The sequence below is a fragment of the Acipenser ruthenus genome, chromosome 5 (assembly GCF_902713425.1).
Source record: "Acipenser ruthenus chromosome 5, fAciRut3.2 maternal haplotype, whole genome shotgun sequence".
Lineage (NCBI taxonomy): Eukaryota > Metazoa > Chordata > Actinopteri > Acipenseriformes > Acipenseridae > Acipenser > Acipenser ruthenus.
Window position 1 is genome coordinate 86,634,281 of NC_081193.1, and position 121,896 is coordinate 86,756,176.

At 39.5% G+C, this 121,896-nt stretch overlaps 1 protein-coding gene and 1 long non-coding RNA gene across 4 annotated transcripts; one reads left to right on the forward strand and one right to left on the reverse strand.

Annotated features, from left to right (window-relative positions):
* Positions 1-44,140: 44,140 nt before the first annotated feature.
* On the reverse strand, positions 44,141-114,219 carry LOC117403255 (endothelial PAS domain-containing protein 1). 3 transcript variants are annotated; one of them, XM_059024709.1, is made up of 17 exons: positions 113,829-114,219; positions 92,926-92,956; positions 90,631-90,821; positions 79,595-79,740; positions 78,681-78,765; positions 77,386-77,504; positions 76,172-76,374; positions 55,301-55,407; positions 53,772-53,919; positions 53,439-53,647; positions 52,990-53,168; positions 52,435-52,545; positions 51,318-51,787; positions 50,759-50,885; positions 50,175-50,289; positions 48,409-48,576; positions 44,141-47,729 (listed from the first exon to the last, which is right to left on the reverse strand). In XM_059024709.1, the coding sequence occupies exons 3-17, from the start codon at positions 90,677-90,679 to the stop codon at positions 47,578-47,580; spliced, it is 2,388 nt and encodes a 795-aa protein (XP_058880692.1). In that variant the 5' UTR covers positions 90,680-90,821; positions 92,926-92,956; positions 113,829-114,219; the 3' UTR covers positions 44,141-47,577. The 3 variants fall into 3 exon arrangements, with proteins under 3 accessions (XP_058880692.1, XP_033861163.3, XP_033861162.3); XM_034005272.3 differs by lacking the exon at positions 92,926-92,956 and having other exon boundaries at positions 90,631-90,815; XM_034005271.3 differs by lacking the exon at positions 92,926-92,956.
* On the forward strand, positions 64,299-70,328 carry LOC131737183 (uncharacterized). Its single transcript, XR_009328760.1, has 6 exons — positions 64,299-64,536; positions 64,652-64,700; positions 65,038-65,243; positions 67,122-67,258; positions 69,912-70,009; positions 70,264-70,328. It is a non-coding gene; the product is annotated as an uncharacterized LOC131737183 (long non-coding RNA).
* Positions 114,220-121,896: the final 7,677 nt, after the last annotated feature.

Here is a 121,896-nt window from a genome sequence, read left to right on the forward strand (position 1 = left end):
GTTTGAGCCCATATACTCCAGAGTTGAAGTATCTGTCAATGAAGACAGCCTTCCTCGTGGCTATAACCTCCGCTAAGCAGGTCAGTGAGCTGCAGGCGCTGTCAGTGCACAGCTCCTGCATGCTTATTTGGGACAATGGTAGCAAGGTGCCACAGCGTACAAACCCTGCTTTCCTCCCCAAGGTGATCACAGCCTTCCACATTAATCAGTCTGGAACTAGAGTCCTTCCATCCACCCCCGTTTTCTTCGGAGGAGGATGAGAGATTGAATTTCCACTGCCCAGTGCGAACATTGAGATGCTACATGGATAGGACAAGAGCTCTTTGTCATTCTGACCAGCTCTTTGTCTGTCATGGGACACGGACCCTAGGACAGCCCCTCTCAAAGCAGCGTCTGTCACATTGGCTTGTGGACACAGTCTCGACTGCTTATGATGGTGCTGGCTTGCCTCCACCTGGGAGGGTAGCTGCACACTCCACTAGAGGGTTAGCTACATCTTGGGCCCTCTTCAGAGGGGCCTCGCTGTCTGATATTTGTACTGTGGCTAGCTGGGGTACACCGCATACTTTCTCCAGGTTCTACCGCCTTAATGTGGTAGATCCTGCCCTGCCTTCATTAGGCACGAGGGTCCTTGAGGGTGTAAGCTCACACCGCTAACCATTGGGTTATGCGGTTCTGTTGCGTTCCTCATATGCTGCCGTTCCTTCTCCCTCACGACGGCTCTGGTATACATTATCCCGTACATAATGTCGTTGGTGGTCATCTTCAAATTGAAAGGGAACGTTAGGTTATTTACCGTAACCCTGGTTCCCTGAAAGAGAAGACGACCACCAACCACAAGGTCGCATCGGTCGCCCTCACGGGTTCGATGGAAAAAGAGAAATGGCTTCCTCAGGATGATGGTTTTAATCCCTTGATGGACGGGACCGAGTGCTTCACCAGAGGAAGGGGCCTATCGGCAGCTCTGATATAAAGAGCTCAGCAATACCTACCCAATGGGCAGGCATATACCATACATAATGTTGCTGGTGGTCGTCTTCTCTTTCAGGGAACCAGGGTTACAGTAAGTAACCCAATGTTATGTAGCACGTGTTTTAAATTATATAATTGTATTTAGGCATGGGGATTGCACAATCACTTCACGTGCAGATAAAATGTGTACAGTATTAGCATGTGAGCGTGGGGAGTGCACAAATTAGTTCACGTGGTGGGATTAAAATGAATAATTAATTAGTAATTGAATGCCGGCACAACTGTATATATATATATATATATATATATATATATATATATATATATATATATATATATACTCGTCATTAGCTGCCCCTGTGTATTCTGCACAGAAACAGAAGGAGATGATCTCAGTGTGGGTTTCCCTAGGCTTCGCTAGACTCTCATCTGAAGTGTTTGTGCACGGGTGTGTGTGTGTGTGCACGGGTGTGTGGGTGTGTGTGCACGGGTGTGTGGGTGTGCACGGGTGTGTGTGTGTGCACGGGTGTGTGGGTGTGTGTGCACGGGTGTGTGGGTGTGCACGGGTGTGTGGGTGTGTGTGCACGGGTGTGTGGGTGTGCACGGGTGTGTGTGTGTGCACGGGTGTGTGGGTGAGCACGGGTGTGTGTGTGTGCACGGGTGTGTGGGTGTGCACGGGTGTGTGGGTGAGCACGGGTGTGTGGGTGTGTGGGTGTGCACGGGTGTGTGTGTGTGTGCACGTGTGTGTGTGTGTGCACGGGTGTGTGTGTGACCACGGGTGTGTGGGTGTGTGGGTGTGCACGGGTGTGTGTGTGTGTGCATGGGTGTGTGTGTGTGCACGGGTGTGTGAGTGAGCACGGGTGTGTGGGTGTGTGGGTGTGCACGGGTGTGTGTGTGTGCATGGGTGTGTGGGTGAGCACGGGTGTGTGGGTGAGCATGGGTGTGTGGGTGTGTGGGTGTGCACGGGTGTGTGTGTGTGCACGGGTGTGTGGGTGTGTGCATGGGTGTGTGTGTGTGCACGGGTGTGTGAGTGAGCACGGGTGTGTGGGTGTGTGGGTGTGCACGGGTGTGTGTGTGTGCATGGGTGTGTGGGTGAGCACGGGTGTGTGGGTGAGCACGGGTGTGTGGGTGTGTGGGTGTGCACGGGTGTGTGTGTGTGCACGGGTGTGTGGGTGTGCACGGGTGTGTGGGTGTGTGGGTGTGCACGGGTGTGTGTGTGTGCACGGGTGTGTGGGTGTGCACGGGTGTGTGGATGTGTGGGTGTGCACGGGTGTGTGTGTGTGCACGGGTGTGTGGGTGAGCACGGGTGTGTGGGTGTGTGGGTGTGCATGGGTGTGTGTGTGTGCACGGGTGTGTGGGTGAGCACGGGTGTGTGGGTGTGTGGGTGTGCACGGGTGTGTGTGTGTGCACGGGTGTGTGGGTGTGCATGGGTGTGTGGGTGAGCACGGGTGTGTGGGTGAGCACGGGTGTGTGTGTGCATGGGTGTGTGGGTGAGCACGGGTGTGTGGGTGAGCACGGGTGTGTGGGTGTGTGGGTGTGCACGGGTGTGTGTGTGTGCACGGGTGTGTGGGTGTGCATGGGTGTGTGGGTGAGCACGGGTGTGTGGGTGAGCACGGGTGTGTGTGTGTGCATGGGTGTGTGGGTGAGCACGGGTGTGTGGGTGAGCACGGGTGTGTGGGTGTGTGGGTGTGCATGGGTGTGTGTGTGTGCACGGGTGTGTGGGTGAGCACGGGTGTGTGGGTGTGTGTGTGTGCACGGGTGTGTGTGTGTGCACGGGTGTGTGTGTGTGCATGGGTGTGTGGGTGAGCACGGGTGTGTGGGTGTGTGGGTGTGCACGGGTGTGTGTGTGTGCACGGGTGTGTGTGTGTGCATAGGTGTGTGTGTGTGCACGGGTGTGTGAGTGAGCACGGGTGTGTGGGTGTGTGGGTGTGCACGGGTGTGTGTGTGTGCACGGGTGTGTGTGTGCACGGGTGTGTGGGTGTGCACGGGTGTGTGGGTGTGTGGGTGTGCACGGGTGTGTGTGTGTGCACGGGTGTGTGGGTGTGCACGGGTGTGTGGATGTGTGGGTGTGCACGGGTGTGTGTGTGTGCACGGGTGTGTGGGTGAGCACGGGTGTGTGGGTGTGTGGGTGTGCATGGGTGTGTGTGTGCACGGGTGTGTGGGTGAGCACGGGTGTGTGGGTGTGTGGGTGTGCACGGGTGTGTGTGTGTGCACGGGTGTGTGGGTGTGTGGGTGTGCACGGGTGTGTGGGTGTGTGGGTGTGCACGGGTGTGTGGGTGAGCACGGGTGTGTGGGAGAGTTTGGTGGCTGGTGGCCGTCTCGGTGAAGGAAGCTGGAACCAAGATGGCCACCCTTGCACAGCCGCATGGCATTGTTTGATTGTTTGATTGGTTAATTAATTGAGTGATTGAAGTCTGAATGGAAAAGTGTGTAATGTGGCCAGGTGGTGACTGGATTATTGATCAATCACAATGTCAAGGAAGAGCTCCAAACAGGGGTATCAATCACAATGACAAGGAAGAGCGCCAAACAGGGGTATCAATCACAATGACAAGGAAGAGCTCCGAACAGGGGTATCAATCACAATGACAAGGAAGAGCTCCAAACAGGGGTATCAATCACAATGACAAGGAAGAGCTCCAAACAGGGGTATCAATCACAATGACAAGGAAGAGCTCCGAACAGGGGTATCAATCACAATGACAAGGAAGAGCTCCAAACAGGGGTATCAATCACAATGACAAGGAAGAGCTCCAAACAGGGGTATCAATCACAATGACAAGGAAGAGCTCCAAACAGGGGTATCAATCACAATGACAAGGAAGAGCTCCAAACAGGGGTATCAATCACAATGACAAGGAAGAGCTCCAAACAGGGGTATCAATCACAATGACAAGGAAGAGCTCCAAACAGGGGTATCAATCACAATGACAAGGAAGAGCTCCGAACAGGGGTATCAATCACAATGACAAGGAAGAGCTCCAAACAGGGGTATCAATCACAATGACAAGGAAGAGCTCCAAACAGTGTAACTATGCATAATTATGTGTAAATTAACATAATGGAAAGTGTTACCTAAAATCATTACTTGGTATTTTAGTAAGTAGGCTGACAAAATATTAAAAGGTCAAGCCAGTCAAAAAACATTCTTGGTGGGATTGCAAGTTTCTCTCTCTCTCGTTTGGTTGTTAGTAGCTTATTGATCCCAGAATCTCATCAAGCAGCTTCTTGAAGGATTACAGGGTGTCAGCTTCAACAACATTACTGGGGAGTTGGTTCCAGACTCCCATCACACATACCTCATTGCTATAGAAACTGACACTGTTAATTGCATGCGATCATTTGGTATTTATCTACAAGTCTATGTTCACCATTTCAAATCCTATGGCTAATTAATGGGATTAACACTTCCGGTAAAGTACAATGGCAGAAAATATAGTTTCAAACTACAGTAAGAAATACATGTGTGTCACGAAATAAAATAATATTAATAACAACAAAAACAATACTATTGCTACTATGGCAACTATGACTGATCTGAACAGTAGCCAATTGTACACGTTTCTAAACCTGGTTTATTGTGGGTTATTTTTTACTACCTACAGCAATGTTAATAACAATGTTATACACCAGCAGGATTCATATTCAATGTCATGACAGATTAGACCATTACGCAGACCCACTGCACCATACATTTACAGTGCGCTGGGTAAAAACACGTTTCATACTATTCTGCACATTCCTAACATACAGCCTTTATTAGCATCAAACGTACGGAGAGGAATGGCAACCCATTTACTGGTTATATGCAGTTGGGTGCTGTTGAACTTTTTTGAATTTTAACTTTTTTTATGACTTGGACAATTTAAAATGACTCATGCTTAAATGTCATAAAAGTGACAAAAGAGCCTAAACGCTACGTGCGCTTTGTGCCGCAGTGCAAATATTAGTGGTCTGCCTGATGTATTTGACCTCACCCAGCGTCTTACTCTGGGACACGTAGCCTTTCTGTATGACTAATGGTTGCTAGGAGCGCACAGGCACGCATGTCTTTACACCCAATTACCGTAATCCATATGCATATAGATTGTAACAATAGCACGTAACCTGGGTTTTAGGACTACTATTCTATTGGTTGGGAGGTTGTTACTTGGGCGTGGCTATCGGTTTTGAAGACTCGTGTAGCTGATGCTGTAAATTCAGTGTTTTTGCCAGCGCAGTCCTGCAGACAGAAAGAATCACAAACAACCGTACAGACAAACAAGAACGTGTCTTCACTTCTAACTAAATAAGTAAGGGTAGGGTCTCCTGTCCTGCTCTGTTTTCATTCCTGGAAATGCAGAGCGAGTCATGAAGGTAGGACAAAGTAAAGTTATTTCTTTTTGTAATTTTCAGCGTTTATAATGTTTTCTCAACTCTTAAGAAGGCGTTGAATCAGACATCGTGAGTTTAGAATCAGTTTGCTTTTGAAAATTCCCAAACGATAAAAACGAATTTGTTGCATGCATGCAATCATTTCTTAGTGATTGGTGTTTCTGGACTGCAGTGAATAGAGGGACGTATTTATACAGTCTTATGTTTTTTTAGTATGCATAACCTTGTTAGCCATGTTTATTAACATGCTTTACCATACCTCACTATTGATTATAATGCAATCCTTTGCGTTACACACGTTGTTATGCTTTCACCATGGCAGAGTTGTATAAGGGTATACCTGCTTGGTGTGCAGTAATGGGTCAGTAGTATCTGCTCCAGTTCCCAGTTCCCAGCTGGTCACGCGCAGTTTCTAATTGCAGGTCTGTGTTAGTGAACCTGTTTATATATACACTTTGTATTTCTCTCTTAGATTTTTTTGCATGTACATATCCATATCAATGTTGAAGATATGAGCTTCTATTATTTTTGTTTGTATTTTTATTTTCAGATAAAATCGAGCTTATAAATGGCGTTTATCCCCTCTGCTGCTGCAGCTAGTAGCTGGAGTATGTCTATTCAAGGAGGGAGGAAGCTTCTGTGCCTGTAGCTAAAACTTCCCTAGGTAATGTAAACTAACTGGCAAGCCAACAATGCCTGGTTTCTGATGAAGCAGAGAACACAGAAGGCTGAACTATGAGAGAACGTTGGAAACATTTACCTGTGGGTCATATTGTAGTGTACAGTTTCACCAGATTGTGGGGCAATTGAAGCTTTGTTTTTTAAGTTTTTATTCCAGTGGTGTATCAGATGCTACGTTTGTTCAACCCACTTGACAAGCACCTAAATGATTTGCTTGAGTTTGCTCAGCTTCAATGTCTTGTAGCGTTTCTGACCCTGTAGAGATTCTTTCATAAAGAAAATGGGAGATTTACTGATTGCAGCCATCTTCTTGTTAACTATTTAATCTCCCTGGCAATCTCTCTGTGCTTTACAATGCTTCCCTATGCTTTACCATACCTCTCTGTGCTTTACAATGCTTCCCTGTGCTTTACCAGACCTCTCTGTGCTTTACAATGCTTCCCTATGCTTTACCATACCTCTCTGTGCTTTACAATGCTTCCCTGTGCTTTACCAGACCTCTCTGTGCTTTACAATGCTTCCCTATGCTTTACCATACCTCTCTGTGCTTTACAATGCTTCCCTATGCTTTACCAGACCTCTGTGTGCTTTACAATGCTTCCCTATGCTTTACCAGACCTCTCTGTGCTTTACAATGCTTCCCTATGCTTTACCAGACCTCTCTGTGCTTTACAATGCTTCCCTATGCTTTACCAGACCTCTCTGTGCTTCTTGTTAACTATTTAATCTCCCTGGCAATCTCTCTGTGCTTTACAATGCTTCCCTATGCTTTACCATACCTCTCTGTGCTTTACAATGCTTCCCTATGCTTTACCAGACCTCTGTGTGCTTTACAATGCTTCCCTATGCTTTACCAGACCTCTCTGTGCTTTACAATGCTTCCCTATGCTTTACCAGAGCTCTCTGTGCTTTACAATGCTTCCCTATGCTTTAGCTTTCCCTGTGTTTTATTACAGTTTGCTGTGTGTTTACTATGGGTAACTTTTCTAAGGATATACCTTGCTGGTTTAAGCCACAGCTGGATCTTATAGGAGCATTGAGCAACCACTGTGGATTTCATTAAAGCAAAAACAGTTGGTTGATAAAATGACTTGCTGGTGCTGTAAAGGGTTCAATTCAGGGGTGGCTAGTCCTGGGGTGCTATAGTATATAAGTTCTTAGTTTCTGCTCTTTATGGTCAGAAAGAATATTACTTCCAGCTGGTTGTGTTGACGCCTCTGGCAGGTTATCAGGAATTAGATTGTTTTTCAGCCAAACATCTTTTTTCGGCAATTGATGTACTGTATATAATTACCAACATCCCATGCAGCTGCAGACAACATCTGCTGAGTCAGAGAGGGAGAGCCAAAAAATATACAGTCCTGCGCCAGCTGCTAATGCATTAACGCAGTCCATCTTCAGCTAAAAAAACAATTGGACATCCAGATTTCGTAGACTGCAAAAAAGGCAGTTTTAGCAATGGTTACTGTTCCCAGAACCTTCAGTGTGTTACCAGTCTGGCCAGTTGATGGATAAAGTTTGGGCTACCACTGCACTTGTGAGACTGATTTATGAGTTCCCTATGCTTCCGCCTCTGTGTTACTGGTGCCTGATGGAGATCATACAATCCACAGCCTCTTCTCCAGGGTTCAGCAGCTTGGTAAAACCTGCTACTTGGGTTCAGTTGAAGCTGTCTGTAGATCTTTAGTCCTCCTGATAAGTAATGACTTGCAATGGCAAGGCAACGTTCAAATTGGGTAGAAAAAAACTGGGTCAAATTGACAAACAATTGATTAGTCTTAAATAAACATTGGAAGATCTGCCACTGCTTTGTTTTTTGCTTAAAATGCATCAGGTCATATTTTCAAATACTTTACTCCAGTCTTTAATTAACATTAAAGTTACAGCACTTATCAATAAACAACTTGTGAGTGCATACAGCAAGAGACATTGAATTACATAACTTAGTTTTGCAAAACTTGCTTTTGTGGATGAGGAAAAGTTACAAGAAACAAATGTCTGCAATTATTTATTTCAGCAATTTTTTGTGCAAAACTCCAAACATGCTAATTCAAAAGTATTCATACTCTTTGATGCTATGGTAGTATTGTCTACAAGCTGCTAGAAATTTCAATATGATAATGCAGAACCTAATTCTAGAAAAGTCTAGAAAATGCTGGATTGTAGGTGAACATTCTTAGAGAGTATAAAAGGGTTAGGCATAGGATGATTGCTGTCATTACCAATAAGTCAATATGAGAAAAAGTAAAGAGCTATCTGAAGACCTTAAGCAGAAAATGATTTATTGTCATAAAGCTGGAGAAGGATACAAGAAGACTTACAAGCATTTGAGTATCCCAATTTCAGCTATTGTTTCTATTATTATTATTATTAGTATTATTATTATTATTATTTATTTCTTAGCAGACGCCCTTATCCAGGGCGACTTACAATTGTTACAAGATATCACATTATTTTTACATACAATTATATTATTTTTTACACATTATTTTTTACATACAATTACCCATTTATACAGTTGGGTTTTTACTGGAGCAATCAAGGTAAAGTACCTTGCTCAAGGGTACAGTAGCAGTGTCCCCCACCTGGGACTGAACCCATGACCCTCCGGTCAAGACGTTATCAAGACGTACACGACTCGCGGTACTGACACAGACTCACAAAGACTCACTCAAGACTCATGCCTTATCAAGACGTACAAGACTCATGGTACTGTCACAATGCTCCCTCGGTCTGGAAGAACGAAGGTTCTTTCACCAAGAACAAGTAGAATTGTGAGGAAGGTTAATAACAATCAGAGATTGACTGCCAAAGATATTCCAAGTGAATTGGCTGCAAGTTGGACTGGGGTTTTCATTTCAACCATAGGTCGAGTATTGCATGGTAAAGGTCTCAATGGTCGCAGGCCAAGGAAAAAGACACTCTTAGGAAAATGTCACAAGGACAATCGCTTAAAGTTTGCAAAACAGCATTTAATGATAGATATGAGTTCTGGTCAAAGGTTTTGTAGAGCTATTTGGTCACATTGATAGTTGTTGCGTTTGGAGAAAGTCTGGTGAGGTGTACAAAGAAAAGAACACCATACCTACTGTCAAGCATGGAGGTGGTAACATCCTTCTATGGGGCTGTTTTTCCTCTAATGGCACAGGAAATGTAGTTCCAATACATGGTAAAATGGATTCCATAGCATACCAAAGCATATTGGCCAATCATCTGAAACCCTCCAAAGCACACATCAAAATCTACTCCCGAATGGTTAAAGAAGAATAAAATCAAGGTTCTGGAATGGCCTAGTCAAAGTCCCAATCTAAATCCGATTGAGAATGTCTGGTATGAGTTGAAGAAGGCTGTGCACAAGAGAAGTCCTCGGAATTTGAATGAAGAGGAACAATTTTGTGTTGAAGAATGGTCAAAAATCACTAAAGAATCATGCCAAAAGCTCATTTAAAAGAGGTTATTATTGCTAAAGGTATGTCAACTAGCTATTAATTTCATTTTCCTTGTCAGGGTATGAATACTTTTAGAAATAGCATTTTTGGAGTTTTGCAAAAAAAAAAAATTGCTGAAATAAATAATTGTAGACATCTATTTCTTGTAACTTTTTTTCCTCATCCACAAAATCAAAACGTTTGCTACAAAAGATTTTTCCTACAATTATTTGTTTTTGAGAAATTTCTAGAAATTATAAATTTCCATTGGAGTATGTAAATATTGACTACAACTATGTGTTGGTGTTTTTTTTAATTACGTTTTCTGTTAAGATGCTTTCATCTGAGTTTCCTGCTTTTCAGTTCTGTGTACAGCCCAGTACCTAACAGGCTGGGTTAGCTCCCGTCTCTTTAGAAGTGAATGGCAGCACCACCCAGTTATCTGACAGTTTGGATCAAGTTTCGTTTTGCTTAGCTGGCAATTCACTTCTGTCTACTAGGTGGTGCTGGCACTAATGTAAGGGCTGTCTGACTGATCTAGCCGACAGTGCGTATGTAAGGCTGTCCACCTGTCTAATTGAAACTTACCATTTTAAATGCATACATCTATAGTTGGTCACAACGATATAGTTAACATGTTACTGATGGCATGTCACTGGCACACTGGAATTTTTTTTTCCAATTATTTGTTTTTGCTTGTTTAAGTCACATTAATTCAAAAGCATGTATAGTAACGTTGCAGCTGTATTTGAAGTCTGTGATGGCAGGCTCCCATTGGTCCTCTATTCTTCCCTGGCTCCACAGTGCCCCCTGCTGTAAGATGTGTGTGACTGCATGTCTGCGTGGTCTTTGACAATAATGCGGCCAGTTTTTAAAATGATGTAGCTGCATTTTTCCTAAATAGGAAAATTGAGGAGCTGAGATAAGAAATTGAGGAGCTCTAATTTTCAATTTGCAGTGTATGTCCCTAAAAAGATAAATACAATATTTTTGTTCGGTTCTGTCAGGCTAACTTTTAAATTATTGTTGCTTTGCGGAAGTGAAACTCATGGTTATTTATTACATTAAATCTACTATTAGTAATAATAACATGAAAACAAAATAGCAGGTTACTGTGACTGAGGCCTCATCTGGGATCTGCTGTATTCTTGTTATTTATTATTATTATTATTATTTATTTCTTAGCAGACGCCCTTATCCAGGGCGACTTACAATCGTAAGCAAATACATTTCAAGTGTTACAATACAAGTAATACAATAAGAGCAAGAGTAATACAATAAGAGCAAGAGCATTTAGGAATGACAGCTGCATTATTCTAAAAAGACTGGACTGATCAAACCTCAGAAACTCAACATGCACAGGCAAGAAGTCCAGAGTAAAATAAGAGAACCAACATGCCGGGGAAACGCACTGTAGAAACCAAAAACACAGAGAATTATGTTACATTCACTGTAGCTGCAGGGATGGAAATTCGTGATCCATTGAAAAGACCCAAGAGTGTTTTATGATCTCTCTCTGTATGCTATGAAGCAGTCAGTATGAACGACCTATCTGTGTTTCATTGGCATAATCAATCAGGGAGCTCAAGGAAGGCGGTGATGAGTCAGTAAATCAGTACAATAAAATGATGCAACACATTTTAACTACAGGGAGGATAATGCTTGTGAAGGATAGAAAGTGTTGCACTGCCATCTAGTGGGGGAAGCTGGAACTGTTACAGCACTTTCATACATTACTACACTATACCATACAGCAGTGCTGCCCAAACACGGTCCTGGAGAGCCCCTATCCAGTAAGTTTTGTAGGTCACCCTAAATCGCTTATTTCTAAAGACTTGGAACACATGGAAGTTATTGATCAATTAAGCAAATAACTTGTTCAATTAAGGGAACTCTGGTCATTAGGCCAGTTTACATGCTGGGAAAATGTCATGACTTACTTGTTTACTGTCATGACATATTTAAGGTGGTACAGTCTGGATTACAATTTTAGTTAGTTTTGCTTTATGTTCAGTTTATGTTTGAATACAAATGTAATACATTATACAAAAATCAAATACAACAGGAAGTTTCAAAGCAGGAATTGTTAAACAAACCAAAACTATCTAAAAGTATAATTCAGCTGTACCACCTTAAATAAGTCATGACAGTAAACAGATAAATCATGACATTTTCCCAGTATGTAATCCAGGCCATTGAGGGCTGAAAAGGGTGGTTCATTTTTTGTACCAAATTATCTCTAAATGATCTCTCAATTACTTAATTTAGCAAATCACCTGCTTAATTGATCACAATGAAATTGTTCCAGGTGTTAAGCAATTAATGATTAAAGGTTACCTATAAAATCTGCTGGATACGGGCTCTCCAGGACTGGGTTTGGGCAGCACTGCCATACAGTAATTAACAAAGCCTAGCTACATCCCACAGACGTTCCATGCTAGTTTAATTTCATTTTAGTTGTTAACTGCTGGTAGTTTCTTATGTTTTTAACATTAACAATTTTCTGTTTTTCAGATAATCCTTTTTTTTTCACAATCCTAATTGTATGCCTTGGTTAGTGTTTTGTTTTTTTCATTTTACATAGTGCAACAGTGGCACCTGGTGGTCACTGGAGTTGTCATCTTGCAATCACGCTCCATAATATTTAGCCATGTAAAGGGTTTATGATTGCATATCTAGGACATAGTCAGTAGTTCTTTACACTAATGATTCCAACTATAGAGGAGAGCAATCATTATTCCACAGGTGAAGGCCCTCCAAAAGCGAAGAGGAATTAATTAAACTCATTTAAAAAAAAAAAAAAATGCTTTAGACTCTGGCCACCTGACTCTCACCGTGGTCAGGTAATAACTACTGCATCAGACATTTAGGGGCTGGTGTAAGGATTGCAGCCAGGCAATTATTTTGCACTGCGTCCTATGTAAGCTTAAGAGCAATGCAAATTACTCAACACGCACAAAGGGTTTCAACAGCGGCTGCACCTACAGCCCAGAGCTGAGGTGAGAGAAGTACGGAGAGCAGGCGGCGCTGTATGAGATTTTACAGACCTTTTTAGGTGCATACATGAGGGCACCCCCACTGTGGTCCAGGCAGCGAAAATGACTCTTCAGGATGCCAAACGGTCTCTCTATGACACGTCGCATTGTGACATGGGCCTGGTTGTAGCAAACTTGAGCTTCGGTTTCTGCATTGCTCAATAGTGTCATCACCCAGGGTGGCGGGGCCATAGCCACTATCCCCTAACATAGAAAATGGTGTTCTATTATGTTATAATTAGGGACAATGCAAAAATTACATTTCTGGGGAGTCCATCACTAAAAACTATTATTAAATAATACATTTTGCTGTATAAATTATGTGTATAATGTTTTTTTTTTTTATTTTGTCTTATAAAAATAATTTTGAATGTTTTAGTGCATTTTTAAAACTATTTCCTTAAGATACGCTTTGATTAAATGCAAATTAAATGCTGAAATAATTAATTTGTTTTTGTAAACAAACTTTGCTCAGTAGTGTATTAATTATTTACCTAAGCTTTCCGTCAAGGACATTAAACAGACTTTGCAATAAATAAGACACCGACGTTACTGTCTTTTCCAAAGATAAGACACCGACGTTACTGTCTTTTCCAAAGATAAGACACCGATGTTACTGTCTTTTCCAAAGATAAGACACCGATGTTACTGACTTTTCCATAGATAAGACGCTGATGTTACTGTCTTTTCCATAGATAAGACACCGACGTTACTGTCTTTTCCATTGATAAGACACCGACGTTACTGTCTTTTCCATAGATAAGACACCGACGTTACTGACTTTACCATAGATAAGACACCGACGTTACTGTCTTTTCCATAGATAAGACACCGATGTTACTGACTTTTCCATAGATAAGACGCTGATGTTACTGTCTTTTCCATAGATAAGACACCGACGTTCCTGTCTTTTCCATAGATAAGACACAGACGTTACTGTCTTTTCCATAGATAAGACACCGACGTTACTGTCTTTTCCATAGATAAGACACCGACGTTACTGTCTTTTCCATAGATAAGACACCGACGTTACTGACTTTACCATAGATAAGACACCGACGTTACTGACTTTACCCTCTCAGTTTTGTCAGCCTGTTGAAGGAATTTTTAAAGCCATCATGTTATTGAGCCAGAACATTGTCCTCTATAGCGAAATGACTTTTTCAGTTCTGGCTTGCTTACATGTATACACCTGGGGTTCTATGGAAGAGTGTCACGCTGTGGCTTTTTTAGTTGTGCTTTTTCAGCTGAGACTGTCTGAAGCCTACAAATCTCACAGAACTATCAGAAGTGTAAATGAACAAGTACACAGAACAGTCCTGCATGTAGATCAAGTTCAAATAGTGCGATTCGCTGAACATGTTCTCTTTTTAAACTAAGCGAGTCTGCAGCAGCGTAAGAAGCGTTCAAAACACTAAGCACTGTTTTTATTACTTTTATTTTAATACCCTGCATTTCGATTTGCATTTTTAATTCCCAGTGCAGTTGTCATTGTGTTGTGCTCATGAAGAATCACTTCATGAGCACAAATCATGAAGATTTTCCCTGTCCCACCCTCATTTAATTAATAATAACATATATAATAATATCTTTATTTTTATATAATGCCTTTCATAGTGGACCACCATCACAAAGCGCTTTACAGAGGTAGGCTGTGAACTGTGCGTTATATGCAGAGTCACTTACAGTAGGACATTGATTTAAAATCTCATCCACCGGATGGAGCACAAGGAGGTTAAGTGACTTGCTCAGGGTCACACAGGGAGTCAGTGGCAGAGGTGGGATTTGAACCTGTACCCTTCTGGTTACAAGCCCTGGACTTTAACCACTGGATCACACTGCCACTATAACCAATTAATTAATATGTTCTTTGCAGTGAATTATCTGCATTTATTTTACAGGTGCATAGACAGTGCAGAATGGGCAAGCTCTTAATTCCTCACTTCTACAATGGTTTGCACCTTGTAAGAGGAAGTGTAAAGTTTTTGGAGGGTCAACAATTGCCCAAGTGCAACGCAAAATCCTTACATCTCATTAGAATGTTTGTGCCCACTTAGTATCCAGATCCCACCCAATTCCATGTTCCTTTCTTCATTTGAATACATTTCAGTACCATTTAAATGGATTAATGATGGTAAGGTGCAAATCTGATAGTGGGTGCAGAACGCCAGGTGAACACCATTCTTTACATACGCCACATTTTTAATGACCGATTAAAATCCCACTTTACGACAGCTAAACACGTTTTTTGGCAGCAATGTTGGTGTTTTGCAGCCAGAAATCACTTTGCAGGTATCCTTACATCGGCCGCTTAATGCTTAATAAAAAACGTAAACTTCTTGCTTCTTGCTGTGGCAACAAATTACTTCAATTGAAGTCACTGAATCAGTTAAATTGGCTTCAAATGAAAGTGGTTGAACAATTGCACCAATGATTATGTCTCTAAAATATCAAATCCAATTCCAATCCCTTTAAAGGCATTGGAATAATAATTATTATTATTATTATTATTATTATTATTATTATTATTATTATTATTGGGAATTTATTTTAAAAAGAAATGGACCCGACCCTGCCCGTAATAACCAGCCTGTCAGTGACACTCATCCACCACCACCGCTGTGAATACACGATTCGATCCATCGGTATCACCATGACCTACATCCGCTGAAAGTGTGCTGAACAATGTCCTTTTCAAGTTTCATCAACTGGTTAAGAGGCACTCTGTTAAAACGCACAGTAAGCTTGACAGACAGCCAGCCAGCCTTCATATGCCCCAAGATCATGTCCTCAGTAAGTTGTGTCAGTGTACCATTGCTGTGCTATAGTTGGATCACTGCTTATAGATCAATTGGTAGTTAATGTAGAAGACTGGGACAGATGTATCCTTGCTGATTTGGTGTGAGTGAATACTGTGGCTGCAATGTTCTGTATTATATGCATTGCATCTGCAAGGCTGACATTTTATTTCAGGAGGAACTTTGTTACATGCAGCAATACACACTGATCTTGGATAAATAAAAGAATGTCACTTCATTAATAATTAGATTAGTCCTGATGTTGTTCATTGAAGCATAGGATTAAAAACATATAGTTAACGTTATTTTGAATGCATTTTACTATTGTCCTGTAAAAAAAAAAAAGCTGTGCTGTAATTACACAGGTCTTTCAGCAGATGGCACTAGATGGATGGGTCATTCCATGCTAATCGGGTACATTCTACCCTAATGATACAACACATAAAATATGTTTAAATATATAGATGTTCCTGTATAAATTAAATGTATACATATAATTGTTAAACCTTACAGATTTACTAAACTTAGTATTATAGATAAATGTAATCTAAAAAATACAGTTATGCATATACATTTTAAGTATGTCTAGCATTTTTTATAGTGGTAAATTATTATTATTATTTATTTCTTAGCAGACGCCCTTATTCAGGGCAACTTACAGTCGTAACCAAAAATACATTTCAAGAATCACAGTACAAGTAATAATACAATTAGCAAGATAAATACAAAGACTCTAGCAAGTACAAGTATGACAAAATACGATTCAGTAACGGAGCAGATAAGTGTCAGTGATAGTTACATCAGGATATAATTAAATACAAAATACTACAGATTAAATAACACTTGACAGATTACAGTACTCTAAAGTACAGGATTAAATGCAGTAAAATAGGGGGCAGATAAGAGCAAGTAAAGCACATTTAAGGAAGAGTGTCCACAGGGAAAAAAAGAGGAGTTCTACAGGGGCTGTCTGAAGAGGTTTGTCTTGAGGAGGGGGACTGGGCAGTCCTGACAAATGGGACATAAATGGGACATTCTGGTGTAAATCCTGTTTCTCTTGATGAATAATGATTTATATACAGTAAAGTGGATAACTTTATGTCTTTGTTTTGGTGTTTGTTGTCCATCTTTTTTTTCAGTAAAAATTCTGTCCTAAAAATGTGTGATTCGTACGTAACCACATCTGTCAAGAATGTTTCGTACGTTACCAGACAACGTATTTACAGACACGAATGAATTGGATATTAGTATCATAGGAAAGTCTGACTTTAGACTCACATTTTGCAGTGCTGAGTTGCAGTGTGTATCCCTGTTTCTTTATTTTTATTACTGGTCAAACTTTTCAATAACTATGTCTGTCCAAAACAAATAACATATGTAACAGCATTTTGATCCTATGCATTTATTGAACAAATAGAGATTTAAAAAACCACATGTATTACTTACTTATACAGTAGGATGTGTGACATCATAAAATAAGGACAGTCTTTCACATGGCACTTAGATGTATGTATTCTTCACTAACAACTTGCTTTCATCTCTGCCAGTGTTCCTCTCTGGCCTATTTGTATGGTCATTCCTTCTCTTTCAGAATTCCTGTTGCCCCGCGTGGCTCTGTCTCGGAGGTCTGGCCGTGCCGATCTCCCGAAGCGTAGGCGTTCCTTGTTAGTTGGGGTGATTTCTTCTAGTCTTCTCCAATGTAGCCTCTATCCTTCTCTTCATCTTCCCCTTGGGGGAGTAACACTTGCTTCCCAGCCTGGGAGGCCGATCGGTTCTGTCTCGCTTCCATGAGGGCGGCTCTCCGCAAGCCGAGGGGAAAGCAATGTCATTGTCCTAAAGTCGCAAGCACATCATTCCTATTTCAAGTCCCGGGGCTTATTCCTCGCAGGCCTTGCTGGATAAATGCAGTTATTAATAGTAGACTTAATAATAGATACCTGGGTTTATATTATATTATATTATATTTGGGTTTTATTTGTAACTGGGACAAACTTAACTCTTTTCTTAACTGTGTCTGTCTCCTGTTACATGTGTTACAAGGACTGCAAGACCTACCAGCTGAAAATAACTAGACTTTAAACAAACCATCTAAAGATTTTAGTTTATCAGTCTTATGGATTAATATCCAATATACAGTAACAAATATTGCGTATAGTTATAATAAATATGTAATTATCAAAACATCTAATTGACGTTATTGAAATCCCAGTACTTTATAAATATGTATTGTAACATAGTCAATTTATTTCTTATTCTCCTGCCCTTAATCAAAATTAAAATAATTAGTATAACCCATATTTTATAATAAAACGATTAGAAACTTTAAAAAAACACATTTTTCAAATTTGGGATTTTGTCTGTCCATGTTACATATGTTTTTATAAAATGATCATGATGTTCAACCAGCACTGATAATGAAATGCTGAAGGAAACTATTTTAACTGTTAAACACAGAAAATATCAAATCAAATCAAACTTTGTTTATATAGTGCCTTTCATGGCAGAACCATCTGAAGGCGCGTAACAGAAAACAACAGTTCAAAACATCAACAATAAAACTGCAAAAACCATAAAATCAGGAATAAAACTGTAGTACATACAAACAATAACAACTGCAATAAAACTGTAGTACATACAAAAAATAAAAACAGTACAATAAAAATGACAGTCAGATTGAAATGGAAATGATAGATAATAAAAATAGGTTTTCAGTCTTGACTTAAGAATTGCAACGGTTGAGGCCTCTCTTATAGAGCCAGAGAGAGTGTTCCACAGTACAGGGGCCCTACAACTGAACGCTCTATCTCTTATAGAGCCAGGGAGAGCGTTCCACAGTACATGGGGCCCTACAGCTGAACCCTCTATCTCTTAAAGAGCCAGGGAGAGCGCTCCACAGCACAGGGGCCCTACAGCTGAACCCTCTATCTCTTATAGAGCCAGGGAGAGCATTCCACAGTACAGGCGCCCTACAGCTGAACCCTCTATCTCTTATAGAGCCAGGGAGAGCGTTCCACAGTACAGGGGCCCTACAGCTGAACCCTCTATCTCTTATAGAGCCAGGGAGAGCATTCCACAGTACAGGGGCTCTACAACTGAACCCTCTATCTCTTATAGAGCCAGGGAGAGCGCTCCACAGTACAGGGGCTCTACAGCTGAACCCTCTATCTCTTATAGAGCCAGGGAGAGCGCTCCACAGTACAGGGGCCCTACAGCTGAACCCTCTATCTCTTATAGAGCCAGGGAGAGCGCTCCACAGTACAGGGGCCCTACAGCTGAACCCTCTATCTCTTATAGAGCCAGGGAGAGCGCTCCACAGTACAGGGGCCCTACAGCTGAACCCTCTATCTCTTATAGAGCCAGGGAGAGCGCTCCACAGTACAGGGGCCCTACAGCTGAACCCTCTATCTCTTATAGAGCCAGGGAGAGCGCTCCACAGTACAGGGGCCCTACAGCTGAACCCTCTATCTCTTATAGAGCCAGGGAGAGCGCTCCACAGTACAGGGGCCCTACAGCTGAACCCTCTATCTCTTATAAAGCCAGGGAGAGTGCTCCACAGCACAGGCGCCCTACAGCTGAACCCTTTACCACCTGTGTTTTTCTTAAAAGCCATTGGGACAGTAAGCAGCCCAGCATCCTGGGATCTGCGAGGCCACCCAGGAATATAAGGGACTGAAAGATCCCTTATGTATGATGGGGCCAGACCATTCAGGGCTTTATAGGTTAAGAGTAGGACCTTACAAATCAATCCTAGACCGCACCGGGAGCCAATTTAGGGTTGCTAGCACAGGGGAAATATGTTCAGTTTATTTTGTTCTTGTTAAAACCCTGGCCGCAGCATTTTGTGCAATAATCAAACCTAGATGATACAAAGGCATGCATCAATCTCTCAGCATCCTGCAGTGAAAGAACACATCTTACTTTAGCAGTACAAAATTACATTACAAAAAGTGTAAAAATGACATTCCTAATATGAAAGATCTGGGTAAAACATTACACCCAAGTTCCTCATTTCAACTTTCAGCGAGTAAGGGAAGCTGCCCACTAGAAACACACATGACTACCTACTACAATCCTATAAGACTACCTGACAATCCTATTAGACTCTTGAGACATTCAGTCACAATAGGATGATCAACAATGTCAAATGCTGCACTTCGATCTAAAAGAATCGGAACCAAGGGTGAGCCCATATCTGACGACAAAGGCACAGCATTACCAGTCTAATAAGAGCAGTGTCGGTACTATAGCCAGAGCGGAGACCTGACTCAAATTTCTCGTAGTTGATTTGGTTTTACTAACTAAGTCAATTACGTCTAGCTGATTAAGGTGAAAGATTCAAAGGTTTGGTCTGGTGTAGCAGGACCCAGAGAAGTGGTTTTGTCAGTGTTGTAGGACAGCTTGTTTGAACTGCCTGTACTATTAGATATCTGATTTCTTACATTGCCTGTACTATTAGATATCTGATTTCTTACATTGCCTGTACTATTAGATATCTGATTTCTTACATTGCCTGTACTATTAGATATCTGATTTCTTATATCAAGGATTTTGTTATTAAAGTGGTTCATAAAATCATCACTGCTTGCTGGTGACAGTGCACCCAAGGAAGGCTCCTTCTGCTGGTTTGTTAATTTAGCTGTTGTTTTAAAAAGAAATCGAGGATCATCGTCTGTAATTAATAGATTTTGAATATTTAAACGCGAGTGCTGACTAAGTCTAAATATGGGTGGGGCCAGTATGTTGAATAAACCCGAATGAGTCCAGTGATGACCTGAAAGTTCTAGCAAGGAGATCTCGATCCACATCAGCATATATATATTAACATAACAATCCTATCATGATTGACAATCATCGTAGATACAAATTTACCAATTTCAGTAAGAAAGAGAATTAGGTCTAGGGTGTCTGTAAATAACTATAATGTAGATTGGTCGTGGTTTTTTGACAGAAACAGAAAGTATTTCAAATGACGAATAACCAGCTGTGTTTTCAAGATTAAGATAGAACTATAGGACATGTCTTCTGATACAAAGAGAAACCTGTGGGACAAGCCTCTACTACCCCACCCGACCTATAGGAGGTGCCTTCTGATACAAAGAGAAACCTGCGGGACAAGCCTCTACTACCCCACCCTGACCTATAGGAGGTGCCTTCTGATAGAGAAACCTGTGGGACAAGCCTCTACTACCCCACCCTGACCTATAGGAGGTGCCTTCTGATACAAAGAGAAACCTGCGGGACAAGCCTCTACTACCCCACCCTGACCTATAGGAGGTGCCTTCTGATAGAGAAACCTGCGGGACAAGCCTCTACTACCCCACCCCGACCTATAGGAGGTGCCTTCTGATACAAAGAGAAACCTGCGGGACAAGCCTCTACTACCCCACCCCGTCCTATAGGAGGTGCCTTCTGATACAAAGAGAAACCTGTGGGACAAGCCTCTACTACCCCACCCCGACCTATAGGAGGTGCCTTCTGATACAAAGAGGAACCTGCGGGACAAGCCTCTACTACCCCACCCCGTCCTATAGGAGGTGCCTTCTGATAGACTATTGGTACAGTCTCGTCCTGTTTCAACCAAGTCTCAACTAAAGTTAAAATATCTAGTTTCAATTCCAAAATGAAATCGTTGAGTAGGAGAGATTTATTTCCCAGCGATCTTGTATTCGGTAATGCCACACGAAGGGAGGTCAGTACTGAGCTACTAGAATTGTCACTAGTGGACATGTTAATTTTAATTCAAAGAAGATGAACCCTGGGACAAAGCTGGAAATGGACAACGAGGGACTGAAACTACCTTAATAGAGTAATTCATTTGTGGAGTTTGATCACATGGCTGAAGAGTGTGAATCTATTCCTCTTGGTGATATATTGAGTCAGAGGGTTTTGTAACAATTCTCTTTTTTATGCCACTCTTCTCACTGTAAACACTAGACACTATATAGATTGCTATGATAGTTTTATTTTCCCTGTTTTTGAATATTTTTTGTTGTCGGTCTTGTCCCCCTTTTTGTACCCCATTACCATGGAATAATCTGCATACAGTGAGACAATAAATAACATTGCAAAACCAAAAGGGCTCAGTTCTTAACCATCTTATTTTATAATGTGTTTAAAGGTTATTTCTGTTATTTACAGATAGTGCATTGCTGTGGAAAGGCAGCCTTTCATATGCAAATCCTTCACACCTTTTATATGTGCTATCATTTGCTGCAACAGATATATATATTTTTTTTATTTATTTATTTTTTTTAAATTTAGTCGTCGCCAATTATTTTTACCCCGGTTTTCACCCCAATTTAGCATGCCCAATTATTATCTGTATCCCCGGCTCACCGCTCGCAACCCCCCCGCCGACTCAGGAAACGGAGGCTGAAACACGCGTCCTCCGAAACGTGCTCCTTCCAAGCCGTCATTTTTCGCACTGCAGATCCACAGCAATGCCACCAGACCTATAGTGCCGGAGGACAACACAGATCTGGCGGCTCCGCTGCCGAGCCACAGGCGCCCTATCGGCCACAGGGTTCGCTGATGCGCGGTGAGCCGTGGATTCCCCTGCCGACCTAAGCCCTCCCTACCCGGGCAGCGCTCAGCCAATTGTGCGCCGCCCCCTAGGAACTCTCGGTCACGGTCAGCTGTGACATAGCCTGGATTCGAACCAGCGATCTCCAGGCTATAGGGCACATCCTGCGAGGAGCGCCTTTACTGGATGCGCCACTCGGGAGCCCCCGCTGCAACAGATATTTAATTGTGATAAGCGTGAGTGTGATGCTAGAGAGCTATTTTGTGAAAGCTAACATTTTGTAATGAAATGTAAATGAGAATTTAATAATCTGCATCAGTTAACAGTTTCCCTGTTGAGTGAGTGCACTGCTGAGTACACTCTTTTTTTAAATTTGAGTAATTATTCAAATGTAATAATAATGTCCTTTCTATGCAGCTAAAGAATGGTATAACTGCAGTGTACAAAAATGAAAAAAAGAAAAGTTTGTGTATTTGTGGGTGACAACCTACAGTTTGTATGTGTGTGTTTTGACACACACATACAACATTTTCTTTTAGAATGTTCTTTATTGACCATGAAAGCACAGGCTATATATAAACAAGTAAACCGCACAATAACACAACTGCAAACGTTGTAGAAAATGAACAGGTCAGGTGGCTGCTGTTTACTGATCTTATCTAAGTGGGGTTCAACAGTAACAGACCATTTCTAAAGTAAAACTTCAATCACATACATTGGCGTCATTGACTTGGCTCATGCGTGCGTTGTGTTTCCTAACTGTTAGTTCTATATTAATATATTTTGGTAAAGCTCCACAAGAGAACATGTTGGAAAAACTTTTTAACAAAGGACATTTGCATATTAGAATTGCTTGCTGCTGTCCTACAGCACTGACATTTATTATAATTTTAATCTGAGCCTTGTTTCCCTGTGGAATGTGGATAACAAGCTAGTATTGCTATTGGAGCCAACACAAACTCTCTCACACAAATGTGCTAGTATACTGTAACCATTCGCTTTATCCAGTCTCCCTATGTGAAATGTCATGGACATTAAAAATTCTTTATAAACTCCTAACTATTGCCACTTCAGCATTCATATCTCTGGACAAGCAGAGATTTCATGGTGTACTAATTACACTGATGATTCAATTGGGATAGGACACGTTTGAATGAGTTTTACTGCTCCTTTCATTTAGTTTAATTGAATCATTGTAGCAGATTTCTTTGACCATTCACTCCCACTCCTTCAGTGTAAAAGTAGGACACTGCAGCTCAGCTTTGAAGGGTTGGTAGCATAGCTTCAGTTTAGAAGGGTTGGTAGTGTAGTTTCAGTTTTGATGGGTTGGTAGCTTCAGTTTTGAAGGGTTGGTAGTGTAGTTTCAGTTTTGAAGGGTTGGTAGCTTCAGTTTTGAAGGGTTGGTAGTGTAGTTTCAGTTTTGAAGGGTTGGTAGTGTAGCTTCAGTTTCGAAGGGTTGGTAGCTTCAGTTTTGAAGGGTTGGTAGTGTAGTTTCAGTTTTGAAGGGTTGGTAGTGTAGCTTCAGTTTCGAAGGGTTGGTAGTTTCAGTTTTGAAGGGTTGGTAGTGTAGCTTCAATTTTGAAGGGTTGGTAGCTTCAGTTTTGAAGGGTTGGTAGTGTAGTTTCAGTTTTGAAGGGTTGGTAGCTTCAGTTTTGAAGGGTTGGTAGTGTAGCTTCAGTTTTGAAGGGTTGGTAGCTTCAGTTTTGAAGGGTTGGTAGTGTAGCTTCAGTTTTGAAGGGTTGGTAGTTTCAGTTTTGAAGGGTTGGTAGCTTCAGTTTTGAAGGGTTGGTAGTGTAGTTTCAGTTTTGATGGGTTGGTAGCTTCAGTTTTGAAGGGTTGGTAGTTTCAGTTTTGAAGGGTTGGTAGTGTAGCTTCAATTTTGAAGGGTTGGTAGTGTAGTTTCAGTTTTGAAGGGTTGGTAGCTTCAGTTTTGAAGGGTTGGTAGCTTCAGTTTTGAAGGGTTGGTAGCTTCAGTTTTGAAGGGTTGGTAGTGTAGTTTCAGTTTTGATGGGTTGGTAGCTTCAGTTTTGAAGGGTTGGTAGTTTCAGTTTTGAAGGGTTGGTAGTGTAGCTTCAATTTTGAAGGGTTGGTAGTGTAGTTTCAGTTTTGAAGGGTTGGTAGCTTCAGTTTTGAAGGGTTGGTAGCTTCAGTTTTGAAGGGTTGGTAGCTTCAGTTTTGAAGGGTTGGTAGTGTAGCTTCAGTTTTGAAGGGTTGGTAGCTTCAGTTTTTGCTGCTCCCCTTGTTATTGATGTTTACAATCATTCTGAGTCATTCTTATTGCAATTATAATCGTATAATATTGTGTTTTTGCGTGTGTGCCTTTTATGCAGGAAATACTGAAAATAGCTGAAAAAAGTAGTTTTGGACACATAATAAATATATATTTTCATTGAAAGTGCTTTCACATTTTTTCCATTGCTTTAAATGGGGAGGCTATCATGCGTTTAGTCTACCATTTGTCCCCATCTGAGGTCGCCATGCATGGCTGGGATAAGGTGCTCTGACACCACTTGCCTAAGTTCTGTTCCATTCACATCTCTACACTCCCTAAGATGCAGCATTACCCAGATCAAAATGTATCATATTTATTTTGGGTTTGTATGAATCCATTGTATGGAAGCTGTATGCTGAATGTTCATTTGTATTTCCACCTGTATTGTACCTTTTGAGCAGCACTACCCCCAAGCTTTTTTTAAATTTGAGTAATTATTCAAATGTAATAATAATGTCCTTTCTATGCAGCTAAAGAATGGTATAACTGCAGTGTACAAAAATGAAAAAAAGAAAAGTTTGTGTATTTGTGGGTGACAACCTACAGTTTGTATGTGTGTGTTTTGACACACACATACAACATTTTCTTTTAGAATGTTCTTTATTGACCATGAAAGCACAGGCTATATATAAACAAGTAAACCGCACAATAACACAACTGCAAACGTTGTAGAAAATGAACAGGTCAGGTGGCTGCTGTTTACTGATCTTATCTAAGTGGGGTTCAACAGTAACAGACCATTTCTAAAGTAAAACTTCAATCACATACATTGGCGTCATTGACTTGGCTCATGCGTGCGTTGTGTTTCCTAACTGTTAGTTCTATATTAATATATTTTGGTAAAGCTCCACAAGAGAACATGTTGGAAAAACTTTTTAACAAAGGACATTTGCATATTAGAATTGCTTGCTGCTGTCCTACAGCACTGACATTTATTATAATTTTAATCTGAGCCTTGTTTCCCTGTGGAATGTGGATAACAAGCTAGTATTGCTATTGGAGCCAACACAAACTCTCTCACACAAATGTGCTAGTATACTGTAACCATTCGCTTTATCCAGTCTCCCTATGTGAAATGTCATGGACATTAAAAATTCTTTATAAACTCCTAACTATTGCCACTTCAGCATTCATATCTCTGGACAAGCAGAGATTTCATGGTGTACTAATTACACTGATGATTCAATTGGGATAGGACACGTTTGAATGAGTTTTACTGCTCCTTTCATTTAGTTTAATTGAATCATTGTAGCAGATTTCTTTGACCATTCACTCCCACTCCTTCAGTGTAAAAGTAGGACACTGCAGCTCAGCTTTGAAGGGTTGGTAGCATAGCTTCAGTTTAGAAGGGTTGGTAGTGTAGTTTCAGTTTTGATGGGTTGGTAGCTTCAGTTTTGAAGGGTTGGTAGTGTAGTTTCAGTTTTGAAGGGTTGGTAGCTTCAGTTTTGAAGGGTTGGTAGTGTAGTTTCAGTTTTGAAGGGTTGGTAGTGTAGCTTCAGTTTCGAAGGGTTGGTAGCTTCAGTTTTGAAGGGTTGGTAGTGTAGTTTCAGTTTTGAAGGGTTGGTAGTGTAGCTTCAGTTTCGAAGGGTTGGTAGTTTCAGTTTTGAAGGGTTGGTAGTGTAGCTTCAATTTTGAAGGGTTGGTAGCTTCAGTTTTGAAGGGTTGGTAGTGTAGTTTCAGTTTTGAAGGGTTGGTAGCTTCAGTTTTGAAGGGTTGGTAGTGTAGCTTCAGTTTTGAAGGGTTGGTAGCTTCAGTTTTGAAGGGTTGGTAGTGTAGCTTCAGTTTTGAAGGGTTGGTAGTTTCAGTTTTGAAGGGTTGGTAGCTTCAGTTTTGAAGGGTTGGTAGTGTAGTTTCAGTTTTGATGGGTTGGTAGCTTCAGTTTTGAAGGGTTGGTAGTTTCAGTTTTGAAGGGTTGGTAGTGTAGCTTCAATTTTGAAGGGTTGGTAGTGTAGTTTCAGTTTTGAAGGGTTGGTAGCTTCAGTTTTGAAGGGTTGGTAGCTTCAGTTTTGAAGGGTTGGTAGCTTCAGTTTTGAAGGGTTGGTAGTGTAGTTTCAGTTTTGATGGGTTGGTAGCTTCAGTTTTGAAGGGTTGGTAGTTTCAGTTTTGAAGGGTTGGTAGTGTAGCTTCAATTTTGAAGGGTTGGTAGTGTAGTTTCAGTTTTGAAGGGTTGGTAGCTTCAGTTTTGAAGGGTTGGTAGCTTCAGTTTTGAAGGGTTGGTAGCTTCAGTTTTGAAGGGTTGGTAGTGTAGCTTCAGTTTTGAAGGGTTGGTAGCTTCAGTTTTTGCTGCTCCCCTTGTTATTGATGTTTACAATCATTCTGAGTCATTCTTATTGCAATTATAATCGTATAATATTGTGTTTTTGCGTGTGTGCCTTTTATGCAGGAAATACTGAAAATAGCTGAAAAAAGTAGTTTTGGACACATAATAAATATATATTTTCATTGAAAGTGCTTTCACATTTTTTCCATTGCTTTAAATGGGGAGGCTATCATGCGTTTAGTCTACCATTTGTCCCCATCTGAGGTCGCCATGCATGGCTGGGATAAGGTGCTCTGACACCACTTGCCTAAGTTCTGTTCCATTCACATCTCTACACTCCCTAAGATGCAGCATTACCCAGATCAAAATGTATCATATTTATTTTGGGTTTGTATGAATCCATTGTATGGAAGCTGTATGCTGAATGTTCATTTGTATTTCCACCTGTATTGTACCTTTTGAGCAGCACTACCCCCAAGCTATTAGATACAGTAGCTGTTACTGGGGTAATGCATCGCTGCAGAATTCAGTTTCCATGGCAGGTTACCTAGCCCCAGGGGTAATCCCTAGTTGCTGGGCAACTAAAGGGCCATATGAAGAGATTACGGTAACCTATTCTTGTTTTATTATGTTCCTGTCGGCTGATTGAGAACTGAGGCTCTGCTGGTGAACAGACACAGAGGCCCGTATTCACAAAACGTATGTTAGAACCACTACTAATTTGGCAGTCGAATAGTTGAGGGAAAAACAGTCATATAGATCGACTAGTCCCCATATTCTCAAACATACTGTGCAATGAATGACCGGCACCCGAAGCCCACAGTGTGTACAGTACCTTGTGGAAACAGGTGGTTCTGGTGGGCACTGCTGCACGTCTGTAGCTTGTTATCTCTGTTTATTGATCTTTCCAAGGCCTTTTGATATGGTTGATCATGCATTACTCAGTAAAAGATTAGTGAGCGCTGGTACTGGATTGCAAACAGCTGGATGGTTTCAAAATTACCTTACTAATAGATCACAAATTGTCAAACAAGCAAATATGATGTCAAATCCTGTTTTGGTAAATAAGGGTGTTCCTCAAGGATCTATTCTCGCCCCATTATTGTGTATCCTATATATTAATAACATCGGTGATAACATTAAACACTGTAAGGACCATCTTTATGCAGATGATACTATTTTATACTCATGTAATCCCTCCCCTTCCTTGGCAATCAATAATTTGCAGGCTGATTCTGATTCCATTCAACGAGCCTTAATTAATCTAAAGCTGCTTTTAAATTCTAGTAAGACAAAAGCCATTGTATTTTCTTCTAAAGGACAAATGCTGATAGGTTTCTTTTTATAGACTCCAATCTTGTTTTTTTGTAGTTACAAAAAAAAAGGCTAATTGCTTGTATATTCTTACCACAAATTGATTATGGCGACACAATCTATAGGTTTGCATCCCCCTTAACATTAAGCAAACTGGATCCTATATATCATACAGCCTTGAGATATATTACGAATTCAAGTTACTGTACTCAAACAACTTTAGTACAATTTAAGAGAAAGCTGCACAATTATCTACTTGAGAGCTGTGCATGTTTTTAGTTGAGTCGACTTGTTACTGTTTGATACTATTTGATTGTTGGCTGTTTCACTGATTGTATTATGATTTGTATTTTATTTTTGTAATATGTGTAATAGAGAAGAGTCGGTTTGTCTGAGAATAAGAAGCAAGGTAAAGAGTTTAAAAGGTTCCCATGAGAAACCTTCCAGTTTGTGGTCTGGTGCGGAAGTGGCGGTTTCAGGTCATCGATGAAGTCGTGGTAAGAATGAAGTGAGTATGCTTTCTCAGCAGGTGCAGATTCTGATTATTCACATGATGCGTACAGGAAACCAAGATTGAGGGGGTCACAGGTCTGTCACCGGGACAAATGGCCGGGTCAGACAGTTTTGCAACTTCGCACTTTTTCTGCTAACAACATCTATAGTCTGAAATTGCTGTTTTGATGAAAATATGTATAGAATGTTTATTTTAAAATGTTGAGGCTTGCTTTCTTTGATTGAGCAGGATAACTAAACAACAGGTTTCCTTTGTCGTTTAGTATGTGAGAACATACTACATAGTTAAATAAAAGCTCTTCATTTAAACTTCAGAAAAAATCCCTGTCGTTCAGCAGCTTTTTAGGACATTTTGGGGAAATATACTGGACACACAGCAGAAAACAATGGTGTTAATAGGAAAACTACATGTAATAGGATGGTTTTAGTTGGCCTGTGGGCCTGGACAAAAAAAAGAAATGCAACCTTTCCAAACGAATTTCAAACAGCCTAACTCTTTGCCAAATAATATGTCAATAGTAAGTTTCTAAATTGATTGCTACTCAGATGAGAAATAGAAAGAAGCCAGATTGCAACACACGCAAAAAAAGGACATTTTCATTTTACAGTGAAACTTTTTTTTTTGGTTATTTTACAAACAAATCAGGAACAAGGGGTGTTTGTAAAGCTGATTTGAAATTAAAAAAAAAATGTAATGATTGACAAGAAAGAGAAGGAGCATTGACACTGAATTTAAAAGGAACACAGTTAAAACACATATTGCTTAATAATCTGTTTTATTCAATCATATAAAATACCCTCTTTCTTCAGTTCCCATATTGTTATTTTCATAACCACTGTGCTATTCTACTATGTGAAGCAAATGTCATTGGTTAGCTTTATGATTACACATTGTACATTTCACTCCTTCTTTAGTCTGGCGGTTTACTGTCATAGGGAAACCCAACCCACAATACAGACTCAATTCAAATTGTGTGGAAGACATTGTAGGTCCCTTTTCACATGGTGTGCACTTTATTTCCATGGTTTGTTTGTTTAAATGAGGCTCAGGGGTATTTTACTGATCTAAACATGGACTACAGCCATTGATTACGGGGACTGTATTATAATTCACCACTCCAATAGACCCAGAGTAAAATAACAGAAGTAACACTGAAGCAAGAAAGGACATTTTGGCCAGATACATTTTTATAGAAAAATGATATAGAAGCTGTAATGCTAGTTTGTAGTGTTGTCCCTTTCCTGTGGTAAATCCAAAGCAACGTGTAAAAGAGCACAGTGACAGCATAGAAAAGCATAGAGCATTGTAATGACCAGAGTGGACCCTAGGATTACAATGAGTTTTGTATAATTTAACCTAAAGTTTGTTTTCAGCTTTATTACTCTTAGAATAACTTCTAGTTCCAACAAGCTAAATTCTCAAAGCTCTTTTGTTCAGATCGTCATCGGGTTGGAATTGGAATTTATACAGTAGTTTTGATTCTTCAACTGTTTCAATTTGAAGCCAATTTAATTGACTAACAGTGACTTCAGTTTAAGTCATTTGTTGCCACTCTGAGAAGCTCATTTCAACAGAATACTGCTAATTGCAGTTTTGACCAGTGATGTGTTGGAATTCATTAAATGGGAATTGGAATTGGGAATTGATTTTAAAAAGGAATTGGAAATGGAATTTGAATTGAAAAACAGGAATTTATCCCAACCCTGATTGTCATTTACAAAAAACATTTTTCAGAAAGGAAAGGCACACCCAATAAAATAAATGATGATTTAAAAAATAATAATAAAATCACAAAATTTTAATTAAGGGGCTGATTTCTTGTTTGCTTTAGAATTGTAATAGTGTTTTATTCTTCTTACAGTTCTGAATAAATAGGTTTTATGCTGAATAAAAGCATAAATCAGAAAGTTTGAAAAAGTTTATTAATATAACGATGGCCATAAAAATAACCCTTGTTCCTTTGAAATATATATATATATATTAGATAGATAGATAGATAGATAATTTGCTGCTATGCTGTCTCTGCCTGCGTTCAGAGCAATATAATGGCTTTTATTACTTTTTGAAAAACAAACGAGTATCCAAACGAATATTTAAATTATGAGCGGATATCCGAACATGAAAGTCCTGTGTTTGTCCCAGCACTAATTCTAATATTTTGTCTGATATGTGCTCAACTAAAATTAAAATAATTAAGTTGTCAGTGTATATTAGTCTCAAGATGTTATTTCGTAGTTAAAACAGAACAAACTTATTTTAGTTGAAAAAAAAAACCAGACAAACAGAATCTTCACATTAGCTTTATCTGATTTATAGACTAATGATGCTTGATTCGTTTTTGGTTTTTAAAGTATTAGAACAAAATTTATACTGACATAATAATTGCTGTTTTTTTGGTTTTTTTATAAAGGCCTAATCTATCCTCTAATTTCACATGAAACACAACTTGGAACTCAGCCCTGACATTATTGTAATATCCACAGTATATTAATCCAATATAAGCTGTCGTTCCTTTCTTCCTTTGAAGTAAATGCACTGCGTTGGGTGTTTCACTGAGATCTCTGCCCTCTTTGCCATCAAAGCATTAGATTCAAATAGATTACATCTGACATTATACATATGGCAGTGGTTTGCAGAACGTAGCTTATTGTATGATTGCACAATGCTGCAATAGTTGGCTTAGAAGGTATATTGCAACTGAATCTTTTTGAACGACGTCGCTTCAAACCCACACTATTGCACTACTGGGTTGTAATCAGCCAGCGATGTCTAATGCTGTGTATCTTAGCCGGGTTTCTCTTCAGCATGCTGGGTTTGGTTTGTACATACAGTTGCTGTATATAGTATACAGTCACATGCTTGCCTATTCTACTTTCTAAGGTGGCCCTGAAGTACAAAACACAAATACAAATCACTAACTACAAATGCAAATTGAAAAACAGAAATACATATAAAAAAACACAAATGCAAATAAAAAAACACAAATATATATTCAAAAAACACAAATACATATACAAAACACAAATGCAAATCAGAGAACACAAATACAAATAAAAAAAACACAAATGCTAAAAAACGAAAACACAAAAAAAAACTAAACAAAAGCACCAAACAGAAAAGCAAAAGCAGCAAATACAAGAACAGAAAACACAAATACAAAAAGCCCACAACACTACGGAAGTCATTTCACAACCGAAATACATCATGAGTAATTAATCCAGATACCCCAGCGCAGTTTTCCACCTTTCCACTAGTAGCATACTACTCTTTCAAATAAACTTGTGATTTTCAATGAGAACGATATTGTCACTGTTCGCGCCCCGGCACCTCTCTCTGTACAAATTAACCACTGCTAATTTTCATACATTTAAATGAAATTATAGCTTTGCACAGGATGAATTACATTTTAAGCAAGCCTATTGTTAAAACAAACAAACAATATATATATACAGTACTGTGCAAAAGTTTTAGGCAGGTGTGAAAAAATGCTGTAAAGTAAGAATGCTTTCAAAAATAGACATGTTAATAGATTATATTTATCAATTAACTAAATGCAAAGTGAGTGAACAGAAGAAAAATCTAAATCAAATCCATATTTGGTGTGACCACCCTTTGCCTTCAAAACAGCATCAATTCTTCTAGGTACACTTGCACAAAGTCAGGGATTTTGTAGGCATATAGTCAGGTGTATGATTAAACAATTATACCAAACAGGTGCTAATCATCAATTCAATATGTAGGTTGAAACACAATCATTAACTGAAACAGAAACAGCTGTGTAGGAGGAATAAAACTGGGTGAGGAACAGCCAAACTCAGCTAACAAGGTGAGGTTCGCTGAAGTTTACTGTCAAAAGTCATACACCATGGCAAGACTGAGCACAGCAACAAGACACAAGGTAGTTATACTGCATCAGCAAGGTCTCTCCCAGGCAGAAATTTCAAGGCAGACAGGGGTTTCCAGATGTGCTGTCCAAGCTCTTTTGAAGAAGCACAAAGAAACGGGCAACGTTGAGGACCGTAGACGCAGTGGTCGGCCAAGGAAACTTACTGCAGCAGATGAAAGACACATCATACTTCCCTTCGCAATCGGAAGATGTCCAGCTGTGCCATCAGCTCAGAATTGGCAGAAAACAGTGGGACCCTGGTACACCCATCTACTGTCCGGAGAAGTCTGGTCAGAAGTGGCCTTCATGGAAGACTTGTGGCCAAAAAGCCAAACCTCCGACGTGGAAATAAGGCCAAGCGACTCAACTATGCACGAAAACACAGGAAATGGGGTGCAGAAAAATGGCAGCAGGTGCTCTGGACTGATGAGTCAAAATTTGAAATATTTGGCTGTAGCAGAAGGCAGTTTGTTCACCGAAGGACTGGAGAGCGGTACACGAATGAGTGTCTGCAGGCAACAGTGAAGCATGGTGGAGGTTCCTTGCAAGTTTGGGGCTGCATTTCTGCAAATGGAGTTGGATTTGGTCAGAATTAATGGTCTCCTCAATGCTGAGAAGTACAGGCAGATACTTATCATCATGCAATACCAACAGGGAGGCATCTGATTGGCCCCAAATTTATTCTGCAGCATGACAACGACCCCAAACATACAGCGAAAGTCATTAAGAACTATCTTCAGCGTAAAGAAGAACAAGGAGTCCTGGAAGTGATGGTATGGCCCCCACAGAGCCCTGATCTCAACATCATCGAGTCTGTCTGGGATTACATGAAGAGAGAGAAGCAACTGAGGCTCCCTAAATCCACAGAAGAACTGTGGTTAGTTCTCCAAGATGTTTGGGCCAACCTACCTGCCGAGTTCCTTCAAAAACTGTGTGCATGTGTATCTAGAAGAATTGATGCTGTTTTGAAGGCAAAGGGTGGTCACACCAAATATTGAGTTGATGTAGATTTTTCTTCTGTTCACTCACTTTGCATTTAGTTAATTGATAAATATAAACTATTAACATGTCTATTTTTGAAAGCATTCTTACTTTACAGCATTTTTTCACACCTGCCTAAAACTTTTGCACAGTACTGTGTATATATATATATATATATATATATATATAAAATTAGGGTTTAATACGTAAAAAAGGCCTGGAACAGAAAGATGGTTAACAGCTGTTGATATCAACGTAAGATGTACCACAGAAAATGCAAGAGACCAAGCTTGTACTTGCATAACAACATAACAGAAAAAATAGCCATACCTTTGTCTCGTTGCCAAACCATTTTAAGCAGTATTTCTATGGATAAATGAACAACGACATCAAATCTTGAAGCAGGTTATATATTTATAGTCTACTGGTTATTCAAAGTTTGCAACAACAATAACGACACTACTACGACTATTACTACTAACTGTAATAATAATGAGCTTGTTTTTTTCCAGCATTCGCGGTGTGAGTTCTGTCTTTGTGTATGCTTATCAAAGCCACTGTGTTTAAAGTTGTCAAGTGTTTTTGCTTTGCTGAGGAGTGGCTACTGCAGGAATAATTTAATACTTTGGCTTGTTTTATTAAATTAAGATTTTTGTTGCCTCATCCACAATATTATCGCCTTCTAGCATTCATTTTTCCACTTTTTAATTTATTCAAGTTCTCTGCATATTTCCTGTTTTAAAAATTATCTATTTCGCGCTGGAAAAAAAAACAAAACAAAAAAAAAAACTTTTCACAGCAAAAGTAAAGCCTCTGCACACTGAAACGGTGCGTGGACTGCAACTAAACTGTGTGTTACAAGTGCCGTTTCCCTCGCTGTGCACATGTTTCTTTTGTTAAAAAGTGAGGGGGCATGGTTTACCGTTGTGATACAAGTTATAACTAGGGATCTACCTGATTCACGATTTCGGCACGGTGTGCAGGGTGAGTCATACAGTCAGAGGAGTGCAGGCGTGGTGTGCAGGGTGATACAGTCAGGGGAGCGCAGGCGTGGTGTGCAGGGTGAGTCATACAGTCAGGGGAGCGCAGGCGCGGTGTGCAGGGTGATACAGTCAGGGGAGTGCAGGTGTGGTGTGCAGGGTGAGTCATACAGTCAGAGGAGCGCAGGCGTGATGTGCAGGGTGAGTCATACAGTCAGGGGAGCGCAGGCATGGTGTGCAGGGTGAGTCATATAGTCAGGGGAGTGCAGGTGTGGTGTGCAGGGTGAGTCATACAGTCAGAGGAGCGCAGGCGTGATGTGCAGGGTGAGTCATATAGTCAGGGGAGCGCAGGCGTGGTGTGCAGGGTGAGTGATTCAGTCAAGGGAGTGCAGGTGTGGTGTGCAGGGTGAGTCATACAGTCAGGTTGAGCACAGGCGTGGTGTGCAGGGTGAGTAATACAGTCAGGGGAGCGCAGGCATGGTGTGCAGGGTATCATACAGTCAGGGGAGCGCAGGAGAGGTGTGCAGGGTGAGTCATACAGTCAGGGGAACGCAGGTTCGCTTCCTGGCTGTGTGAAGTCACTGGTCTTCACTGGGGAATCCACAGGGAGCATTGCATTGGCTCTGGCACTCCCGCGGATTAGGGAGGCAAACCCGGCAGGGACTTTTTCTCTTCATCGTGCTACAGCGGACCCTACCGGCCAGGTGCGCAGTGAGCTCAGGCTAATACCTGCAGGGCTGGCCTTTGTCCTCCAGAGGCTGGTAGCTCGCTGAAATCCGCTCTCAAGTTTCTGGGTGTAGAAGAGGAAGCTGGCTTGGTCGTGGGAGTTAAGGAAGCTGTGTGGAGAATTGCTGCGGTGAGGGGGAAGAATAATTGGGGATTCTCAATAAGACAGAGACAATGGTTTCCTGCTGGGTCTTACAACGCGACAGTTAATAGTTAGCATGGCCCTATTGTGTGTGCGCACGGCGATAGTAGGGCCATGCTAAATACTGATTGTTGAGTTGTAAGACCCAGCAGGAACCATTGTCTCTGCTTTATTGAGAATCCTGTAGTGTCAAGTACCACATGAGAACATAAAAAGACGGTGATGGTTCTGTCCAGCAGGATTGCCCTATTACTGTGCCTGGCAATCAAACAGCTTCAGAATAGATTAACCAAAGGGGGAGGTGGAGGGATGGCAGCGAATCAGACGCAATGAGGGGCGGGGTACTTGCTTATTTATGCTCTCTGATTGATGCCAATTAGATGCCGTGATGTGTGTAGGCAGCAGTCCTTCCTCCTAAACCTAGTTTTAAAACTTCATGTATTGAGGCTGTTCCATTGGGCAGAGTCTAACGGCTACTTTCACAGCTGAAACGACTGGTTTCACTGTCCCTGATTAGCACTGGTCCTAGACTTCCTAATGTTATCCAGATCTGTGATCATAATGTAAAGACTGAAGTTCCATGTTGGTGGTGAGGTACACTGCTTTGTGTATTTGTACAGTTGTGTTTTGACACATGTCAGTAAGGATAATATCAGAAGCTGGTAAGGAAAGGTGCTTTCTGCTTACTTTCCTCCTCCCTCCCATATTCATGCAACCTTTAGCGTGATGCATAGTGGCGTTCTAGTATTCCAAACCTACGCATGCCGTGACCACACTCAAATCTGAGAGGTCAGGTTCCTGGAACTACAGTAACACACAACAGCCTGGTGACATCATTAAGTAATCATTATAGCTCGCAGCGTGGGAGACAAAATGTGAATGTCCTCCCTCCTCATTACTCTGATTACCGGGAGGATAAAGTGAAGCATGAAGATAAAAGAGGACATTAAAACTCATTAAATAGCACAAGACCAGCTTGGAGAAGGCCTGACGCTTGCAGTTTTACTTCCTAGATGTGAAGATGTTTTCTCGAAAGCAAGCTTCCTTAACTCCTGCTGTACAATACCACTAGCCTTCCGAGCAATGAAAGCCAGATTGGTAGCGTAGTGTACTGTACCTGAAAATGAATTTGGGGTGCGTAGCTGTGAATCTCTGATGAAACATGGGATATGCTTTGGGAGTACACACAGATGAGCCAGCTAGCGAAGCTCATTAAACTCAAGGCTGCTCATGCTTTCTGTTGGGGAGATGCCAGATGAGATATATGTTACAGAACATACTGCAGTGTTTACAAGAAACGCATTGTGCTGTGTATATGAGAAAGGACTTTGTGAAGTCACAAACTACTATGTTGTTTGTTTGGGTGTTGCCACTGTTACAGAATGTGTATGTTAATCTACATTCATTATCAGACTCAGGAATGTTGACCAACAGGCTATCAAGTGGTAATTGCTTGTTCTAGAGGTTATTAGTTGCTTATATTTGTTATTCTTACAACAAGACAACAAGTTGGCCTATGCTGTCATCACTAGCTGTGTGTTTGAGCACGTTGGTCTTCAAGGACTGTAGTTGCTGTGCACCCCTGGGATAGACAGCGGAGATTCCCGGCCACGTCTCACACGTCGATACAAAAAGTGACACCATGGCGTGACGGAATCCCATTTGCGGATTGCAGGATGTGGTGGTTAGGATCAGACAGTTTACTTACCTAACTGTTCTCCTACAGAAAACCAACTTGAATTTTACCAGTCAAACAATAACTTAAGATGTCTTTTCTTTTTGTATTGTTATTTGATGTTTTATATAGATTGTGCTGCTGCTGTACTACAGGACCCTCTTGTAAATGAGATATATGGCCCTATGCGTTCCCATCCTAATTGTAGTAATTAAGAAGCCAATTGTTCTCTTCAGCCTGCGTCCTGTGTAATCCCGTGCATGTTTGGATAGGGTCAGGATATTATGAAATGTGTCAGCTGGTATAAAAGGACCAGAGCACTTTGGAATTAGCCTCTAATCAAAGACTTAGCAGTCTTGTTCTAAAAACACTCACTGAATGAGTTCTTGCTATAAAGGAAGCAAAACAACTACCACCCATTCCTCCTACTTACTTCTCTTTTTACTTGTGCAAAATATTTGACTTGATAGAGGCAAACAGAAACAACAGAAAGCTTTGTAGCTGGAAAAAAAAGTTTCATATTTAAAAAAAAAGGTACTGCGGAAGGAAATTGCATACAAAGAGTAGTCTAGAGCTTGTTTATATAATAATATTAACCATAAAACAAAGACGCGGTTTATATAATAATACAGTGACATACATTTAACCACAAAACAAACGTGGTTTATATAATAATACAGTGACATACATTTAACCACAAAACAAAGACGCGGTTTATATAATAATACAGTGACATACATTTAACCACAAAACAAACGTGGTTTGTTTTATGATGTAACTTTTCTATGGGATAGTCGCAGTATTGTCAAAATAATACGCATTGTAGACTTTTTCTGACATATAAAAAGTTATATTTTATATTAGTCGTGCTTGTGTGTTTGTTGTGAAATTGTATTGCACCATGAACTTCTAACGGCATCAGTTCATTTGCTTCTAGTGAGAATAAATTGTGTATGAATGTAAAAGGAAAGAATAGTTTGAAATAAATTTGCACTGGAATTGTAAAGCTGAACCATGCTTTTTACAATGCTTTACCATGCATGTCTGTGATTCAACTACTTCCAAGCTCTACCCTCTTTTTTTCTCTGCTTTTAGTTTTGGCATACTGAAGTCAACTTTTATACAGGAGTTGAGAGGCTAATTTACTGATCCTGTTTTGTTCAGGCCATTCTTGTGTAAATTCAGGTCTTTTAATACCACCTACACTCCAGCAGTCCAGTTCATGGTGTCCTGATTTAGAAAAATCAATTGTCTTAGTTTCCAGCCAAAAAAACTAACAAGACTGCTTTAGGGACTTGGGTAACAAATCTTTCCTGTTTTTAAACATCTCTGACTCACTGAAAACCGTGCCAAAGTTCACGTTATCACGTTGCGGGGGGATACATGATGTAAAGCCAGTAGCACAACAAGGCAAAATCTGTCTTAATTACGTGTACGGACAGTCTAGCTTTGAGAATCCAGTCCATAAATCATAACACACCAATGGTAAATGAAGAAGGTTGAACGCAGAGACTTGCTATTCTATTCAAAATAAGTAAATCGACTATGGTTGTTTGGCAAAGCATCTGAAACCAGGGTAGGAAGTGCACAAATCTGTAAGAAGAGAAATAAAAATAAACATGGCAAGAAATTCAGCTGTTATAGGCAGGGAGCCAGCAGTGTTGACAGTGTGGATTCCTGACTGGCCTCAGCTCTTTTATGTGACCATCAATAACTGTTGTGTGCTACAGGAGGAAATGGCAAGCTTGAATTCAAAGGCAAGGGGCAGAACCTTTTGTGGGTCAGTACTCCCGGGAGGCGGTGGCTCCTTCCCACAGCAGGCCCAATAAGCCAGTCAGTTTTCAAATTGTTTAAAAGAAAAAGAAATAAATTCTAATAGAAAATCCCTCCAGCAGTACATTGTTCTGGTACGGGAAGAGTGTAGTGTCTTTGTGTCTGACCGCTTTTGTTTTGTCCATGAAGACAGATACTATCTTTTCTACCCCTTTTTTTATATGGATATTATATTTCCATGTGTTATATTTTTTTTATTTCATGAAAAGTCAGCTCACCTCTCAGGAGAAATGTGCAGAATAGTACTGTGATGATGTGAACAAGTTGTGTCACGAAACAACACTCCCCAAGGGCTCGTTTGTTATCACCAAGTGTGACGATTTTCCTTACTGTCCCTTACATTAACATGCTTACTCTGTTTATTCTAAATAACCCAGCAATGATCACAGCTACAAATACAGAAACATACTAGATAACTTTTTTTTTTGTTTACAAACAAATGGGTGTCACCAAAAGTGGTTGAAAATACAAGACGATTGAATGACAAAGAAATGTGTAACTGAGCTGTAGTCCACCAATGATATGCTATAATTACAATTACAATTGCGCAGGTGTGCCAGTATTCAACTACAATTCCAGTTCCATTGGAATATCAGTTAACCCAGAATTGCACAGTTACAACTGGAATTGAGCCCAGGTCTGCTTTTCTAATATTTATGTAAATACAGCGTCTACAGGATCTAGATGCACGCGCTCCACATACAGCGTCTACAGGATCTAGATGCACGCGCTCCACATACAGCGTCTACAGGATCTAGATGCACACGCTCCACATAGTGTCTACTGGATCTAGATGCACTCGCTCCACCTCTAACACATGTGCTGTATGTCACGTTGCCATTCTCTTTGGCAGGATCTCTCCCTGCCCCTTGATAACCGGCCCTGAAATCATAAACATCATCTGAAGCTGGAATTTCCCTGCTGATAAGAACTAAGCAGGCGTCATGCAGGGCTGTTCTCTGGTACATGCCACTCGCATCTCTCTCTCTCCGCTGCACCGTGACTGTTTACCAGTTAGAGAGACCAACAACAGTGTTGGGGGCAATTCCTGTTTTTCAATTGGAGTTGGAATTTATATTTTAGCGACATAATAATTGTTGCTATTATTCAACTGCTTTCATTTGAAGCGAGTTTAATTGACTAACAGTGACTTAAATGTAAGTAATTTGTTGCCACTGTGAAAAGCTCATTTTACCAGAATACTGTTAATTGCAATTTTGATCAGTAATGTGTTGGGATTGATTTAAAAGGGAATGTGAACTGGAATTGGAATGGGGAATTGATTTTAAAAAGGAAACGGGATTGGAATTGAAAAACAGTAATTATCCCCCAACTCTGACCAACACTGCATCAAGTGGTCCCATCAAATTGGAGCCCGCCATCATGCCCCCCATACCATTTACACATTGTGATGAAGATTTAAAGTGTGGAAGCAGGGAAGTGGGAGTAAATCTAACCAACCACATTTAAAATGTTCTTGGAGTTCATCCAAGCCGTGTTCAGAAACCACAGCTGCTAACATTTTCATTAACGTTGACTGTCAGTTTTAAGAATTAATAATTTTGCCTAGAAGTGCTGGCGTCTTCCTCTGCCAGTGGGAGTGAATTCAAAAAGTCTGTGACGAAGTTGTAAGTTTAATGTTATATAAAAAAAAGTCATTTACAATATACGAAAAACTGAATCGCGACACATGCAAATAATGCATGAAAAAGATGTGATCGTTCTGGACAATAACCATGCTAAAAAAAAAAAAAACACCTTGCAAGTGTATCATTAGAAAACCTTAAATTGAAGTCCTGTAGCAATGGTATGCTGTGTGTTTTTGATGTCAGCAGGGGTGTACTGTAAGTGTGAAACGTGATTATTATTTGTTTATTTAGCAGACGCCTTTATCCAAGGCGACTTACAGAGACTAGGGTGTGTGAACTATGCATCAGCTGCAGAGTCACTTACAATTACGTCTCACCTGAAAGACAGAGCACAAGGAGGTTAAGTGACTTGCTCAGGGTCACGCAGTGAGTCAGTGGTTAAGGTGGGATTTGAACCGGGGACCTCCAGGTTACAAGCCCTTTTCTTTAACCACTGGACCCCACAGCCTCCCTTGATATCTGAAGCCTTAAAGATAGCCATCGTGTTTATCATACATTTGAAATGTTTGTTTTGCTGCTGGTTCAAGCCAGCTTTGTGTTTCTGAAACCCTAGACCTCGCTGCTGAGGTGTTGTCTTGTTACTTCAACCTGATCCTGTTTCTGTACGGTACAAAGAAGCCTTGGGGGGGTTATATACGTCATCTTCTGTATAGAGAACCAGTTTGTTCTGAATATTCATTAGTGCTTGAAGGAGTGCTAACCAGTGGTTACCTTAGCAGCTTCATTGACATTATTATTTGGCTGAGAAGCACAGAACCAAAACCAGATCTTTAGGGGGACCGCTAATAAAATTGTTTGTGCCAACTAGAGGTAAGAACTTTGAAACCTTGGTTTGCATGGAGTATTCAAGTCTAAGTCTATTTTCAATAAAACATGGCTGTAGCCTGGTTTCCACAGTCACCAAGGCAACGCTGTGTCCAATAATTAAAGTTTCCCCTTTTAAAAGTTTACTGCCAAGTTCATTTTAAGAACTTTCTAGTGCAACTTTTAGGAGTTTTGCTCCTAAGAGAAAGAATCTGACAATGCATTTAAATGGAATATCACAAATCTCACTCCTCTCAATTTTCAGATCCCTCTCTTGTGATGCTCTCACCTAGGCATCTCCAGTACTATGCCATGGTAAACAAATAGCAAAGTCAAGTGTGGTATAGTGAACAGATACTGTAGTAGAAGCATGGTAAAACACATGCAATCAAGGACAATCTCATGGTAAAAATAAACAAGTAAATGCGTAGTAAAAACAAGTCAAACTTGCAAAATGGTGGTGCAGATTACAGTACCTGGTAAACCTTTCTAAGAGACACTCTAAATACCCCCAAACGTACCTGCCATTGCAAGCCTGCTATCCTTCACTGCAGTACCAGGCTGCCAGCAAGCCCACCTTTCAGTTGGTTTGGCCACTGGTTTTCATGATGCCACATGCAGCTTTCTTGTGTGTGCCACCACAGCGTGGCTGGTTTTCTTTGCAATGTGGTCACTTTTGAAAGTGCACATGGTATCCACTAACTTTCCTTGATAATACTGTGAATCTTTGTAAGAAGCATTTTAGAAGTAAATACTACAGGGGAGCCATATTTTCAAAGCATTTACTCCAGTCTTTAATTAACTTCTGTTTTTTTGAATGGTAAAACGCCCTGTTAATTTTACAAAACTAGAACAAAACAACAAAGTGATGTAATCCGAGTTCTCCTAAGTGCTCTCAGGGTGCTTGTTTCTCATTCTGTTAGATGAAAGTGAATTTTTGGGCTTTTCAAAAAATAAAAATGAATTAACCTTCAAAAAAACACCTTGAGCGTTTGCACACCCCAAGCATTATTTTTTGTAATTATCTTCCACGAGGTGTTCTGTTGAAGGTTAAAGAATGGAGGAAACGCCCACCATAATGTTTGTTTTTTGTTTGTTTGTTTAGGCATTAGACATTTCTGCAGCATAAAAAGTTGAAATATATGTTTTGAGAGTACATGGTATCCCTTTTTCCCCCCTTAGTTTTATATGGCTAATCATTACCAATATTCCTGCCAAATGTGTATATAATGTAAGTCGTTTTAGTGAATATTATGCTATTTTCTTTATCATATTCTGTTGTGTGTAGTATGTCTCTTGTTATACACACAATAGATTAACTTATAATTTGCTGATCAAGAGCGATTCATATGCTTGATAAGTATTGCTGTTTACTGAATGATATGTGGTCTTTGTGAATAGCAGGCAGTGTTAAAGCTCAGTAAATCTTTTCAACAAGTTTTTCACCCTTCAGAAAGATCCCCCTGTTTAAACAATCACATTACTATCAATTCAAATAGTTGCTTAATGCCTGCAATCATGTTTGAGGTGGCAGGGTTCGCTTGTATTAAGAAGTCACGCAAAGTGACACTGTCATCCTGCCAATTTAAATATTTCACACCCGCAATCATTACATATACTGTCCACTTTTCTGGAAGTAAGATTTGAATAAGCTTGCACAGTTTTCACAATTAAGGGGTAGATGTACTAAGATGGGCCAGTCGCAGCGCTAACATACCGCAACTTGCATTTTGGTTCCGACAATTTGCAAAGTGCATATTTTTACGTATGTACTAAGAAAAAATATGTTAATGAAGACAGCCGCAATATACTCATTTAAATATTATTTGCGAGAGCTCTAGCGAGAGTTGTGCGACCATTTTTTCAAATAAAATAGCGGCAGTTGAGTTGCGGTTTGCTACAGCAGAGAGTGCCCGAAGGATAACGTCTATACAGGCAAGGGTGCAAGAATCAAAATAACATTGTTTTTGTTAAATGTAAACGTCATCTGTACAATGCTTTCTGTTCCGTCTTCATTGTACCTATTTTAATACTGTTATATACAGTATATATATATATATATATATATATATATATATATATATATATATATATATATATATATATATATATAATATATAAAATGAAAGGCAGTTTAATGCCATCAGATTCTATAGTGGGGCCCCAACCTTCACCCCCAAAAAGCTTTTCATAATCATAAAGTAGCCCCACACTAAACCGGACATGTTTATCCGACATAAGGTGTCAGGTTTAAAAACAATACAATAAAATCGCATAAACATAAATTTATAGTTCTCAATGCATTTTAAATGTATAAATCATTGCGCTTAAATCTGGGTAGGCTACACATTACATTACATTATGTAAAAATACAAATCTGTACAGTAGGCCTATGCAGTATACAGCACAGTAGTAAAATCAAATGAATACCTGGCACACTTTCTTTTTACTTTAGCTTACTGGTAACACACAATAAATCCTGCTGCTGCATTGTACACATTGGTGTACAATGCAAATAAAAGATCATTTTAAATAGAAACTAAATGATTTTAGTGTAGTTTGTTTTTTTTGTTTTTTTTTTCGATGCAGTTGTAAGTGTCGCAATTGTCGGCAGCTTCAGTACATCTCATAATATTTGAGCACCCTCATTTGCACTCATCTCCACCCCATTTTTGCGAATTTCTGCAGGAATGCCCATAACTACATATTCATCTAAGGTTGAACCACATAGAAAAACTGCTGCCGCAAAGTATTCCCTAAAAAGTTGCTAACAGCATTGCGCTTGTTTAGTACATTTTACCCTAGACTTCTGACTCGTGTGCAACTGGTCTGCGTCTATTGCAACACTTTAGTACATCTACCCCTCTGTTATACTGCAGGTGTTAGACCCGTTACTGTTGCAGCACAATGCCTTCTAGCAAGTCGTCGTCCAAAAATGTAACAAGATGTTCTATGAAAGACTCCAGGCGTGTGAGAAACCTGTTCTACTGTGATTCTGAAGCCTTCCTAGATATAGTTTCATCTGTCAAGCAGCATGTTTGAATTGTACTGAAGCATAGCAAACATTTTTCCAGTATGGTTTTTACATGTTGGAATTACTGGAAGGCATGTCAAAGACCTTTCACGTTGGTAGCTTTGCAGTGTGTGTGTGTGTGTGTGTGTGTGTGTGTGTGTGTGTGTGTGTTTTCAAGGGGACATTTTATACCTTTTTAATTTAAAGTAAATATTTGCAGTTTTACAACAGTACAGTAGGTGGATAACAAATGCATAGCAAACAAGAGTCACAAGTAATGTAGTATCAGATTGCTTTAATGAGATATCAGTGTAGAAATACAATTCCTTATTGGGTAAAACTTCCCATACAGTAATAATATTGTCAATATGAGTTTAGCAGTATATCTATTAAATATTTGTCACTAGCAAGTCTTAAGACATTGACAAGAATTCAAAATTGGCAAACAAATAAACAGAACAAAAACATTTAGTAAAATGTTGTCTTTAAGGTTGAAAGTACACAATAATATATATTGTTTTAACCCTTCAAATGCTACAATAGCTACACCCAACAGCAGCCATACACACCTTCTTTAAGCAGTAACCCAACCAACAGCACCCCATTTATATCACTTACCTGAAAACAATTTTATAAAACAGAGCCACAGCTGGTGCCATCCCAGGCTCTCTTTCCATTTAAATGGACACAGCATTTAGATTAAAAGGTGGGGCATTAATGACACTGACTCCTCCTAGTCCCCCACAATTGGCTGAAGATAAGCATGGCTCATTATAAATGCTTCTGAAAGGGCGGAGCTTGGCTCATATTTTTCATATGCTGCTTTCTCTCTCAGAAAAGTGTAGCTAGGAAGAGTGGGTGCCATTACTCTTATTTATATATATATATATATATATATATATATATATATATATATATATATATATATATATATATATATATATCAGTGGCATGCAGTAGGTTTCCCAGTAAGTCATGCAGCAAAACTGTATGATTGTAACATTAGATAGAGGTCAGCACTGGTACCAGAAAACTGGGTACCCGTCAGGTTTTAAATTACAGGACACGACCCTGGTCCAATTTTACTGTATGTTTTATATCCATTACCAGTAAACCAAATCACATTTCATTAATGCAATTACAGAAACAGAGCGTGCAATGTGACAAAGCAGTATCCCATCTAGTCGATTTTGTATTAATCTTTCTCTGAGCCTTCCATTGCAGTCCCTGTTAGCCTGTCAGTTTACCTACAGTACTTAATACAGCTGTCATGCTTTCCCAGAGAATGTGTTCCGACACTCAGGAACGAATAATACCTGGGCTTCCCAACTTCCCTCCAACCTTATTACAGATACAAACACAAGAAAGTTCCATATACCAAGTTACTGTGTGTTACAACTACACACGTGAAAAGGGTTGCCCAACGGCACATTACATTTTTGCCATTTTTGTTGTAGAACGGAAATGTATGTACTAGTTAGAAATGTCTATCCCTGTTTAATCCTGTACAATAACATCGACCGTCCGGCAATCAAAAGGTCCTACTGTATCTGGTACTCTCGCCCCTTTCATTATTTTTTCAATGCTAACTTAACTTGAGGCCGAGGCTGGGCACAACCTACAAAGCTATCCAAGCTTCAGTGAAAATGGTATCCACTGTACAGAAGGCTCATGTTTGTACATGCATCTGTTGCATCACATCGCATCATCTCACCAGCGTGGTGTCTGCATTATCTATAGCAGCAGTGCATGGTGTGGCTCGACCTGTTTAACAACCTGGTCTGCCCAGTGTAGACATGCATTTGCAAGGCTTGGTGTCCAGGCACACAGAGCACAAGAGCACAGAGCACGTGTTTCCTGTAAATGCGTCAATCTTTCACTTCTGACCTTTTGATTGTAAGAGGACGATGTGTAAAAATAAGCGTTGGCTAGGAGAGGCAAGTATATATACACACACACACACACACACACACACACACACACACACACACACTGCTGTCAATAATACCTGCCCCAGGGTCAGCCACAATGTGCCATACCCCTCCTCCCCACTTAGGGTCAGCCAGGATCTGCCATACCCGTCCTCCCCACTTAGGGTCAGCCAGGATCTGCCATACCCGTCCTCCCCACTGGCCTGATCTCACAGTCACAGAATGCAGTGCAGCTTTAAAAGACTATCAACACTGTAATCAAACAGGCATTTCCTAAAGCTGTTCAGGTACTGAGAATTATCACTTGAAGGGTTACCTTTAACTTTAAAGACAACATCGGCAAAAGCAGATTACAGTATGTTAATAAAGCAGGACCCCAATGACAAGTTATACCTAAAAAGTGAAATCTCTTAATATTATTTAAATTCTTAATGTAAATGAGTAGGATTTTTTTTTTTTTTTTTTTGTCATTCGATGCTACATATAGTTTCTAGTGTGGTACTGTTCATACATGGATTAATGATAAGCATGATTAGTACTGGCCATGAGGACAAGATTATGCATTCACGTTTCTCCAAAATGCCACTATCGCAAGAGAAAACAGTAACCAGCACTAGAAAATAAAAATACCTTCTTTTTTTAATGCAAACAAGACCCCACTCTGTTTCTAGATATCAGAGTACCAAGGCAAGTTAATACTAAACACTACAATATAAATCTTTCAACAGCTTCATAATCTTTTTTTTTATATTATTATAAAATAGCCACCAAATAGTAATGACACTGTTTGAGAAAGGCAACAGTGTGTCTGAGTGGTGACAGTTAGATGGAAACAGAGAGTATAGAGTGGAAGAAAATATGTATTACATTCTGGAACTAAAACCCTAATGAAGGACTGAAAAAAAAGATAGAAAAGGTCTGTTTTTTTTGTGTGTACTGCGTATTTTCTTTTTGCAGGAAATGTAATTCCCACTGCAGTTAATGAAGTTACTTCCATGATGTATTCTGAAGAATCCAAACACAAAAATAAACAACAGAAGAGAGACTCCCGAGTGGCACATCCAGTATAGCCTGGACGTCGCCGGTTCGGGGGGAGGGAGGGTTAGGTCGCCCTGGGTGTCCTTGGCTCACCACGCACCAGCGACCTCTGTGGTCTGGCCGGCCGCCTGCGGGCTTGCTTGTAAGCTGCCCAGGGCTGCATTGTCCTCCGACGCTGTAGCTCTGGGTGGCTGCATGGTGAGTCTGCAGTGTGTTAAAAAACGGGCGGCTAACGGCAGACGCTTCAGAGGACAGCGTGTGTTCGTCTTCACCCCTCCTGAGTCAGCGCAGGGGTGGTAGCGGTGAGCTGAGCTAAAAAAAAATTATTGGACACTACTAAATTGGAAAGAAAATAACAAAAAAACGAATTGGCAACTACTAAATTAAAAAAAAAAAAAAAATTGAGAAAAAAAATAAATACAATATTGCTTAAATGTTATTTCTCGGGAATTGAGTAAAAGTTGATGAGACAGTGAAGTTGAAATGAGAAGGAAGTCAAAGAATTCTCTAGGAGAAGAAGAAAAACATTTATTAAAATAGAGAATGTTACAGTAGATCAAACAAATATAGAATGCTTTTTTTAATCTAAGTAAGTAAAATGTCTATATCAATATTAGAAATAATCTTATATATATATATATATATATATATATATATATATATATATATATATATAAATTAAAAAACAAACAAACAAAAAAAAAACAAGCTGCTCGTATGCTATAGGCTAGCGGTTATTGCGGGAGGTTTAGCTGGCTTGGTCGAGTGCACGCAGCAAGTCACCTCCTTGCAGCAGGTTCAGGTTGCCGAGGACTGGAACATTAACCTCACAGTCATATCTGGTCAATTCTGGCAGGGAGTAGGTCTCAAACGATGGGCCCAGCAGGCGACTTGCCATTCCTGGACAACGAAAACAGAATAAAAAAGAAATACGTTTATAAAAAAGAAAGAAAAGATCATTGATGTATCAACTTGCAACATTTATACTGGCTCAAAATATTCTGCCATTCTAACTGACCGTCTACAGCTGGACTGATGCCACAGCTGTTGGGTAATGCATTGGGTGACTGTAGTAAAGTCAGTACACAGACATTATTGGATATGCTCTCTACACTAAATTATGACATCTTTGTGCTCTGCCATTATTGGTTCTGGCACTGATATAGAGTAATCACAGGTATGTTTATTAACTCAGTATCGCAGAGATAACCGTACAGACAAGTGAAAAGCCGTTCGGGTAGACTATAGACCACTGTCACTGCAGCTTAGGCTAACCATATTAACACGATGACCAGAATTCAAATGTTACAATACTATGCATTTACCATAGTTTACCTGGTTTGCTATACATTTTTAAATATGCTTTACAATGCTTTTAGTATGGTGAAACTTTTATAAGGGTTGCGCCTTAAATTCCTGTGAGACTAAACTTTCCCCCAGATCGTTCGAAGGGGCTGCACTATCCACTCCAGTCACTGGTTTAGGTTTAGTAAACCATGAAAAAAAAAATTAAAAAAAATGAAACAAACAAATTCAGTGCTGCGGATAGCTGTTTGTTCTATTTTGAAACAATCCTCACCCATTTTTGGGGCAGGCAGCATATTGAACTCCCGATAGTTGGGGCCGCAGAACTGTTGTGGAAATGTCGCTCTTTGATTTTCACCATTGTTTCCAGAGCACTGTGGCTTCTCCTGCTGAAGCTGATTGATAGCCTGATCCAGACACCCATGTCCAGTGTTGAACTTGTCTAAAAAAAAATATATATATTCATAATAACAATAATAACAATCTTAGTAAACACTGTCACTGAAGTAAGATTAATACTACTGTATAACCGTGCAAATAGACAGCCACTCCGGGCTACGTGCAGGAGCATCATCACTGATCATTGTGCACTATATCTGTGACTACAGACCCCTGCCCCAAGGCTGCCAGAGAGACAGGCTGCAGGTACAGCGTCCCACTAAAGCATCAGCATTCTATAGCTATGGCCAAAAGTTTTGCATAACGCTACAGAATTAACCAATTTTGCTTCACCAAGTCGAATCAAACCTGCTGAATAATGTTACGTTAACATATTCAAATTACATACCGCTTTGTAATTTTTCAGTATACTTAACGAAAAACTGACAAAAATGTGACACACGGGAGCGGTGTGCACTGCGCGGTACAGTAGTTGTCAGTACCACACCATAGGCTATGTTCTCAAATATAATTTACATATATGGCCAAACGTTTTGCATCATCCACTAGAATATTAGGATGCAGACATTAATTAAAAAAAAAAACCAAAAAAAAAAACCTGTATGATCATAATTTCGATATTTTATTAACATCATGCAATGTAAAAAGAAACTACAAAATGGTATCTCAAAAGTCTACCAGAAACTACAATAGTGGTACAGTATTTCATGTTAGATTTCAAATTTCAGATTTTTCAATTTTTGGAAAACTACAAAGCAATATGCAATTCCAATATGTCAACGTAACATTATTAATTCTGTAGGGCGTGATGCAAATCTTTTGGTCATAGCTGTAATGCCCCCCATATAATATAATCTACTAAATAAAAACACTGATTTGTTTTTGAACGTTGTTTTTCTGTCATCTATATGCAGGTGTATGAAATGAGCTATCTGAGTTTAGCAAAGAAACATACAATACATTGCTGACAGCAAGTAGCCTACTACTAGTGTGAGAAAATATATCCTTTTACAGCCAGTTATTTAGTAAAAATAGTAGTGAACTACAGAAATAATAAAAAAAGCAGGAAGGATGCTTATCAGGGGCGAAAATACTGACTTGCCTGTCCTTTTATGAAATATGGGCAGGATCAAACACTTCAGGGTGCTTGGACACCTCCATAGACAACAGTTTCGTTAATGATTTTTCCTGGGAAGTATGTGTTGTCCGCACTTGGCTGTGATTGGTTAATCCACCGACAGTACCGCACGGTAGCCAGAACAAATCACTCTGGATTCGATTTCAGCGGTACTGCTCAGCGACACAGCAGGACTAGCGGTATCATCCTGCGCTGATCTGTCCAGTACCACATGAAAGCAATGGCAGCGATACAGCCGGCAAAATGCCTCAGGCTTCAATGTTAAAATTGTAGGTGATGCAAAACTTTTGGCCATAGCTGTACATTAAAAGACAGAAGCGATGTTAAGCTAAGTCTTCAGGGCAAATATTATTGTTAGGGATATCTACGCAATGTCAAAGCTCTAGTTCTCATTACAGCCAATGTACTGCTAGAGAAGCACTTTTTGGATGGGAGTGGGGGTGTTGTTTTTTGCATATTATTTTTCCATGTTAGCCTGCATATTTAAGTCTTTATTCATTTACCTTGAAGAGAACTCATACTGAGTGACTTCTTCTCCATGAAGGAGCAGCTGTCAGCTTTCAGGGCTTTCATTCTTTTCCACATCATCTCCGGGGACTTGCTTTGGGATGGGTCCTCCTGCAGTGAACACAAGGCAGAAAACACCGGTCACTCAAGCACTCCCAGGTCCTGACATGAGCCTCGTCAAGCCCCTGCCTATATAACTCCTTCATGCTTTTCAACCCACGCTGTTCTCTAATTCTCTTCATACCTTGTATTGCTGTAGTGTAGCAGACATGTACAGCCCTTGTGTTTCGAAATATAGCGGAATCAGAAACCTTTACTTCGCATAAGCATTATAACACAATATAACAGAAACCTTTACTTCGCATAAGCATTATAACATAATATAACAGAAACCTTTACTTTGCATATGTGTTATAACACAATATAACAGAAACCTTTACTTTGCATATGTGTTATAACACAATATAACAGAAACCTTTACTTTGCATATGCGCTATAACACAATATAACAGAAAGCTTTACTTTGCATAGGCATTATAACAATATAGCCGACTGGATGACTGTGTGAATTCTAACACACCATGAGAAGCTGCTGAAACAGTGGTTGGTCTCTGTACTCCGTCTGTCTCTTGCGCTTGTAATGGCTGGCAACAGCAGTCCTGGCTGGGGTCACGTCTTTGCCTTGTTGGAAAAAGTTACCCTGGGACCTAAAGAAACACATCTTGGAATCAGTTTCGGATCTTGAACTGATGTAAGTACAGTAGGGAGCTCTGAAGACATTGGGATACCACTTCCACTGCATTTTTGTTTTGTTTCTTCAGTTATGGCAGAGCAACTTTTCGAATTCCATAGAGTTCACAAACTGTTTTAAAATTTCACATTTTTGTTTTTATAAAAAAGTCCTGATTTTACGTATATTAACAAAAATTAATATTGAACTTTGATGAATTAACAAAACGTTTTATAGACTGGTGATTTAAAGAAGCCAACAAGCAATTTAGAACAGTTTCATAAATATCAAACTAAAAGTGTAAATGCTTTGTGAATGGGGTTCCTTGTCACTTCCAGGCTCATAGTATTTGCATGAATCACCCCAATGTTACTGGAGCCCAAGCCAAGCCCTGCGGTTGGTACCGTACCTTTGCTTATAAAGAGACATCGAATGGGACTGGCACCCTGGAAGCTGTTCCATCATGCTCCACTTGGTGGGTGGGTAATTAAACGGGGGGTCGGGTGGCCACTGAACATTCTGTCTGCCCCCCATGGAAGACAGTGGAGTGCTGGTGGGGGTGTGGTAGGGAGGCACCAAGGCGGTGCCCGTGTAGGGCAGGGGTGTACGGGGGCCTGGTGCAGCAGGGCTGGGGTTCCTCTTCTCTGCAGACAGCTGCATGGGAGCACAGAAGTTCTCAGACAGCACATGGCTAGGCAGAGGCGAGGCTAGTGGCTGGAACAGGCTCGCAATGGTGCTGAAGCTGTGGTGGGAGCTGCTGTTGGCACTGTTTTCAGACAGGGGTGGCTCCTCCTGGCATATGGGGTTCAGCTGGAAGTCTTCTCCATCCATGGGAATGTATGGAGCCAGGGTCTCCAGGTCCAGGTCGTTGAGCTCCAGCTGGGAAAGACAGGTTCAGATTCAAAAAACGTGCCGCTAGTCAAAGAGGTGTCCCAACAGACCTGCCAGACGAGCTGTTCTCAATAGTTTATCACACAGGTAACGTTATCATAAAGTTTGTCATTCAGGTAATGCACCAGGCTCATTTTATTTTGTATTTTGATTAAACTGAAAAAAAAATTGTTAAACTGATTAAATTATGAAACAGAAGTGTAGTTAATGTACCTGTATTCAGACAGACAGAAAATATTAACCGTAGCACTAAGGATTAAACCTCCATTTTGCCCATGCATTTTTGCCAAGTGTCAGTTTGTGAGCATCCTCCTTTTATCACTCACAGAACTGTACTTGGAAGAGTGCTCAGACACTTTCACTCCCTGTTTTTTGCAGGTTTATTTTCAGGGAGTGAATTTTGTTTAACAGCAAGTATTATAATACAAATGGATACAGTTATTTAATATGAAAATAATTTAGGATTCTTTGTATTTCGACTCCTGATGTACACTGGTTAGCTCCGTTACTAAGCCAGAGGAATGACATCACATTGTCCATGCATTGTTTGGAAGGCCCTCATTACAGTCTAATCATCTTGACGAGGAGTCCCAGAGTCAATGCTGTTGTGTTTTACAGCACTTTAATGAACTGACCTCAGTAGTGCATTGGGCCTTCGCTGCAGTCTCCATTGCAAAGAGCTTCTCAGTCAGCTCAACCTTGAGATCATTGTCCATTGAGCTGTAATAGTCTCCGGGACTGCTTGGCTACAGAAAGAGAAGAGGACAATGTGTTTGCTATCCAGCTGAATGATCCCATTCACATGTACACCTCCCCCCTCCAAACGCACACAATACAATTATCATTCCGGAAATAAACAGCCCAGAAATACCACTTAGGGGCTTGCAAGTAGTTTTAAGCTGTTTCTTATTCGTTAAGAATTTGCTTTATTTATTATTTTTTTAGTTAGTTAATTACAAAAAAATATATATATTAAAAGAGCTAACGACCGATTTGGAGTACACAGGTTTAAGAAACTAGAATCATTAAGTACAGTAGCAGCAACACTAACATTGTCACAGCCCAGTTTATAGTCCTGGGGGTGAAGTTTAAAGTGAATGCAGTATTATTTCCAGTAGTGGATGCAGCACAAAAACTGCAGTTTGACCCAATGAGATGGTGCCCAGGCATGCTGTAGTGAATGTACGTACTGTAGAGCAGCTGCTGGTGCTCAAGGGGGTCCTGGCCGGGGAGCCCTGCGGCACAGAGAAGGCAGCCAGGCTCTTCCCTTCGGGCTGGCTGCACGGATTCCTCTCCTCGACTGCCCAGGGCTTGTTTCGGGGAGGCATGACGGCCTTGTAAAGGGAAGCTTCCTCAAATGGCGGCCCTCCTGCCATTCAACAGCAGACACAGGGGTTACACCGCGGCAGAGATTACAGCTCTGTTTGCTTTTCTTGCTCCTTGTTCATTTATATTAAAACAGATCGCTGCTTGATTATTTTTCTCTCTAGTTATTACAGCAAATTTCACAAAAGTTGTGAAATCCATGATAACCGTGAAAAACAAATACAGCCTAAGCAATGATGGTGGCCGTTCTAAAAAATGTTGGAACTGCAATAAGTTGAGGTGACTCTGCTATGACAGGACCAGTGACTCTTACCGAAGTCCAGGGAGACGATGGTGTCTCCGGGCGTGGGTGCCAGCTGTGCCAGCTCCTCTGGCTCCTCCTTCAGCCTGGTGAAGAGCTGCTCGCTGGCGTCGGACGCTGGCACCCCGCTGTTGAAGAAGCTGTTCATGCTCAGGACGTGCGGCTTGAGCAGTGACTCGGCCTGGTCCAAGGAGAAGATCACAGAGTTCTCCTCGATGTCGCTGCGGAGCGACAGGGGAGGAAAGGGACAGTGTTTATTTCACGTGGCTTTGCATGGGTTTCCAAGTAAATCTTTCTGCAGGCAGTATCAACTGTTATTCCTGCATGCGGTCCCGCTGTACCTACCTCAGCACGAAGTTGACGCACACGATGCACTGCGGATGGGAGTTGCGGGTGTTGTAGATGACAGTGCCCTGGGTCTCCACCCAAACGTACCCCCCGTGCTTTGCAAGCATCCGGTACTGACTGCTCACTGCCTGACCCTTGGTGCACACTGCAGAAGAAGAAGAAAATGGGTAATCTGGATATTTGAATTTCCATTTGGTATTTGTCCATATCCTCTAGCCACCATAGAATTGTCATAGCAAACATAGTTATACTTTATGCACACTAGATTAACCCTAAATCTATAAAGTGCAGAGTGAGTTGCTGTATGCAAGGGTGGTTCAACTCTTGTTTGCCCTGACTTGCTGATCTTGTCTGAGGGCCAGCGGGGAGCGCTGCATTAGTTTCTGTGCTTATGGACTGGGATGCAGTTACCACTACTCCCCAGTCCAGGCATTTACCTGTTAAATTTAAATTTAACCTGTATCCCACACAACAAACTCAAGTATATTCATTTTAATTTTTGCAGTGAATTTAGCACTCATGAAATGTGTAAGACAGGGTACTGGCTGAATATAGAGAACTGAGGACTAAAACAAATGCACCTCAGTACACCTGATCTAAATTGTACTGGGCCAATGTGTGTAGTGATTTCAGCAAGATCAATCAGTCAATCGAGTCCAGAACTGTTTTTCAACATAAAACATACAAATAAAGCTCACTTATGTGTAATTTTTTTTTTTTTTACAATCCAGACCTTTCCAAGGTAAACATCCTCTTTTTCTTCGGAGTTATGAAACTTGTAGTCACAAAGAAAAAACACACACACAACCAAGATGTATAGAAAATCAAATGAAACAGTAATATTTCACAAATGGCAGCTACAGGTAGCTGCTTGACAGAACTGGGACAAAAGAAGGGACCTGTGCTTTAAAAAAAAAAAAAAAAAAACCCGAGAAGCTGTTTTATGAATAATTGTCACTTTGGAGGAGCTATTCCAGAAAGGCTTCCTAGACGTTAATGTCGTTTCTGCTGGAAGAACACAATGACATCTCACTAACACAGATGAGCTGCCAGGCCGGCACACAGTGGGATCTGGTACTCGTTCTGTCACAGGTTACACATAATCACATTCAAGGCAACTTAATGCAACCCACGGCTTTGAGTAAGAGCTCAAATCTAATAAGCATTTACTGCACTCTATACATTAAGGCATCCGTATTTTAAAAAGGCAATTTTGGTACAGACACTGCAGTGTGTTCAAACGCACTCATACACAAGATGCAATATAAAAAACAAAAAGCATTATTATGAATACAAGACAGGGACTTTAATAAAGAATATAAGACGTGGACTTTAATAAAGACTACTAGAAAATATGTAGAACATTTGTTTCTGAAATTCTTCTAGACTGAATGCATGTTTTACAAGGGTTACAGGTGTACATTATATTCTGAGAATTACAGTAACTGGGTGCAATGAGCTTGGGACGATGCATGTTAAAGGGGAAGAGATTTAGCGACAGTATTCAAGTTTCTTTGTTGACTTACAGTTCTGGTGGCTCTTGGTCATGCTGTCCGAGTCCAGTGCATGGTAGAACTCGTACACAGAGCGGCCCAACAATTCCTCGGGCCAATACCCCATCAGCTCTGTGACTCTGTAAAACAACACCCCTGTTCAAAACTTATACACAAAATACATATATATACAGTGCCTTGCGAAAGTATTCGGCCCCCTTGAACTTTGCGACCTTTTGCCACATTTCAGGCTTCAAACATAAAGATATGAAACTGTAATTTTTTGTGAAGAATCAACAACAAGTGGGACACAATCATGAAGTGGAACGAAATTTATTGGATATTTCAAACTTTTTTAACAAATAAAAAACTGAAAAATTGGGCGTGCAAAATTATTCAGCCCCCTTAAGTTAATACTTTGTAGCGCCACCTTTTGCTGCGATTACAGCTGTAAGTCGCTTGGGGTATGTCTCTATCAGTTTTGCACATCGAGAGACTGAAATTTTTGCCCATTCCTCCTTGCAAAACAGCTCGAGCTCAGTGAGGTTGGATGGAGAGCATTTGTGCACAGCAGTTTTCAGTTCTTTCCACAGATTCTCGATTGGATTCAGGTCTGGACTTTGACTTGGCCATTCTAACACCTGGATATGTTTATTTGTGAACCATTCCATTGTAGATTTTGCTTTATGTTTTGGATCATTGTCTTGTTGGAAGACAAATCTCCGTCCCAGTCTCAGGTCTTTTGCAGACTCCATCAGGTTTTCTTCCAGAATGGTCCTGTATTTGGCTCCATCCATCTTCCCATCAATTTTAACCATCTTCCCTGTCCCTGCTGAAGAAAAGCAGGCCCAAACCATGATGCTGCCACCACCATGTTTGACAGTGGGGATGGTGTGTTCAGGGTGATGAGCTGTGTTGCTTTTACGCCAAACATAACGTTTTGCATTGTTGCCAAAAAGTTCGATTTTGGTTTCATCTGACCAGAGCACCTTCTTCCACATGTTTGGTGTGTCTCCCAGGTGGCTTGTGGCAAACTGTAAACGACACTTTTTATGGATATCTTTAAGAAATGGCTTTCTTCTTGCCACTCTTCCATAAAGGCCAGATTTGTGCAGTATACGACTGATTGTTGTCCTATGGACAGAGTCTCCCACCTCAGCTGTAGATCTCTGCAGTTCATCCAGAGTGATCATGGGCCTCTTGGCTGCATCTCTGATCAGTCTTCTCCTTGTATGAGCTGAAAGTTTAGAGGGACGGCCAGGTCTTGGTAGATTTGCAGTGGTCTGATACTCCTTCCATTTCAATATTATCGCTTGCACAGTGCTCCTTGGGATGTTTAAAGCTTGGGAAATCTTTTTGTATCCAAATCTGGCTTTAAACTTCTCCACAACAGTATCTCGGACCTGCCTGGTGTGTTCCTTGTTCTTCATGATGCTCTCTGCGCTTTAAACGGACCTCTGAGACTATCACAGTGCAGGTGCATTTATACGGAGACTTGATTACACACAGGTGGATTCTATTTATCATCATTAGTCATTTAGGTCAACATTGGATCATTCAGAGATGCTCACTGAACTTCTGGAGAGAGTTTGCTGCACTGAAAGTAAAGGGGCTGAATAATTTTGCACGCCCAATTTTTCAGTTTTTTATTTGTTAAAAAAGTTTGAAATATCCAATAAATTTCGTTCCACTTCATGATTGTGTCCCACTTGTTGTTGATTCTTCACAAAAAATTACAGTTTCATATCTTTATGTTTGAAGCCTGAAATGTGGCAAAAGGTCGCAAAGTTCAAGGGGGCCGAATACTTTCGCAAGGCACTGTATATATATATATATATATACATACATAGAAACTGGGAATAAACCATGTCGGTGCATTTGTAGTAAAGTTTTGTATACATTGGGCTGGTTTCTCAGAAGCTATTTACTCCATTAGGGCAATTGTTTCTGATCTGAATAGAAAAAACACCAATTAAAAGTCTAAAACAACTTAATACTTAATTGAAATCCCAGTTTTATTGATTTATTTCTGGTTTGGTAACTTTATTGAGTGCATTTCTCAATTTCTGAAAAGAATTATGTAAATGAAAAATTGGAGTAAATAGATTTGAGAATTTAGCACATTGGGTTAGTGCAGGGTTGGAAATAAGACTTCTGTTGCATAGCAGTTTCACCCATTCCAGGTTTTACTATCAGCCACAGTGTCTAAAGGTAACAAGCTCAGGTGTGTCTTATTGAACTTATAGTAACACCAGGAATGGATCAAACTGCTATGCAATTGGAGTCTTCATTCATTCCAAATATGGATGCATTTGTCCAGACAGTCCTCGGTTTGAGTTCTGTTAAGGTGAAAGTGTGGCCTTCATACTGTGATCAAGTTGTGAAAGTCACCCATAACTATTAAAGTGCTAAAACTTGAAATACGAAAATAAACTTTATAAATTCAATGACAAAAGTTTCAACTACAAGTCCTTCTCAAAGTCAAGACTTCTATTTAAAACATTTGTCATTGAATTTTATGAAATTGCATTCTGTGAATTTTCGTACCAAACTGTAAGCAATAAAAAGCATTGAATTTCATTTGAATTTGAGAAAGCTTTACAGTTTCAGGAAATTACATTTCATTTTACTTTTGCAAGAATGTCTGCTGCCTGTTAAATAATTCATAAAATAACACCACCTAATTAAAAAAATAAAATAAAATAAAACATAAAAATTGCTGGCATGAACAAAAAAAAACAACAAAAATTAGGACACTCTCCCTTTAAAGTGAAAAGGTCGGACACAAAGTTGAAAATAAAAAACAAAAAGGCATCATTTTCTACTTGTCATATTATAGGGACCAGCAGGTAAGAATCAATTCAGAGACTTTTTTCTTTTTTTAATGTATATTACAAAGAGGGTTGGCTCGTTAGTTTATCCATTATTCATTAATCCATTAGCCTCCCGCGGCATTGGGGACATTTGTAATTGATCAAACGTTGCTCTCAAAAAAGAAAGGAGAAAAACTTGATCTTGGCTTCAAAGCCAACCAGAAAAATGGACATCTTGCTGTTTTTGAAGGGTCTTGTTATTGGAAGCATGTATAACAAGTTATTTTCTTTGACAGCGTGAAAATTAATTAAATCACACCAAAGCTTGTTAGCCCTGTTCGTGCCGCTGTTTAGCTAGATAAAGAAATTCTTTGGGGAACATTTCTGGGCTACTTACAGTAAGTACATAATAATCACTAGATAATTAGCTTGAAAAGATAATACTGTCGAGACCCCGGCATTATTCCTAATGACTTTTAATCCCGTGTTTTTAAGACTATTTCTGTAGAAGTTTGGTATTTATTCTAAACTCTCTCTCCTCTAACACTTCTTTTTTTTTTTTTTAATTCTTGAAATGAAGCTCACGTTGAAGTTTAATGCATGTTGCCCACTGCGTTCTTATTAATTAGAGTGGCACAGTGGTTAGAGCACACTGGGAGGCACTCCAGAAGGACCTGGGTTCCAGCACCATACCATAATTAAAAGCCAGTCCCCAATCACCCAGGCTGTGAATGAGCCTCTAATGTTTCATCTGGTTGGATATGATGTTGGACACTTCTCCAATTCCATATGGGTTTTATTATTTAAAGCACCATGTATTCTACCCCTTGTTTGTGGAGAGGTCATATTGTCAGGAAGAAACCAGTTATCATGTATTTGAAGCATTATGTCACAGCTTTACACCCTTCCACCTTGATGCTGTTTTTTAAATACTTTTTGGGGGTGAGGTGGGGAGGGAGGGTTTAAAATAATTGCTTGCTCCAGAAGGTCTCATTTATTAGCTGCTGTAACCTGTTCTTTGGTATCACATGATTTGATTAAATAGAGATTGGTACTGCATTAGTGCAGTTTATCTGATCTGCTTGCTTGCATGGTTCTCACTGTGATCACAGGGACTGCACTTCAGAGTGACAGCGCTGACAACACCCATCAGTCAGAACCTCAGCCAAGACCTTTAAGCTGTGTGCGTGTTGTGCTGGATTTCAGTCATGGTATTCATTATCCCTGTTTGCTATTATTGATATTATTATTGATAATATTTCAATAACACCATCAGTAACTGAAATGTCTTTATCTGGTCTCTTTCCCTGTTGCGGTTCCCACCACACCCCAGTCATGTCATTTACCCATTGGGTTTCCCTGTGACTGCTGTATGAACAGGACTAAGGTAAAGACAGTGCCGGTCTGTGAATGTATTGCCTCTGGACACAGAGATTGACCACAGGTCCATCTGGTTTGCCCACTGATTGGGCTGTGCTATCACATTACCTTCAATAGAAACCCTGTGCTATCACATTACCTCCAGTAGAAACCCTGTGCTGTCACATTACCTTCAGTAGAAACCCTGTGCTATCACATTACCTTCAATAGAAACCCTGTGCTATCACATTACCTTCAACAGAAACTGATAGAGACTCTTCAGAAACTGAACAGAGCACATTTAGAGAGTAGATATTTTTTGCAACCCAAGGGAAAGATGCCAAGCATGTTACTGGCTGGTATGCTGATTGCCTTCATCTATTCACAAGATAGAATACACTGATACCTAACGGAATGCTCCAGTACACCACGAGTTGTTTTTATCTGCATCATAATGGATAAGGAGATGTAGACACGGGAGAAGGTAAAAAAACAAGACACTGAACACAAGATCAAAAAGCAAGCTGAAAAGTTAGGTCTGACTAGAACATCACTGCTTTAATCGTTTCATTTTCTGAAAGTAAAATATTCTTTACAGTATCTGGATCTTTTCTGTCCGTTAAGTTGATTTCCAGTACAGCTGAACACAGCCCGGTCGTTTCTGGCGAGGATTAATCTGCTTTGATTTACAGTGTAAAATGATCCCAGTCACAAGGGGCACCCTTGATCTGGTCACATGGGCACCCAATTCAATCGCTGCAGCTGGCATGGACACTCTGCCCTGACTGTGAAAGAGATTACAGTGCTAATGCCCAAAGCTTTAAAACCACACTTCCTTATCTCTCATTAGCAAAATATTTTTCTTGCAAGTCCTTTTTCTGTAGTTGTTCTCAGACTGTTTTCACTTTGACTCGCACGAAGATTCACCCCTCCCTCCTGCTCTTCCTTCTCCTCCTCCTCTCTGCAGCAGTGCTTACAGTCACACCTGATGCCAATCGCAGTCCTGTGTCCCACAAAGGGAGTTCAGCGTCAGGTGGTGTCCTATTACCGAGTACATACAGTGTGGGGAGAGGTAGAACGATAGTCGAATAGTTGAGGAGTCAACTAGTCGCCACGTTATCAAATACATGATTTATTGACACTTAAATGTCTGGTGCTGTTTGTGCACGTAGTTTTGTAAACTGCTTAGGTTTTTTGAAAACTCTTTGTTAAAGTTCTAAAGTGTCATTTATATTTAAAGGACTGCAACTGCAGCTGCACTGCCATCCTTATGAAACCACGCACTTCACAATTACTTTCCATTTAATTCAAACAGCTGAATACAATTAAAATACTGACACTGCTAGTTCACTACTAGTATGCACTTTAAACACACAAAACGTTACTGTTGCTGATGCTGCTTTGAAACGGAAGCGTTTAGCCACTACCAGTTACTGAGGTCGACCATCCCTTTTCTAGCTAGTCGGCTGTTCAGTGCTACCACGCGCAGCGTTTTATTAAGTGGACTTGTGGCAGAGTGTCCTGCCCCTTTGTTTATTTATTTGTTATGATTTGTTTATTACGGCGAAAGCCGATTTTTGTTATTTGTTATTTTGTGTTTAAAAACCTCGTGAGGATGCGTGACTGATCAGCTAGTGATTTATTTAACTAGCTGACAGTCACACATCCTTACTAAACTCGTGCAGTTAACCCCTCGGCCAGAATATAAGAACCTGCAGCTGTCCGCACTGGGAGGGGGGAGAGTGTCAGAGGAGAGACGCAAGTCTGTAGCAGTAAAAAGAGAATTAACAATTGCTATATACGTGCTGGCTAAAAACCTGCACGATACTTGTTAGTTTCGGTTTGTTTGGCCAACGCGCCGTTTTGTTTTGTGGTGTTTGTTTGTTTGTTTAAATCTTTTTGTTTGTTTTGGTTTATTTATTTAATAAAAACGCTGAGCGCCGTTGCGTTCAGCTTCACCCGCCCATTCATTGTTTCTGTTACTTCCTGGTCCGTGACGTCACCTAACACGCCACTCAACAACAGCGCTCGGTCACAGGACTTCACAAGAGTCAAAGTGAAAGTAAACTCTGGAAAACTGAATGACCTGCTGCACAGAAAAGGGATTTACAAGAAAACCTTGGATCTCACCCCAAGCACATGGTGCTAACTAAACAATTCTGAGAAATCTTACCAAACACATATATTGATATCAACTCCTACAGATATATGGAAACTGCACACACAATTTGAGATCTAAGAAGTGAAGGCAATACAGATTTGCTGGAATTATTTTGTTACATATTCCTCCAGTTAGCAATGTGGAGACTTTATATCATTGCAAAAAAAAACCCCTTCAGATTTCAAATGCGTTGGTATAACGGACTGTCCTTTTTTTTTTTTTTTGGAATTGGATCCTATAGTATATTTCTGTAAGCGAAGCTGTTTTTAGTTATAGACTTCCTTTGACGTGAAAAAACATTTTTAAAAAGTGCCTCTAACATAAAACGTTTACACTCTAGCCAAACTAAACTTGCATACTAATGAAAAATAAACACGTCTAAACTGCAGCTCAACGTGAACTAGTTTTATATATATACACACACATTACATTACATTACATTTCGCTTGACAAAGGTGTGTGTGTATAAATATATATAATTAGTGCTGGGACGAACACAGGATTTTCATGTTCGGATATTTACTCATAATTTAAATATTAATTTGTTTTTCAAAAGGTACCCACACAGCCATACGATGCCGGGCCGGATCCGGCTGCATAGCGGCACAGTCGGCTCGCAGTCGCAGCGGCAAGTAGCAGTTGGGCCAGTTCTGGCACGATGTCACTGACCATCGTATTTAGAAGGAGATAAAACTACAACACCGGCCCAGTGCTGGCCCAATGTCGGAAAAAATATTATTTTTTATATGTACATACATTTACTAGGATTAGCTAAAAATAAAAATCAATCATATTTTTGTGTTCAGTATGTGAACCTGTAGTAACAGTGAATATTATAATAGTTTTATAATAATAAAACAATCAGATCTTTATCCCTTAGAATTTCCTGTTATTGCATTAAGTGTTTATTTTATTATTTATTACTCAACACAATTTGCTGTTTTGTTACATTTGTGAAGTGTCTTTATGGGCGCTGTATAAAAAATAAGAAATGAAGTAGAAAACTGACCTACATAAAAAAAAAAAAAAAAAAAAAAAACCAGTAAGAAATGTACGAGTGTTCGATTTAAAAAATATTCCCGCGCACAAGCAGACTGAGCGAGTTTAAACCAAGAAACTGCTCGAGCTGAGTCACAGAAGTTGGAGACGGTTGAACGAAGGGAAGAAAACATTAGATAAATTGATAAATTTGACAAATAATTGTATATAAATAATAAATAATTGTATATAGCGAGAGTTAGTTATAGTTATTTATTTTTTTACTTCATTTGAAGCAGCCCTTTTAACAAGGTAAGGTTATTTAATTTAATCGACTGTATAGCTAGGCTATATCATTTGAAAACTAAACGATAAGTGTAACTATACATGCCAAGTACAAATATTTTATTATTATTATTATTTTTATTTATTGATTTATTTTTTGTCAAGGTTGTCAGTGTAATGGATTTTTCAACATCGACTTTATTATAAAAAAAACAAAAAAACATACACGCTTATGGTATACTTTTCTATCACATTTATCATTTGACCTATATTATGTTTACTATAAGATAAAATACCTGCAGAAAAAAAGTTAGTTACCTTGAAAAAGATACTGCTATATGGTTCTCATGTTATTATGAAACTCAATACTGGCATCGGGGACGAGGCAGAATTAAGCCCCCCAAATATGGGAATAGTTTCCTAATGGTGGATAGAGATTTTACTTACCTGCCTATATTTATATATTTTTATAAATATTGCTTTTTTATTATTATTTTAATCAACATAATACATACCAAAAATGGTACATTTGGCAGAATTTTGTGTTTTGTGGTATCAGTTATATACGTATTTTCGAGGTTTTGAAAGGCCAGTGGTGTTGTGGCTCCCCATAAGCACCAACCCTGTAGTGTATGTGGCTAACAAATACCAGAACATAACCAAAACAGAGAACACTGACAAAAACAAACAGAGCACATAATAAACACTAAAAGAAAATATATTACGAATAAATAAATACATTGTTGTGGTTGTTTATTTATGTAGGATAAGTATTGCATGTAATTACAACAACGTTTTCAGTTCTTAGCAGCAGTTACCCAGCAAACAGGTAACATAACCGTAATGTTACTTGTAGGTTGTCTTTTGGTTAGGTTATTACAGAACGTTCTGCAAACCTTCGGCCAACGTTATTAGTATATTCACCTTGCCAACAGAAATGTGTTTCATTGTCATTATAATGTTGATTTGCAATTAATTAGAGTTGAATGATGAAGAGTGGAAACGTAATCTTGGAAAAAAAAAGTTAGCAGATAATGTTCTTATAATGTTCCTGCAACATTACTAAAAACTGGTCTTGGATGCGAAAGGTTATTTTGAGTGACGTTTTTCAGATAATGCATAACAGCAGCTTTTAGAAAACTGTGTGCTTTAAATGCGGTGTATTTGTTGGATCGGCACAGCCGACAGTCACACGTCACAAAGCTGGATTGTACCATGATTGCGAACTCGGGAAAAGACGGTAACTTGGTTTATTATTCCAATACTGCTGGCCGTAGTCTACGCCAAAATAATACATCTGACAGCACTCTATCACCAACATGCTTTCTTGTTGGGGTTTTCAGACAGTTGTATTCACTCAGCAATTTGACTGCACTGCCCCTGGCAGCTACAGTCCCCCCATATTTATCATTTTAAGCCAGCCCACCCGGCCAGCTAACCGTCTTTCGCGCTCTTTAGAGGCTATGACCCCCAGAACAACACTGTAACCCAGCGCGACTATAACAATTTCAGGTCTAGGTCATCCGAGAGATCGGTTGTGAGGTCTGGCAGATCAGATACGCCAAGATCACCTTGCAGACCAGATGAAAGGTCAAGATCAATTCGCAGTTGGGATGAGAGGACCCCTACAAGGTCAAGTTGCAGGGGAAGACCCGTGCCGTTCTCTCATTGCAGTATGTTTTCATTTTATTACCTTATTTTATTCAAACAATAGCATTTTGATTTTAACAACCAATCCATATGCTTGTTTATTTACTACTTTTACTGTCTCTTACGTTTCTGTAACAGCAAACCCTTCCATCTCTACAGAGAATGCCACCAGAAGACCTCCGACTGAGTAAGTTGATCATTCATCTTTCTATCTTTAAAATCTTTGTTTAATTTAATTTCCAAATGCTCCAACTGTTTTCTGTAGTAATTGGTATTTTGTTTGGAACCAGAGATTTAAATTGTTTCTAGCAATTCTGTTGATTTTTGTACACCCATTATAGCTCATATGATTGTTGCATGATCTTACATGGTCTTTGCTTTAAAAAAAGTCTTGTTAGTTGTTTTGGTTAAATCAACAGATGCAATAAAATGTCTGCAAAAAGAAAGTTCATCACTGCAGAACATTACTGCATTGCATCTCTGAATTATCATCACCTAATTGCTATAAATGTCTGTTCTAATAGATTTTCAGAGGAGTGTCCTCATGAAGCTTGACAGCATTCTTGAGAAGAAGCAGGAAGGCTTGGTCCTATTGCAGAGGGTGGTTTCTTCCCTTGGCAGCAGTGTGGAGGACATTTACGATGTGTTTCCTCGACCCTGGCAGACCATAGAAGAAATGGAAAATATGTGCACCCATCTCGATAAAGATGCTGACTTGAGGAAAAAAATGGTATGAAGTTTTCACTATTAGGACTAACTTATATCAAGTGGGGATAATGATTAATTTTTGGTAGATTTAATGGTATGTGTAACATTGTACATAGTTGAAATCTGCAATATATATATATATATATATATATATACACAGTGCCTTGCAAAAGTATTCAGACCCCTGACCAATTCTCTCATATTACTGAATTACAAATGGTACATTGAAATTTCGTTCTGTTTGATATTTTATTTTAAAACACTGAAACTCAAAATCAATTATTGTAAGGTGACATTGGTTTTATGTTGGGAAATATTTTTAAGAAAAATAAAAAACTGAAATATCTTGCTTGCATAAGTATTCAACCCCTGTGCTGTGGAAGCTCCCAGTTTGCACCGATGAAAGAAATTGCCCTAACAAGGACACAATTACCTTACCATTGGCCTCCACCTGTGAACCATTAAAGTTGCTGTCACATTTTCTGGATAAAAACCCCACTGTTGAAGGATCATTGGTCAGGCTGTGAATCTGAAGGAAAATGAAGACCAAAGAGCATTCTACAGAAGTTAGAGACAAAGTAATACAAATGCATAGATTAGGGAAAGGGTGCAAAATAATATCCAAGTGTTTGGATATCCCAGTGAGCACAGTTGGATTAATGATCAGGAAGTGGAAGCTGCATCACACCACCCAGGCACTGCCAAGAAAAGGCCGTCCCTCAAAACTCAGCGCTCAAACAAGACGGAGACTTGTGAGAGAAGCCACAGAGAGGCCAACAATCACTGTGAAGGAGCTACAGAGTTCAGTGGCTGGGAGTGGAGTAATGGTGCACCAGTCAACCATATCAAGAGCTCTGCATAACACTGGCCTGTATGGGAGGGTGGCAAGAAAGAAGCCGTTACTCAAAAAGTACCATCTGAAAGCACGTCTGGAGTTTGCCAGAAAGCATGAGTGACCCAGCTGCGATGTGGGAAAAGGTTTTGTGGTCACATGAGACCAAGATAGAGCTTTTTGGCCAAAACTCAAAGCGTTATGTGTGGTGCAAACCTAACACTGCCCATGCCTCAAGACACACCATCCCTACAGTGAAGTATGGTGGTGGCAGCATCATGCTGTGGGGATGCGTCTTATCAGCAGGGACTGGGCATCTTGTTAAAATTGAAGGAAGAATGGATGGAGCAAAATACAGGGAAATACTGCAAGAGAACCTGCTTCAGTCCACTAAAAAACTGAAGCTTGGGGGGAAATTCACCTTTCAGCAGGACCATGATCCCAAGCACAAGGCCAAAGCAACATTGGAGTGGCTCAAGAACAAAAAGGTGAATGTCCTACAGTGCCCAGTCAAAGTCCTGATCTCAATCCCATTGAGAATCTGTGGCACTATTTGAAAATTGCGGTCCACAAGCGTCGTCCAACCAAACTGAACAACCTGGAGCAAATCTGCCAGAGGATTGTTCCAAAATCTGTGTGCAAAGCTGGTACATACTTACCCCAAAAGACTTAAAGCTGTTATTGCAGTGAAAGGTGGCTCTACCAAATATTAATGTGTGGGGGTTGAATACTTATGCAAGCAAGATATTTCAGTTTTTTATTTTTCTTAAAAATATTTCCCAACATAAAACCAATGTCATCTTACAATAATTGATTTTGAGTTTCCGTGTTTTAAAATAAAATATCAAACAGAACGAAATTTCAATGTACCATTTGTAATTCAGTAATATGAGAGAATTGGTCAGGGGTCTGAATACTTTTGCAAGGCACTGTATATATATATATATATATATATATATATATATATATATATATATATATATATATATATATATATATGGCATTTTCTGCTACCATTATCTAAATAGTTTGTAACTACATCAGTTTTTAATATGGACTATTCCTTAGATCCTGTACCTGAGTTCCATTGGAGGGACTGACCTGGGAGACACAGTACCGAAAATTATACACAAGCTGTTTACAAACAAGCTTATGTCGCGCTACAACATGAAGGCCAGAAATGGAAAGCTGAGGTTCCATTAAAGGTAACCAGTGATTCTAAATCTGATGCTAAACACCTCTGGGTTACGTAAACTGAGGCAGAAGTGATTTTAAGGGGAATTCCATTTATTCTCCCCTTTAAACACATCTTAACAGGAAAGATAACAATTAAACCACTGCAGACGCCGTACAAATGTGTTAATTGCAAGACTACATCCCCTGCTTTCCCAATCTACACGTTGTTTCAGTAGCAATGATGGTTCGGGGGAAAAAAAGTGTATTCTGACAATCAGAAACTTAACTCATCACAAGGAAGGCTGTCACATTTCCCCTAAACGTGATTGATGCTAACCGGGCTGATTTGTGCACGGCTGTTCTGTGGCTGTAGGAACTGAATCTCCATATTTCAATATTGAGACAAAAATTGTTTATTCCACAGAATAAAATAATACATGTAAACAAATAGCAAATAAATGAACCTGTAACAATGTACTGTGGAGTTGCTGTCTGATTCAGACTGTTGGAAGACGCTTTTCTTCTCACCCATCATAGTATTGAAATAATGTTAGATTGAAAAACAAGGGGACAGGAATGTAATCTTGCGATTAACGCATTTCCACAGCTTCTGCGTTGTTTTAATTGTTATCTCTCGTGTTAAGAGGTGTTTACAGGGAAGAATAAACGGAAATCCTTTTAAATTCTCTTCTGCCTTCCCTTATGAGCTGCCTCTGATGGGTGGTGTAAACCAAGTTGTAGGGAAATTGATTACACAAGTGGTGGCCTTGGCATAATGGCTTCAAGCTGTTGTAACCTTTGTAAGGAGACTGATAATGTCTTAATTGTGGTAATCTAAGGATTTTTTTTGTATTGCTTAATGGTAAATTATAGCAAAGCCAGTAAAGTGGTTGCAAAGTCTCACAGATGTGAAGCATGGCAATAGAGTGCATATTATTTTATTGTTTTGCGTAATGTTTAGTGACAGGACACTTCATAAGCCAAAATAATACTAATTCACATAAATGTATTATATACAGTGCCTTGCGAAAGTATTCGGCCCCCTTGAACTTTGCGACCTTTTGCCACATTTCAGGCTTCAAACATAAAGATATGAAACTGTATTTTTTTGTGAAGAAACAACAAGAAGTGGGACACAATCATGAAGTGGAACGAAATTTATTGGATATTTCAAACTTTTTTAACAAATAAAAAACTGAAAAATTGGGCATGCAAAATTATTCAGCCCCCTTAAATTAATACTTTGTAGCGCCACCTTTTGCTGCGATTACAGCTGTAAGTCGCTTGGGGTATGTCTCTATCAGTTTTGCACATCGAGAGACTGAAATTTTTGCCCATTCCTCCTTGCAAAACAGCTCGAGCTCAGTGAGGTTGGATGGAGAGCATTTGTGAACAGCAGTTTTCAGTTCTTTCCACAGATTCTCGATTGGATTCAGGTCTGGACTTTGACTTGGCCATTCTAACATCTGGATATGTTTATTTGTGAACCATTCCATTGTAGATTTTGCTTTATGTTTTGGATCATTGTCTTGTTGGAAGACAAATCTCCGTCCCAGTCTCAGGTCTTTTGCAGACTCCATCAGGTTTTCTTCCAGAATGGTCCTGTATTTGGCTCCATCCATCTTCCCATCAATTTTAACCATCTTCCCTGTCCCTGCTGAAGAAAAGCAGGCCCAAACCATGATGCTGCCACCACCATGTTTGACAGTGGGGATGGTGTGTTCAGGGTGATGAGCTGTGTTGCTTTTACGCCAAACATAACGTTTTGCATTGTTGCCAAAAAGTTCGATTTTGGTTTCATCTGACCAGAGCACCTTCTTCCACATGTTTGGTGTGTCTCCCAGGTGGCTTGTGGCAAACTGTAAACGACTTTTTATGGATATCTTTAAGAAATGGCTTTCTTCTTGCCACTCTTCCATAAAGGCCAGATTTGTGCAGTATACGACTGATTGTTGTCCTATGGACAGAGTCTCCCACCTCAGCTGTAGATCTCTGCAGTTCATCCAGAGTGATCATGGGCCTCTTGGCTGCATCTCTGATCAGTCTTCTCCTTGTATGAGCTGAAAGTTTAGAGGGACGGCCAGGTCTTGGTAGATTTGCAGTGGTCTGATACTCCTTCCATTTCAATATTATCGCTTGCACAGTGCTCCTTGGGATGTTTAAAGCTTGGGAAATCTTTTTGTATCCAAATCCGGCTTTAAACTTCTCCACAACAGTATCTCGGACCTGCCTGGTGTGTTCCTTGTTCTTCATGATGCTCTCTGCGCTTTAAACGGACCTCTGAGACTATCACAGTGCAGGTGCATTTATACGGAGACTTGATTACACACAGGTGGATTCTATTTATCATCATTAGTCATTTAGGTCAACATTGGATCATTCAGAGATCCTCACTGAACTTCTGGAGAGAGTTTGCTGCACTGAAAGTAAAGGGGCTGAATAATTTTGCACGCCCAATTTTTCAGTTTTTTATTTGTTAAAGTTTGAAATATCCAATAAATTTCGTTCCACTTCATGATTGTGTCCCACTTGTTGTTGATTCTTCACAAAAAATTACAGTTTCATATCTTTATGTTTGAAGCCTGAAATGTGGCAAAAGGTCGCAAAGTTCAAGGGGGCCGAATACTTTCGCAAGGCACTGTATATATATATATATATTTATATATATTATTTTTTTTGTAGAAACAACCAAATGGAACCACAAGGTGACCAGGACAGAGGTGGAGTTGAAAGTAGGGGAGACTCTGAAACTGGCACTACATCGACAGAAACAAAATCAGGTATGCAGCCATGACGCCTCCTTCACTTTCCTTCCATTTAGGTAACCAAGTAAGATATTATGCCATATTTGGTCAAATGGGCCATAATACATCATGGACTGGATTTAATAGGAACAAGCTGTTCTCTGTCAACAAGTGGATATGTACATCATGTACATTGAGAACTAATGTGTATCTGTATATTACTAAACAACTTATGTGACTACAATTAAACTTGAATTAACTTGAAATGTTTGAAATGTTTTTCCTTTTAGGAAAGGCTGAACAAGTCCAAGGAAAGGGCAGAAGATGAGGTGGCCAGTGGACTAATGATGAATTGATTTAAAATTATATATATATATATATATATATATATATATATATATATATATATATATATATATATATATATATATATATATAAGATCATAAATAAAGAACATGTTGATGAAAATGAATAGTTGTTGCTTCTTTCATTTGCTCAAATTTATTGTTCACAAAGGTTCTTAGAAGGTTATTAAATAACGTTAGGAAGTAACGTTCTATGAACAAATAGAGAACTTTCCATATTAACGTTTTCTAACGTTACTTGGTAACGTTCTTGTAACATTCCGATAACATAAAATTGTTTGCTGGGTAGTTACGATTCTTTTTTTTACGTATATGGCTAAAAGTAAATAATTTAAAAATGTAAAATACAATGTGTTTAGTTAAGCATAAGTTACTATATAAATGCTATTCAAATTTTTAAAGATGTATAATAAAATGACTACCTATAATTGTTGGTGACTTTAAAACATAGGTAGTGGTGTTCTTAAAACCTCAGCGCATCTTTTTTTAAATTATTTTTTAGGTTTCTATTGTTTATTATGACATATCAAGTTGGATATATCTGCTTTTATTTCTTAATATTATTTTTAAGTTGTTCATTTCTCTTTAAGTGAGTCTCTACTAGTACATTTGCAGTAGTTTAATTTCATTTAATAGCTATAATATGGTTAGGGCTAATTCATTTATGCAACAGTATTTTTAAAAGTTAGCTGTGGACCAGTTCGAACCCCAGCTACCAGTGAAGGACTGCAATTTTAGGAATATAATTGTTAATTTTCCAAAACCGGGCCAAATGTGTATCGTATGGCTTCAAGCCGGTTGCCGCATTTGGGCAGTAAGTGGGCCAGTTGCACCATGCGTATGCCAGATTAGGGCTGAGAGTGGGCCAAATGTGCTTCATATGGCTCTAAGCCGCTTGCCGCATTTGGGCCAATACATACGGGCCAACATCGGCCCGAGGTGCAAAAAGACACCGGGCCAATACCGGCACCCGAACCTGGGCCAGTTTGGCAGCCGGAACTGGGCCAGTGTTGGGCCAAAATAGTTTGGTTGTCTGGGTAATAAAAGCCATTATATTGCTCGGAACGCAGGCAGAGACAGCATAGCAGCAGGGGGCGTGGCTCCTGTGTGTGCGCCTTTATTTTACAGCAAGACCTTACAATATGTAACACGTTAAAATAGAAAAATATCCCAGGAGTAAAGAATACGTTGTGTAGGACTTACTGTACATCAGTGAATTCACTACAAGACAAAGGATGCCAAATAGCAGTTCAAATTAAACGTTTTGTTTATTCCCAAAGTAAATACTACATAACGTTGACAACGCATTTTATTTACTTTTTATTTTTTTCATTCCTTGCCGTTTCTTCACAGTAAACGGTGGCCATCGTCATGTTTTCATAAAGTAATAACATGAGGTTTACTTGTGCCTTTTTGTAGCTGAACAAGTAAACGAAAACTGAAATTTAACTTTAAACACTTCAAATAAAACAAACGTGGAAATGGTGTTGTATATAACAAAGTCCCAACAAAATATATATATACAATCTATATAAAAATCACTACACAACATTTCCAGCAAGTTCGGCACTGATTAAGCGAGGCATTTCAGAATGACGTGCTTGCCTTTTTTCTGTCCCATGAGATTCTGGCTCGCTCTAAAGCAGCACAACACATTTTTGTCCCAGATGGCTTTCCAAAGAGATCACTATGTGTGCACACTCATAATCTGGTTTAGAGATCACTATGCATGCACACTCATAATCTGGTTTGTTTACTTTTTGCTGTCTAAAACTTTTAAATAGAGGCTCAAGAGCTGCTGTGTTGATCCTGTGTTTTCTTTTTATATATTAATCTCACATATCACACTGAGCTCTTTTTCATTTGCCATTTTTTGAAACGGTCGCACAAATGTGTGTGTGTGTGTGTGTGTGTGTGTGTGTGGTTTTTACTTAGCATGGAATACTATAATTGTGACATTATTTTGAAAGATTTCCAATTTGACAGGCAGCGCTGCTAGGAAACTAAAAGATAAGTGGACATTTTTTAAATACAATTTGTTAGTGAAGGTCTTCCAAGCAGCCCCTCTGATATTTAACCTCACCCCCATTCATCAGCAGCATGAAGCCTCAGCAACGCCGAGGGGATGCTGAGAACAAACTGTAAACTAACCCTCTGTTAGGCTGGGAGCACAGTCCCTGCCAGCTCCTGTGCTTTACAGCTGGAAATGACTGTGACCCTGGGAGTTCTTTTATATACAACTATGGCTAAAAGTTTTGCATCATCCTCTATATAGAATTAACTAATTTTGCTTCATCAAATGAAACCTGCTGAATAAAGTTATGTTAATATATTGAATTACATACTGTTTTCCATATACTGAACGAAAAACTGACAAATTGAAAAATGTGACGTTTTGAAATCTGACATGAAATACTGTACTGCTATTATGGCTTCCAGTAGACTTGTGTGATATCATTATTTGATTACATGATGCTAAATAAAAAAATAAAAAAATTAAAAAAAATAATAAATATATATATATACAGTGCCTTGCAGAAGTATTCAGACCCCTGACCAATTCTCTCATATTACTGAATTACAAATGGTACATTGAAACACTGAAACTCAAAATCAATTATTGTAAGGTGACATGCTTGCATAAGTATTCAACCCCCACACATTAATATTTGGTAGAGCCACCTTTCGCTGCAATAACAGCTTTAAGTCTTTTGGGGTAAGTATGTACCAGCTTTGCACACAGTGTCGGAGTGATTTTGGCCCATTCTTCTTGGCAGATTTGCTCCAGGTTGTTCAGGTTGGTTGGACGACGCTTGTGGACCGCAATTCTCAAATAGTGCCACAGATTCTCAATGGGATCGAGATCAGGACTTTGACTGGGCCACTGTAGGACATTCACCTTTTTGTTCTTGAGCCACTCCAATATTGCTTTGGCCTTGTGCTTGGGATCATTGTCCTGCTGAAAGGTGAATTTCCTCCCAAGCTTCAGTTTTTTAGCTGACTGAAGCAGGTTCTCTTGTAGTATTTCCCTGTATTGTGCTCCATCCATTCTTCCTTCTATTTTAACAAGATGCCCAGTCCCTGCTGATGAGAAGCATCCCCACAGCATGATGCTGCCACCACCATACTTAACTGTAGGGATGGTGTGTCTTGAGGCATGGGCAGTGTTAGGTTTGCGCCACACATAGCGCTTTGAGTTTTGGCCAGAGCTCTATCTTGGTCTCATCTGACCACAAAACCTTTTCCCACATCGCAGCTGGGTCACTCTCATGCTTTCTGGCAAACTCCAGACGTGCTTTCAGATGGTACTCTTTGAGTAACGGCTTCTTTCTTGCCACCCTCCCATACAGGCCAATGTTATGCAGAGCTCTTGATATGGTTGACTTGTGCACCATTACTCCACTCCCAGCCACTGAACTCTGTATCTCCTTCAAAGTGATTGTTGGCCTCTCTGTGGCTTCTCTCACAAGTCTCCTTCTTGTTTGAGCGCTTCGAGTTTTGAGGGACGGCCTTTTCTTGGCAGTGCCTGGGTGGTGTGATGCAGCTTCCACTTCTTGATTATTGATCCAACTGTGCTCACTGGGATATCCAAACACTTGGATATTATTTTGTACCCTTTCCCTAATCTATGCATTTGTATTACTTTATCTCTAACTTCTGTAGAATGCTCTTTGGTCTTCATTTTCCTTCAGATTCACAGCCTGACCAATGATCCTTTAACAGTGAGGTTTTTATCCAGAAAATGTGACAGCAACTTTAATGGTTCACAAGTGGAGGCCAATGGTAAGGTAATTGTGTCCTCGTTAGGGCAATTTCTTTCATCGGTGTAAACTGGGAGCTTCCACAGCACAGGGGTTGAATACTTATGCAAGCAAGATATTTCAGTTTTTTATTTTTCTTAAAAATATTTCCCAACATAAAACCAATGTCACCTTACAATAATTGATTTTGAGTTTCAGTGTTTTAAAATAAAATATCAAACAGAACGAAATTTCAGTGTACCATTTGTAATTCAGTAATATGAGAGAATTGGTCAGAGGTCTGAATACGTTTGCAAGGCACTGTATATATATAATTAGGGGTTTTAATCGATTTAAAGATTGATCGGTTAATCATGCCTGTGGGTGTTGATCGATTAAAAAAAACATTGATCGATTAATCTAGTCTACCCACGTGCTGTAGCAAAAAACAGTGCATGAGAAAGAAAATCCAGAAAGATGGTGGAGAGTACTTCAAAAGACAGTGGCAAACGGGTTACAGGGAGATATACCCAACATTTTTACATAGCTCAGAACAGTGTTTTTCAGGTTATTAGGGGGTCGCCAAGACCTGACTGGAAAATCCTTTTTTACGGACTTCCTTGCGATTGTAAAAGCTCCACAGTAAATGGCAGACTCGGTGAGTCTCCAGGATAATTGACTCGATCAATGTCCAGCCAGGCAGGGATCACGTTTAATCTGACCAACCCCCTGTTAAATCTGACCAACCCTGTCCACAGAGCTGTGTCGTTTCAGACCTATCGTAGCTCAGCGGCTCTGTTGCCCCGCCCTCCTTCATTTGAAAGTGTAGCAGCAGCTTGTTTTAATATCAAATACATTTTGTTCACAAATAAAATAAAATACAAATCTAGATTTAGATATAGTTTCAGTTTACAAATAGGGATGGGGGCTTAGCTTTTAGTTTAAATTAATGGGATTTGCTGCATGCAGAATGTAGAAAACGAGCAAACGGGTGCAACATTTTATTAAACAAATCTTTAATACAATCTTAAAGTTATAATAAAAAATAATAAGCTGGACAAACATTACAATTACTATTCGTAATTGCATTAACATTATTTAAAGACTAGTCACAGGTGTACTTTAATAACACTGCAATAATAATAATAGTAAAATCAGTTTCATTTACGGGACTTTGCTGTGACGCAATTAAATAGGCTTTTAAATCTTCCATGTCCTTACTTTCTCATTTAAAAGTGGAATGAAGAACGAGAAAATGAGAGCACAGCATTTTAATAATTGACTAGTTTTTTGTAATGGAGTTAATACAATTACGAATAGTGATTGTAAGTTGCAAGATTTGCTCATCAGTGCGTTCCTTTCACGGCAGTACTATGAGTTTATCTTCTCATCTGTGTCGCAAGTAAGTTGATTTTTCTTTTCAACAATGTATTCTGTTTGTTTAAATCTGTACCATGGCAATACATTTACAGCTATAGCCTAAGTCCTAATTATGACATACTCAGCTAACTAAATTAAACTAAAATAAATTACCTGTTAGTTTCAAGTTTATACGAAAAACAGATAGTCGGGCGAATGATGACTATCTCCCCATTAGCCTGCACTACCGCACTGCTATTCAAGACAGCCCTGTTGCAAATATGTAATCCTGGCAGCTGCTAAATCACACACACTCTGTCTCACACACACACACACACACACACACACACATTTTAAAAAGGTCTGAGGCATTCCAGCCAGGCCAGCTGTAGAGACAGTGGATACTGCTGGTGTGCCTGACCTGTACAGCATTTCAGATCTTGTCATGGGATTCAGTGAGAGAGAGAGAGAGAGAGAGAGAGAGAGAGAGAGAGAGAGAGAGAGAGAGAGAGAGAGAGAGAGAAGGGCTGGCTCTGGAGCCTGGCCAAGCAGACGGTGGCGCTAATGAAGTCTGCCACTGAACTAACTCTCACTCTTTGTGTGCAGATCTTGTGTCTCTCTCTCTCTCTCTCTCTCTCTCTCTCTCTCTCTCTGTGTCCCTGTTTCACCCTCACCCACACTGTATCCCTGTACTTGAAAGCAGATCTAGTCTCTGCAACGTCAGCTGCCCTACCTCTCGTCGCAGTAGGTGAACTTCATGTCCATGCTGTGGCGACTCAGGAACGTCTTGCTGTCCAGAGGCATGTCGATGTTGGAGGGATGAGGGATGGGCTCACACATCATGACCACACAGGTCAGAGGGGGCTCTTTGAACCCGCACAGCGTATGGGGAGGGCAGCTGTTGTAGACTTTGACTTGTCCAGTGCAGTGCAAGACCTAAGACAATGGAGGGAAAACACACAAAGGCATGAGACTGGAGCCAGAACACAAATAAAAACAAAAAACCACACACACAACTAAAACTGGGTGAGATAAGGACTACGGAGAGGTTATTATTAATAAACTCTTTAAGATATCAGTGTTTACACTGGAAAAAGGCAATCTGACTTATTTTTAATCAATTCATTCTCATGCTAAGTAAGTCTGTATTGATAGTCTGTATTGATCCTATCAGCATGTCACCCACTGTCCGTACACAGTGAATATTCTGCTGAACCTCTGCCTTTTACATTAAAAACAGAATACCGGTTGTTGGGTTACAGTTCAGTGTGTTGTTTAAGAACTACTATGACGGCTATTGAGGTCTGTCGTTGAAATGGGAAAAACATGACTATTGTCCCTGCTTTCTGTCATATTGTGCTGGGACTGTGTGTGGGAAATTGGACCACAGGAAGGGACAGTAGGGGACGGGAGGAGGCCATGAAGGGAGACACCATGGCCCATATTTTCAAAGCGTTTACCCCAGTCTTTAATTAACTCCATTTTTTTTTATAGAAGTAAAACACCCTTTAATTTTACAAAACTAAAACCAAAAAAAAGTTCTCTTAAGCACTATCAATGTGTTTTGTATCCCCTTTTGTAGCATTACCACTTTTTTCTCCTTTCATAAAATAGGAGTTAATTAAAGAACTGTGGAAACACTTTGAAAATTATGTTTCTTAAAGGGAAAGTAAAACAGGATCTGTTTTTATGCACTTGTATTGAAGGAAATGTGCCAAAGTGGCTACAAAGTCTAGGGGTTTTCTAATGTGGAAGCTTCTGATACACGTCTTTGTGCTTCTGTAAACAAACCTGCATCCCTTGTTTTGGCATTATTTCTGTGAGTGAGGGAAGCCAGTTCACCACTCTGTATCCACGCTTGTTTTAATCTCAGACACTGTTAACGATGCAACACTCCATGTATATGTCTTGTACTTCATACAGTCTATGAATGGACATGCGTCTCACCTTCCAGCTGGCTGATTTGAGGTTGACCGTCCGGCCTCTGTTTGTAACTGTGCATTTCATTCTCATGAAGAAGTCACGCTCTGTGTTTAAGTCTTTATTCTTCTTGCCAAAGCCTAGGCCTAAATACAATAACAGCAAAAAGGCAGGCTGTCATGCGTTTATTTCAACATTATATATATTATTATTATTATTATTATTATTATTATTTATTTTTTATTAAAAAACAACTAAAGAAGACATTCATTCTTGCACATCAAATCACAATCTTCTCTTTTCGTCTGGAGTAGGGAAACAGGTTTGTTAAAATTACACAGCAGTTCGCATCATTCCTGGTTTCCCAATGAACCTTGTTTTCTTTATGAACATGGTATTTTATTGCCACTTGATCTCTTTGTACTGTTTGCGTGCCATTGCTGTTATGCTTGCAGTAATGTTAGTTTCTGTTTCCGCATTGTAGTCTTCAGAACTTTCTTGGAACTCCCAGCCTGCTGTAGCAACTAAGGAAGTACTTCGCTAATGACCAGCAACATACATTTCAATCTAGTTTTTATCTTGTGCTACGTCAGAAGGATCCAAAGTGTCAATGACATCACAGGCTATACCAGTTTGCATTTAATAGCACTAGATTACAACAAGGCCAAAGTTCACTGTTAAACTCAGTTGGCTGTGGTTTCTGATAATGTGACAACATTGTTAAGCCTTAAACTAACAAAATAAAAAGCAGCTGTTTAAAAATATTTGATTTAGCACCTCTAATGCGTTTAATGAGCTTATGAGTGGGTTCAGTTAGGCACTGCTGTAAAGATGACTGAGTGTGTATAGAATAAGAAGAGCTGCATATTAAAAGCACATACAAACCTTGTAATGTTTCTACGGTATGTAGTAGACCTAGATGTTGATGTGATACAGCAATCCGAAATTTCGTATATATCAGATGGTGTCAGACATTAAGAGCGTTGCCGATTAAATGTTTAGTAATTCTAATAGTAAATGTAATATATTTAAATACAATAGGCTGTTTAAAAAACAAAACAAAGAAGTTTGGATCTCAGAAAATCAAATTTTGAGTCCATGTTTCCAAATGAAATCACATTTTAATTAACACCCGTTTATCTTGGTTTCAAATCAACATACAGCATATTGTACGATTTGAATCCCAGGCATATTTGAGAAAGCTAATGGAAACACAGGCATTAGATCCCAGGATGAATGCTGGTGTCCATGTCCATGAGCCCTGCCTTCCTTACTGACGACGTACCTATTGCATTGATAATCACAAGCTGGAGTTTCATTACCGTTTCTCAAGCTCAGGTTTTCTCTCATTTCATCATGATCGCATGGATGGGTGAAGTCGAAGATGCTGTGGCCAGTAAGGTCCACCTGTGGATAATGTTCACAATTACTTTGATTTCTCTGACAGTCGTTCTAGATGATCTGATTCAACAGGCAAGTCAGAACCATACTGTACTTGCTGACCGTGATATTTCAGTTCTAAACACTGCAGTGGACTGATATAAAACAGGTATAAATCTGAGTGCAGAAATAAGAGCAAACCATGTATAATCTTTAGATCCAAAGCCATGTCTGTCAGAATCAGAAACAACATTGTGTGGATGTACAGCGCAGGGCTGAGAGGCATGCAGGTATATGCAAAAAAAGGTCAAAATCTTTTAGGAAGAAACAAATGCTTGGACACGGCTTGCAAAGTGGATTACTTATCGATAGGGGTGTAACGAAATACTACGTTTACTACGATACGTATCACGATAGGCAGGTCACCTTACTATATGTATCACAATACATGTGATGTTCCAGATTTATCTACTTGTACAATGCACAATAAGATCATTTAGATGGACTATTTTGTTAAAAAACTAAAATTCGATATTGGAGAAACAGATGGTATGCATTTATGCCAACTATAAAACACTCTTGTTATTGATTCACGATCCACTTGGTGAACTACAATGAGCTATGTTGTGCTTTTGTTCTTGTATCACGACACAAATGATACACACCTTTATTACGATACAATATATAATGTAAAGAAAGCATCACGCTGCATCGATACGCGATGCATCATTACAACCCTATTTATTGAGCTGGTTTAGCCTGTTTAAATATACGAAAATCTGAAGTTGCTGTTTTGTTCATTTTCAGTAGAAAGAAAGTTTCTATTAATATGAAGCTCAGAGATGGGTTTCTGTACCTGCGTGAGGCCCATGATTTTGTTGATGTTCTCAGAAAGGAAGATCATGTCCCCATCCTGTGTCACCATGGCAATAAATCCTTCCAGAGCCTTCAGGTACAGGCCGTCCATCTGCTTGTCGCTCTCACTTTCATTGTCTTGCCAAGCTGCAACACACAAAGTGCCATTTCAGAGTCATTAGCCGCTTCATTTGAAACCTTGGTGTTTATTACACAAAAAAAACCACGTCAACACTATAACCAGCTTGAGTCTAGAAGGAATGGACCTGATAGGACACCTGGAGCTCAAGTGCCCCATTCATATGGATGTGCCCTACGTACAGAATGGCAGACCGACTCTGTGGAATACTGCTAAAGATGGAACATTTGTGTTTATGTTATTACAGATCTGTGCATAGCAGTGATGGCACAGGAACTCAGCTGTGGAAGAGCACACTCTACTCATGACTATCTGTGTTTTTTGTTTTTCAGTTTGCAGACACTTGTCCTGTTCTTCAATGAAGTAGATTAAGGAGTAAAGGGGGCTTGAGGAGGCTGTTCTGTTGACTGTGGAAGGGAAGATGATTAGTTGTTTTGCTATTTTTGTCCAGGACTTTGGCCCTGACCTAACACACACCACCCAGTATCATGCTTCTCAGGAATAATACTCTGTAGCTCCCTGACCTGCTGGACCCACTGGCCCCGGCAATGTGTAAGTTGCCAGTTTAACGGGCAGTGTTGTGTGATACACGGCCGTTACAGTGAGATGAGATGAGAGGAGGTTAAAAGCTCTAAAAACACGGGGCTCCCGAGTGGCGCATCCAGTAAAAGCACTCGCTAGAGTGCAGGATGTGCTCTATAGCCTGGACGTCGCCGGTTCGAGTCCAGGCTATTCCACAGCCGATCGTGGACGGGAGCTTCCAGGGGGCGGCGCTCAATTGGCCGAGCGTCGCCCGGGGGGAGGGAGGGTTAGGTCGGCCAGGGTGTCCTCTGCTCACCGCGCACCAGCGACCCCTGTAGTCTGGCTGGGTGCCTGCGGGCTTGCCTGTAAGCTGCCCAGAGCTGCGTTGTCCTCCGATGCTGTAGCTCTGAGGCGGCTGCACGGTGAGTTCGCAGTGTGTGAAGAAGCGGGCGGCTGACGGCACACGCTTTGGAGGACAGCGTGTGTTCATCTTCGCCCCTCCCGAGTCAGCGCAGGGGGGGTAGCGGTGAGCTGAGCCTAAAAAATAATTGGGCATTTCAAATTGGGGAGAAAATAATAAAAACTAATTGGCAACAACTAAATTTAAAAAAAAAAAAAAAAAAAGCTCTAAAAACACGAATGCAGACGAGTCTGGCTCTCTTGCGTAGCGGTTAAGAAGTTCACTTGCGGTACGCAGGGTCGCCGGTTCGTGCCCAGCCTCCGCCCTGTTAAACCAGCTTACAGTTTTTTAGCTTTGTGTTTTGTATATTTATTTATTTATTTATTTATTTATTTATGGACTGTTCATAACATTCACTTATAAGCATGTGGATTTTGTTGTTTTTTGTTTTGAGAGAAAGGCTATAATAAATGAATACAAACTCTCCATGGCTCTTGCTTTATTATAGTCTGGGTGCCGTATTTTGTACATTGTGGTATTTTTTTACTAACTTAGTAAAGCCCTGAGGTGTAGCCAAATGGGACACAGACAATCCTGATGTTAACAGGACTGGTTACATATTTTTAATGCTGATGTCTATTACCTAAATAAATCACCAATGGATTAAATTGAAGAGGGTACGTTCCATTTCTAATCAAGAGTTTCACTTTTTACTATTTATTAATTTATTAACAGTGAAACAGGTCAGCAGTTCCACACTGCTAGTACAGTTTTAAAAACCTTATTAAATAATTCCTATCTTGCTCGAGTGACATTTGAATTCAAAGTCTTTCTAAGTTTCTTCTATCGAAGTTGTTTGCAGTGCTACTACCCATTGATTTCTTGTTTGAGTTCTTTCAGCAGTGGTTCGATACACACAGAGATGCTAAGATGAGTGTGTTCTGCCTTCAAACAGAAGACCTCTAATACATGCATGTCATCCTTTCTGTAATTAGTAGGACCTATCACTAGAATATGACTATGAAAGCAAGCCCAGCTTCAAGCAGACGTGAATATTTATATTGGGATATGTACTGTTTACTGTTCTTAAATAGTTTCAGCCTCTTCTATAGATGTATGTATTGTGTACTGTTTATATTACCCTTCCTTCATGGATAAAAACAGCACCTGATTAATCCCAAGCACCAGGATGTTTCAGGAGTGAATTTCCTGTTGGATGTGTCCTGTTTCCTTTCAACAGAACCTCTTGGAAACAACTCGCCCTGGCCAGCACAAGGGATTGTTCGCAAGTGGATATGCAACAGTCCAAAGTGATACCGCAAGCAGAAACATTGTCTATCTTCCGATTGCTAGTCTTCTGAAACAAACATCTCTTGTGTAAAGCGTTTGCAAATCAACACCTGCACAATTGATTTAGACTTAAAAAAAAAAAAAATTCTGTCAATATGTTTTTGAAAGAACTAGTGAATCTTTAAGGAAGAGATACAAAATGTTTCATAACTACGCAGAGGTCAAATTCCGTTTCACAGACACTCCACATAATACAGCTGCTATGTGTGCTTTCTAGCAGATCCATTTTATTATTATTTCTGTGACCGTAGAATCTTTGACTACATCGTCTTTGTTACACAGTAATGTCTATGCAATTGATCTAAACAGTGGCAGCAATACAGACATTTTTCAAATTTTAACAATAGGTTCAAACCTCTCATTTTCAGGGATGGAAATAAGACTCCTATTGCATAGCAGTTTCACCCATTCCAGGTTTTACTGCCAGCTTGATTAGCCACAGTGTATAGCTAACAAGCTCTGCTTTTTGTAACACAGTGAAACTGGGAGTGGATCAAACCGCTGTCTAAAACGACTCGCACACACTGTTATGTACACTGGTGTTCTCAAAGACCCCTTCACTGATTCTAACAACAGCAGTATTGATACGGGCAGCAGTGTGGCGTAATGGTTAGGGCTCTGGACTCTTGACCGGAGGGTTGTGGGTTCAATCCCCAGTGGGGGGACACTACTGTTGTACCCTTGAGCAAGGTACTTTACCTAGATTGCTCCAGTAAAAACCCACCTGTATAAATGGGTAATTGTATGTAAAAATAATGTGATATCTGTATAATGTGAAATAATGTGATATCTTGTAACAATTGTAAGTCGCCCTGGATAAGGGCGTCTGCTAAGAAATAAATAAATGTAAAAAAAATGTAAAAAAAAACGTTCGTATTTCTTTTACCTGGCGGATCTTTCATTTTTAAGTCTGTGCTTCGACGTGGATTCATTTCAAACCCTGTTTATGTTCGCAACCTCTTTTTAAACAGAGCCTTGAGCTCAGCCTGTCAATATCAGCAGCACCCCACTGGTTTGGAATGCAAGCAAAGACACATTCGAAACGTGTCCCGGCAAGCCTGTTATTGCACTGGAATAGTGGAATAACAATGTATCCCAAGCTCCATATACCCGCGCTTGTGGTATAAATATATATATGCAATGTGACCCGGATAAAGGAGCCGCAGGTACGGAGGGGGCGGAGCTGGAGTTAGTTCTGCAATGTTTAGGGTTGGCAGGGGCACAGAGGGGAGCGTCTCATGACAATCACCCACATTCTCCTGGGCCCTGCTGATGACAGGACTGCAGGGGTATTGCTCTGGGACTCCAGATAAACCCAGTCATGCATCTCAAAAAACAAAGTTTGTGATGGCAGCCTGTATCACACTGCCAGGCTACTGTCTGTGGAATGTAAAGAGAATTCTACCGTGAATTTGTTCATTCTGTTTGAATCTGGGTTCCACTAAAGACCTATTTTAGCCACAAAAAAAAAAAATGGAATTCACAAGATTTTTATGATTTTTTTTTTTTTTTAAGGACTGATTTTTTGGTTTTTATAACTTTTTCTCAAATTCATTGAAAATTTAGAATAAAACTCTAAAAAGGTTTTGTGAATTGTAAATTGATTCAAATGTTAAAAAACCTTCCTTGGGCTCCCGAGTGGCGCATCCAGTAAAAGCACTTGCGTAGAGTGCAGGATGCATCCTATAGTCTGGATGTCGTGAGTTCTAGTCCAGGCTATTCCTTTGCCGACCGAGGACGGGAGCTCCCAGGGGGCGGCGCCCAATTGGCCGAGCGTCGCCCAGGGGGAGGGAGGGTTTAGGTCGGCCAGGGTGTCCTCGGCTCACCACGCACTAGCGACCCCTGTAGTCTGGCCGGGCGCCTGCGGGCTTGCCTGTAAGCTGCCCGAGAGCTACGTTGTCCTCCGACGCTGTAGCTCTTGGGTGGCTGCATGGTGAGTCCGCTGAGTGAAAAAAAGCAGTCGGCTGACGGCACACACTTCGGAGGACTGTGTGTTCGTCTTCGCCTTCCCGAGTCAGCAGTGAGCTGAGCATAATAAAATAATTGGCTATTCCAAATTGGGAGAAAATAATAAAAATAATTAGCAACGACTAAATTTATGAAAAAAAAACAAAACAAAACAAACCCTTCCTTAAAACAGTCTCTAAAGTTCTGTGAATAAGGAGGCCCACTGTTATACAGTATGCAGAAGGGAAAAAGCTGTTTATTCTGTAGCGTACTGTACAGTATATGACTTAAAAAAAACCTACATGACCGTTTCTGGGTATTTATACAGTAACTTTGTTTTATGTAGTATTATAGTTACAGACGGCTGTTATTTTATTGACATAAATGGTTGCTCCTCGTTTCCACCCACAATTCCATCTGGTCAGAATTCCTGAACATTAAAAACTTCAGCTAACTCTGCCAAGTGCATGACTGCTGTGTTTGACATAAAGAATTGCAATTGCAGTTTTACTTCTTTGGACAGTGCCACAGACTTAAAACGGATTGTGCCAGCAATCACTTAAGGAGTCTTTAAAACTGATACATTAAATATGGACACGAATAACATGTCCAGCCTATTAATAACTGTGACAAGCATGACGCATTGCAGCTTTTTAAAATTGTTCTAAAAACACAACCCAGAATTTCTGTGTCAGGCAAAACTAAACTGTCCTAAGATTGAAATTATGTCAAATGACTTAATCGCTGAAAAAATGTGCCTAGTAACTGGAGAGCTATCGAAGCCACATGAACAAGGTTACAGAGATGCGGAATCTTCTAGGCGTGTGTTTTACTTGTTACTATAGAGTAGCTTCAGTTACAGAGAGATGCTGAATCTTCTAGGCATGCATTTTACTTGTTACTATAGCGTCCTGCAGCACGTTCTGTTGAATTGTAATCACACAACGTCCAGATCCTGGAAAACTGGATTATAATACTGTAATAACTGTTCACCCCATGTGTGTGTTTTGGACGCTGGTGGTCTGCCATGTTTTTAAGAATAAACAACTTCCACGGCAGGAAAGCACAGCTATGTTCGTTTCGCTTCTTTTTTTCGGTTTGTTACAGCATGTCCCAACAGAAGCAGAGGTGTGTGATAATAAAACGGTATGCAAGCTTCTTTGTTCCTCCACACTTGCTGAGATTTTAATCTCGTTCAGGCCCATCATCATCATAAGTACCTAGCACTGTAAGTACAGCTCAGAGAGGAACACATGCAAGGAAAGTAGGTTGTATTTCTGTCATCGCAGTCCTACTTGGTAACTGGCGTGATCGGTCCACTAACCTATCTGCAATTCATGCATGCATGTATCCTTAATGAATTGGTTTGCTTCGATATCCGGAAAGCACTCACCCTAGGTATCCGGTTAGTTAACTTGAAATGATTACAGTTTCTACTAAACATTCTTCAGTACTTAATTAGTGTGTCTCAGCTACGGGGATTCTGACACTTGAAAGTGTGATGTAGTTAAAAGCGCTATAACCACTCTTGCAAAGGAGCCTGGCTCTTTAGCACAGCGGTTAAGACGCATGCTTGATTGTGTCATTGAGTTCTCTTGTGCTGTAAAAATGTAATTATTCAACCCCAGTCTGCTCTTTTTACTTTTAATAATAACCATTGTAATGAGAAGGGCCTCCCGGCTGCATACTGGGATCATAACCCGGTTGTACGGTCTTTGTGATATTTCCCATCCCCATCACTTTGATGCAAGAGATCTGAAATGATTACAGTATCACAGCCTTGGGGCCAAGCAGCCAGTATCCCAATATGGGGGTGATGTGATTAAATACAGGAACAATCTAGGTAATGCTATTACTTGTATATGTAAACATCATTCGAGGTGACCAGGCAGTACATGCTATAATGCTGCCTGTTGTGATTAATTGTTAAAAAGCAATTGTTGCCTTTTTTTAATGAATTGTTTAATAAGATATGGCAAAATAGACACTGGTGACATTTGGTTAAACCTGTTTTCTTCTCATGTTTGTCTAGCCTTTCAAAGAAGCTGTCAAATTTCCGCAATGTGAGTTTTAAACTACCTCACGTAAAATAGATAATACTTTCTTCTAAATGCCACTGTGCTCAGTGGAGACATATGAAATAACACAGTACATTAAAATACATTGTAGGCATTGTGTAACAAAAAAAATACTTTTCTTTTAAAGACTTTTGAAAACAAAATTGGACTCCAGTTTGTGGTGAGCACAGCAGGACTGTAGAAACACTTATTTAGCCTCATTTTCTTCTCCAAATTCGAAGGCAGGACAGATCTATTTTAGCAAGGTAAAAACAACGCCAGTGTTCCTGATTGCTGACAAGTGACGCTCCTGTTTAAACTGTATAATGCAGGGAAATGTCACAGCTGAAACAGAGAGGATGTAATTGACTTCCCGTTCCAAAATTCCTGCACTGTAGCCACCATGATTTTAGCATTATAAATAATGGCATGTTTCAAAAGCATAAACAAACATGTCTCTTCAGACCCCTTCCACTGCCAGCGCCAGCTGTGCGCAGAAATTAGGACCATATTGAGAACGACATATACTTGGCTGCTTTCATCTTGAATCAGGAACAAGCGAGCAGCACAATAGGAAATCATGTATGAAGGAATTCAGCGCTGGATGGAGTTTTACCCTGCTAGTGCAGTAATACAATACAACAGGACAGTTAGGGATCTGGGCTTACTAACCTATATAGAAAACGATGTTTGTTGTTTTTTTGCACAATGATATAGCATTTATATATGCAAGGTATAAACCACGACAGGCCATGTGGTTCGCATGATATATACCACACCAGAAGTAGTATATATCATCGAAGCGTTCCAAAGTGGTTTACACTGCTTATCACACGGCTGTCATTTGGGGGATGAAAAATAATTAAAATAATTAAAACACATGAAAATGAAAGACAAAACCAGAAACCTTTATTGTGTATACATCTGCAGTGTAATATAGCCCCAAATGTAATTTAATTTAATTTATTGCACATGTCTGTTTATTGTGAATTTCTGCATCGAAAGTGGCATCTCACTAGAAACTAGAGGACTGAACACACGCTGATGAAGGACGTTTCAAATGACACCGAGGAAGTAAGGGGAAAAGCTGCCATGGATGCTGAAGCTGTATCTTCATCTATTTATTCTATCTATTTAGTCCAACTCAGCGTTATAAAACTGGAGACTGAATACCGCCCCCGAGTTGAACTTCTTGCACTGGCATAAAATTCCTTTATGTTGTTGAGATTTTTTTTAACTTATTTCCTTAAAATGAATTGGCCATATTTTATTTCTTTAAACCAGTCTTTAAGTACATTAACAGCCCATGCTGTCGTTTTTTGTGTGTTTTTTCAATCTTTGTTTTCTTCTGTTTCATTTAGCTGTTCCTCATCTACTGTTGACAGTTGCTGGTGCACTTATTTTTTTTTTTTTTTTTTTTTCAGGTGGACTGCTGTCTTCATCAGCAAATTGGTGTTGTACCAGTTATCTGGAGTTTTATCCCCAAATATATTAAAGGAATTAGGTGGAATGTCACTCATTGTTTTGTAACTAATTACATATAAAATGGCAGTTTGTCATGGAATTTAGAATGCAGTGGTGCATAGTGATTTATTCAGTTTGAAGCGGCTCATTAGTATGCAAGCCATGGTATACGCTATATATACGCACGGTCATGTGATGCTGTTTAACCAATCAGAGGTTGTTATTTTTCCAAGCCATGTTTTATTTATATATATATATATATATATATATATATATATATATATATATATATATATATATATATATATATATATAATGTTTAGAAAAAAGAACATATGTGCACTGCAATGCTTAACCCCAATAAGATGCCGACCATATAAGGTAATTGTATATTAAAACAAAAGAAAGTCTGTTTGGGCTCATGCTCACTTCTCAAATCGATCCACCAACCCTGATTTATAGACTGAAGTCCAAAAGACCAATTGGTCGCACACTCAAAATCAGGACAAGATTTACTGGAGTTTTTAAAAAAGATTTTCTTCATTTTATTAGTTAAAACATGTTTTTTACTAAACCGAGCAATAATTGCAGCTGTAATTTGAACAAGACTTGAGTCTCCTTCGAGTTTATTTTCAAACTCGCTTTGATGCTAGCCTTGTGTAGTTCTTGTATTCTTGTTTGTAATTTTTCTGGGCATGTTGTAAATTTGAGGATGTTGTCAGCAAATCATAGGTGATTCCAGAAGGCTCCATTGATCTTCAGCTCCTTATGAAAATGTTTTCTAGGGTGGCCGTTAAGAGCTTTGGGGAAATTGTATCTCCTTGACTAACTCCTTTTTTGATCTTGATTTTGTCACTGTTTTTATGGAGTCTTATTGTCGACGTTGCATTCTGGCGCTGATCAAGTCTCTATACATTTTCTCAATTCCTTGTTTTTTCAGAGAGCTTAAAACCGATCTTGTGTAAACAAAGTCAAAGGCTTTTTCATAGTCGTTGAATCCCAAGCAAATGGTAGTTTGTACTCAAGTCATGTTCAATAAATATACCACTCCACAGGCAATTGAAGTCAATGGGATCAAGCTTGAAGAAGTCAATAACTACGTATACTTAGGAGAGTTAGTTTCGACAATGGAGAACCAAATGTGCAAAATCAACAGAAGAGCAAAAATGGGCTGGAGTGCCTTTGGAAGATTAAGGATAGTTCTGAAATGGAAACTACCCTTATGCCTCAAGAGGAAAGTCTACCAATGTCTACCAGTGCTAACTTAAGGATGCGAAACCTGGACCCTCAATGCAAAAATGACTCAAAAAAGACAAATGACTCAACAGAGTATATGGAAAGGTGCATGCTGGGAATAACAAGAAGAGACAGGAAAAGAAAGGAATGGATAAGAGTACAAACAAAAGTGTGTATATATATATATATATATATATATATATATATATATATATATATATATATAAAGTTTTTGCTCAAAGAGCCAAGTTCCCAACGTTTTGGTATGTTTAACATACCTTTATTTATAGGCTTTCTGATGCCATGGTAACCACACATTATTTGTCTTTTAAATCTAATGTCTTTGATGTCATTCACTATATAGCTAATGATGTAACAATCTACTGTTCATTTCTATTTAAACCTTCAGGCATCATGGTATCTAGTCTATTTATCCATTTATTTTCTTTTATTCTTCTATATTGTACATTACCTAATTACATTTTTTTCTAAAACCACACACTTCAGCTCATCCATGGTGTGCCTGTTCCTTGTAAAGTGCTGAACTGTTGGTTCATTTTCTTTTTTATTTCTTGTATTTGATAGATGGTTCTGTATTCTTTTATATAATGATGTACCTGTCTCTTCTACATATTTTAGTGTATTACATTTTATGCAAAATATACCATATACAAGGTTGCTATCCTTGCATGACGAATTTTAAGACCTGAATATTTATTTTCTTTACTTGCAATTTCACTTTTATCTTTACCAATATATTTGCACACTTTGCATGTGCTTTTACAGGTTGCAATGTCCCTTAATGTATCTATGATCCCTTTATGTTTACTGTGGACTACAATGGCAGCTAAATTTGCATTCATTTTTTTCTGAATTATGAAGTATGCGTAAATGCTTCCAAACTATTTTTGAAATTTGCAAGGACTTAACAAGGATGAATCATTGACTGCAAGCTTTAAGATTATATCTTAAAGAGCAATGGTAATATGACATCTAAAATAATGCATTAACCTTGTTTTTTAGGTTCCTCTAGTCACATCCTTGTGACTTTTAAGCACCGCTGTGGCCCCCAACTACATCTACCCACCAAGCACAGCCGGTACACCATAGTGTAACCATTAACCGGTCCCCCTGCAACACTCTGTCCCAGCATTTATAAGAAATACCACATCTGTTCCATGTTGTATTTCTTACATTCTTTTTGCTCACATACAAGCGTACACTTTCAGAAACATATTTCTCTATGCAAGTGCAAATAATCTTTTTAATAACACATACCAAAAGCTTTCGTCTCCAAGCAACCTAAACTATTCCTATTTCAAACTCAGGTGAACTGTAGGGCACCGCTGAAAATTAAAAAATACTTGGAATAGTTTACCAGGTGCAATTACTATAACTAAACCTCAGGGGTCCAGACACAATGATCAGCTGCCTGGGGCTGACAGTGTGCTAGCTGGAGACAAGCCTTGAGGGGCTGAACAGTCTCTTCTCATCGTCTGTTAGCAGACCCTATATATGAACTCCCTTTAACTGTATTACTTATTAAGGGTAAAGCAGTGATGTTCGTGCTCTAATAGTTTCTAAGCTAACCCCCCCCCCCCCCTTGGCTATGTGTCAGTAGCAGTTCATACTGATGGCTCTGGCCATTCTTTGGGCTGATATTCTTGGTGAGATGTCATTGCTTTGAACATGTGCAGCGGATTATCTCCATGGCTATTCTCTTTTAAGCGGAAGCACCCGGGATAAACCACTGCGTACTGTATGCACAAGGTAGTGACATCACATCCTGTGCTGCCCTGTTCAACGATCCAAATCAGAGAGTTCGCTAGGAGGATGTGTCGGCTGCTGAGTGCACAGAGCGGGGGAGTGTGAATCGGGAACATCAGAGTGGCAGTGCGCAGATATTGTGAGATTGTTCTTACTGGAGGACACAAGCTTGCGAGTTCTCAGGAAGCTGATGGCCAGGCGCATGATGGAGGCCTTGTCCAGGTGTGAGCTCACGTTGTGGGGCAGGGGGAGCTGGTGGGAGAGCTCATAGAAAACCTCGGTCTCCTTGCTTCTGCGACATCGAGCGGCGTCTCTAGACTTCTCCTTCCTCCTCTCCGAGCTGCTCCTGACCAAATAAAGAGAGTTTTAAACACAACATAAGGTCGATGAGCTCTCACATGCCCGTACTCACTTCACTTTCTTAATATCCCATCCTGCAAGCTACCAACTCTACAGTACGTTGGGTTGGTAAGCCACAATACTTAGATTGTCTAATTATTGAGATAGTGTGGCAATGTGCCCCGCCCCTGTGTGCAATTGTGTGTTATGTGTTGTATGTTGCGTGTGTGTGTTAATGTTGGTGTATAGATTGGTACACGGGATATAAACGGGTCTGTGTTTCACGTGTATTTAAAAATGTAGATTTATATTTAGGCACGAGGAGGGCACAAATCACTCACATGCTGGTTAAATGTAATATGTGAGCACGGGGTTGCACGTAATTAATTCACGTGCTGGGATTCAAGTGAATAATTAATTAGTAATTGAATCCCAGCACAACAGTATATATAGATGCACATTTTCATTCAGTCGGGGTTAGGTGTTCGGTGAGTGGAGAATGGGATTGGAGCGGAGGTAAATGTTAGGAAACAGAATAATAAGAAGTAGTAGTAAAATCTGCTCACCGTGTTGTGTTCGTCTGTCTGTGCACTGTTTAGTTCGTTTTGTTTGTCTATTTATTTTGGCCTCAAGTGCCGTGTCCTGTGTTTTGTCTGTTCCAACCTTTTATTTTCTGTGCTGTTTTATTAAATGCTGAGCGAAACCATTCGCTCAGCTCCACCAAACTCCAAGTCTGTCTGTTTATTTCCTGCATCTGGTCTGACGCCACCCACTCCGGCCGTCTTTGTGACAGATAGCTAGTAATTATTATTATTATTATTATTTATTTCTTAGCAGACGCCCTTATCCAGGGCGACTTACAATTGTTACAAGATATCACATTATACATTATTTCACATTATACAGATATCACATTATTTTTACATACAATTACCCATTTATACAGTTGGGTTTTTACTGGAGCAATCTAGGTAAAGTACCTTGCTCAAGGGTACAACAGCAGTGTCCCCCACTGGGGATTGAACCCACAACCCTCCGGTCAAGAGTCCAGAGCCCTAACCACTACTCCACACTGCTAGTAATCCAACCAATGCATTATTTCGTCTGTTAACTGTTGGAGCAAAACATAAATTGATTTTAGAGGGCTCAGTCTAGATCTGTTCACAAAACAATAATCACGGTTGCCACTTATCCACGCCACACTGTTTTTGGCTGCCTCCATGATGGCATGCCATTAGAAAAGGTCATGTATGGCGTGTTCTAGAAGTATACTTGCAATGTAAGTTTTAATTTAAGTATACTAGTGCTTAATGTGTCCTGTGCACTGCACAAACAAGCGAGTGAAAGAACACTGGAAACACAGGGAGGGGCGGGTTTCGAGTGTTAAACATCTTACAAAACAAACAAATAACTGCTTGATCACCTGCAGAAGTGAACTCAGTAACGTCAAGCTCTAGCATAATTAAAACGAGTTTGTTGAACCAATAATGGGCACGGTACTGTGTAATAGGATTTGTGGGGCTCTTTTATGATCCCCGGGAGATGAACTCATGATATTTAGAAAGTAATACCACAGGCACATTTTTCTTTTCTGAAACATATACCCTGGGAATCTGCAGCTGGTGTAACATCTAATGCTTTACAATACTTTTTAAGCTTTACTATGGGTTTAATTACTCACACGGGGGCTAATTAAACTCAAGCAGCCACAGGCTTAGGTGTTACTAACCTGGCTGGTAATAGTGCCTGACACAGCTTGAACTGCAATGATGGTCTGACCTGGTAGCCTTGGCTGTTGTTTGTATTACAGTATATGTGTGGTTGGATTGTGACTTAAAGCACATTCATTTTCAGGTGCAATCCTACCAGCCCTGCACCAGCAGGAGCTGGAATTCAATTTTAATTACAGGCCTAAGCGGTTTAAAAGAAACTAAAAATTAGCTGCCATATAACTTAGCGATATAGCATATTATACAACAAGCGGACACGACTCTCCCATTGTTTTCTATAGAGGTCATCCTTTCTGTTATTGCTCAATTACGAAACAGTGAATAAAGCACAGCGGAGAAATGACACTAATTAATGACACCTGTTTTAAAACCACTACTTACTGGTGAAATGCTCTGCAGCGTCGCTCGAGCCCTGCTGTCAAAAAGGCAACGATTAGTTCAGGGAAAACAGGTACCGAGGTAAATAAATAAATAACTTTAAAAAGCTGTAGTATAATAGTGACACTGGCATTGCTTAGTAATAATCAAACTCCCTCTTTCTTTATTACCTGGTCACCCGCTACAGAAATGCCATTATCACTCAAGTACTGTAAATTGCATAATCAGCACTCATTTGAATTAGCAATGAATAAAAAAATGGTTTACAGTATTTTTTTTGGTTTTTTTTTTTAAAATCAGTTTAAAGTTTTAGAATAATATGGTTCCACTTATCAGGGTCTCACTCATTCGCTCACTCACACGCATTACGTTTGTGGCTGTATATGAAAACCAAGCTCTGTTATGGTACCTAAGCCCTGGGTCGTCCCACTTCCTAACTGCCATGGGCCGTGCTGTACAAACAGAAGGGAAGTCAGACTGTGAGACAGACGTGTCCCTCGCTTGACTGTCCCAAGAATGTGCCTTGCAAACACTGCAGGCTAGCTGGGAAGTTGGCAGCTTTGTAAGACGCTGTGCCCCCAGTTTACCCGAGTTTCAATGACTAAAAAAAAATACTCAGACGGTGATGTGAACAACACAATCAATGTCAGTCCTTTCAATGGACTGTCTGATATGAGGACACAGCATACTGCACATGAAAAAATAGCTGTATGGTTTGTATTATACTAAAGATCCATAATACAAAAAAAAATGGTAAAAACACCTTTCAGGTTACAAAATGAAAACTAAACAACCTATCCTGACATATTTCATGTGTCCATCGCTCTGCTAGGAAGCAAATAAATCTGCTATGTTGTGGTTTTTGTTAGTAGAAAGTATATATTTGAAAAAGTGAATATTTTACTTAAATCAACACAGAATCTAACAAGTAGCGACAATGTATGTGTGAAACACTGCATAGAGCTAGAGATACTGTGAAGCTGTGTACCATATTTTAAATGATCTATTTTCTCTACATGAATAAAATAATGTTTTTGTGGCAGGTCCAGGTAACTAAAATGTTAAGCGCTGTAGTAACTACCCTGAAAGAACACAATTCTGGAACATGTGTCAAAGCAGTTTCTTTAGTAATGATTTTAGTAATCAGAAATCTGCTTTGTGCTTCCTTCAAAAACAGGGTCAAACAAGTGTTATGAGATTACCAGACTAAGTTACTCAAGCAGGCAAAACAAAGAAACAGCTTTATATAACCCCGTCACTCCTCACAAGTGCGCCTCAATGGTGAATGTGATTGCCTCAGTGCCTGGGATGTAAAGATCAGGCTTAGAGGAATAATTCAGATCTCACTGATTAGCTCAGCAACACTTCAGGTACATTACCTCACCCTGTCGGTTATGCAGCCTAACAATGGAAGATAATTAGCAACAGGTTTTTTAACCCTTTAGAAGAAGGGAGGCTGACTCTCAGAAACCTGCTGGATACAGTACTGCTGGTTTACAACCACAGGCCTTCTCAACCTGGGGGACGTCTGTCCCTAACCCAGACTTGTGAACGAAGAAGTCCAATAACAACAGCAGCTGACGGATACCCTCAAAGAACATATTGTACTGCTGAGATTAAAGCAATCTTCTTTATGTAAGTTGATAAATTCAGTACAAACTTCACCACAGTACAAGTCTCTGTTACAACCAGCTCTGGTCTTATTACTGTAATCTGCACTGAAATTTGAATTGATTGATTAATTTAATAATTTCTTTAGCAAGTGCATGCAAACCCTCTGTAACAACAACTTCTAGGAGCCCAAGAAATGCATTGCTCATGCAAACACAAAACGGATATTCAAAACTACTTTCCTGACCTGTGTAGTATCAAACAGTTTCCTTATTTCAATATACTGAAATATGTCAACAAAATAAATAATATTTACAAGATTGTATGTGAAATATACAATTGCAATGTGGCATTTACAAAAGCAGTCTGTTGCCGGGATCAATATTATGCTAATCTTTTTTTTTTTTTTTAATTCACAAAATGCATTAAAATTCCCAGAAACTTATTTGTTAAAGAATTTAAAATGAGCCCTAAAATTAAAAGGGGACGTAATATTGACGTGAGAATCACTTCCCAATGTGAAACCCATTTCTAGTTTATGTTTATATATATATATATATATATATATATATATATATATATATATATGTATATGTGTGTATATATATATATATATATATATATATATATATACATATAGATATATAAAAATATATATATATATAGAGATAGATAGATGGATATACACATAGTATATGTGTGTGTGTGTGTGTATATACTGTAAACAGACTGTTGAGGCTGACAGAAATATGCCCAATTGTGCCTTCCTGTCTTTCATAATGCTTACTATATATGATGCATGATTCAAAACTGAAACAAATGATTAAAATACACCACATCACCTGAAAACCAGATGGAATAATGAAGAAGGAATACAGTATATAATACAGGCCAGGGTGTATTAAACACACACACGTTCAGAAGAACTGGCCTCTTCTAGCTAGCAGAGAGTTTGGTACAATATTGGTGTGTCCTGTGCCCTACTGCATTTGTTTGCTGCTAACAAAGCTATACAATACAGGGCTGCTCAATTGTGTATTTTGTTAGCACCAGTCAGTCAGAAACTCAGAAGTCTGTGCAGAAATCATGTATGCTACTGTACTGGACAGCAGTCCTGGCAACATCCCTTCAGAGGAATTGCAGCCTTGTCGGATAAAGCAAATAATTAACTAACGAAAAAGCATGGTCTAGCTGCTGGACAGACGCTTCATTTTACGGGTGTTATAAAAAAAATAAACAGGCAAACTGGGGTACTAGTCAGCTCAGAAACTGTGAATACAACAAGGTTTGGTTTATTCTATGCTAAAAGTTTGGAACGTAACAAAGCTTAGCAAAGAAATGTCTCAGTTCGTGTGCTCAGTGTAGAAAACCTTTGTACCGAAAGGTCATTTGATGGGGTACCGGGTTTATTTTACTCATAAGAGATTTGAGATACATACATACATACTGTACATATAAGAATAACAATCAGTCTGCAAGTGCTTTGATTGGTCTCCCGCAGAGGCAGAGGGATGAGGGTCCCTGCTAAAGAAGCAGGCATGTCCTCCTTTTAATCCAGCCCCCTCAGACTGGGTTTCAAAGGCTTGAGAAGCCAGCATTCCCCTGTTCTCTGATTTAGAGATTGACTGGGCTTCCCCAGCAGCAGCAGTAACCACACTTAGATATATAACAGATATCAACCCTGTGGCTTGAGGGCAGCCCTGTGGTGAGCAGACAGGCACCCTGCACCCAGCACTCTGCCACACATAAGCAAGCTAGCTTACCACACTACCATCAGAGAGAGAGACAGAAAATAATCTGTCCTTCAGACGTCTGTCTACCAGGGTCATTAAAGATTCCATGGTGCTCTTTTCCTGAAGATCAGTGCAGGCTGAAACATTCATACACTGGTTAACTCTCAAACAAGTCAAGCAGGGTAACGTTTTGACTAATCCCTTTCTAAGTGCTGTTTCAAACAAGTTATACCCTATATATTGGGGAAGGACACGCAAAGCAGACTATGCTAAACAATATTAATATTATTGTTAATCCCTCATGCAAGGCATATCAGTTAAATAATACATATACAACAAGTGTTGAAAGATTTAGAATTAAAAAAAACAAACTTTAACAGTAGTATTCAACACTACAGCCTGAATACTTTTTCATTTATTTTTTTACATATCTTATTTTGTAATCCATATTGCATTTATTCAACTGCAAAAAACGGAATGACTGGTCGAATTGCTGTGTTCCAATTTATAGCAAGTTTCTTAGCCCCAAATCTAGAATTCAGCAGTTTAATTTAGGGTTAAACATACACTGTACCCGAGCGAGGCTCGTGGGTTGTACGACCTTCCCCTTTCATAGAATAACCACAGCACTCTTTAAATGTGCAGGGAGTATCCTTTCTGTATAGACACTGAATAACCACAGCACTGAATGTGCAGGGAGATGCTAAAGTCCTGGAGTTTCTGGCACCATTGTTCAGAGACCAGTAGGGTTCTGACTGGGTCAAGCCGTTTCATCATGCAGTATTTGTTCAGGCGGTCATATACTCTGTCTGGCAATTTCAAGCTTCAAAGACACAAAATAATTTGAAGTTTCAGGTTTATTAAAATATTTGCTAACAACAGAAGAGCTCACCACAGATAGATGCCAAGTCGCAAGCCAAGATAAAAGCAACACTGTTCTAATTTTAAACCACAGTACAAAGTGTTTGGCAGGCCTCGTCCTTTTCTGCTCTTCAGGTATTGTTCAGGTTTCCATGGACACTGTTTGAGTTAACAATGCTTCAGATGGACATCTATAAACGAACAATGAATGACACAGGCTTTATTTTTAATTTGTTGTGATTATTATATATTTTGTGTTTCTTATCGCTGACAGGAGGCATGGTTCCTTTCTGACCCGCATCTCCGTGCTCTGGTCAGTCTCTGCTCAGGAAACGCGCGGTCAACGGCGTGACCTGAGGGTTCCGTCCCAAAGCACAAGCATTGTTCAGGGCAGCAACCGGCAACACATAAATAACCCTGGACCTCCTGGCACATTCACCATTTCATTAAGGGGTGATTATATATATATATATATATATATATATATATATATATATATATATATATATATATATATATATATATATAGTACTGGAAAAGGGTACTAGAAATGGAAATCTCAAGAAATTGGGTCATATTCTAATGAAGAGGCACGTAGTAAATCATTGGTGCCACAATTAGGGGACATTTTATATATATATATATATATATATATATATATGTAAAAACGGTAAATGTATAGATTTAACAGCTCCGCAGTCAATGTATAAAATAACTAAGGCAATGGTAGTAAAAGATCTTTTTTACTTACATCTACGATCACTGTCTGGCAACAATTCACAAAACAAAACAATGTGTTGCCGGCAAAATGACGTAGCACACGGATTCTCACTGAAATGCGAAACCTGCGTGCACTCCGGTTTTTCTAAATGAGTTCAACTGAATAATACTAAATCACACTTAGTGGAGACATGAGTTTTGCTGAAGAGATGTCATTATTACCATATCTAATGTTTGCCCTATGGTAAATTTTGATTTAAAATAAAATGGGGAAAGTGTTTTTTTTTTTTTTTTTACACAAAGCGAAAGACAAGGGGTGTACAATGGTTAGAATTAAAACCAGAAATCTGTCTCTAATCATGCCTGTATATAGGACAAAACATTAATACATGGTCTCTGCTAAATACATACATTACTATTATTTTTTAAATAATAATATTAATAAAAAATATTGCAAGAAGGGATGCAGTGAAGTTTAGAAAGATTAATCAAATAATACAAAAAAAAATCCTAAGGCTGGAGTTTAAGACAAATAAATTAATTAACCAAAGTTCGTAACAGATCTTATAATTTTTTTTTTTGCCATTAAGCTTACTTTATTTCTGAATTCACCTCAAATGCTGTAGCATTATAACTACCATCTTCTTAGTTCTTTTATACATTGAGTTGGTAAATCTACACATTTACTGGTTAATCTATAGATTTACTGATTTTACACATGAACCATAATATATCGCTGTCGGCATGGGTACACTGCTGGCGGATCTCAGATTTCGCAAGGGCACATAGTGACAAAGCATATCCTTCAAGGAAGCTGGACCCAAGCCATGTAAACACTTGAAAGTAAGCAGCATAATCTTGAAATCAATTCTGTATTTAACCGGTAACCAGTGAAGAGATGCTAATATTGGTGATATATGGCTGTGCTTTCTTGTTTTTGTTAGCACCCGTGCAGCACTATTTTGATAATAAAAGACAACGTTAAAACAAGCTTTTAACTGACAGGATATCAATGTTTTACAGAAAACAGTAACACACAGCGAGCGCCAAGTACCCCTCAATAATAATAAATGCAGCGACTATTCTTCTCGGGACCTAAAACTATATCGGAAACAAAACAACATAACAACATCATGTAAGTGTGCTTCCTCTTTTGAATTAAATATTTCCTTGGCAGAGTTTGCAAATTCTGTTTTCTCCTGCTTGGTAAAGAAATTCCACCCAATGCTTTGCTTGGATGCCATTGTTATGCATTCACAAGACAGGATTTAGTGACCAGGAACGGCACTTTATTGTTACAACCAAACAGACGCATGTGTCCCACTAAACCTTTTACAACTGCCGTTAAAACCCAGCTGCCTCAATTTATGGTAGCTATTGCGACAGTCCATAACGTAATACTGGTGCTGTACTACTGCATTAGTTTTAAAACTGAACATAACAGTCATGTTAACATACTATACTATATATTATTACTATATATTATTTAAATATGTATCATGCACTTAAAACATTAATATACATGATTTTGTATTTTTTAATCATTACCCAAATATAGTGAAAGACTGGTGGTATAGACATAGACAGACCACACATAAACACAGACTGGTAAGGTCACAGATATTTCAAAGACAGAGCAATGACTGTAGCAGTGCACTGACCAATATGTTTTTCCTGTGACATGGAATTTCATGTCTTGTCTCTAAATCTTTGGCACCAGCCTCCTGTAAGTGGCAAAGAGAAGTTCAGCAGAGCTGTCCCTGTACTTAAGAAAGAATAACACAAGTCACTGGAGGATGCCAGCTTCACGGCTGTACAGTAGCTGAGCTCTACAGTGCAGTGCAGGTACATGTAGATTGGAATTCCTCTGACACTTTATCATATCTTTCCCACAAGTTTAGTTTTTTGTCCTGCAGAGTGATTACCATCGCCAAAACTATGTAAAACCGCTATTCCTCATCCAGGACATTTCATTCTTTTAAGGGTTAATATGCAGTGACACTGCATCCGAGTCACGAGAAAGCAGCCAATCCAATCCACCCTCCCCAGTCCAGGCATTCATTTAAATCAGTGCATCACTGACAAGAGGGGTCTGAAATTCAAATTCAAATGTATTTCTTTAACCAGGATATAACCCCTGAGATATGCATCTCATTGTCAAGGGCGTCCTGGCATCAAGGCATCGTTGGGGTGCTGATAATACCTTGTATGAAAGAGCATGGCCACCGCACTGTTTGGATAATTAAAGTAAAAACCCTAACTAAAATTTATACAAATCTTAATTTGTTCCTTATGTCTCTGATACTACTTTCTGACTAGCAGTACTCTACTGTATTTGCAAACCTTGTATATTCATGCTTTCCTGTTTCCCTATGCTGAGTAGAATCATTATCAGTCCCATCAAGCTTCGTGCAATGAGCTCATCACAGATTGCTGCTACCGACAGGCACAGCGTGTGGAACAGCGTCACTGTTGATGACCCACTCTGCACTCTTTTTGAACATCCTTTCCAGCTGGAGATATCTAATAATTATTGCAGCCCGCAGCTGTCAAGAAATTATCAATTACTCAGCTCAAGTTCTCTTCCTCCACCATAAAAGCAACTAGCAATGAGACCAATCTAGGAATCACTTGCATACCAGTAAAATAAAATTGAAACTGAAATAATAATAATAATAATAATAATAAAAAATAAAAGAAAATATCTAAAATCAAATCTTTTAATGCTCCCAGTGTGTTTCCAAATGGTGCGGTTGTTTTAGTGTATGTTTGCCAAATGGCCCAGCTGCACGCCAAGCTACAGTAGTGGGGTCAATAAAAAGCTCATATTCCTCTAATAAAAGTAGTGAAAGCCCTTGTGAGGATTGTTTATAGAGTTTTGCTTCCTGTAAGTCCTTTCACTCTGCTCCAGAGCTCTCAGCTGCTGCTTACTGAGCCCCATGTGACACTGGAGTGAAGGTAGAAGACAATGAGGTCAAAGGTCACAGAACCTGCGAGGGTCACCACTCTCACGCAAGTTTGGCTGTATTTCTCAAATGGTAAAAAAGGTACTTTAGTAACTTCCCTACTATGAGTCTCAAATGATTGTGATCAAAGATGACCCCTAAACTCTTAATTTCTAGTTTAAGTTCTGATGAGAAACTGCAAGGGTTAAGGTCATGTAATTGCACATTTCCTTTTAGTTGTTTCTGTGAGCCCACTAGCATAACCTCTGTTTTATCTGAATTCAACATTAGAAAATTATGTGACATCCAGTGCTTGATGCATGTAAGGCAAGTAGCTATAACACCCAGGCAAAAGAAATTCCTGGCTTTAGGCACAAATATAGCTGGGTATCATCAGCATAGCAATGGAAGTTCACTCCGTGTCTGCAGATAATGTCACCTAACAGTAGCAAATATAATGAAAACAACAAGGGACCTAGAATGTAGCCCTGTGGAACACCACAGACAACTTCTGATAATGCCAATTTTACCTCCCCAAACTGAAACCTATCAGACAGATAAGATTTAAACCAGGATAGGACAATATGTATGCCGTGCTTTGAATATGGGAGGGTAGAGCTTGAATCACAATTTAGAACAGGGATTTTAGTTTTATTTTAGTTTATTCACTTTGTGCCTACAGGGCCTTCACAGGTACATCTAAATATTGGAGCACTAATACAAAGAAAGACTTAAGTAGACCATACTCAATAATAAACAATACAACAATTATTATGTAAAACTCGCCAGCAACTCCGAAAACACGACTAAATGGGTCCCAGTTGTGTGTCTGTACGGGTACACATGGGTCCCAGTTGCGTGTCTGTACGGATACACGCTGTGCTGCGTGTTCAGAACACTGATTAGAAGCATTACCCCTAGCCCCGTCCTGCACATTTTCTGCAAATTACTTTTCATTGACGATAATTTAGCCTTTTTTATTTCATTAACCAGCCGGCTGGTTTTATTGTATTTATTTTACAGCCGGCTGTCCTGCACTTCCTCTGTCCATTTAAGCTCTGTGAGTCTGATGGAAAACTGTCTACTTAGCCCCGATGTGCACAGCATGCATTAGGCCAGGTGACAAGCTGTGGTCCCCATCTGTATGTTGCTAAGAACCTGTTAAGGTTCATTAGAAGTTTTCTCACACTGTAATTACAGTCAGTGTCTCTCTATTAAATAAAGTGCGGCTATTAATCTAGTCAGGTACTGTATCAACCGCCACCATTATGTTTCTTTGAGCATAATGTTCCATAGACACTCAATCCCACATGAGCACATCAGTGTGTGTACTGTTAACCATCAGGGCTTTGGAGTGGAATAAAAACAGACAGGAAAAAGTGCTGGCATAGAAAATGAATCTTTAAAAAAATGAAGCAGTCATTGTAAAACAAAAAAAAGCTTGCATCCACCTCAGCTCTGGTGTATAGAAATATAAAAAATGCAGAAGTGATCAGGGTGTGTTAGCTCTTGTGTATTTGTTTTAAATCAGAATGTTAAGGGATTAAAGAAAACAACTGAACCTCTTCATTTTTTGTGGTTTGATTGAGTGTTTTGTAAGCAGTAAAACCTCTTCCCACTCGCTGTCCTTCTCTGTCAAGTTCACACATGCAGAGGGCTTCATGTAAAGACTGGTCCAGACTCACCACAAACACGTTTGCTGATGTAAAAAGATGTATTTCCTTTCGACGCAAGCTTCAAGTCTTTGATTTTGTGTCGTCGCAATTAATATTTTGGTTTGTTTTTAAATTACATAATTTAAAAACAAATTTAAAATTTTACACAATTAGCATGATAATATTTAAGAATGTTAAAGAATTCATGAGATTCAATTTGGGGAATTATTTCTTGTTATTTTTTCCTCTTTCAGAAAAGGGGGGTGCCAGACTTCAGATCCCATTAGAATCTAAAGCATACTCCCCAATTCTTCTGCTCCCAGACTGTAAAAGCCAGCAGTAAAAGGTTCAGGATTTTAAAAACACAGATGGTCCAAACTTGTACTCTCTCATTCCCTGAGTGGGGGTAACTTGAGTAAGGGGTCTTTCACACTGGCGCGGCGCAGCAACGCAAGCGGCAAGCGTATTTTTTTGCATTCACACTGAAGCAGCGTAAATATTTCAAAATGTGATAATAAAGTCTGGTTTATATGAGATAGAGGAGCTCTACGAACGGACGCAGTGGTAGTTCACACTGAGTGATCCTCTCCCTGCATTAGTTAATTGTGATCAGCCAAAAAAAGACACCACTCTTCTAGAGGTTCGGGGGAGTAGGGAGTCGTGTACAGTTGCATTAACTACATTGTAAGAACAGCTGATCCAACAAAAAAAAATGTGGGTTGATTGACAGCAAATCCAATCACTCGTTTTTACGGTATCACACTGCACTGACATTCGCTAGCCTATCAGGATTTGTTGAGCTGATGGACACGCTCTAGCCTAAACAAAAAATCAGATTGAAAACTAATAGGTAAGCGAACTCAGGAAATTAAACAGTTATGCTGTTTCTCTCTCAGCAGTGTCTTTAGTTATTCAATTAAGAATAGGTTGTACATTTACCGCTCCATCTCCAAGACCTGGATGGACTTGGTTACCGTCCCTTGATGAAGGTCTGTGTGTTGCACACGTGCCATTAGCAAAATGCACCGAAAACTTAAAATAAAGAAAATAATGATAAGGATGGGCTGAAACGCAGCAAAAGGTCAATCATTTTAAAAAAAATTTTAAAAAGTGAAAAGGTTACTGTATCAAGCTAAAAAAAGTTTTCTTTGCGAACTCCGATAAACCAATGTTGTCTTACACCAATCAAATCATAGTGTGTCTAAATAAGTTTTGAGTCAACACAAATACATTTTTATATTTTGTTGCATCTTCTTTAGCAGCCGCATCTCTCCCATATCCCATTCGAGTCTGAGGATGAATGAATTGCGCAGCAACTTACCTAGTTACAGACAAGCTGATAATATCTCTCGACTTCAGCCAAAGAAGCAGGCATAGTCATTTAAAAATGGGTTTTGTACTAAGGGTCAGCTGCTGCAGGGAAAATTGAGTTTAGGTCTCACTGACCATTTTGTAATTAGAAAGTGTAGGGAAAAAAAAACATTTAGGTACTGCAGCTTACTTGATTGCAATAGAAAAACTGTCATTCACTAAATCTAGCTGTCAGATTATGGTAATAAAAGGGAATAGTTTGGAAATATCTAAAATATATGATACTGTGTGTTTACCGTGGTGCATTTAATATCATAAATAACAGAACAAACTCACTGAAATTTAAACTAGTTTTTTAATGAAACAATAAATAGTTACATGTACAGTAAAAAAACATAAGAGCTGTCTGTGTTACATGCTCTCAGACCACTGGACTCCACTAACTAACACTAAGCATGCGAGCTGCAGCATGCGATTTCCCATATTATAACTGTACACCAGTTCCACATACATGCCAACAGTCCCTATAGGGTTGGGACAGTCCCGATTTCCTAGCAAATGTCCAGCGTCCCGATGCATAAGAAGAAAGTCCCGATATTTAGACATAGAAAAAAATTAATTTATTCTGCACAGCAGAGTTAGTGAAAACCACACGCTGTGCCCTTCATGTGGCTGACACTGAATTTTCTGATTAATAAATAGTTACTATTAAGTTAAACTGTGTTTTTCTTTCTGTAGCCAATAATTTACTTTACATATGAATCCTAAGCAAAATTACACAACATCCTACACTTTGGACTTAAGTTCAGTGGCCTTGGTGCCCTCTACAAATGTATTGAACTGAAGGCCACGGCCTTGCCCTTTTTGTTGCCCAGTAGATGCGTCATTAATACTGGGGATCATGTATGAGTTAGAGAACAGTGTTTGTGAAACAGCTACAGTGTGATGAAAGTGTCAAAGACATTACCGTGTACTCCCCTTAGCTAGCCATAAAAGGGTGTATGCCATTTGTTACATTACTTAGAAGATCAAACTGAGAATGAGAGTGTCATTTTAACATTCAAGTCACCAAAAGCCCCCAAAAGTACTACAAATGTGATAGTATTGCATATATAGAATTGCACTGGACCACAAAAAGTGACACTACACGAACAAATGAACAAAAACAGTATTTGAGAACTAGCAAAATTCTTCATCTACTAATAACAGATACATTTACCCACCGGTCAGACGCTTAATATAGCAGCCTGGTGAAACAACACATGCTGTATCAGTCAGGAAGAGGTGAAACCTTTCTCACGTTCTCTCCCCCGACCCCATGATAATACTCGGTTAAAACAACTTTCCACTTTGTAACTGAACTCCTTACAGTTTAAAATAACCCCTCGAAAGTATCTCTCACTTAGCCAGCTTTACAGAGTGTGCATAGTAACTTCTAAAGAAACGAGGAAGCCCAGTGTGTAAAATGAATACACCTGTCAGAGAATGAGTGCTAAGAAGCTACAGTACTAAAAGAAAACATGTAGGTAAATGTATTTTATTAGAGAGGGGTAAGGGAAGTGCTACAGATTTCTACATTTGTTCAACAGAACTCGCTACCTGACCTATTTCAAATGTGATATTTCCAATAAATATATTAGTTTCTAATGACAAACGCAGGAAGGGATGTGTATCATAGAGTGTCATATAAATGATACAATTGTCTATACAGCAATATGCTTATACTGTACTTCCAGGGCTTAATACAGTTAATATTTTAATCATACCTATAAAAACTGGAGGACTTTGCTCCACGCCCCCCTTAAAAGGTTATTTTGATGAAAACTGTAAATACTGAAAAATACACCGCTCAGCCACCAACTGCTTTTTGGCTGAGAGTAAGGCTTAGACATTTCAATACCAGAGCCCAGCCAAGTTCACAATGTCATCTCAAATATAGCAGCTCTGGAGCAAAGGCTACCAGCCCGGGGTCGGCGTTATGCAAGAGAAGGAAGCATTCTGAAAGCCTGCAGGAAGTCTGAGGAGACAGCGTTCTGGGCAGGCCTGGCTTGGGATCTGTGTGAACTTCAGCTTGTACTAGGAAGCACAGCCATGGGGGCCAAGTTCAACAGCAAACCAGGGACTGCACTCCCCCTCCCCAACACAGTGGGCTGCTGTCCAGGACTCCATGTACCTGACTGAGTGCACATAAACACAAGCATGACTGAGCTGACCTTGGGGCTGCCTCGCTGGCCGATCATGACAAAGAGCTCTTGTTTTTTCTCGCGGGGGATTGTAGGCTCGGGGACAGGAATACAGAATTAGTTTACCATTAATCAAATTTAACACAGTTTGTTCAATTTAATTTAAATGTAAATTTCACAACTCAACGTTAACCTTGAGAAGTGACGCAAATCAAAACTGACATTACTGCTCTTTTGACATTCTAGTGTTTTACCTCTTTCGCTAACAAGTGCCAAACCGTATCATTAACCAGGACCCCCTTAGCCATTTTATCCAAATCAGTATCCTAAAAAGATCTTTAGAATTTACGACACTGTAAGCAGCTCTCAAGTTACAGTTAAAAAAAAAGTACTCTCATTAGCTGAAAGGGAAAAAGTCACGAAGACCATCTGTCATCACTGCAGTGCCATGGCTTGTGTCCTCTCTTTCCAATTCCATGACCTGAGGTTGTCAGCGTTACACTGCATTCTGCATGATGTGTTAATAACCACTAGACAGTGTTTATGACACACACACACACACACACAGCCCATTAAAGTTTAAACCAGTGGTTATAAAGTTATTTTAAACAGAAATGAGCCACTTCTTTACCTGTTGCTCAGACAAAGCTCTCTAATCTATATGTGTCTAATGATGATAGTTTGATACTGCATGAGACACACAGATCCTGACACGCTCATTAGAGTGGCTCCTGAGAGTAATCCACACAGCAGCACAGTGATGTCTTTGTATTTGAATGTTGTTCGGCTGATCCATTATCTAGAGTTATATAAAGCGTGCACTTTGCTCTCCTGTGATTTTCACTTAGTTTGCAGCCTTGTTTGGATTTTTGCAATCTGAGCTGCAGTTTAAGAGACATGTGTTTAAAATTAGAATAATTTAATGAGGCATTATTATCTGGTTGTTAGCTGCTGTATAACTAACAGAGTACTAATAGGCTCTTCAAGCAGGTGTTAATCCAAGGCCTCATAGTGTCTATACAGCAAGCTCACTTGTTGCAACAATGTGTTAATCAAAGCAAAATGGATATAGATCTGCTGATTAGACCCACTCCCTGGTAATTCATTTACTCTTTGGAGACCACAACTGGAGGTAACTTGACATTTTTGTTGGGGCCATTACTAAACTGAGGAATGCAGTCGAACACATCCCATGCATATTCACAGGAGTAGTGAAGAGCACAGAATATGGATAGGAACTTGTCTTGTACTAGATCTATGTTAACCCACACCGTATTCTACAGTACTGCTCAAAACTAAACTAATTATATTTGAACAGGTTTGTTTTTGCTATTGTTGGGCTATCTTTGAAAGCCGGGTAACACGTTACATGAAGCGTCTCCAATTACTGTGTATTTACATAGTAGTTACTTAGCGTTGCACATAATTACAAGATTATTCAGCTATAATGTATTTAATGTGTAGGTCTTTTTGCATGATATATGTAGGTACACAATTGTATCAGAAAAGGGTTAGGGTTAGGTTTAGAGTTAGGATTAGGGTTATATCATGCAAAAAGATTGACAATTTAAGTACATTGTAACTATGCATAATAACATTGTATTTATGTGTAAGTACACATGTATTTGCTAAGTAACTACACAGTAATTAGAGACAATGTGAAGTGTTACGTAAGCCGCTATGAAGATGAAATTTATTCCCAGCCTTAGTCTATCAGCTGCCTACAGTACATTAGCACTGTACAGTATGTAAAAGCAGAAGACGGCTGCTGTCCGAAGCGTGGATGCAGACTGCCGCAGTGCACCTCTAAGCTACACAGGCGCCTCAGATTAGAGGAGGCAATGAAGCCAATCAGGGTGACGTTAATGCTCCTGGAGGGACGAGGAAAACCGTGCAGACACATGCTTCACTATAGAGCCTGGTGGCCTTTAACCTTGTAGTCATCAAACAAGCTCTGATACAACTGGCACACTGGCAGGTGGCATGAAGCCAGCCATCACTCTGTACAACGCTGACCGAAAGACTGAATTTACACTGTTTCTCACCAGTACAGTCCTTTTAGTTCGCCATTGTGGAAGAATGCCAACTGGAAAACATAACCAGAAGCTATCATGAGGCATTTAAAAAAGAACAAAAAAATAATGTAAATAAAGTGTTCTTTTTAAATAATAAAGAATAAAGAATGGAGATAATTGTATTATAAAGTAGTAGGTGTGAGATATTAGCTACATGATCCAGACTTTAGTCAAAGTCTTCATAACACCTGTTTGACATTCTGCTGTGTGTTGTCTCTCCTTATTGCTCACTATGCTTGTATTTACCATGTTCTTTTTAGCCTCTTCTAAGAGCTGAATTTCTGAAGTGAAGTGGTTTGAAAAATGACCACTAGTACAGTATGTGAATCTGTCATTTCTGTTCCCTCTGAAACTGCACAGAGATGCGACGGTTACAGAGGGGGCCTATATTAAAGCTGCAATCCCCTAGTGGTCATTGTTCAAATTAATTTTATCCCTAACTCTAAATCTAACCCTAACCCTTTCTGATACAATGGTAATACTCATGCAAAAAGATTTACACAATATTTACACTGTATCTATGCATAATAGCACTGTAATTATGTGCAAGTTCACAAGTGTTAGACTTGCACAAGGTCGCTGCTCTTTGCTTTAATTTTTAAGAAAAACACATGATGCCAGTATGGGTTTCCTAGTTCGCCAGTGTGCTTTCAAAGTAAAGATCTGCTGCAATGGATTTAATTACATTTACAGCAAAGCTGTTATTAAATGATGAAGATACCAGCCAGAAACACGCACCAACCACTGCCAAATACTTTAATAAGATGGTTTTATTATTATAATTGTTTTTTGTTTTTTTTACCAAACCAATTGGAGACATCAGCTGCACACACATAAGCATAGCTTGTGAACTCAGCCAGATTCTGATTTCCGTTGCTTGCTGCCTGATAGACCCTGTTGCCCCACATACAGTACTGTATGCTTTGGCAGCGGGGCGCATGTTGAAAAGGGCTGCCAGCGAGCGGGGCCAAGCAACAAGACAGATAAGAACCCCCCGGGGAAAGCGTTAATCAGTGGAATGAAACGGAACAACATTTGAGCCAACAAAAATCTTAAGAAAGTTTATGAGGAAGAGGAGGCTGTTCGGCCTGTCTAATCTTTACATTGTAAAGAGACTTCAGAAGAGAAAGCCAACAGGAGTCTGCTCTAGATGCTATATGCCAATGCCCCAGGGGCTAGGTCTCTTCAGCACTGTGGTCTGGTTGCTTCTGAGGTAACACCCTAAACAGTGCCCCCCTCCCGCCCCCCCCCTGCCGTTAATCAAAGAAAATTGCTGACTCCATATGTTCAGTCTGCTAGAAGGGTCATGATCAGGGCACCTCTTTTGACTGAAGATCCGTCCACAAAAATAACAGGACAAATCAAATGACTTTGCCAGACAAAACAAGCGAGAGTTCAGTGCTGTAAGGGGTAGTCTGCAATGAGAATGCAGAACTTCTTGTACAGTATCAGGGGCTACGAGACCCAAATTGCTCCTTTTTCCACTACACTACACATAGTTGTATACCCCGATTAGAGTAAAAAAAATAAAAAGCAATCTTCTGAAATTTGCTACATGGCAATAACCGAAACACACTGGTTCCTTGTTCTGTGTGAGCAATGCACTAGAAGGCTAAATGAGCCATTTCTAATTCTTTACTGGGCATGCTTACAGACAACACACGGAAAGCCTCCAGTACAAAATCACTCTGGCTGTGCGCAAACCACATGAAATGAGCAGACACTTAGCATGCCTGGCATGCTTATTTTTCTACAAACAAGGTTTCAAAGAAGATCTCTGCTGAGACAACTGCATCTACAGTATGATAAATTAACACCACTACCATCACCTTGTTATGTACATCCAAAAAAAACCCAAAAAACATTTCTGTACACTGCAGTTATACCTTTTCTTTTCAAATGTATATATATATATATATATATATATATATATATATATATATATATATATATATATATATATATTATTTTCAAACTCCACAGACATGTATCTATATATAATGAAATGTCCTGGTAGACTTCAGGCTCCGGTCATTGTGTTTAAAGTATTGGGACACAGGGTGGATACACTCTAATCTCTAAATCACGCTTTTCGGTTTTGAAAAAGGTATATTGTGGATTACACTTGATGGTAATCCCTCAATTACATCCCCATACGTCATTTTCAAGTTTGAGTTGTCTTGTTTTAGTATTCTGACAGTGACTGTGGTAGTTAGGTAACTATTCAATTGATTTACCAGGAACTGAGGGTGACAGATAGATTACACTGATTCGATTGTCGGGTGTATCACCTATTTTAGGCAGTTTGAAAAACGTAATGCTTCACACAGGATGAAGGCGGTGGAACACCGTGTACACACTGTTCCCATTTGTTCTTCAAGTACTATACAATCACCATACTGACGTGTTCACACAGTACACAGTAACTTAAACCAGCATTATATGTCAACACTTTCTACTTTCCACTGTTAAAATGCCCCTTTCATTTCTTTTTATGATTTGGAAGCTGTTTGTTTTCAAGTGAACCATCCTACATACAGTACCATATCATAACGATATCTTTCACAGAAGAGTTTCGCATTCACATTTTACCTTGAAGGGCAAAATCAGCATAACTCAACTTGCATTAAAAAGGAAAACTAAAGAAGACATACCCCTACCTAACTAGCAAATGAGTTGTTTCTTTATGATTCTGCAACATAACTGGCTGATTTTGCATTTGACGAACTGCAGTCGGCAACAGTGGCACTGTAACAATTTTTATAGTGGGGGTGCTGAAAACTATTGAAGAAAACTGTAACCCCTGTATATGATGGATCAGGTGCACAGCACTTCAATCCAGGGGGTGCAGCCGCACCCCCAGCACCCCTACTTCCAGCGCCCCTGGTCGGCAATGTCACTTTGTGTACTGAATTATTGCAACAAGTTTTATATGAACAAAAATAAGCCTATTTAACAAGGTTACATTACACTTTCAGTGTGATAGCTTGATCACCAGTCAGACTGTATGTATATCTCTGTGTGTGGTGAGGTAGTCACAGCTGGCTGTGCAACATGGTTTTGCAACAGAAATCAGAACTTACTTGTTTACACTGTAAAAACAAATTGTGCCAAAACAATACCGTTAAACCACAAACACAAAAGTCTTGTGTCTAAACTCAATGACACAATCATAGCGAAAAACCAATTAAAACACAAATACGGAGCTGTTTACAGCACGCAAACCTCAAGTGAAATGGTACAATACAAGATATGTGGCACAAGTTCTGTGGGGTGCTAGAACACACCCAATTTCAAACTGTGACAACAGGGGTGGAAATAAGACTCCCACTGCATAGCAGTTTGACCCATTCTTGGTTTTACTATGAGTTTAATAAGACACACTTGAGCTTGTTGCCTATACACTGTGGCTACCCCAAATTAAAACCTGGAATGGGTGAAACTGCTATACAATAGGAGTATTATGTCCATGCCTGAACTAGTTTGCCCTAATATACTTTAAAATCACATGTTTTAAATTAAACACAATCACAAATGAGGTATGATCAAAGAACTTTTAGTTTCTGGCACGCACAGAAAGGTAGCTGTTCAAACGAATGCAATTTTCTCATTCGAACTGGCGATACTTCTATGAAGGTGGGTTAATAATGACAGCTAGATAAATGAGAAGAAAGCTGGTCTTGGCAGAGTATTTTTATAAATCACAAACATTAATCTCTGTCAAACAACAAAGCTTTAAATGAAAAACACAGCTGGATGCACAACAGCAGATTGAGCAATACCAGGCTATAACCCAGATCAACTTCTCAAACCAATTAGAAACTCATTGCAAGTTTCTCCTATGAACTTACAGTATGGGGTATGAAAAGGGCAAGAGGTCACCAAACTGGAGATATTACAAATAATACCATTGCCAGAGTTATTATCAGGTGACCCATTACTGCAGTTAAACACTGGAAACGGGGTTATTAAAATACAAACCAAGGAAAAAATGAACACGTCTATCACAAAGATAAATGCAAAGGGTAACACGCCTCTATAGAGAATAGTGTCTCTATTTACTGTGTATGTGCATAGTACTGTAGTTACTTAGTAAATGCATGTGTACCTACATATAATTACAATGTTGCTAGTTACAATGTACTTAATGTGTACATCTTTTTGACTGATATAAGTACACAATTGTTTCAGAAATGGGTTAGAGTTAGGGTTGAATGGTGCAAAAAGATTTACAGGTGAAGTACATTGTAACTATGCATAATAACATTGTAGTTCTGTGTAAGTAGGCATGTATTTACTATGTAACTACTATGTGACTACTATGTGAGACACTTAAAGTGTTACCATGTATAACCAATGTTTAATTGACACCTGAAATAAAAAAATAAAAACGTACTACTGGGCAGGAGTGTGTTCATCTCCTTTATTTAGAAAGACATTAATATGACACCGGGTTTATGGGTTCATTTTCTGAGAATTAAATAAATAAATCAACACATGACTTGTTTTATATCATAAAAATCCCTCCACCTGTTTAATTAAGCACACAAAGTAGTAAAGCCAAATGAAAAGTGATCTTCATAACCTGCTGTGCGTACTGTACTTGACAATCTACAGTACAAAACGTTACCATTTGACTACATGAAGATATATCCATTTAAAAATAGAACAAATGACAATCTAATTATGACTGTCAATACTATGCATTCAACATTTCAATTCAACCTTAAACTATATTTTCTTATCAAATCAAACTCAGTGAATACATTATTATTATTATTATTATTATTATTATTATTATTATTATTATTATTATTATTATTACCTTTACCAATGTCTAATGATGTTTCTGTTTTTCTGCTACTGCTCTTACTCAAAGTACAGCGGTTCTACACCTCTGTACATGTACTCGGTCCTGACGACAGCACCATTACTTTGTTTCACGTGTGTTTTCCGCAAGAACACATTTCCAGTGTGTTTGTCCAGTTTAAAGTACCATTGTAACAGCGAAGGAAAAATAAAGCAGCCATCCACGCATAAAACACTCACACTCCTCCGCAAAATAATCGATCACGTCTCAGAGGTCAGAGTAGAAAAGCTTACCCGTTTAGAAGCACGTTGCTGGGCATATAAATAACTTAACGAGAAACAACTATGTAATGCTTTATAAAATATAGACTTGTATCGGCAACCGAGACAAGATAATGCAGATTAACATTATTACTATTGCTATAATTCATATTATTATTATTATTATTATTAATAATAATAATAATAATAATAATAATAATAATAATAATAATAATAATAATAATAACATGACAACTAATACAATCACTTCACACCAACCCAATTAAAAGCCTAAAAAGCCATCTGCATGTTTGTTTGGAAACAGGTTTTTATACAGTTTTGTCCCTTATTATAGCTACGGCAGTCAATATAAACAATAATATAGGTGCTGAAGCGAAGACGGCTTTTTATAATCGATGACCTTGATGCACAATTCTTTATCATTTTCCTTTGATGATATATATTAATTGGCAGACGTTGTAGTTGGATCAATTGACCCAATGCAACAGGTCCTCGGGCTGACGTGAGTTAGTGCGCAACAAATGGCTTTTTCATGAAGTCAACAATCCAGCCGGACTGAGCAAGGACACTGCACCGACGTGTTTTTAAAACACTTTTCACCCTGTCGCCCCCCCCAATATATATATATATATATATATATATATATATATATATATATATATATATATATATATATATATATTAAAACATGAATATAACATTTGGAAAAAATGCTGCCTACCTTTTCTTTTCTTTATCAGCTGTCATGTTTTTGTTTGTTTGTTGAAGTTAAGGCAGACAAGTATTTTTTCTTCCAGCAGTGGTTTGAAAAAAAAAAATCTATAAAGTAAAAATAACAACACTAAAAAGTAAATTGTTGTTTGTTTGTTTGTTCAAACGCAACTGTCGGAGTCGTTATACAGTTGTATTATTAAACTCTTCATTCAGAGTCGGCTATACAGTCTCAGAACACTGCCGAGGATTGTACAGCCGCGCGTCCTTAGAAGAGACCTCAAGGATGAAAGTTGCGGTAAAGTTTTTCTTCCCAGCACCCTTTAAAGTTACGTTTGCTGCTTCTGCCGTGTCTGGGAAAGTTCCAGCCCTAGACCCAGTCCACCCTTCCCTGCTCCCAGCGGCGCTGCTGACAGCTCTAAATCAATCTCAGCGGCGGGATTGGCGGACACTGTCCGGCGCTCCGCCCTAAACACACAAACCAACCCCCCTCCCTTTGCAAAACTGTATCTGTTGCATATCAGGACGGGGCAGTTTTAGCCGTCAGTCGGAGGCGGGGCGGCGGGTAACCGGGGGAGGTTCTGGTAAAGTGGACAAAAACCCACAAGTTGTGGCACAACACACCACGGAGAATTAGCGGTAGAGTAACAGAGAGGTGCCAAGTTCATCCCACTTTACCATCACTTACAATGTTTTACGGATGGATACGAATGCCACTTTTAGTTTGTTTTATTTTATTTCTTTGTTTATTTTTCTGCTGTATGGTCGGTATTTTGCTAGCAGTGTGTCTAAATAGCAGTAGAGCCCTAATCAGTGAGTATAACGCTGGTAGCGCTTTACAGAAGTTTTTATTATTTTTTTTGTATTTTGTATTTGTATTGCTATCAGTGGCTTGATTATTATTTTAAACATTTTTGAATGTCAATTTTACAGATTTATGTCAGCGCTTTACCTTTCTTCTCTTCTCTTTCATTATTATTATTATTATTATTATTATTATTATTATTATTATTATTATTATTATTATTATTATTTATTTTTTTAAACTAGGCATTCCATGTGAAAGTTCTGCGGTAATCTACTGTGTGAGATTGCTGGTTGGCGGATAAGTGTGGAGGTTTCTAAACAGTATTAGCACTTTTTTTTAAATCATATATACTTTTTAAGACATTTAAGATGGTTGTTGTCTTATAAGCCCTTGGAATAATAATAATAATAATAATAATAATAATAATAATAATAATAATAATAATAATAATAATAATAATACAATTGTAGGGGAATCATGTCAGATAAGGTATCGACATGCTGATTTTAGTGGGGGGAGATACTGTAACATAACAGTTGGTATAAAATGACCTTTGGAAAAAACAAACTGGACAGTCAATCAATTCTTTCTGATAAAGCAGAAAGCGCAGGAGAATGTAGCAAACAGATTTTACTATAAAGCTGACCCCACTGTTGGGAAACAGCAGCTTTAAACATAAACTACAAACCCTTTGTAAATGCCCTCTTTGTAAACTAATGGCGAAGGAGCATTGTCAGTGCAAGTAGCAGTATATCCTTTCTCTGCGCCCCTTGTTTAAACAGCACTCAGTCTAAGCAACAGCACAGGTAAGCTGCAGAGACGTGCTGATGTACTTCAGTGCAAGTTCAACGTGAGGCTCGACCTCGCGCGCTGTGCATGATGGAGATCAGAGCGAGGGCAGGACCTGCCTAATGATCATTTAAAGTAATCCAGGATTTGTACTAATCAGGTACTGTGAAGCCAGCTGTATGAAACCTAAAGTGAGTGAGATATGTGCCTGTATTTCAAATCTAGACGGCTTTCAGCTTTGCACTGGTAAATTTCGTTGTGCTTCTAAAGAAACATATCACATCCTAGTAGACCATTAGGACTACGGTATATTAGCCTTTCATGCATGCAATATTAAAAATATATGTTTTGGACACATTATATATTCATCATTGAATGCTTTTTTTCTTTTTTCCATTGCTTTATATGGTTGAAAAACGGCATTCTCATATGAGGCTATCATGCCTTTGAGTCTTCCATATGTGCCCATATAGACTCGATGAGAGGTATTGGCTATGTATAACTGCTTTTAAGATTTTAAAGACATCAGTCAAGTCCCCCCTAATCCTGTCCTCATGGCTAAATAAATCCCCCTTCACAGCTCATTAGCGCAAATGTAATTTTGATTGATAAAAGGGCTATAAATGAACATGTACAGTACTCACGTTTTTTGTAATTGCTCTTATTTTAAATCATTCTCATGCGTTTATCATACTTACTACGTGCGCACTGTAAGACCGAGTGTTTAACTTTAAAACACTTATTTGTAACACTTTTCAAACACGTCACTGCGTTTAGAATTCTTAATGCGTTTAGGATTTAAACACCTTGTGGTGTTTATTTGTAAACTCTTGGATGTGTTTATGATTTGTAACACTTTTTAAACATTTGTACGCGTTTATAACAGGTCTGGCGTTTTACAATTATTTACAGTTCCAAATGACTAAACACCAGTGTCTCAGTCGAAGTCTCTCATACTTATACCTTACTGTATTCTTTATGCTCTTTGCTCTTAAATGTGATCTTATTGTACTTTCATAACTGCTGTATCTGTATTATCTGTATTATGATATTCTGTACTGTGATATTTTATAATGTGATAACTTGTAATGTGATATTTTACAATGCCATACTTTGTACTGTGATATTTTGTAACAATTGTAAGTATCCCTGGATAAGGGTGCCTGCTAATAAATAAATAAATAAATAAATAAATAAATAAATAATACAGCAGCCGCCATCATCTACCAAGCTGTGGCACCAAGGACTGCATTCACTTGAGGAAGACAGATATTCACAAGATGATTAAAGCATTACAAAGATACATTTGCCCTAAATATCAAAGCTTTTCCGACCGTCGGAGAGCTTTTGTGGCGGGATTTGAACTTTCCGACTGTTTGTCTTGTTCCGAGCAAAAATCAAAAAGGATGAGAACAGTCGCAAAACCCCAATTCCGACAGTATGAGGAATGTTATGCAAATGAAGTGGGTACCTAATTAACATACCCATGTGCAAAAATCAAAAGGGTAGATGCATACCTGTGTCAACTTTTGAAAATACAAATTCAGCAGTGGGGGGGGTGGTTGTGCAATCCGTGATACCTTTTTTTTTTTTTTACTGTTTCCCCTGTACAGCGGCAGCGGGAGGGGAGGGGGAGGGGAGGGGGGTGCAGGTGTGTGTCTAAGTTATGTGAACTTGCCTCGCGCACTGAATGCATACTTGCTATAGGGCTCCTCTGGGTCCTAAATCCTGCAAGGTACAGACAGAGATTGCAGGAACCACACACCGGCCATGACGTTTGAAGACATTACAGGTTTGCTGACATAAAGGGGTTTAACAGCAGAGTTATGAGCAAAATACGTGGGAAAAATTGTCCCTGGAGATGTCCGGGAGTAAGGTAAAAAATACGGGAGTGTTGACTGGTCTGGGGGCCGTTTCCCAAAAGCAACTTGAGCCAAACGAACATGGTAAATCCATCGTAAGTGGAACGTGTCAAATCTGATGTGTTTCCCAAACACCGTCGTTAGTCAAGTAGTTCGTGAATAACATCGTGGGTTCACGAGTGGTCTGGGGTAATCGTGAGGAGAGATGAGAGTCGTGAAAGTACATTAATGCATTGCAAGAACATCTCGCTCTTGCTGGATCTGGCAGTATGTCCGCGATTCACAGAATTGTGGAATTAATCATCGCAGACACCGCCCGCGCAGTAGATTAGTAAAAATTAATGCCAACATACGAACAAACTTAAACCTGTTAGATATACTTAGTGACAGAGAAATCATTAGACGATACCGGCTTCCACGGCATGCAATTCTAACTTTACTGGATTTACCCACACCGGATTTGAGGAGGAGCACTAGCTGTGCTCATTGCGGTGCTATGCCACAGGAAGCTTTCTCCAAACCGTAGGAGATGGGATGGGACTCAGCAAAGCGTCTGTGTCGCGGTGCATCCAAGTAGTAATGATAGCGCTTGTTAGGCACGCACCTGAGTACATTACGTTCCCGAGAACACAGGCAGAATTTCACGACACTCCCAGAGGATTCCATTCAATTGCAAACATCCCTGAAGTTATAGGGGCAATTGATGGTACACTAATTTCCATAATGACCCAGTGGATAGACGAGCCTCTGTCTGCAGAAAAGGCTACTCAGTGATAAATGTCCAAGTTATATGCAATCATGAGGGTGTCATCACGGACATTGTCGCCAGGAGGTACCCACGATGCCTTCATATGGTCCAATTCCTCGATATCCCAGGCAGCAAATAATGGGCAATTTGGCAATGGATGGTTGTTGGGGGACAGTGGATACCCCTTACAGCTGTATCTCCTCACCCCTATTCTGCATCCCCGTAATGCTGCTGAGGAAAGATTCAGCAACGCGCATCGCCTCGCTAGATGCACCATTGAACGTACCTTCGGTGTGTGGAAAATCAGGTTCAGATGCATTGACTAGTCAAGTGGGGGACTACACTTCACACCAACTAAATGTTGTGCTGTGATTGTTGTTACGGTCATGCTACACAACATTGCAGTGCGAGCAACAGCACTTTTGCCTGAGGATGACAACAACATAGTCGAACCTGAGGGAGATGATGCAGATGAGCCTGTTGCTGATGCAGGACGAGAATACATTGCAGGGATTGCTACTCGGCTCCGTCTCATACGCAACGTCTTTGACCATTGAAACAAGAATGACAGAATTCCAGGATGATGTAGAAATCAGTTGTTAATATACAAAGATTATTTGTTTTGTCAAGAAATACCTGTATATTATTTAATTCCTGTATATAAAAAAGGCACAATTTTTAACTTGTGTGTAACAAATTGTCAAACATAAAAATAAACAATATGTAAGTACCAAATAAATGGCAATTATTGGCTTGCGTCTCGGAGTATGGAGGTAGTCGGTTGCGACTGTGAATCTGCAATGAAAAAAAAAAGTGGAGTGCATGAAGTCAGTCCCTCTCATGCGTCCTCTCTCCGTCAGCCCCCTGACCCCCCTCAAACACACACACACACACATGCACAAACACACACGCACAAACACACACGCACACACACAAACACACAGACACACGCACACACACACACACACCCCTTCTCCCTCTGGCAGGATAATTGGCACAGAGAAGGTGGGTCGATGAAACCCGGTGAAAATTAGTTGTTTTTGAAGTACTTCTATTTTTGCCTTTTTAATAGCAACTACTTCTTTGTGGTGCTGGTCCTGCTGCTGAGTACTCCTCTCGAGGTTTTCATTTATGTTTTCAAGAATACTTAGCTTATTGTTTTCAAGCTCAGTCAATTCCCCGCTGCATCCACATGTGTTCTTGTCTGTTCTTTTTCTTTTGCCTTGTTGCTTCTCCCTGGTTGTTGGTTCCTCACTGCCAGAAGGTGTTTCTCTTCCTAGAGGAAGGTCTTGCTGAGGAAAGTCATCTTGCAGGGAAAGGGCTTTGTCTTGCAGAGAAAGGTCTTTCTGAGGAAAGTCATCTTGCAAGGAAGAATCTTGCAGGGAAAGGTCTTCATCTTGCAGAGAAAGGTCGTGCTGAGGAAAGTCATCTTGCAGGGAAGAATCTTGCAGGGGAAGGTCTTCATCCTGCAGAGAAAGGTCTTGCTGAGGAAAGTCATCTTGCAAGGAAGAATCTTGCCGTGAAAGGGCTTTGTCTTGCAGAGAAAGGTCTTGCTGAGGAAAGTCATCTTGCAGGGAAGAATCTTGCAGGGGAAGGTCTTCATCCTGCAGAGAAAGGTCTTGCTGAGGAAAGTCATCTTGCAAGGAAGAATCTTGCCGTGAAAGGGCTTTGTCTTGCAGAGAAAGGTCTTGCTGAGGAAAGTCATCTTGCAGGGAAGAATCTTGCAGGGAAAGGTCTTCGTCTTGCAGAGAAAGGTCTTGCTGAGGAAAGTCATCTTGCAGGGAAGAATCTTGCAGGGAAAGGTCTTCATCTTGCAGGGAAAGGTCTTCATCTTGCAGAGAAGAATCTTGCAGGGAAAGGTCTTCCTTTTACTACCTTTCAATCCCACCTGTCCATTGATTGAAATCCTGAAATGACATAACAAATAGGTTTCTCATTTCAATCTGAATATTTATTTATTTATTTATTACATTTATATAGCGCTTTTCATACCGAAGTATCACACAGCACTGTACATAACAAAAAAACACCATACATTAAAATAAAAGTTCCCAGACATATTATCTGCCACAAAAAACAGATTCAAATAACAGATTAAAAAGTAGCACATAAGTTACATTAAAACCCACTAAGATAAAAATGCCATTTTATAAAAGTATGTTTTCAGTATCGACTTAAATATTGTAACTGTCCGAGCTTCCCTGACGAATGAAGGCAGAGTATTCCATAGTGTAGGAGCTCTAAAGAAAAAGCCCTACGTACCTCCCGTGTTAGTTTTATTGACCCTAGGAATAACCAGCAGCCCCACTTCCTGTGATCTGAGTACGATTCGGAAGATACGCAGTCAGTAGCTCCTGAAAATAGCTAGGTGCTAATCCATTCAGGGCTTTATAGGTTAATAGTAAAATCTTAAAATCAATTCTATGTTGTACAGGGAGCCAGTGTAAGGATGCTAGAATGGGGGTAATATGTTCATCTTTCCTAGTTTTAGTCAGAATTCTAGCGGCGGTATTCTGAACGAGCTGTAGGCAGGACATCACACGTTTTGGGATACCAGAGAGGAGTGCATGACTGTAATCAATTCTTGATGAAACAAAGGCATGCATTAGTCTCTCAGCATCAGATAAGGAAATAATTGGTCTAAGTTTGGCTGTATTTCTCAAATTATAAAAATATACTTTAGTAACTTCCCTAATATGAGTCTCAAATGATAGATCAGGATCAAAGACGACCCCCAAATTTTTAATTTCAAAATTAAGTTTTGATGAGAGACTGGTAGGGTCAAACTCATGCAATCCCACATTATTTAGTTGATTCCGAGTGCCCACAAGCATAACCTCTGTTTTATTTTGTATTTAATGTGTAATTTTTTTGGCACAATAAACCCAAAGCCTAACCCTTTTCTGATTCAATTGTGTCCTTACATATATCGTGCCAAAAGATGTACACATTAAATAACATTGTAACTATGCATAATAACGTTGTAATGATGTCTAAGAACACATGTGTTTGAATCCACATGCTGTTGTGCTAATTTATTGATTTATTTAACCAGGAGATTGACCCAATGAGACCAAAGCCTCGGATACACGGGGTCCTGGAAAACAATACAAAGACACTTGCAATGTATAAAAAGACACAATTACAAAGTACAAACAACACAATACAAACCATGTGTGGTTCAGACTTAATCAGCAGCACACAGATCAAAGAACAGAATTATTAAGACCTGTATCTATTTAAGGTGGACTGAAGCAGAAGTATTAGCAGGAGGTTCTGAGCAATTCCTGAATACGATCTTTAAAACCAGAAAGGTTATCCAGTGCCATCTTCATACTATGATGACAATCCTCCACATCTTCGGGAGTTAATATGCAAAAGATAATTCTCCTGTACGTGTTTGAAACCTTGTAACAGCCCAATTAACAGAATCCAGAAAGTGTAAACTACAACCAATGCTGGTCCTTTCTACCAGAGCACTCAAACAAGGAGGTACCAAGCCTTTAAAAACCTTAAACACAAAATACTACCAATGAGAAAGTCACCGGGTCAAAGGTGAGCGTCAGCCTAGTTGTATGTCCATGTGACAATGATGTGTCAAAGGGGAGGATTCTAGAACACATCTGCCACATGAATTATACAGTACATCTAATTTATGTACAGACTGCTTACAATCCAACTGATAAATATAATCACCATAATCTAAAACTGGGACAATAGTAGCAGTCATTAACCTGCTAGACAGAGAAAAAGCCTTCTTGTTCCAAAAAAGAAAACCTAATTTAGGTACCCAATTTTAAAACCAATTTATCAATATGGTAATTTCAATATCTCCTGCCCTTTTTTTAAAATATATAACCACACTTCAGAA

Bases quoted from the DNA above. Each gene is read 5' to 3' on its own strand.
- LOC117403255 (XM_034005271.3), bottom strand. From the start codon at position 113,854: ATGACAGCTGATAAAGAAAAGAAAAG. The intron at 77,505-78,680 runs GTAATGAAACTC...TATTGTATTTAG, and splicing joins AAACCTGAGCTTGAGAAACG to GCCTAGGCTTTGGCAAGAAG. The intron at 50,290-50,758 runs GTGTGTTAGAAT...TGTTCACTGCAG, and splicing joins TGTTTCAGCAGCTTCTCATG to GAGGACCCATCCCAAAGCAA.